Here is a 114,568-nt window from a genome sequence, read left to right on the forward strand (position 1 = left end):
TATGCAGCAAAGACTTTGTGCACAATTAGCTACAGACATTCTAGAGGGCTTTTTTTGGTTGGAATCGTTCTAACTGTTAACAGCAGCCAAGTGCTGTCTGTCTTCACTGAAAGAAAACTAAACTCTGAGGGGAGTAGATCAGTCCAGAGAAATTGACTGATTCTACTCAGCCTAAATGCTGATTTTAAGCAGTCACACACAGACACTTTATACTAATGGGGTTTATTGAAGGGCCAGGTGAAGGCTTAATAAACCAGGATAATATTTCTCTTAGAGAGAGGAGAGTTCTAGTATATATCAGTTTGTCTGGGGTATAAGGATTTGCTTTAAGTCAGAAGTGTAGCTGGGCAGGAGTGCGCCCAGGGACACACTCCATGATTTCTGTCCCCCTGTGGCCCTGCCCCCCGTGGGGGGCCCTCCTTACCTTTTTCAGCTGGCAGAAAACAGCTTTCTGCCGGCTGAAAATGAGCCAGGCTGGTGGGGCAGGGCCAGGCCTGGCGAGGAGGGAAGGGGGCAAGGGTGATTTCCACGCCTCCAGGCGCACGCCCAGTGCAACGTGCACACACACACCCCACCCCCTTGTAGCTCTGCCACTGCTTTAAGTTTATCTCAGCATTTATGTTTTGTTTTATGGGTTTTACCTAACTTGTATATTTATTTTAGTATGCCTAGTGTGAGCAGTGTCTGAGATGGAAAGCAAAATAAAAGTCAACGGGCATCCCTTCACCTTCTGGTGTGTGATAACAGAGCTGAAGAAAAATGGCTATCTACTATGCACTGCCATATTTTTGAGATATCTCAGTCCTTGATGTGAAAAGGTGGGAAAAATAAGAGTGGTTACCCTGCCTCGGTGTTATAATCAGGCTCAGTGGGTATCTGTTGCAACTGTTATTGTTGTTATGTATGTTTTGCTTTTTAATCCTTTTCTTTTTTTGTATCTTTTTTGTTAGTAAAATAATACAAATAATTTTTTTTAAAGAAAACCAGAATCAGGCAAAATTGACGATGTTACTTCTATGTATTGTCAAAGGCTTTCATGGCCAGAATCACTGGGGTGCTGTGTGGTTTCTGGGCTGTATGGCCATGTTCTATACTCCACTTGCTTTCCTTTCCTACTATCAGATCCTCTGAAGATGCCAGCCACAGATGCAGGTGAAACGTCAGGAGAGAATGCTGCTAGAACACGGTCATACAGCCCGGAAACCACACAGCACCCCGATGTTACTTCTAGTTTCAGATCCAGAAATGATAATCATGGTGTCAGCAATGTTCCAAGGTTTGGGAACTCATTACAGTTTTACAGGACACTAACTCTCCTCTCCCCCATTTTCCTCTGATTGCTCTATCAAGTTGCAGCAGGAGCATGGACCCCGTGAGCAGGAGGCTTCCTGCCATAGCTGGCAATCTGGCAACCCTAAGTGGCGTTCATTTATCTTTGTAGGCAGACCATTTTAATTGTACCTTCACTCCTAAATAGTATCAGTGTCACATTTATTCAAATGCTGAGCAAGCAGTGGTCATAACCTTGGCACAGGCTGAACCTCCTGTCTCCAAATCAGACATTCCCCAAAGAATCATTTCAAAAAATTAAGGCCCCTTCCACACATGCAAAATAATGCGTTTTCAAACCACTTTCACAACTGTTTGCAAGTGGGTTTTGCTATTCCGCACAGCTTCAAAGAGCACTGAAAGCAGTTTGAAAGTGCATTATTCTGCATGTGGGGAATGAGCCTAAGTGTAAGCTATATCTTTTCTTATACTTTGGTGCATCGCATCCTGTGAAAGTCCTGGAGTGGCTACAAAATCCTGAACTGGCCAGAACAATGTGCCATCAACATGGATGTTGAATCACCCAGAACAGTCAGTCTGGGAATTTCTAGCACCAAGCCTGAGAGTACTTCTGTCAGGTCAGCTAAGGGGGCACCTTTTGATGCAAAGCGTACCTTCAAAACATTGTGCAATTTTAAGAACTTAGAAAGCACTGAACTTAAGTGGTACATTCAATTGCAACTGGTTCTCTTTACTGGTAGTTCCCCCACCACCACGTATTATGGGTAGACATTTTGAGTTGTTTTTGTGTTTCTGTTGCCAAACAGCAGTCAGTTTCTTTTCCTGTCTTGCTTTTGCTAACATAGCATAAGAAATGGTAAAGTGTCTTCTGTCTGACCTACTGCCTCATGTGATGCAGCCAGAATGTGTTGTGGGCAAACGTACAGAAAAGAAAAAGCAGAACCAGTCTCCTTCATGCCTGTTTCATTGTTTTTAAAGTCACAAGGATTCTATTTCCATCTGCTCCCCTAATTTTTTTTCCAGACAAGAATACTTTAGTTTCCTTCTGGATGTTTATGCATATTGTATTAAATAAGGAACAGCAAGCCAATAACTAAATTCACCTTACTTTGTGGTCATGAGATTTGTGGAACAGGTAAAACACTTCTAGCCTATTAAACAGTAATTGTATAACTTAATTACAAAAATATAGTTGAAAGATGTTCCAATCTCACATGTAACAGAAAACATTTGCTGGCACTTCAACAATCATTCTTGCCATGGCATTATAGGGAACAATCATAAGGAGATTCACTCAGAAGGGGCTTACTCTCCAGAAAACAATTTTAAGATTGCAGCCAAAATTACTAATTAGAAAAAATAGCTTTATACCTTGCAGTAGGTCCGTAGCAATATTATGTATTTATGTAATAGATTTCTATGCCACTTCATCAGAGTCCAGGTCTTCACTAGACACACGTTACAGTGGGGAGGGAGAAACTGTGATGAAAAAGGTACTGTTTCTTTTGGAACTGGGATGTATCTGGCTTAATATCTCAGTGGGGATTTGACCAATGAGAGCAGGGGGCTAATCAACATCCTTAAGGAGAAAGTTCAAGCATTTTGGTGCCACAGCCAAGAAGACCCTCTCTTGGGTTGGTACCCACCTAATCTTAGAAGATGACACCCAAAGCAGGGCCTCCAAAGATGACCTTAGCAGTTCCATATGTTTGTAGGTGGTCCTTCAGGGATGCTGCGGAAGGGCTGTTGCTCAGTGACAGAGCACATGGTTTGCATGTACAAAGTGACACATCAGTCTATGGTATCTCAAGTTAAATTATTTCAGGTAGCAGATATGGGGAAAGACCCTTTGTCTGGAGTTTGATCAGTTAATAGTGCATTATTAGGGGTCTCCATCCAACTTTTTTTTTTAGCCTGTGGGCAGCACTGGAATTGGAACACAAGGTGGTGGTGGGTTCAGCCTACGAAATGGCCACCATGAGAGGTGGAGCTACACATACAGGAAACCAACAGTGGCATTCCTACCTAGGGACAGGGGGTACCCTATGTCCCGAAGCCCCATTTGTGGTCACGATGAAGCCAACATTCAGAGATGCGGTTTGTGTGTTTTTAAATGTTTTAAGTGTTTTTTCACGTTCTGGCCTGCAGGGGGCGCATTTTTAAGGCTAGCAGCACCAAACTTTCAGGGTACCATCCAGAGACTGCCCTGATGATACCAACCAAATCTGGTGACGTTTGGTTTAGGGGCAGCAAAGTTATTGACCCCCAAAGGGGGTGCCCCATCCCCATTGTTTTCAATGGGAGCTAACCTGAGATGGGGGCTACCCATTTGAGGGACCATAACTTTGGTCCCCCTGAACATAACTTCATTAAACTTGGGTGGTATCATAAGAATAGTTAACAGATGATACCCTGAAAATTTGGTGTCACTAGCTTTACAAATCACCCCTTCCAGGCACCCCAAGAAATTTGCCCAAGATTCTTTGTTTTGCAGTGACTTTGCTCCATTGTAGCCAATGGGGGGAATTTCTGAGTGTGTAATGAGCAGGCTGCACATTTTTGAAGATAGAGGCGCCAGACTTTTCAGGGATGGCTCAGGAGGAACCCACTCCTGGTAGTAATAGCATCCAGGTTTGGAGACCTTTGCTTCTGGGGGTTCAATTTTATTGGGCCCCAAAAAGCTTATTTTGTTTCCCTGCTCCTGCACATGAAAGCCTGTGGGCTGAGTTCTCTCAGAACTCTCTCAACTCCCCCCCCCCCCACTCCAGAAGCAAAGCTCACCAAGCTTGGATGCTATTACTCAAGGCTTCTTGGAGCCACCTTGAAAGTCTGGCACCTCTATCTTCAAAAATGTGAAGCCTGCCTCAGAAATTCCTCATTAGCTGCAATGGAGCAAAGTCACTGCAAAACAAAGAATCTTGGGCAAATTTCTTGGGGTGCCTGGAAAGGGTGTATTTTTAAAGCTAGTGACACCAAAAATTCAGGGTATCATCTGTTAACTATTCTTGCTTATGATGCCACTCAAGTTTGGTGAATTTGTGTTCTGGGGGACCAAAGTTATGGTCCCTCAAATGGGTAGCCCCCATCTCAGGTTAGCTCCCATTGAAAACAATGGGGATGGGGGCATTCCATTTGGGAGTCCATAACTTTTCTGCCCCTGAACCAAACATCGCCAAACTTGGGTGGTATCATCAGGGCAGTCTCTGGATGATGCCCTGAAATCTTGGTGCCACTAGCTTTAAAAAATACGCTCCCTGCAGGCCGAAAAAACACCAAAAATACCCCCACCCCACCCCAAATACCTTGCATTCCGCATTTGTTCATATTTGGGCGGGACATGAAATCAGACACGATTTTTGTCGAATGTGCCCAAATTTGCCCAGATTCCAGCCGAGATCTGCTGGCTTTGTTTCATCTGAATCTCCAACCCTCCAAAAGGCTGTTGATGCTGTTTCAGGGATGGGGGAGAATCCCGCAAACAGCATCACTTTCCCAATTTGTTTTACCGGGGACCCCAGATTCTCCCTTTAAGGTAGATTTAAAGAGAAGAATCTGAGCTCCTAGTTTAAACACACCATTGAAAGTGATGCTTTGTTTTGAGGAAAGGTGGTTTCCATCTGGAGTGTGTTTTGTGAGAGATGATGCTGACATTTGTTTGGTAAATGTTTTGCTGGGGGTGATTTGTGAGAGAGATTTACATGCTGTAATACCCACTTGCACTGACTTGGAGTTTGTTTCTCAAACTAACAACCCTGCACCTCATAGGGTTGTTGTGATTGGGAAATTAGGAAAAGAGTTGGTGGGGAGAGAGCCATGTATGTTTTGCTGGGAGTGGGAGGCAGGGGCGAACCTAGGCAAACTGGAGCCCGGGGACAAAACCTGAGTTTGGTGCCCCCCTCGCCGGGCGAATGGGCAGCCACCCTCTCCCACCATGAACAAACAATTGATTATTTTGCGCCAGCTCACAAAGCACCTCCCTCCCAACCGCTTATGCATGAGCTCTCCCCACCAACTCTTTTCCCTGTTCCTAATCACAGCAACCCAGCATTGCCAAATGGAGATGTTAGCCTGAGAAACAACTCCAAGAAGCCAGTGCACAGTGGGTATTAAACATGTCAAGCTCTCTACAAACCACCCCCCCAGCAAAACATTTACCAAACAAATGTCAGCATCATCTCTCACCACCACCAAAGCTACACCTCAGTAGAATCCACCCCCAAACAAACCTACTTTCAATGAGATTGCTTAAACTAGGGAGCTCAGATTTCTTCTTTTTTAAATCCACCTTAAAGGGAGAATCACTGGGGTCTCCGATTAAAACTAAAAGTGAAAGTGATGCTGTTTAGTGGATACTCTACCCTGAAACAACATCGCACTTTTGAGGGTTGGAGAATTTAGATGAAACAAACATACCAAAAGATTCAGCCAGAAGATCTGGGCACAATTGGGCTATTTGTTGAACAAAAGTATTCAATTATGTCCTGCCCAAGTATGAACAAATGTGGGCTCTGGAAAGCTATTTGAACTTTGACAGGGAGGTGATTTTGGTGTTTTATTTCAGGGGAGAGGCATTTTTTAAAACTAACAGCACCATGATTTCAGGGTAACATCATCCAAACTACCCTGATGATTCCACGCAAGTTTAGTGATGTTCAGTTCAAGGGAAACACAAAGTTATGGGCAGCCAAATGGAATACCCTATCCCATTGATGACAATGAGGGCTAACAGTAGATGGGGGCTACCCATTTTGAGGACATAACCGCGCTTACACGGGTATGACATCATAAGAATAGTTAACAGATGATACCCTGAAATTTTTGGTGTCACTAGCTTTAAAAATACGCCTTACAGGCACCCCAAGAAAGTTGCCCAAGATTCTTTGTTTGCAGTGAGCTTTGCTCCATTGTGGCCAATGGCTAAGAATTTCTACCAGGAGGCAGAACGCACATTTCTGAAGATAGAGAGGCACCCAGACTTTCAAGGTGGCTCAGGAAACCCTCCTGGTAAAAGCATCCAGGACATAGAGACCTTTGCTTCTGAGGGTTCAATTTTATGGGCCCCAAAGGAAACTTATTTGGTTCCAATGCTCCATGCCCATGAGAGCCCTCACAGAGGCTGAGGTTCTCTCAGAACTCTCTAACCTTCGCCCACTCCAGAAGCAAAAGCTCACCAGCTTGGATGCTGTGCAAAGGCCTCTTAAGACACCTTGAAGAATCTGGCATATCTATCTTAAAAATAATGTCAGTGGTCAGTGCTTACACACTCAGAAATTCCCCAGAATCTGCCGGAAACTGTACAGCCCAAGTTCTATGAGGTGGGAAACATTATTTTTTCCCACCATAAGGCTTCAATAAGAGCTTTCTGTTATGCCCAACTGGGCGGCTGTGGTAGAGGTTTCAACAGAATTGTGGCAATGTGGTAGTGAGTCTTGCTCTGAGTAGAGGCACTAAAAAGTTTGCCTGGGACTGACTGAATATGCCATGGGCATCAGGTTCACCTTCAACTTAGTGCCCACAGCATTTTGTAAAATTTGCTTGGTTCACTTTCAGGAAACTCACACCAGCAAGCCTGAAATCCCCCACCCAGAGCAAGACCCTACCACAGGTGCCTCCCATTGAAGAGCCACCTACCACAGAGACTCATCTGGAGCATGGAAACAAAATAAGCCTTTTGAGGGGACCCATAAGAATTGAACCCTCAGAAACCAAAGGTCTCTATGCCTGGATATGCTGTACCAGGAGGGCCTCCTGAGCCACCTTGAGAGTCTGGTGCACTCTGTCTTCAAAAATGTGCGGCAGCCTGCCTACACACGCCAGGAAATTCCCCATTGGCTACAATGGAGCAAAGTCTTTCTGAAAACAAAGAATCTTGGGCAACTTTCTTGGGGATTGCCTGTAAGGTGTATTTTTAAAGCTAGTGACACCAAAATTTCAAGGGTATCATCTGGTTAACTATTCTCATGATGCCAGCCAGAGTTTGGTGAAGTTAGGGACTTGGGGGGAGCAAATGTGGTCCCTCAAATGGGTAGCCCCATCTACTGTTGGCTCTCATTGAAAACAATGGGGATGAGGGGGGCACCCTCTTTGCAAGGGGTCCATGGCTTGCTTTCCCTGAACCAAACATCGGCCACAAGATTAATATCATGGACAAGTTATCTCTGGATGATACCCTGAAAATTCTGGTATTGCTAGCCAACAAAATCTCTCCCCTGCAAGAGCAAAATTTGAAAAACACTAAAAAATTTAAAAATCACACAAACGACCCTGAAATGGTGGCGCCCCCCCACGTGACCAAATGGGGGGGCGCCCGGGGACATAGGGTACCCCCTGTCCCTAGGCAGAAACGCCACTGGTGGGAGGTGTTTTGTGAGCTGGTACAAAAAATCATTGTTTGGTCATGGTGGGGGAGGGTGGCCACCCATACGCCGGGGGGCGGGGTGCCAAACTCAGGTTTTGTCCCCGGGCACCAGTTTGCCTAGGTACGCCCCTGGAAACCAAAGTGCAGGTGACAAGAGGAATAATTTTAAAAATACATTGGGAAGAAGAAGTGAGAGAAAAGAATAAAGTAAACACTGCAACGGCAGCTGTCACTGAAACAGCATTATTTTAATTTACCCAGACCAATAAGATCTTTAATAACCAATCAGAAGCCTTGCCAAGATAATGCTACTATGCATATTTCCAAAGAATTTCAAGAATGTCAGAAAAACTGTCCAGATTATATTTTCTGAAGAAAGGAGGAGTTCGGAGCTCGCGAGGGGTAGCCCGTGTTTGCTTTCCTCCCTGTGGCCGCCGAGCAGAGGAGCGCCGTGGCGCGCTGCCAGACGGCGCGGCTCCCGAGGAGGGCGAGGGTTCATTCACCTGGCGGCTCCCGCAACCGGGCAGGGTGGAGGGCTGGAGGGCGGGACGAAGGGAGCTGGACGCGGCGAGGAAGGGAAGGCGCGATCATGGCGAGACGAGCGGCCGAGAGGAAGGACTAGGCGTCGGCGTCCGGAGGGGCCTTCCTGCGGCAGGAGGGGAGGGGGCGTCGGGCGGGCCGGGCGATGGCCTGGCGCTGCTGGCGGGGCTTGATTTGCAGCTGCCTCCTCTGGTCAGGTAAGCCTGGGCTGGGCTGCTCGCGTTGTCGTCTCCCGCTGCAACGGAGCACGATCCCCAGACTTCCGCAGGTCTGAGCTACACTTGCAGGGCTCTGGCTGAGAGGCAGCGCGAGGCGCCATGGCTGGGGGGCTTCCTCCTGGCCCAGGACCAAGGGGCTTCCCGGAGCTTCCTCTTCTGACTCTTTAGCAGGGCGGAAGTTTGCATGCCAGGGCTCTTGCTCATGGGGTGACGCGATGGCATTCAGAAACTGTGTCGCTTTTGTGCCACACTGTGGCGTAATCATGCTCGGTTACAAGTCGTAGCGCTCTGCATCCTAAAGACTAAACAAAATTACATTCTACCGTAGCCTTAAGTGGACCGGTAACATGAGTGGCATCTGAAGAAATAACGTGTAGCTGAAACTTAAGCTGGAGTAAAGAGTGTCTGTCTCTACAAGTACTGCAAGGCTCTTCTTTCGCTATTGCAGCAAGGAACAAACATAGTTTATCCTCTGGAATTAAAGTATAAGATGTAAACTTAAAACACAGATTATTAGCGAACATTAAAAGTAGGCAGAACATCACCAAGACACATGCACGTAGGTGGGGGGGGGGGGGGGGGGTTGAATCAGCAGAACCCCATTTCATGTCCAGCGAGCTCCGCCCCTCCGTTTTAGTGGGTTTTAAAAACATTTTAGTGCTTTTTTGCTTTTTGGCCTGCAGGGGGCGCATTGTTTGGGCTAGCAGCACCAAACTTTCAGGGATTGTTTGGGGAACTCTCCTGATGATACTACCCGGGTTTGGTGAGGTTTGGTTCAGGGGGTCCAAAGTTATGGACTCCCCAAAGGGGAGTGCCCCATCCTCCATTGTTTCCAATGGGAGCTAATAGAAGATGGGGGGCTACACCTTTCGAGGGTCCATAACTTTGGAACCCCTGAAACACTCTCAGCAAACATGAGATGTCACTATCAGAAGAGTCTCTTATTGATACCACCGGGTTTTGTGAAGTTTTGGTCCAGGGGGTCCAAAGCTATGGACTCCCAAAGGAGTGCCCCATTCTCCATTGTTTTTCAATGGGGCTAACTAGAAAGATGAAGGCTACATCTTTGAGGGTTCATAACTTTGGACATCCCTGGAACCAAACTTCAGCAAACCTGGGATGTACTATCAGAAGAGTCTCTTATTGATACCACCCAGGTTTTGTGAAAGTTTGGTCCAGGGAGTCCAAAAGCTATGGACTCCCAAAGGGGGAGTCCCCCCATTGTTTCCAATGGGAGCTAATAGGAGATGGGGGCTACACCTTTGGGGTCCATAACTTTGGACCCCCTGAACCAAACTTCACCAAACCTGGGTGGTATCATCAGGAGAGTCTCCTAAAAATACCCTGAAAGTTTGGTGCTGCTAGATTGGCACAATTGCACCCTGACAGCAGGCACCCCCCAAATTTCCCCAGATTCTCCTTTTAAATCCACCCCCTTCGGCGTGGTTTAAAGGGAGAATCTGAGGTCCTCAGTTTAGAAGAAGAAGAGGAGTTTTGGATTTATATCCCCCTTTCTCTCCTGTCGGAGACTCAAGGAGGCTTACAATCCTCGCCTGGCCCCCTTGCTCCCTCACAACAAAAACCCTGTGAGGTAGGTGGGGCTGAGAGAGCTCGAAAAAACTGTGACCTAGCTCCAAAGGTCACCCAGCTGGCATGTGTTGGAGTGCACACGCTAATCTGAATTCCGCAGATAAGCCTCCACACCTCAAGGGGCAGCGCCAGGAATCAAACACAATTCCTCCAGATTAGAATGCACCCGCTCTTAACCACTTCAGCCACATGCGGTGAAAGTGATGCTGAAACTTTCAGAGTGGGGGGATAATCCACCCCCCAAAACAGCATCTCATTTTTCAATGATGTTGTTGTTTAACTAGGGACCCCAGATTCTCCCTTTAAGGTGGATTTAAAAGGAGAATTTGGGCTCTCTAGTTTAAACACCATTGAAAGTGATGCTGTTTGGGGGTGGATTCCAACATCACAGCGGCTGCCTGGGGGGGGGGCACAAAACTCAGATTTTGCACCAGGCTCCATTTTCCCTCTATGCCTCTGCCCAGAGGGGAGGGGCAGGGGAGTCTGCCATCCCCGACCTCGGAGAGCTGGTTTTATAAGTGCTAGGTCAGGGGCGGGGCTTGGGGAGGCGTGGCCATGCCCTAGGGGCGGGTGGGGGTGTGGCCCCACCCCGAACCCCCCCATAAAAATCTATACCTACGTCCCTGCCAAGACATCATTTAACAGTCAAGCAGTGCAATGGGAGGGGGGAGTTGCCCCGTGTCTGGGGATTGAAACAATAAGCTTAGACTGGAGTAAGATGTACAGAGGAAAGACACATTTGAATATGGTTGAATTTTATCATAGTGTTCCATAGACACAAATGGTCAATCATTTAATATGATTATCACACGCTTTTCTTCTTTCTTGGGGGCGGGGAGAGATTGTGTCTTAAACTTTTTGTTTATTTTGTTATTCTTTTCCTCTACACAGTCTAGGAACATGTACAAATATAGCTTCCCATAAAGTCATAGCAGTGATTTTTTTTGTTTACCTTGGAGATCTGCTTGAAGGAGTTCATTTGCAGTTGTTCTCCCCTCCTATCTTAGCCTGTTGTGATTTCATCCAATGAACTGTTCAGATTCAAGTGTACCCTTATCATGCACTATGAGACAGTTTGGTATAGTATGGTATAGTATTTCAGACTAGGATCTGGGAAACTTAGATTTGACTCCCCACTCTGTCATGGAAGCACCCTGGGTGACCTTGGGCCAATCATTTTCAGACAAATCTACTTCATTGGGAGGTTGTGAACTGTGAACCCAGGTTCCTCCAGTTATACATTCTAAGCAAAAAATTCTCAACAGCACTGATCTAGATAATATTTATTACTTATGCTTGAACATATAAATACATATAATTTTGAAGTGAGATCAGGACTTATTCTAAGATGATAATGCATTATTATGTAAATAGTTTATTTCTGCTATGGGTCTAACTATTCATGAGACACTAAATAGTGCCAATCTGTGTCAAAGTTATGAATCTGATTTCCTTTTTCTAATGCAGTCAAGGTTTTTCTAAACATTTGTCTCTATATTCACAAAGACATCTAACACGGCAGATTCCTGTCAAATACTTTTGACTCATGCCCAACTAGTCATATTCTCAAGAATACCTGCAATCAGTTTTATTAAATAAATAATTATAACTGGTTAATTTTAATTTCTTAGGTGTTCTTCATGATGGCTATTTTGTGACATTTTCTCTCTGACACTCACACTTTTTATTTGCAAATAACCAAAAATTCATATTAAGTAAAATGAAACTATCTTGCATGATTCAAAAAAAGGGATTGTCCCTGTTACTAAAATGAAAATGATCCACTGAAAGGCAGTCAGATGTATTGTGAAAGTGATGTAGTATTTTCTGATTTTGGTTTGCAGCAGCTACGATGTATAAAAATAGAACACTATACAAAAAAAATTGAAAGTGCAACTAGTGGCTAAATGCTTTTATTATTCACTCATGATTCATAACACCACTGAGGTCCATTGTTTTTACAAGACTGGATAAACCTGATTGTTTTCAAAGTCTAAAAACAGTCAGCAGTGATGAAAACACAAACACAAACCTTGCTGTTATTTCAGAATGTATCATATTCTTCCATGTTGAAAAACACTGTTGGTGCAATCCCAAGCAGAATTAAACCTATCTTGAAGTCAGTGGTCTTAGAGAGCTGTAACTCTGCTTAGGGTTGCGTGGTAAATCTTATGGTTGTAAAAACACTCAAGGGCTGGCAGTAAGAATGGCAAAGTGTACTGAAAAACTACAGAGTTGGACTAAATTTTGCAGCCTTTAGATGGGAGCCCAAAGTATCACCAGCAGTTCCCTGTTCAGCTCTTTCATGACAACTTAAAAGGGAATACTTTCCACTGTCAGCCTGCTTTTCTATTACCGGTAGTCTGTTCTTGTAGTGATTTCTTTCTATATTAAAATCTGTAAGTAGTTTACTTTACATTGTCTCCTTCTCCTCACAGCAACTCTGAGTTAGGTTAACCTAAGCGCATGTGATCAGCCTAAGGTCACCCTGCAAGATTCTATGGCAGAGTAGGGATTTCAACCTGGGTCTTCCATATCCTAGTCCAGTAGTCTAATTGCTACACGTGGTGCCTCTCATTTAAATAATTTGAACAAAAAAATGACCAATTGCATAAGTTTTAATTTGCTTCCTTTCTTGATGACCAAAACCTGCTGTACAAAAAGCCTTTTTCCTCTGGCTAACAGTTGTACTGATTAGTCCTCATTCTGTTTTCAAATAATTGTTATCATGCTGTTCCATGTTTTTGATATCCCATAAATGTCTGAAAATTGAATGTCCTGCTTCTCTCTCACTTCCCCTTATGCTCCCTAAGATCGTTTTCTTTGTGATGTTTTTTTGGCATGACTTCCTTTCTAGACCTCTTTGATCCATGTAAATATTCTGTTTGACAATATCCTTTCTGAGCTACAGCTCCCAAAACTGAATGTTTCAGTTTATTTAAGATGGATTGTTACAAATGAGACTATGTTTTAAGGAACAACTTTGATAGATATATTTAAGTCAACGTAATTAACTCTTTATTTAACTGCATGTTTTCCCTAATTTGTGAAAGAGCTTCAATGTTGTATATTACATAGTATATTATGTTTGTATTTACAGTACATGGCATTGTACCTGAGCCTCAAAATGTGAGAGTTCATTCAGTTACTTTTAACAGCAGTCTCCAGTGGGATGCTCTTACTTTTCATAAAGCAAATGTAACTTATACAGTCCAGTATAAAAAGTGAGTATATAATAAATGGCTTACGTAGAAGATACTTTAAAAAGTACAGCTTATATCTCTGTTTTCGTTTCTGCAATTGAAGCATCCTTTGTATTATGGAACTAATCAATTGTTTACAACTGAAAGCATAGGTTGTTTTATTTTGTAAACTGATATTTGAATTGATATTTCAGTGACACTGGCTGCAATCCTAAGAACACTAGCCCCATTGGAAAAATATTGTGTCTGACTTCCAAATAGAATGGCGTAGGATAGCTCGACCTGTGACTATATTTCTAATAGCTGTTTTTCTTTTAAAATACAGTGAAAATGTTTGTGTTTGGCATAAATTAATGCCTCCCCCGATACACACATGCCCCACTTTCCACATCACTGCTGTAAAAGACAGTTCTGAACCACTAATGGGGACATGGGATATCACATCGCCAAGTCCCACCTCCCACCCTGACCTCCCTGCAGACCAGCTTTTGCCCTCCCCAGCAGGGGACAGCAGGAGGTGGCCTGCGGGGAGGCCAGGGAGGCAGGGCTCAGCAGCATGTGGCCCAGGAGCCGGCCTGCTGCTGCAGCACCAGTCCAAGCCCCATCCCCGAGCCCCGCTCTCCCTCGCCCTCCCTACTGACTCCCCGGCTCCCATAAGTGGGGTGGGTGAGCCGGGGGGGGTGCGTGGAGGCGGCTATGCCCCCAGGCACAGTTTAGCCCTGGTATGGCATTGGTAAAAGACAAATTGACAGTTGTTGTGGATTGTAAAAAATACATACACAAGTTTTGTAGAGAATCCAAATGGCATGTGTTTAAGAAAAGCTGCCTTGCTATACAGAACACAGGAAAAGGGGGAACAAAACATCCTTCCATTATTCCAGGAGTTCATTTTTAAGCAAATCCTTTTGGGTGGCAGTGAAATAATGATAACACTGAACAAATATCCTGTTTATTGAGGGTGTCCTTCCTCTTTGAGGGTAAGTATGACTGGGTTGGAGGCAGGAGAAACTTTAATCCTCCACTCCCTTTTCTCCATTCAGTCTTACTACATTTTGGTTGCCTAGCAACAGCCACTGAAGGCCTCTGTTTCCGTAAAGTTGCCAGTGTTTCTGTTATCATTTGGGGAGGGCGGTTAGCCCCCCAATGTATTTTTTTAATTTCATGCGGCTTTTTTTTTTTGCAAATTGGGGGTATTTGCCAGGTTTGTCAGTTCACAGCTCCAATCTTTGGTTAAGTATTCTCAGATCTGGCCAGGTTAAGAATTAGATACATTGATAGGTAGAACTCCTATTCAGTGGGCAAATTTTGTAAGACCCACTGTTCTAAAAAACTGAGTGGGGCAAAGACTTTAGAGTTCCTAATTTTGGAAAGATTTGCTTATTTGTGTCGAGAGCAATATTCTGTGCAAGTCATCTCTCTCACCTTATGTTGCATCATTGGGCGATTCCCCACTGGCAGAGTCTACTCAGTTTAGTACCAGGTTCGACCCAGCAACTTCCCACTGCCACTGAGTTCATCCTTGTTCTGTCCCAGTTTTGTCCCCCTCAGAACTGGAATTTCTGATTCCAGTTATGAAGTACAGCTTCTTCCCTGAGACTAGGTTGAACTCAGTTAGCCACAGAAACTCAGTGGAGAATCGTCGAGGTGAGAAGCGACTCTCTCCCGTTTAACCAAGTCAAAAGAAACTGGTTTGGTGAGCATGTGCAGAAGCGGGGAGGTTCGCCGAGAAAGGGGAAAATATTAACGCCTTTTTTAAACCGCCATGTTTTCGAAACTCACGTTGCTATGACAAGCGAAACTCCGTCCAACCAATCAAAGGCCGTAACGGTTTGTCCATGCGCGGAAGCGGGGAGGAGAGTCTCAAGAGGAAGAAAAAGCGCGCCTTGTCCGGGCACTGTTTTCATGTTATTTTATTTTATTTTAATTTTTTTCTGTGTTGTCGGTAGTTGAAAAGCTTTGATCACTCGTTAAGTTTCTATTGCGTTAGCTTGAAAATTGAAGCTTTAATCGCTCGTTTCTGTGGAAATTCTACGTAGCTACCCGTAGCTGCGACGTATGAAAACGTTTAAAAAAAGGACACATGCTCACGTTTCCCGCCGTAAAATGGGAGCCAATGGGAAACGAGGAGCAAAACCGGTATCAAAGACGATCCCGCCCTCTTGAGTTCAGTTATAGAAGAACTGAGTTGAACACAGCGGCTGTGGGGAGTGACTGGAGTCGACCTAGTTTACAGGAACCGGGTCGAACCTAGGTGAAATCTGCCAGTGGGGAATCGCCCAATTGTATTGTTCTGTCACCCTTCCAGTGTTTATGCTGCAACAAATCGACTGCCTTAACTTGTTTGATGCTAAAGAACAAGTTAATTTAAAGATGTATATGCTAACACCTGAAAATCGAAGCTAGCTAGCATTAATTTTCAAAAATCACATAATCTGCAGAATGTGCAACCCTCCATTACAACCACCTCCTAACTTTAGTAGAATCAGAACACATTTTCAGAGATGCATTTCAAGTTATTTTGGAAAAAAAGGTATTATGTTCTCCTTTAAAACCTTTTAATGTGTTTTATGACAGTCCTCCCTGATTATTAAAATGATGGTTCCCAACACAAGGAAGGGTATGTTACCCTCTCTCAGGTATTGCAGTAGTGAAGACTCAGAACTGGGACTTTTTTGCATTTTTAAAGGGTAGTACTTATTAGCATTTCGTACTGTTTAAGAGTTACAGACATTTGCAATTGAAATCATATTACTTACATCTGTATATATACTGTGCATGTATGTTTTCCCATACATGATAAACAGGTCTGGCAAACAGCATGGGGAGAAAGGACTAAAGGTATCTTTCCCTAGCAGCATAGTTGGCCATCTCTTTTGGCTATTTTTAGCACAGAATAAAAAGTAGGCGTTTCTAATTATGAATCTGATTATATCTAGTTTGGTCCTAAAATATTCAATATTCCTTCAATTTCCACTCTGCTATTTGAAATATCTTCCCTTTCCTGCTATTGGCCTTATATTATTAGGAGAGCTGGTTTCAAACACTTGAATGGTAACTGCAGGATTAAATCGCTGTTCTTTTTCTGAATAGCCATGAAGCATGGAGGCATGAACAGGCCCCAATTGCATTTGACTGGCAGACCAAGGGCCCTTCCGCACATGCAGAATAATGACTTTCAATCCACTTTCAGTGCTCTTTGCAGCTGGATTTTACTGTGCGGAATAGCAAAATCCACTTGCAAACAATTGTGAAAGTGGACTGGAAGTGCATTATTCTGCATGTGCGGAAGGGGCCCAAGACATACTATGTGTTTGAGCCATGTTTGTATAACATATTGGCCTTCATCTTTAAAAAAGAATTTGAACTTAGAAAAGAATTTATAGAATTAAATGTAATCTTTGTAATATGTTTACCTTCTAATTTATTTCAAGTGACTTAATTTACAGAATGTGCAGTGATAACCATGAGGAGTGGATGAATACTGTGATCTAGTACCTACTGTGAAAAATGTTCTTTTAACATTCTTTTTTGTAGGCATTCTGGTGAATTCGCTGATCTGTGCACAAGAATTGCTTTCACAGAGTGCAGCATGTCAAGTATACCTCTACATGGTAATTATACAGTAAGAGTCCGAACTGAATCTGAGATGGGGCAGTCAAACTGGAAAAGCATCACCTTCACTCCAATAAATAGTACGTTCTTCTTTTATTCCACTGGTAGACATTGTTGGTTTTGTCCTTTCTGACTTAACAGTGCGGCACTCCAGCTCTAGGGATGAAAATTTTGTTTAATGAAACAACCATTTAAACGATGAAAACTATCATTTAAATTGTAAATTAATCTTATTTGTTTAACTGTTTAAATATTTAATTGTTTCCATCCCTATCCAGCATGGTGTAATGACCCAGGGTGGTGAAGTGATTAACAGTAGTGGACCCTAATCTGGAGAACTGGGTTTGATTCCCCACTCCTCCACATGCAGCCTGCTGGGTGACCTTGGGTCAGTCTCTCTCAGCCCATGTGAAGGCAAGCAATGGCAAATTTCCTCCAAACATCTCTTGCCTTGAAAACCCTATAGAGTTGCCATGTCATCTGTGACTTGACTGCATCCATTTCTGAGCACACAAACAAGGACGTAGGTAAGGGGGGGGGGTTTCTCGGGTTCAACCCCTCCATTACATGTCCGAAGCTCTGCCCCCGTTTGTAGTTTTTTTGTATTTTTAAAGTGTTTTTTTGTTTTTGGCCTGCAGGGAGCACAGTTTTTAGGCTAGCAGCACCAAACTTTCAGAGACTTGTTGGGAGACTCTCCTGATGATGCCACCCCTGGCCTCGGAGAGCTGCTTTTATGGCGGGGCTGAGAGAGCTCCATAGAGCTGTGACTAGTCCAAGGTCACCAGGTTGGCATGTGTTGGAGTGCATAGGCTAATGTATTTCCCCAGATAAGCCTCCACAGCTCAGGTGTCAAAGTGGGGAATCAAACCTGGTTCTCCAGATTAGAGTGCACCTGCTCTTAACCACTACACCACTGCTGTCACTGAGAACTGTACAATGTTGGAATGAAGGCATCTTAATGGTGTAGAAGAACAACATATTTATTTATCTATTCATCCATTTATTTATTTATAAACCGCTCTTCCCCGAAGGCGGTGGACAACATAATTAAAACATAGCTTTAAAACACAATATAACAAGATAATACCCAGGTATTAAAACAGGAACCAATAAAAGCACCAGATGGCGTCAGATTCCCCTTCCCTCTCCCATCCCTGCGCCCATGGGAGGCCAGATGTAATGTAATATATATAGCTCACCCTTGAATAACCACATTAATAATAGTTTAAATTATGGCTGCACATTTGCTTGTGGCTGGTTGGCAGTCAGCATCAGAAACCATGGTTTGAGTGATCCACATACTATAGATACGAGGTAAGTGAGAAGACCCAAAATGAAGCAGATGATTGGTTCTAAACTCAGTTTGCCTGTACATTTAAGCAGGACTCAATGACATTTAGCAGAACTCAATTACATTATCATATCATTCTGGGCTTATCTGCTTGCTCTTCCTCCATCAGCAGTGGCCTGCTGACATTAAATATCACAATTTTCAGAAACCAGTGGGAGAACATTTCAGTTTTTCAGAACAGTATGGCAGATATTAAAATCCTAATACCCTAACAAAAGAATATCAGGAGGTGACTTCAATGTGATACTGCTGAATTAGCACTCACGAAGAAGCTCCATACTACCCTTCCCAGGAATAAATAATGACTTAGAATTTCTGCCTCACTATAGCTTTTAAAAATCCTAGCCAAACCTGGGCCTTCCCACTGCATTTACATGCCATTGAGTTCTGCTAAATCTGTGTATAGCATCTTTGTTAGATTTTCATGTAACCAATCACTCTTTGCCATGTAATTTTTTCAATTATACTTGCCAGCTCATTAACAGTTAGGAGAGTCTTCATTCACCTACTCTGAATGTCTTTATTACTTTTTATTTGATTTTCTTTTCTGTTTTGTTCTTGCCAGCTCATGTAACAACTAGAGTCATTTCTGCCCATTTCTTATACCCTTAGGTCTTAGTGATTCTGGGGCTTTGGACAAATGTCCAGGATGGGACCCCAGAATCACTGACACGCTGCTGCATTTGCACTCCCAACCTTCATGCCAGGGCCCTTTAAGGGGGTTCTTTTCTCCCTGTTTAATGCAAGCAGGAGCCACTGCTGCTGCCCTGAGAGGCTGCTGGCTACTTGAGCCCAGACGAGGTGGGCTTGAGTGGCTGATGGCTGCCTAAGGCTTGAACAGGGCAGGCATGAGCAGAAGTCATGAGAATCTCTCTCTCTCTCCCCCCACCACCCATTTGAGGGGTAGGACTGTTAGTGGTTGATGCCCTCCAACATGGGGCTTTGGGGCGGCTGTCACAGTTGCCCACTGGTTAATACTGCCCCTGCTCACACCTAAATTGTATATAATATGATTCATTTTCAGTACAGAAAGGTGTGTTGTTTTGCTATTTGAGGAGAGGCAGACACTATGATGCCTGTTCAGGAAAAGAACTAAAGGAAAGGCTTGCCTTTCCTCAGGGGCTGAAACAAAGGCCTAGCATCCTGCCTTCAGGAATTATGGGAGAAGGAATACCCCAGCATCAGGATGTCCTTCTCTACCTCTAGGAACCTTCATGATAAGTCCAAAATTACCTTTTCATCATCCAGAATACAGTTGATTAATATGAAGTGCTACAAGTGTAAATGGCTCCAAAGGCAACATGCTGGTGCTAACCTAGAAAGCCCTAAATGGCTTCCATCCTGGGTACTTGAGACACCACATATACCCATATATTCCTGCCCAGATGCTGATATCTGAGGGGGAGAGCCACTTGACTGTCCTGACCCTTCAAAGGTGAAGGGAGTGAGGGGGCAGTCTGGAGGTCATTCTTAATAGTGGCCCTGCACTGTGGAATGCTCTCCCATCAGAGGTCTGCCAGGCGCCTACATTGCTGGAGTTTCAGCACCTGGTGAAGATCGGCCTCTTCTCCTAGACATTTGGCTTATTCCCCCCCCACACACACACACACACTGGGATTGGGGTAGCCCTTGAGGTGTGCTGTATACACCCACTTTATGGGTGGTCAGGGTGGGAGTTTTTATAATGTTTTATAGTTTTATGATTGGGTTTTATGGGGATTTTATTATTCTGTTGGTTTTATTGAAACCCTGAGGTGTTGTAATGGTAGGGAATAAATATGAACGAACGAACGAACAAACAAACAAACATGAAAAATACAAATATGAAAAATACAACTTCATCACATGCATCTTGACTCTTCCCTCTCATTTAGCAATCATTGGACCTCCTGAAGTACATGTTAAACCAGGACCTAGGGTTTTGTATATAGAAGTCGAAGGTCCTTTTTTTCAGAGCGATGCTCGTTGGTCCATACAGCATTTTTACAATAATGTGGTTTACAACATGGTAATCTGGAAGAAAGGCTATGATGAACAGGTAAAGCTTGCTGGCAGTCGTGATTGTGGCTTTCTGGTGAAGGTTTTGGAGGTGCTTTCATTTTGTGTTTGAAGGGCACAGGATTGATCCTGCCAGTGCAAATCCCTAGATTATTTTGTCAGAAATTTCCAGCAAATAACTGAACATAGTCCAGCCCAGCCCAGAACACTGTATTGTCTGTAAGAGGTTACCCCTGGTAGTGATTTGTGTTGAGAGTTTTTCAAGAGTGATATATAGTGTCAGTATCATGTGGTGCAGCAATCAGCAGTCTTCTACAATTAAAGAGCCAAATTATGTCACAAATGAGAGGATGAGATGAACAGCAAGCCAGTATAAGTATGCCTATTTGCATAAAATATACAATTTAACGTTATAGATAATTCATCATTCATAAAAAATTTACATCTTAAATATTGGTTGTTTTAAGTCCTTTATTAGGCAATGCGATACATGAGTAGCACAAATCTCCTAGAGAATATTGGAGTCCAGAATGATCCATGAGCTCTGTGGGAAGACTTAAGTTTCACAGTTACACCAGAGTAACATCATATAATTGTTTAACTTTTGTAGATCCACCAGATTAGAGTATCCTTTTGCTGGCAAATCAACTCCGTAGCAATCCTGTCTCATTGAGTATGTGCAAATCAAAGCTAGGACTGCACTGTTAAATTCTAAATTCTACAGTGTTAAATTGACTGTGTCAATTCACTGTCTTTGCATTCTTTTCTATTAGATGAATGTTGTGAATATACAGTATGATTCAGAAAAGCTGTCAAACCTGGATCCGTGGACAACATATTGCATTCAGGTTCGAGCATTTCTTCCTGAATCAAATACAACAGGACAGTGGAGCAAAATATCCTGTGTTGCAACAACTAACAATGGTAGTATTTAAATCATTAAAAATCTATTCGTGAAAGAAATTAATGTAATTATGTATACTTGATTTTTTTTCTTACTCTTTGGAACAAAGAAGTATTGTTTGAAAAATAAAGCTTCTGAAAATGTTTATAAATACACTTAACAATCTTATGCAAGTTGAATTAGAAATCATATTTGGTTCAACAGAATAATAGAATCATAGAGCTGGAAGAGACCACAAGAGCCACCCAGTCCAACCTCCTGCCATAGTTACACTCAATAGTCATACACAAGTAAGTGGTCATGATATTGCAGTTTTGGTCAAAAGCTTCACTGGTTGGCTTTGTTATTGGTAAACAGAACCAAACATGTCGTCAGTTATGAAAAGTTGAGGTCTTAAGAAAAAATTGTATTGACACTGATCTGGTGTTACAGTAGATGGTTGTGCATTAGACTTTGTTTTTATTTGTATAAAATAAACAGGCCTACAACAATTCAGACGTTTCCTTTTTTCTCATGGTAGCACAGATATTATCAGAAATATTACCATAGTTATAATGTTTTTATTTTAGTATTTGATTTGATAAGTATATACTCTTGATATAAAATATATACATATTCTGTAGTAAATAAATAGTCCAGATTTTTTTCATTCTTTTTTCTTTTGCAGGTGTAAATTCAGTGCTGCTGCCTGTTGGACTACTATTAGGGATAATAGTATTTTTTATCTGCTGCTGGATATTTTTATATGTGTACCAACCGGTCAAATACATATTCCATCCTTCATATTCTTTGCCACAGCATTTCAAAGAGGTTTGTTCTTTTGTACCTGGCAAAGTATACTTGGGCAAATTTAGATAGTTTATGTAGTGTTCACCAAGTGTCAGTTCTACTGTGTTATGCTGTGCCCTGGACCTGTAGTATGGCATATAAACAACAAACTGAAATTTTACTTTTAGTTAACAGAAAGCACCTCAAGTCTCTCAGCTTATCCTTATGCTCTGCCTAAGATATTTTCTTTTCTTTTTTAAAATTAAGGCTGATTCCGCATGGGCCAAAAACAGTGGTATGAAAATGGTGTGAAAACAGTATAAACCCTTTTACATCATTTTAAACCCTTTTACACCATTTTCACACCGTTTTCACACTGCTGTTTTTGGCCCATGCGGAATCAGCCTAAACCTCTCAGATTAAAAGATCTTGACTACAGTTTGGCATAATGTATACAAAGGTAAATTTGTTGCTTATACATCATGCATATTCTGTGATAGAAAAACTGCAGTTTCTGTTGAAGAAAAAGTTGGCTATATAAGTTGGCTTCACAAAATTATATGTCACGAGTGGTGTTTCTTCTGGTCTTGGATCAGGATATATCTATGAACCCTGGTGGCTATACAGTAAAGGTGATTAAAATGTTAGACTTGTATATGGAGATAGACAGACACAGAAGTGATGCATATTTATCAGTGATGTAAAAACTTTTTTCTTTGCAGTTTTTAAGCAAGCCTTTTTACAGTTCACAGTCTCTTCAATCAAAAGAAGATTATTCCTATGAGAAGATAACTATTGTTTCAGAGATCTCAAAAAATGGTACTGATGAATCTATGGAGGAACTAAACAATGCAAAGAAGCAGCTTCAAAACTCCAGAGAGATTTCTGAGGCCAAAAAAGTTTCAGACAGTCCACTTCTGTCCACTGTTCATATTGAATGGTGCAATGCACAGCATTCTAAAGAAATTTTACAAAGCTTCAGTTAATAGTTTGCATATTACCAATCCTAAAATTGTGATTTTCCAAAGTTTTATCAAAACTTACATTTATTCAGCTATAAGCTTTTGTATATAACAGCTCTGCAATTTAAAGGTTTATTTTTATAGCAGTGAAGCACTTGTTTTACAGCAAAATGTAGCCAAATATTTATTAAGCAGATTGCACCCTGCATGATTGACATGAAAATTTCAGAGTTTTTTTAAAGAACTAAGTTGTGCTTTCTACATAACAGTTCAGATTTATTTTTATGAGTATTATGTTGTCTAAAAAAAGATTTATGTGCTCTGATCCACATTTGTTTTAAAGTTCATGCTATGTGTTTCAATTAAATACATAGTGTAAAGTTTGGAGGAGCACATGGTTTGAAGCAGCTAAAGATGCCCAACTGTAAAAACAGGCTTGTGTTTGCTCACTGGAATAGGAATAGTGAGCATGTCTAACTGCATGGGTCTACAGTGCATTGCTTTTAGTAGAATGTGTATTTGAAGGGAAATCTCTGCCCACATTGTGGACCAACTAATTGTGTGTAAAAACCATTTTAAAGCGTGAATAAAACTGTGACATGATGTCTGTGACATGATGATCCAACTGGATCTGTACATGCTGCTTCTGCATGAAGGTAAAGATAGTTAAATTCATCTTAATCTGTATGAGGAACCATGTACACAAATGAGTGCACCAAAGTCCCGTCTAAGAGCTGGAAAGAAGGAAGGATACTTCAGCCTTCTGGTACTCTCTCTCACTCTTCTGAACAGATCATTTGGACAGCTCCTAGAGCTAAAGCTCCAATATTGTCTATTCAACCCAGTACAGTTGAGAAACAGCCTAATGCTTCTTACACCTGCAGAGTTTAGCGAAAGTTAGTTTTGACTAAATCCCATTCTGCTTTCAGGAGAATTTACTCAGGATTTCCTTCTGCGTTTATACTACTCAGAAAGAGTTTCAATTTATCTAATGGAATTTATTTGGGAAGAGGGGCTGTTCAACAGAAGCCCCATCTTGAGTTCTTGCAGGATTCTACCCATAGGCCTCAAACATTGTTCTGGAGTTAATTTAGGCCCATTATGCATTGACGTGATTCCCTCTTCAAGCAGCCTTTTTATTTGGATCAGATTTTTAATTATGCAGCTGCTTCAATATATGGTTCAGGTTAAATTTTCCCTCATGCAACTGCTCTGAAGTTACCACGCTTTTTTAAGGGGTGGAGAAAACCTGACCTTTTTTCCACTTTGCAGGGAAGGCAAAGTAAATGTATGTGCAATGCCTCCTTCAGATTTTTTCCTCCTCCCCTTTATTCCTTTCCACACCCATAAAAGTGTCCTCCTATACTTGTATCATCCAGCACTCCTCCCACTTTTCCAACACCACCAGTCCTGCTGGCAGAATGGTTCAAGTCTTTGCTAGGTTTCCCTATGCTTGTTTGTAACTAATACAGTTTCCCAGCAGAAAAAGTTCCATTATTGTGGCATCCAGGGAAGGTGTTTTTGCTGCCTTCTTCATCCATACCAAAGAATCAATTAAAGTGTTAACTTTGAAATAAATGGAAATCTAAAACCTGTCTCAAAATGCATTTACCTTTTTGCTTAAGACCTCCTAATTCAGAACAACTCTCATAGGCTGAATGATTTGTCTAATGAACTTGCCTTTTAGAAAAACAGATCATTGGTCCAAAAACATCTAACCTGATTGGCAAGATCTCTCCTGGGTGTGAAGCAAAGATCTTTCCTAACTCCGTCATACTTTTAAACTGGAGGCATCAGGGATTAATCTGAGCCTTTCTACAGGCAAAAACTGAACTTTGGTATCTTCTCAAATGTGTTTTCGCTATTGGAAAATATTATTCATGTACCTGCATCACTGTTACTTTGTAAAGAGTTCGCATAATATATATTTTGTACTCTATGGATGTTCTGCAGAGCAGAAAAAACAAACACCCCTCCAAAAAGCCCAAGTGGCATAGTGAGAGTATCATGTGCCTAGCAACCTGTAAGCCTGTTTGATCTGTAAACCGCTCTGAGCCCTTCGGGGGTAGAGCGGTCTATCAAATCGAATAAATGATAATAATAACCCTGACAATGCTCACCAATTAGGAGTTGGTACCCTGCTGGCAATCCTGTGAGTGGCAAACATGGGCACAGCCAATTACTGTCTGCCTGTGCAGCCATGGTCCTGGTGTCATGCCTCAGGTGGAGCTCTGCAAGAGAATAGCAGGCCTGCCACCTGACACAAGCCCTATTTTAAACTGGCATGTCTCTTCAGCATTTTAAAGAGTATGCTGACAATAATGTTTAATGCCATTATCTGAAAATCTGTGTTTCCTTCCCCTTTTTATTTTAATTAATTAATTTTGTAATATCCCACTGAAGAATTCTTGAGAACTTGAAAAAAATGCACTTTTTTGTGTCCTTTTGGCTAGTGCCATGAAAAAAAATTATTACATTGCTTTTTCTCGTTTTTACATTTTAGTTTAACAGTTTATAGACAATTTGGCTGAATTTGACAGCATAGATTAGATTTTAAGGGTTTTTTTAGACAATCAAATATCTTGCTATTTATATGACCATGAAACATCAAGTCTCTGTTTACTAAGTCAGCTAACTAAATTATAACCAGCCAGACTCTCTCCTGCCATCTTCTGACCTGAACTAATGGTCTGACCTTGCTATAACTTTCTCCAATGATCTGTCTACACAGAGAAAATCCTAAATGGACTGACTCTTTTCTAGTTCAGTGATCTTAGGAGGATGTCACTGTGCTTCAGGTGGCACTATTAAGCACTAACAGTATTGATTTCACTTCTGATTTAACTTTTTGATGTTTCACCAGAACAGAAATTCCATTTCACTTTGGTTCCACTTACGAATTTCGTCATGTTACAACAGCTTTGTGCTTGTACTGGGAAATAACTTATTTGCTGGTATTGGGAAATAACTAGCTACATACTATTTGATGTCAGTAATTTATTTTTAGATGCAAACAAGCAACTTCTGCAGAAAACGCATGTGACTAGACGGTGAGAGAACTATATTCTAAAAATACAGTACAAAGGAAAGCTTATTCTGCCCTTCAATTCCCTAATTCATTAAATCAAATCAATGAACTATCTAGTGCAGTATGGTATCCTCTGTCCCAGAGAAACTAATCAAATGACCTGGAAGGCCCACAGCGGGGTCACAGAGTCCAAAGATTGTCCTTTGCTTACTCCCAGCAACTGGGAATTTCCTTTCCGCATCCATGGCTAACAACTACCAATGGCTCTGTTTTCTATTAATTTGTACCAACGTCCATTTAAAGCCAGGCAACCTAGTGGCTACTCCATGTCCCATGACAGTTAGTTCTAGAAATTAACTATGTGTTGGATAAAGAAGTATTTTGTCTGCTGTGACTCTACTGCCAGCAACTTCATCTGAGATCACAAAGGCAGAAGCATAAAAAAAAACCCCAGCCTAATATTTTGTGAACATATGCAGGAAAACTGGAAGCACAGCCCCTAAGTTTGAATTATGACCCCTGGAAGTAGTAGAAGTGTTGTAGGATTAGAATGATAGCCCCCAGAGAAGAATAACAGTCCCTTGGATTAGAATGACAGCACTAGAGTGGAAAGATGGCCCCCTGAAGGTGGAGTGGGTGCCCTAGACTACAATGACCATGTAGTGGTCCCCCTGGGACTGAAATTAGTGCCCTAGAATGTGAATGACGGCACCCAGAGTGGAATGACAGTCCTTTGGAGTAGGATAATGTTCTGGGACTGGAATGAAGCCCCCAGAGTCAAGTGATGGTCCCTGGGTGCTTTGCAACTGCAGTCACAAACCTATAGAGCTCACTACACTGTCTCTCTATGAAAAGTCCCTTCCCATACTCTAACTGATATGTGTTTTCATATATGAATATTTTAATAATGTTCACTTTTTGACAGAATTCAAAGCCAAAAAAAGATTAATTAATCAGGCAGTGTAACAACATAGAAAATTTAATAATCCTGTCAAGTTAGGAAGCTTGCCTAATTAGAAGAAGAGTTTGTGTGGATACCCTGCTTTTCTCTCCTGTAAAGAGTCTCAAAGTGACTTCCCTTCCTCTCCCCACAGCAGATACCTGGTGAGAGAGGTGGGCCTGAGAGAGTTTGGAGAGAACTGTGACTAGCCCAAGGTCACCAGAAAGTTTCATGTGTAGGAACAGAGAAACAAATCTAGTTCACCAGACAAGAGTCCACTGCTCATGTGGAGGAGTGGGAAATCCAACCCAGTTCTCCAAATCAGAGTCCACTGCTCTTAACCACTACACCATCTGAGGCATAAAAGGGAATGGAGATTGATGATCAAATGGCAGGCAGGCTTGGGAAAGATTAAACTGAAACAAATAATGTGAAAGGTTTCTGGGAAATAGTGACATCAGGGACACAATGCTGGGAACCTCTGAGGGTTAGGATGATGCTCAAGGAACGGGAACAACATTTTAAAGAAGTATTAAAACATTGTACATAGAGTTGATGGCCCTACATTTTGAACTGAGTAATCATTGGCATCCCGTTACACCAGATAAACTTTTAAAAACTGATATCAGTACTGAAGGGGAGAAAAGTGAAAAGACCTGGCTATGTTCCTGTGGAACTTCATAAATCAGTATTGGAAATTAGCTTTGGTTCATTTGTTTATGAGAATAAATGAAACAGGACAGTTCCCAGCAACATGGGTCAAGTCCATAATTGTTCCAATTTTTAAGAAAGGTAAAAGAAGAGATCACTCCAATTAGCCTGATCTCAATTGTGGCAAATCATATGCACTGTACTTACATGGCAACCTGCTGACATCTTTGGCCCAAAACAGGCGGGTTTTTGTAAGGACCATTCAACAGCTGACTGGTGTCCAATACTCTTATCTATATAAATAAAAATCTAACAGTGTGTTAGTCCCTGATGGTCTCCCTCAGAAGCTGCTGGACGGATCGCCCCCAATTTTTCACAGGACATCCCTCCCTGTTGCAGGCAGGTAATTGGACCTTCAAATCGCCGAAAGTCCATACCTGAGCCAGGTAAGACGTCTTTTTCCTGGTGCACCAGGCCATGAAGCTGCCTCTGTTTAACTGTCACCCTTAGAATGTTCGTGCAGCCTGTCTGTCTGTGGCCTGAGGGCTTGGTATGAGGGCTTAGAATGTTTGCTCAGATGGGCAGAGATGAGCAGTGAAAACAGTAAATAGGTTAGGTAATACGAGTGGAAGTGAAACACATACACACTATGCTGTGTGAGACGTCAGGTGCCCCCCCCCACCCGCATATGCAGGTAACTTTCACTCTCTGTGCCTCACCCACTGCTACCACACAACACACATACTCTCATAAACATCCAGCTCATCCTCACACACCTCACTCTGCCCTCCCTCACATCCAACCACCACTTACCCACTTCCTCACCCATATTCGCCACAGTTCTCTTTTACTAAAAGCGAGTTGGAGTTTGCCTTTTTCTTCTAAGAAACTCCATGGGGTGGGGGCGAACCAACACTACCGGCTCCACTTCTTTTGCACATGGCCCTTTTAGAACCCAGGGAGCTGGCCTCGATCTGAGCGCCTCACCACCCTGCCTCTGCTGCCTGATTGGAATAGCCTGCTTGCCCCAGTTCTGCCTTACCCAAGCCAGGACTTTGCGTGTCAACCAGCCTCATGGACAGCGGAATTCACACTCTGGACAGTTCCGTTGTGGAATGGAAAGGGTTACCTTATACTAAAAAAACAAGACAGCACCATATAACGATGTGCATTGAAAAGGGAAAGAGGGATTTCATTTGACCATCCCAAAAGGCTATGCTGGGTATCATTGGACCTGCATGGACATCTGTGTGGGTTGTGAACTGTGATGAGAAGGACAATTGCCACAGCAACACGTGACCGGGCCCGCTAGTTTAATATATAAATATGCTTCAGGAAGTCATGGATCTATATTTGATTTATTGATCTGCATGTTCCTTTGATAAGATTTGATAAGGTATCCTGCCTGCATCTTTGGGGAAAATGATCTCAAGCATCTATTACCTGGCAGCTACCATGGCTGGTAATTAAGCTGTAAGAATGGCCTACAGCAGTGGTGGTGAACCTTTGGCACTCCAGATGTTATGGACTACAATTCCCATCAGCCCCTGCCAGCATGGCCAATTGCAGGGGCTGGTGGGAATTGTAGTCCACGCTTTATCCTGGAAGATTTCCGCTCAAGTCACTCTCCTACAACCTCTGTAGTGTTAGATGTGAGAATGGGGGAGGAGGATCTGCCTGGAGAGGTTCCATTAAAAAAAGAAGAAGAAGTAAGAGAGGGTTGTTCCCTTGCCCCTTTATTATTTATGTTATTTATATGAGGTTGCCAACTTGACTACAAATGATTAGTTCTCAACTTTATCCCACCCTGGCCAATAATAAGATCTTAGTTCTACTATATGCAGATGATATGGCACTTTTGCCATGGAATAGCAAGTGAGCTGCACAATTTAATCTCTAGTTTAGAGAAATATTATGAAAAGATCATAAATGCCCAGAAGACTAAGGTCACTGTGTTTAGTCAGAAGAAAGGATGCCAGAAGTTGTCTGAGAAGATGAAGGGCCAATAGATCGAAAAGTTGAACAATCTTTTCTATTTGGGCATCTTGTTTAATGCCAGATTGAATTGGAACTACCATCTAAAAATGACTAAAAGTAAAGTGGATGGAGTTATTAATGCAATGGTGAATTTTTATTTCAGATGAAGAGAGAAGTTTGTACCAGCAGCTATAAGAATACTGGAGGCTTACAGCCCAGTCCAGATGGGGCGGGTGTGTGTGTATGTGAATGGGCTCATTGTAGGCCATCCTCTGGAAAGCAATGAGACCTCAGGGGATGAGCAGAACCCAGTAAGCGCAGACCAGGCTGGGAACCAACAATGGCTGGGCTTGGAGCAGTCAGGGCCCTTGCAGGCTCTACAGAGTGAATAACAGGCATGTCAGGATTCAGAACCACAAGTGTCTGCAGAAGCAGGCAATGCACCCAGCCCTGCTCCAGCTGAAGAGACTCAAACACCTAACTCACCTGAGCTCACATGTCAACAGAGGCAGTGATGCAGGGAGCTTTTGCGAGTTAAACAGAGAAGCACACACCTGCTAATTCAAAGAAAACACCTTCTGCAGCAGGGGGAAGCAGAGTCTTCACAGGTGAAGACCCTATATTAAGCAGGTTCACAGAACATACAGGCCTGGATGTAATGAAGCATGTGACTGCTGCAACACTTCCTCTGACCTGTTGACTCTATGTATTCTGATCCTTGAGCCAGACCTCTGAAGCTGAAATTGGTTGCTGGGTGATTTCCCACTGGTGATTAATCCTGGGATAGTCACCCGAAATAGTATCAGGTTTCCTCACAATCTCCCCACTGCCGAACCATGGAACACAGATCAGTCCTGTTTTTGGCACTCCTCCCCCACCCACCCCATAATGGGATTTTCCTGGGCCTGCTTGTATATGCACCTTTTGGAAAAAAAAAACACTCCAATGGGAGCTAATAGGAGATGAGGGCTACACATTTGAGGGTCCATAACTTTGGCCTCCATGAACCAAACTTCACCAAACCTGGGTGGTATCATCAGGAGAGCACCAAAATTTCAGAGTATCTTTAGGAGACTCTGAAATTTTGGTGCTGCTAGCCTAACAATTGCACCCCTGACAGCAGGCGCGCGCGCACACACACACACCAGGAGCAGGCCTAGACATCTTCACTAGAAACATGCTGCAATGTGGATGTTGGAACCTGGATGAAAAGGTGTTGATTCTTTTGAAACTTGGTTGTATCTAGATTAAAATTTCAGTGGGAATTCAGCAGACTCAGCTTCTTGTTGTAGCTTGATACCTCTGCCTGGCAGTCTAAGGACAGGGCTATGAGATCAGTCGATCAGACGAGAGCAGCACCAATGTTTTCATCCCTCCTCTGGCACAAGGGGCACCCCCACCAGTAGAGAGGGCAAAGGCACAGGTGGCTGGGCACTCCTCAGTTCCACAGTAGTGAAACCTAGAGGTTGGGGCCGCCATGGAGCTACACGGGCATCTGAGTAAACACTGGCACAGGGGATGGGGTGGGCTGGGACATTCCTGGGGGTGGAGCCGACTGTAGTCAACTTCCACTGGCGTTCCAGCCTGGGATTGCTGCTGTCAGAGCCCTCAGACTTACACCACATTTTTGTGCAGTATAAGCCTGTTTGGGCTATGAGACAATTTGCATTGCACCACTTGAAGTCCCTGTAGAGGAGGCGTGTCCCCAGCCACCCACACCGCTTCCCCCCCAATCTGGATTACATCATTAGTCCCTTCACCCAAGAGGAAGTGAGGAAAATTCCTGCACTTGAACCAAGCTTCTCAGAAGGCGAATCCAAGGAACTAGCGAAGATAGTGGTAGACAAGGAAGAAGTTCTGGCAGCCAGTGATAAGCTCAATGCTACCAAATCCCCAGATAAGCTCAATGCTACCAAATCCCCAGATTGCATTCACCCAAGAGTTCTTAAAGAGCTCAAGCATGAAATTGCTGATCTTTTCTCTTGAATATGCAACTTATCCCTGAAATCAGCCTCCATCCCTGAAGACTGGAAGATGGCCAATGTCACACCAATCTTTAAGAAAGGGTCTAGGGGGGACCCGGGAAATTACAGGCCAGTCAGTTTGACATCTGTTCCTGGTAAATTAGTAGAATCTATCTGTAGTAATGCACTGCTGACCCAGCAGCACCGTAGTAGAACGTTGGGACGCCAACGGACCTATGGCCTTCTGGTCGCACCGCACCCCCACTCCTCATCCCCCTATGAGTCACGGGTCATGAACTATCTGGCTCAATCACCGGGCGCAGGGACAATGGTCTTGCCCCCAGGTGAGGATTAGGCTCAGACGCTTACGCTCCTCTCCGCACGTAGCCAGGTGAGATCATGCATCACATGATGATCTCCCGACCTCCCGTCTCCCGCTCTCCCGGAACTCCCCCCGGTCCTCCCTCCTACACGCCCCCGATAGAATAACAATAAAAGGTGCCAGGAACCAGCACGCGGGAGACTCGCTAGGAACACGGACCTCCGGTCTCCCGCTGCTGGCGATCTCCACCAGATGTTATCTCCGCGTCTCGTCTCGTTCTTACGCTGACCACGTGGGTCGACTACATCTATCATTAAAGATAAAATTATAAAACATGTAGAAAAGCAAGACCTGCTGAGGAAGAGTCAACATGGCTTTTGCAGAGGCAAGTCCTGCCTTACAAACTTACTAGAGTTCTTTGAGGGTGTAAGCAGGCAGGTGGATAAGAAGGAACCAGTGGACATTGTCTACTTGGATTTCCAAAAGGGTTTTGACAAAGTTCCTCACCAGAGACTATTGAGAAAACTCAGCAATCAAGGAATAAGAGGGGAAGTCCTCCTATGGATTCAAAACTGGTTGAGAAACAGGAAGCAAAGGGTGGGTGTAAATGGGAAGTTTCCACAATGGAGAGATGTAGGGAGTGGTGTCCCCCAAGGATCCATTTTGGGACCGGTGCTCTTTAACCTATTCATAAATTACCTGGAAGTAGGGGTAAATAGCGTGGTGGCCAAGTTTGTGGACCTTTACAAATTAGATGAGTGAGCTAAGAAATGGCAAATGCAGTTCAATGTAGCAAAATGTAAAGTGATGCACATAGGGGCAAAAAATCCAAACTTAACATACACAGGGATCAGTGCTATCAGTCACAGACCAGGAAAGGGATTTGGGTGTCTTAGTTGATCGTTTCATGGGAATGTCAACTCAATGCATGGAAGCTGTGAAAAAGGCAAACTCTATGCTGGGGATAATTAGGAAAGGAATTTGATAATAAAACTGCAAAGATTGCCGTGCCCTTCAGAAGCGGAGCGAGGGGAAACTCTGCCTGGGCGCACGTGAGCCCTGCACCCCTGCTGCTACCCCACCTGCACTTGCCATGCCTCAGAATGCTTCCGCCACACCCCCTCCACAGTTTGGCCATGCCTCCACCGCAGCTTCGCCCGGAGCGTCGTGCCCCGCCCCGTTGGCACTATGCCTCTGATGTCCTTATATAAAGCAGTGGTGCGACTACACTTGGAGTACTGTGTTCAGTTCTGGTTGCCACTTCATAAAAAGGATATCGAAGAGATAGAAAAAGTGCAGAGAAGGGCAACGAGGATGATTGAGGGACTGGAGCACCTTCCTTATGAGGAAAGGCTGCAGCGTTTGGGACTCTTTAGTTTGGAGAGGAGACGTCTGAGGGGAGATATGATTGAAGTTTTATATAAAATTATGCGTGGGGTAGAAAATGTCAACAGAGAGAAATTTTTCTCTCTTTCTCACAATACTAGAACCAGGGGGCATACATTGAAAATGCCGGGGGGAAGAATTAGAACTAATAAAAGGAAACATTTCTTCTTCACACAACGCGTGATTGATGTTTGGAATATGCTGCTACAGGAGGTGGTGATGACCGCTAACCTGGATAGCTTTAAAAAGGACTTGGACAGATTTATGTAGGAGAAGTCGATCTATGGCTACCAATCTTGATCCTCCTTGATCTGAGATTGCAAATGCCTTAGCAGACCAGGTGCTTGGGAGCAGCAGCAGCAGGCCAACTCAACTGGCATTCCTATATGCAGGATAGAGAGGTTAAGGTTAAGTGCTATCAAATTGCTTCTAATGGCGACCCTATTCTAATTGTGACCCTATGAATTAAAGATTTCCAAAACATCCTATTGATAACAGCTTTGCTCAAATCTTGCAAAGTGAGGGCTGCAGCTTGCTTTATTGAATCATTCCACTTCATGTTGTTGTCTTTTCCAGTGACTCTCGTCTTCTCATAATATGACCAAAGAACAATAACCTCAGTTTAGCCATTGAAGCTCCTAGGGAGAGTTCAAACATGATTAGATATTGAACCCACTGATTTAATTAATTAATTCAACATATACCCCTCTTTTCCTGGGTGGTCCAGTTATCCTCAAACACCACATTTCAAATGAATCAATTTTATTCCTGTCATCTTCATTCACTGCCCAACTTTCTTACCCACATACATAATGGGAAATAGCGTGGCATGAATTATCTTGATTTTGATTGCTGACACATCCTTACACTTAAGGATCTTTTCTTGCTCCTTCACAGATACCCTTCCCAGTCTCAAATCACTTTTTGGTTTTTGTTTGCAGTCTCCTCTTGGGTTGATGATGGAACAAAGTAATAGAAAACCTGTCACAATTTCAATTTCTTCATCATCAGTGGGTCTGGACGCATCTCTCACTGTTCACAATGGGCATTTCTGTCATTCGTTTTGGTCCTCTTCCTGGGAAATGGGGATAACAAGGCTCGGCTACAAGGCTGTTGTAAACCGTTGTTTCAGTTCCTCTAACTTACAGTATGGGAGACAACCGTTTTGGATAGTTCCTCAGGAACTAAAGTTCCATTCTTTTTTTTAAAAAAAAAAACCCTGCATAGAAGCTTTTTCACAGTAAGTAACAGCTGAGCCCCATCTTCACTTCTGAGGGGGAAAGGCGTTACTAACTAGACGAGGCTAGCAGATTCCACAGTCTCCTTGGTCATTTCCAGCCCGCAGGCAAATATAAATCGGAATAGGATTGTATAGCACTTTCTAAAACCTTTTTAGAACGTCTCAGGACAAAAAGGAAAGTGAATATCCATTTTTTTCACCGGAAGTTCTAATCTGTTTGAGCAGGGTGGAGGACAGGAGACGAGAGTGTTTGCGCATGCGCAGCCAAGGAAGCCCGGGTCAGTAGAACGAAAAGGCGATATTGGAAGTTCTATGGGTGCAGTCCGTTCTTGGGGTTTTTTTTGTTCTATGGGTGCAGTCCGTTCTTGGGTTTTTTTTGTCGCAGTCACGTGGTAAAAATGAAGCCGAAGCGTCGGTAGTCTTTGGTTTGATCAGAGCCTCCGTTGTCCCTTGAGGCTAGACATGAAAGCGGCGCGCGCTGTCCTTTTGGCCATAGCAACGCTTGGAATAGTTCCTTCCAGCACAGGTAAGCCGTGTCAGGATGGATCCGGGACGCAGTATTTGCTGCACGATCTGTGGGTAGCACGAACGCAGGCGAGTGAGAAGAGAGAGTTGTGCAATTGTAAGTTTGGGAAGATGGGGAGGCGTTGCAAAGGCCACAACATGCTACAGACTCTTTGTGACATCAGCTTTCATGAGCTTGAAGTGGATTCCGCACATCATAACGAGTTGCAATCTTTATAAATATGCAGTGCAGAATCCACTTGAGCTCACGTCTGCTGGACGACACAATTACGAAAAAGAAGGGAAAGAAGTAAACATAGGGTTCGAAATACCATGAAATACTATACTGCTTGTGTCATTTCTACGCAAAGATCAAATGCAGTCCGGAAGGATATAGTTGAAGAAGCAGGAGATTATGGCGACACCCAGTCTTCCCATATGGTCTTTCCGAGTGCCTTTATTTTGGTAATCATATCTAAAGTGGCACTTGTAAAAACAGGAAAAGGAGATTGCAGGAAGAAGAGTAACTTTTCTGTGCTGATTCAGTGTATGATAAGCCAGGGCTTCCTAGAATTAGCTCGGGTGGATTTTATTTACTTATTTGTTTGTTTATTTGATTTTATTGGCCGCCTTATCCCCAAAGAGCTCTAGGCGGCTCACAAAAACCCCAAACAACCACATTTCAATTCAATTAGTAGAATACATAACCATCTAAAAACAATAATAAATTAAATTAAAAATCAATGCAGCAGATAACTTCAGCACAACAATACAATTCATGATTGCTTTGAAGGCACCCGATCTAAAAGGCCGGGAGGGGCCTTTCCTTTATTTGTCATGTGATTTGTTTGGGTGACTTTTTGGTTACTGAATGGGGTATATATTCAGAAGCATGAATCACCCGCCCCATCTGGACTGGGCTGTGAATTTCAAAGGTGTTTTTATTCATAACGATGCACATAAATCCACATGTAAAGCAGAAGCTGAAAGCAGGGTCGAAACAAAGATACGAGTCCCTGCAAAGCCTATGTATGCTATAGATTGCCTCCATACTTGTTAATTAGTGATTATTTTCCTTGTATCAGATATGAAAAGATGTAGGTAGGCACAGATTTCAGTTGTGCTGTCTTTTAACAGCTTGCCCAACCCTCTCCTGTGCTGAATACTCCAGGAGCCCTTCATTATCTAAAAATAAAAGAAATTGACAGATTCCACAGCTATAATATGAATAAGCATGTAGAATATGTGTAGTGCTATTTTTCTCTGTTCAGATCCTGCCTCAAATCCAACTTTTTTCATGCAACCTTTGCCTTAATCCTAATTCCCAACTAAGGCCAAGTTTTAGGTATGTGCAATTTGCATATGCTTATGTTTGTTACCCTTGCATTGGCCAGTTTAGATTGTAAACTGCTTAGGAAACAGAATTCATCTTTTTCTTCCTATGAATTTCTGGTGCTATGCATACTGACAAATAACCTGGAAGTCCTTTGTTAAGAACTACAATTTTATCCAGATTTCCTTCATTTCTGGTATATCCTGGGTGAATGTATTTATTTAAAACATTTGTATGTTGCCTTTCTGCCCAGTTGGGGCCCTTAAGGGGGTAAATAGTTTTTTTTTAGAAATTAACATTGACTTTTGAAAGAACTACATATATTAAAAATCCACAATTAAAAACAAATGTGAGAGAGCATTGGTTTATGTAAAATCTCTTGCACCTGTGTTTCCACAATTGAGAGAAGTCAGTGCATCTTTTAAATAGTGCTGTTTTCTGTTATCAGTTTTCTGGGAGGGAGTTGTACAAAGGAATGCCTTTTGTAAAACAATCTTCTTATCCAGTCATTATATGGAGTGCTGTGTGGTTTCCGGGCTGTATGGCTGTGTTCTAGCAGCATTCTCTCCTGATGTTTCGCCTGCATCTGTGGCTGGCATCTTCAGAGGATCTGATAGTAGGAAAGGAAAGCAAGTGGAGTATATATACTGTATATATACTGTATATATTGCTCGCTTTCCTACATCCAGGTCTCTGAAGTCTCAACTCACAGACTCAAACGAAACAGCATCAGGAAAGAATGCTACTAGAACACTACTAATACTGTAACCACACAGCACTCCAGTGATTCCGGCCATGAAAGCCTTCGACAATACACAGTCATTATATGTTTGCAGCAGATTCATTTGTTGTCCTTTTTTCTAAGCATTTTTTCCTGCTTCCTGTTCAGGCTCTAACTGATAAACAGCTTGGTTATTTTTCCAGCTGCACAGTGTTGTCAGTGGTATTGAGGATGGGAAGCCTTCTCCAAATTACTTGTGAGCTCCTATTTCTCATGGAGGAGTCTCTTTCTATTTGGATGGTAGGGATCTTGGAGGGGACATTTGCCCTGGCTTTCCTTATTGCTCTTGGGCAGGGGTCATATGATGGGAAAATTTCAAAGTTATGTTCCGTGTGAAACTGGTACCCCGTTTCCCCAAAAATAAGACCTACCCCGAAAATAAGCCCTAGCTTGATTTGTCGGGATTTTTGGAGGATGCTTGAAATATAAGCCTTATTCCAAAAATAAGCCCTAGTTACAGATTTCCCGGTGCACCTGATCTGGTCACGGGAGTGGGGTGGGGGTGCAAAATCATGGGGAAAAAATAAGGCATCCCCTGAAAATAAACTCTAACACATCTTTTGGAGCAAAAATTAATATAAGACCTTGTCTTATTTTCGGGGAAATACAGTATCTTCCCTAGGAGTTAGAGTTTCAGCTGAATGTGCAGTATGACTTTGTTGCCTGCCTACAGAAGCCCTCAGTCTTCATAGTTTACAGAGCACCAGCTTGTTTAGTTACTTTTAAGCATTTTTACATCAATAAGAAATGTACCTGAGAGATAACGAATGTTCTCTTTCAGTTGGTAAGGCTTGCTGCCAATAAGCATGCATATAATCACAACATTTAAATTGAATGTCTTTAAATATGCATGTATCATAGTTTGGTATTGTTTAATAAATAAAATTGTACTTCTGAAAGGGACACAGTCCCCTCAACCATCCTGTTTCTAGTTGGAGCTGTGCACATAGAATACACATGGGTAACCTTTTCATGGGTCTAGTTAAAAATCTTGTGCTGAGTATTTGCAGAAATTAATTGATTTTCCTCATAAGACAAAAAGGGCAGAACATAATAGAAGCTAAGAACTGGATATGTAGTTGAAATTATACCCTTTTTTCCAAACAGCAACCCAATTTAAATGTGTTTCAAATCAAACTTTGACATGGCACATGTATTCAAAAAATGGAATGCAGAATGTTAAGAGAAGTTAACAGAAACCTGCATTCTCACTTCTGTTTTTGCAAGTTTCAGTGTTATGGTATGTTTTATGGCTATCTGTTTCCTGTTCCTCCTCATGTGTTGATAGGACAGGATTCAAGAGCTACGAAAGCCCAAACAGAGACATACATCATTTATTAACAGTTGGGGGGAGATGCAATTTGGGACAACATTTACCTGTTAGTCTCTAGATTCTCTGCAAGTTGCAACCCTTTATCTGCTCATGTCTTCCATTGTGTTTGCCCATGTTTTGAATCTAGAGAGGTGAGGAAGCCACTGAGGGAACAGTTTAGCGCAGAAGAGCTGTGGACAGCAAAAAGATCAAACACGTATCCTCACATGATATATTAATAAAGTAAATAGACGATAGTGAGATTTCTGTGCAAAATCCAGAGATATTCAGAATGGCTTATTCATTAAAACGGTTATCTAGCCATACTAGCTTTCCAGCTGTACTGGGAAAGAAACCTAGAATGCAGGTTAAGTCAGACAGGTAATCAAATAAATTCTAGTTCAGCAATTTCATATTTTCTGTTCTTGTTGAAGGTGGTAAATGATCATCCTGGGGAAGTAAAATCGTCTTCAGTTGGGTTCTGTGTGTACTATTCTAGAACAGTTGAATGTATTCCTGGTAGTCTGAGCTCTTGGTTTGGACTGAACTTTCATTGGTATTTTGCACAATGCCCTTGGGGAAACACAAGTATTTGCTTGGGTGACTTATTTTATTATATAGAGATTAGTCTGTTGCATGAAATGTGGCATAAGGTGTAGCTTTAACTTTTTGGGACTCATACAGTTACATGGAAATAGCCCCTTTCCATAATGCAACACATTTTGAAAATAATGTTCTCTGTTTCTCTTCCAAAAACCTATAGGGTCGACATGTCTGGAGCCTCCTCAGAATGTTACCGTATATATTATTAACACAAATATCAGTCTGAAATGGGACTGGGAAAACTCATGTGGCCTCAACATAACGTTTTCAGCACAATATGAAGAGTAAGTTACCAGGCTACTTTTAAATCACAATTGAGAAGTGTTTACAAAAGCTGTTGATGTTTGTGGAATGTCTCTCAGTAGCAAAGAGGTCACCGAGATAGTCAGTCATAGTAAAATAAAAGTACTGTGGTACCTTGAAGACTAACAACATTTATTTATACCAGGAGTTCTTTATAAGGGGAAGACTGAGGTGGGGGAGCCAAGACAGAGAGGCTTGGTGTAAATATGGTGTAAATAATTTATGTAAGGGGAACAATAATGTAGTATCTTATATAAATATTGATGGTAATAGATTTTAATGATGGAACTAATATAATTTACAGAATCTCATTAATTGCTGATGTTCATTTTGTAGTCAATATATCTAGAGTTCAGCAGGTACTTTTTAAAAAAGAAGGCTAAGCTTAAAAGGATAATTCTAGTTAAATAATGATTGATAAGAAAGGCTTCCTGATGTGATAAATACCAAGATTCACTTTTTTATATAGATGTAATCTTCTGGTTTTATCGGTAAAAGCTTATTTTTATATTTACTTTTATATGTTATATTTTGTTATTCTTTTTAATATAAAAATCAATTAAAAATAAAATTGTAAAAATGCAAGGGAAAAAGGGAGGAGTAAGGTAGAAAGGTTAGGTGGGAATGTTGTCATAAATGGACAGAATTAGCAGTTTCACATAATGGATTGTAAGAGAGGTCAGAGTGATGAAGTTGGGTACATAGTTTAAGTTAAAATTAACCAATATTGTTACATGGTTACTGTCTGATAAAGTGTGTTAATAACAGCCAATTAAATTTTTTAGAATGTGTATCCTGTAGAGTAGGGATTCCCAGTCATTGGTACTGCCCTCCCTGCCCCCGGGACAATGGAAGCATCAAGGGATGCAGTGAGGAATTTGGGAGCAGTAGGGGAGAGGCAGAAAATTTTGGGATAGTAGGGCACCCACTGCTCTGCTCTATAGAGATGGAAGGCATGGCAGCCTCTTGTGGGAGGATGTATTCTCTATCTTCCATTAAAATGGAATTTCATCAAAATATGTCCCCACCCCAGGAACTACCTCTTGTGATATTTGGGGAGTGGGGGAGGAGAACAGAGTCAACCAGAGCATATGTCCATCAGTCATTTCCTCCCTCCCTCCCTCCTTTCCATCTTTAATGTTTCTTTTCATCTGTTTCCCCTACCTCCTATTCCTCCCTCCCTTCCTTCTTTCACTGCAAATGGTGGGGGGTGGAAAAGAGAAGAGAGAAGGAGGGGGGGGGGCTAGAGTTAGGGTTAGGGTTAGGGTTAAGCCGGCCTCTGCTGGGCTTGTTGGCACCTGGGTGCACTGTGGGGAACACCCAGGGCAAAATGGTGCCCGCCCACCCCCACCCCTCTAAAAGCTAGAAAAGCAGCCTGCTCCGGTTCGAGGAGAGTGCTCCAGTCTGTGGAGGCTGCTCTGGGCCACGGGGCTGGTCTGAGGGGTGGAGTGAGGGTAGTGATTCTCCCCCCCCCCCATGCCTGTGCCTGAGGTGTTTGTCCTCCCACAGTTCCGTGGTAGCTCTGCCTATGGGAACACCCTGACTCCACTACAAGCCCCAGAAAGATGGCACTGGAACTCAAATCGTTCTGATGGTTCTGCCCCTCATCCTGAATGATGCTTGAATGTGGAACAAGCTTGACATCCTTGCACATGTGGGGAAGTGAGAGCCATAATGTTTTCCCATAATGTTATTAAAGAGGATGCAGTCTTTTTTGCTCTCCCCCCCCCCCCTCAATGTAACATCACTTGGCAAGGAGTGCTAATGCCTTTTGGCAACCTCCCTGGCCTTGCCTGGTGGGGGTGCCATTTTCAGGGGGACACAATTTCGGTGCTTGCCCTGGGCACCATTTTCTACAGATTCGCCCCTGGGTAGGGGTGCAACGCAGAGATTCCTGGGCCAGCTGGCAGGGAAAAGGTCTTGTCCTTCCATCCTGATGACTAGTGAGTTTTAAAGGAAAAGCAGCAGCACTCTCCTCCCTGTGCAGGGGAGGGGGAGCCAAGGCAAGGAGTTAGCAAATGCATCTTTATTACTAAACTGCATGGTTCTTGAGAAGACCTTCCTGACAGCTACCCTGCACTCGGGGGGGGGGGGGGCGCAAGATGTACTTTATTGCCTTCCCAGCATCATGTTTAGTAAAGCAGGACTTCAGTACAGTCACCTAGCTTCTTTCCAAGCAGAGAAACAGACTGAAAATTACTGAATGTGGGGATCTAAGACTTCTTAGTGCAGTGATTCTCAACCTTCCTAATGCTGCGACCCTTTAATACAGTTCCTCTTGTTGTGGTGACCCCCAACCCTAACATTTATCCATTTTACAGATGGAGAACACTGATGCAGAGAGTCTTAGGCAGCCCCTGTGAAAGGGTCGTTCGACCCCCAAAGGCGTCCCGACCCACAGGTTGAGAACCACTGTCTTAGTGCCTTGCAGCCTGATGCTGAGACGCTGATATCCCTGCACTAAGCATATCCATCCCATTAAAATTATGAAGGCATAGTGGGTGCGATGCAAACATACCCTTTTATATTGCTAAAACAGCTTAATAAATTGGTTTGCTTTTACTTGGTCATGTTTTATTTGTGAAATACATACATGTGTTTACAGTGGCCCTTTCTGCAGAACACAAATAAAACATTTTCAGGCAGGGAATAAAACGTTTCCTTCATGGATTTCCACATGGTTCTTAGCCCAAAATGTTTTATTTCTAGCCTGAAAATGTTTTATTTGCATGCTGTTTTCTAGCAATTCTTTTTGTGAAAACATGTCGGAAATATTTTCACTTGCTGTGTGATCTTTTAAAAATGTTTCCCACTCCTCTACAGTCCCCGGATTTCCCCGTTGACACCTTTTTCTGAGCTCACTCTATATTTCTGTCAGATTTTAAAATTTATTGTGGAGGGTAGTATATATGTAGCTACGTAGACACAAACCCTAGAGAGTCACAGCATGAGGCTTTCAAGCTTCATAGCTACAAATCTAAGAAGTTTAGAAAAAACAACAACCACAAAATGGAGGCCAGGAAGAGTTGAGGAGGAGGAGGAGGAGGAAAAGAAGAAGAGGTGGATTTATATCCCCCCTTTCTCTCCTGTAAGGAGACTCAAAGGGGCTTACAAACTCCTTTCCCTTCCCCCCTCACAGCAAATACCCTGTGAGGTAGGCGAGGCTGAGAGAGCTCAGAAGAACTGTGACAAGCCCAAGGTCACCCAGCTGGCATGTGTTGGAGTACACAGGCTAATCTGAATTCCACAGATAAGCCTCTGCAGCTCAAGCGTCACAGCAGGGAATCAAACCCGGTTCCTCCAGATTAGAGTACACCTTCTCTTAACCACTACGCCTCTGCTGATCCGGGGGGTAAGTACAAATGAACGGGTTTTTAAAAAAATGTTTGCAAAACATTTTCAGGGGCTTCTGCAGAAAGGGCCAATGTTAGAAGTTGTTTTGAATTTGTGATAAATGTAATGCCAAGAAGGAGGGACATCATATGTGTTTTTTTTTTGGGGGGGGGGGGTTAGGGATATGGCCTGGGAGCTAAGGAGGTGGCAGCCCAAAAAAGTTTGGGGGCCACTGCTGTAGAGCTATTAGACATTGCCTTAAGGAACAAAATCCCAGTGTCTGTTTAATCCAGGTTGACATGTAGTGTTGAATTTCTTGATGAGTTGTAATTCAGCACTGAGTTCTCTACCTTAGCTCCCCCTCCCTCGTCTTTCCTGTTATGATTTTCTCTTCACATACCTGAAGAAGTGATCCGTGACTCATAAAAGTTCTTATTGGAATAATTGTTGTTAGTCTTTAAGGTGCCACTGGACTTTTCTTATTTTCCTAAAGCAGCAGCCAGTTAATTTTTTTAACTAGACCTAGTTTTTTAACTAGAATATATGTGCTTCAGAAAGTCAGGATGGGATATGCAAGAATATTTTAGGGCCATGTTTTGTACAAAATAAAAACTTAACTTCCATCTTGCTCAATATCGCCACCATTGATAAGAAAAAAAAATTCTATAAGCAAAAAAATATATATATGGACCTGGCTGTCCAGATCTTGTAAGTTCTACCAGACTTTTTAATGGAAGCTGTGCACTCTTCCAAGCAAATTGTTTTGAAGAAGTTGCTGCTTCTATATAGAGATGGGCTAAGGTAGAAAGGTGTGTGACAACCAAGGTTTCAGAATCCATGTGTGTTACCAAATTGCTGGTCCCAACATGGCATATATACATTTTTGGCCACTAGGTAGTACCTAGTGATACCAAATTTACCTCCTGAATTGCCAACACTTTGTTTAAGATCTTCTGCATTACCTTTCAGAACGCCAGAATATGAGGAGAATCTTGAAAACTGGACAGTGATTCCTGGATGTCAGAATATCATCTCCACAGAATGTGATCTCTCATTATTGAAACTAAATTATTTAAATTACTGTAATGTGAGCGTAAGAGTGGAAGCAGGGAAAGAGAATTCTCCATGGGCCTCTTTAAAGTTTTGTCCTTATCTTACAGGTATGACTCTGTGCCTTGTGTGTTTGCTTCTGCATGTTGTATGATTATGGGCAGTACTGAGGTCTAGTTACAAAGATTTGGTGGCTTAATTATATGACTTCTAATTACCAAAGCATCAACTTGGGTTTTTCTTTGGAATGACTGGCAGGTTAGTCCTCTACTTTTGTATCACTATGGTAAGAGAACTGTGGTAGGAGAGACTGAGGATGGAATTAGGCACTGCCTGCATCCAAAGCAATTGCTGTGATGCTAAGCAATAGTCAATTTGTGGTGGGAAGAGGAACAAAAGTGGAGAATCAGAAGGAGAATACCATAAAAGATGTGAGAAAGGGCCTTCAGTGGCAAAATTCTAATTGCTAATAAACATCATAATTAGCTGTTGAGAAGTGGCACCCTTACAGGACCCTTGGTCAATCTGGCCTGGAGGAAAATTCCTAACCCCAAAGGGGTGATCAGCATTACCTTGGGCATGGCAGGGGGTCATTACAGCTGAGCACTGACTCATTTGTTGCTGTCCTAATGTCCCTAAGTTGACAGAATCATGCTGTGAGGCAGCCTGGTACAGGGGGGTAGCTTTCCTGCTGTTTTTTCTTTCCCCTTCATCCCCTTCAACCAGCCCAGCTAAGCACCGTGTAGTAGAGAGTCTGCCTTGTTCACTGCAATGAGGAAAGTGAGAAGACAGCCTGCTTAATCAAGGCAACATTGGGATGGTGCTTTGCCCTCTTGGTGGCAGTGCATCTAGTCTTAACAGATGTATCAGTACACATACATATAGCTGTAACTTTATGCATAAATGTAGTTTCTGGTAAGGCCCCTCAGTGATGCAGTTAGTCAGTTTTAGACTCTGTGCTTGATGATCATCCTCCTGCTCTTTAGAAGGCAGTGTAGACTCAGTGTAGTCCTGCTGCTGAGTCCCTGAGTTGGGGCCCAGAATTCCATCCCAAAGTGTAGTTATAATAGCCCATTTCCCACCAATTTCTTTTCTGACTAGCTTCCTCGTCTACTCAGGAGAGTCTTGCTGGTCGTAGTACATAGGAAAGTTGGAGGAGCTAGACAGGAATAGGGCAAGAGGTATGTTAGTAATACCCTGTCTCAGAACACTGTAGTGGTCCTACTTATAGTCCTACTAAGTCCTGCTTAGTAATCCTACTAATATCAGAATAAATGCTCACTGGGCTATCTTCATCAATGTTATTTTACTAATACCAGATTCATATATCTGTAAGTGACCAAATGGCAGTGATGTTAACTTTTTTGTTATTTTTTTGCTGTTCAAGTCTATGTCTGCAAGCTATTATTAATATGAAAATTTGTACTTAAGTTTGTTATTTTGGTCAACAGCTCAGATTGGCCCTCCTGGAGTGCTGTTGGAATCAGTAGATGGAAATGTAAATATCAAAATTATACATCCAGAAGCAGATCAGTCAAAACAAATGTGGAAGCATGATGCTCTAACCTATAAACTAGCAATCTGGAAGAACTCATCAAAGCCTGAGGTGCTAATTGATCTCCATATACTTTTTAATATGCTATATTGTTAATTTGACATAAATGTTATAATGTATTACTTTCTACTACATTACGCTCTTTGCAATGTTGGTATTTGCTTCTGCGTTTAAAGTACTAAATCTCTAAACATTGCAGTCCTGTGCCAACTTAGTTGGATTGACTTTTGTATGCATTCATAAAGCTGGGGTGCTTAAAATGTGTATTGTTTTTATTTAATGCTGAACAGTGTGTTTGAATAGATTTTTCACATTCATGCTATGGAGTGGGTATAGCTCCTTATTTCATTCATTCCTGAGACTTTTCACGTCATATTTGTTAATTGACAAATATAATAGGTTTTATTGTTGAAGGCTTTCATGGCCGGAATCAACTGGCTGTTATGGGTTTTCTGGGCTTAGTAAGTTTTGTTTTCTTTCTGGATTCCATTTTCTTTCTGGATTCCAGGAGCAAAGAGAACTCTGACACACTAAACGCCACAAGTGTTGCCATTCTACATAATGTGGCAAGTCATATTTAGACTTCAACTCAGAAAATGGCAAAAACTAATCACCATAACCTATCAATTGGTCCAATAAAAAAGTCTCCCTATTGGTCCAAGCCTTCCCTAACAAATATTTCCACCCAATTTTTAGATCTGGATTGGCCCATAATGTTAATTTGGCATGTGAAAATGAGTTGATATTGTCAAACCATACTGCACCATACTGTAGTGTTGTTGCAGAAACTGCCACAGGAATGGTTTCTGCTATAGCATAGGTAGAGCCTAATTCATTCCATTAGAGATGGGCATCAGACAAGAAGCCTCCAAAAGAGCCCAAGATGGGCAGTCCAGCTGCAAGGAATGATTCCAATATAAGCTGAAATCAGGATGATATAAACCAAAATCAGGAAAACCAAATCCTCCTTCATTAATGGAAGTTGCATCTTCTTTGAATTATTTAAATTGTATAAGCCGTTGTATCTATTAAATGTTGGGCTGATTACCCACCGACACTCAGGCGCATGGTGGGACAAGAAGTGTGTCAGGACAAAAAATCTTGTCCCAATGCACTTCCTCTTTGCAGTGCGCTGAGAGAGGAGTTGCGTCAGGGCAAGATTTCTTGTCGTGACTCACTTCCTCTCACATGTCTTTTCGCCCCAGAGCAGGGCGAGGGCAGGGAACAGCTGCAGTGGGTAATCAGCCTTGGTGTGATTCTTCAAATGTTAAAAGTCCTTTCTGTAATACAGCTTCTGTTCTGTAATACAGCAAATGTTAAAAGTCCTTTCTTTAATACAGCACTCAAAAATAGAGATTGCAAATGCCTTAACAGACCAGGTGCTTGGGAGCAACAGCCGCAGAAGGCCATTGCTCTCACATCCTGCATGTGAGCTCCCAAAGGCACCTGGTGGGCCACTGCGAGTAGCACAGTGCTGGACTAGATGAACTCTGGTCTGATCCAGCTGGCTTGTTCTTATGTTCTTTTGTTCTTATGTTACATAATAACCATAGCTGCACCTGTCCCTGGATATAGTGATCTTTGTCAGAAGTCTACCGCTGTATCTGTAGATATATACCTTGTGTTCTCTATTTGGCCACTTTCCCAGGGAGAGTCTGGGTGCATTGTACAGAGAAAAACTTAAATACCTCAGCTGGCCTAAGGTGTCATAAAACTGGATGATATCTCTCGGTGGATTGGGTGTACCTATTTGAATGAAAGCATGTAAATAATTAAAATCATGAAGTACACTGTTCTGGAAATATAGCATTCATTTTATTGACAAAATACCAGCTCTACTTCTGTTGATCCAATAAGAGGTCACATCTTTCTGAATCAGTATAGCAAGAAATGACTAATGTAGACATAATTTCAAAAAAAACCTTGTGTTTCCATTGCAGAAAAAATACCAGGATGTTTTTTCAGGGCAAAACCTTCATGATCTTCACCCAGATACTACTTATTGTTTGGCAGTCAAAGCATTCCTAGAATATCATGAGGCTTTATGGAGCTCAACGTACTGTACAAAAACACCCAAAGGTATGGATTTACTGTTTGGTTTATTTTTTCAGCTTAACCATTCAAATGGATAGTTAGTTTGACACTATTTTTTTCACCTAACTTTAGTGCCTATATATATATATATAAAAACACATAGTACAGTTTAAAGCAGCTATACCCTCTTAAATTAATGGGCATCAAATAGTGTAACTCTCTTTAGGATTGCCCTATTGAACACTCAAAAATAAGCATTTTGTTCGTGTAGCTCCAGAGGTCATTCCCATAGTCCTCCTCAAGTCCTGAAGCAGTGGGTAAGCATCGCTGAGGCACTGTATCAGGAACTACCTCAAAACCTGTATGACTTTGATTGCTACAGAATTGTAACTTTCTTTGTAGATTTTGTCATCGTTCCTGAGTCTAAATGAACGTATTGTTGAATTTTAAAATTCTCTTTATAGCTTTGGATGGTCTGGCTCCTCCCACAAACCTGCGTGTTCATGCTTTGAATATGAAGTGCATTTTGTACTGGGATAATCTGTACAGTGGAAGTGTAAGCTTCACAGTCCAGTGGATCTTGTAAGATTTTTTGTGCATTTGTTTTAATCTCTTAACTTATACACCCCAGCTATTTTGTTGAATCTTCACAGCTTAAGCCTTAAGGTTTCTAGCAAAGTTAAAGTCTCTCCTGGTTTGGTAGTTGCTTTGACTGGTCACATTAAATTATTGGCTAAAAATACAAATAGCCAAGTAAGCTAAATTCATATAATGATTCTTTCATATCAACATTCTTAGATACTGAGGTCATATCTTTAGAGGTAATCTTGCACCTCTTTGAGCAGTGGTTTGCACTGCTGCAGTGTAGCTACCCTTTCCCAAAGTTGCTTAATTGACCCAAAACTAAAGTATAGGTTGTCCTTGTGTATGATGACTCAAATAATTTTGAGGTTGTTCAGCATCACTGATGTGGGTGCCCCAGGTCAAAAGCAACTCACTGGTTCAGGATAAAGAATTAAGTGAGGGGTGCTTGACAGGAAAATAATTAAATGTGAAACCATGTATTCGTTCTAGTATCTAGTTGATTGGTTAGATGGATCATGGGGTTCAAACTTCACATCCAATTCTGTTTGCAAGCAAGGATTCCATTTACTTGCAATCTGAACCCATTTTCAGTCTCCTTAACTATTATACAGAGGAACCTATTCCACCTGTTTTCAGTGGCAGAAGATTCAGTGCTGATATTGCCTTTTACCATTTTGCCACAATCGTGATGCCATTAATGCCTAACACAACAGCAATCAAGCCTGAACATGATCAAGCTATGGCCAAGTGTTGTTTTTCTAAGAAGGGATACTATTGGCAAATTAACCAAAGTCGATCAAGGGCATTATGCTCCATAGATTCATTATAACAACAAATCTAACAATATCATCAAACTGCAAGCCTGGGAGTACAGCTCTATCCATAACCAACTGACTCCTCCTTACTTGGCATCATTGTTGACCAACATTACCTTGGTTATAACTTATACACAAATGTGATAAGCCCACAATCAGTTGAGCCAAGACATGAAATTTCTACCAGGAGGTCCACTATACCATCTCAAGCAGAAGCACTGGGTTTTGAAAAATACTATTAAATACAACAGCAATTGGTTGCATGATTAATTTGTAAGACAGTGAGAGAGAACTAGTGGCACTCGTTTGATTGCCCCGGAGCTGTATTTCTTCTACCACTTTCAGGATATCTTTTCAGATTTACATCCAGCTGTTTAGAAGTTTCTGTCTTGGCTTGATAAGGAAATAATAAATCCTTAGGTCTTATAGTATTATTTCCGATGATTTGTTTGTGAGATCAGTCATGGTAACAGAAGATGCCCTTCTGTGAGTGCAAGTGAGAGATAGGAAGATATTTTCAAAGATTTATACTAACAGTATGGAGAGTTTAAAGTCATAGTGGCAACAGTCCCATTTCCTACAGAAGGTATTGATATAATATTCTAGTAATTATGAAGTACCTGGTTTAAACATATTTTTAGTAAGATTGCTGACTAAATTAGGGGTTTCTGGGACTGGAGAAACTTCAGCAAGATTATGTTTACTATCGCTGACATAAACTATTCTTTTTTTTTGTCTCCAGCAAATATCTTCAAAGCAGAAAAAATCTGAGTCCACACCTAATTTTTTGAATGAAAATATTGTACAATATAAATGGAAACAGGCATGTTTCTAAATCTCCCACAATCACACAAAAGGACACGAGAGCCCTCCTAAAGTGTGAGAGCCACATGTGTGCTGTGTATCCAGGTGTGCACTTGAGTAATGGCAGTGCCTGGAAATACTTGGCTGGCTGGAATAGTGGCCCCAAAGCTGTAGAAGCAGCACGTGGGTGGAATTTGGCCTTTGCTTCTGAGAGACTCATCCTGTGGAACAGTCTGAATGCCAAGATCCTGCGGCTTCATACACATGGTCATTCTGACTTTTGTGGGGAGAGTGGCATGGTGAATTTGCCCTCTTCTCATAGCATTCTCTCCTGAAAGCTATGCTTCTGATTAAGACTGCAGTCCTGTGCACACTTGCTTGGTAGTGGGTCCCACTAGTATGGGTCAACTTGAGTAAGCACAAATAGAATTGGTCTGTAAATCTGTGGTAATAAACATACTGCTGTTGCTTGTCTGATTTGTTCTAATAGTGCATTCAAAAGAGAATATTTCCAAGATTACTCAAAAGACTGGATCACTGTGCCTGGATGTGAAAACATCACCACAACCCACTGTGACTTCTCATCTTCCATTTCCTTCAGTGGAATTTTCTACCTCCATGCGCGCGCCATGAATAGCCATTTCAAATCACCTTGGTCCAAAGAGCTAAGCTTTGAGCCTTCAATTGAAAGTAAGCATCTCCTTTCCTACTATCCCCTCTGAAATGTGTAAAGTCTCTCTGCTATCACATACAGTTGTTTGTACATTTTTCTTTTTTCAGTTTTTTTTCAGTTACAAATAATATTATCTCTAATAAACTTGAAAACTTTTAACAGCTTCAGTCCAACAGCTCAAACCAGATGTGGGGGATGGAATGGACCGTGGGAATGGCATGGGCTCGCACCAACGCATTTGCCCACCCCGCTAGCATATGTGGCCCTTACACCAGGGGGAGGGCAAATGGAGGCTGGAGACCTGGAATTGGCCTACCTACGGTCTCAGAGCTTGCTGGCCTGAGTATGGAGACCAGTGCAGTTGGGGACAGGCTAGGAGAGTTCCTGGGGCAGGAACGAACCCGCGAAAATTAGAGCTTCCACTGAGCTTTTCGGTTCGAGCAACGCTCCAGCACAGAGGCTGATGACTTGAACCATGATGGCAAGTGGCAGTCTAAAAATAGTGATTTCACAAGTTCTACTGCTGTGCAGCTTCTGTTTACTGCAATTGAACAAACCCCACTGAAATGAACAGAAGTTATTCAGTGGTAGTTCGTGGATTTCTCTGTGCAACTTCCAGATATATGCAGAATATGTATTTAGATTTAGAGCTTGTTCACGGATGTAGAGCACATTGCCAGATTAACCCCCCTCCCCCCCAAAAACCCAGTTTACTAACATTGTGAATTTAACAGTATGATTTTAAATGGAGTGCACCCTTCTAAGCCTGTTCACTTCAGTAGTCTTAGAAGGGTTTAATTCTGCTGAGACTTTCAGTATAAGTTTTATAACCTGCTGCAATACTACATTTTAAACTTTTTTGGGAAATCTTTTTTGTTTAGTATTAATTTTACTGCTATGGATGTTTATGATTATAAAGCTGCTGCTTTTATCATTTTATTGCTGGTTTATATGTGTGTGTGGATGATTTTGTTTCTGGTTGGGATAGGAAGGGGTTGTTGAGCATTGCAGGATGTGGATAAATAATTAGGGCTGCTATCTTCCAGTTAGGAAAATGGAGTCTGGGAAGGCGGGTTGTATGGAGGAGAGGAATTTCAGTGGAATATAATTCCATGGAGTCCAGCTTCTGAAGTGGTCATTTTTTCCAGGGGAACTGATTTCTGTTGCCTGGAGATCAGTTGTAATCCCAGGAGCTCTCCAGCCACTACCTGCAAATTGGGAATCTTAAACTGAAATCAATGTATCCTAATTTAAATAGAGGGTTGGCCATGTTTTTGATTCATTATTAAATGTTTAAGTTAAAATAATACTGCAGTTTAACCATATAATTTTTTTTAAAGATGAAATTGGCCCGCCAAGTATCAAGGTTAATGCCAGTGAGGATTCACTTCGTATTTTTATTGTGGCACCTGGAGAATTGGAAAATAACTCAATGAGCAAATATCCCCTTATCTATCACATTAACTATTGGAATAATTCTTCGTATGCCAAGGTAATGCTGATTTAAAAAATAATTTTACTTGAAACACGAAAGAGAAATCATGACTAGAAACCTAACAGTCTTGTCCCCTTGCCCTAGCCACCTCTGGTGCTTTAAACTCTTGATAAGTTATCTGTCTTTTACTGTCATTCTGGGAAGTTACAGACAGGTTTTTTTTCTTGTAAAAATTGTTTCAACATTGATTTAAAATATGGAAATATGTAAAATCTCCAATGTGGAGGAGGGAGGGGAACCCTAGCAGTACAAAGTACTAGGGTTTTACCCCCGTAGGAGATTTTACAGCACACTCCATTGGCATCCCTTGTGAGTAATACTGGCCATGAATTTTTCATTGCTTAATAGTATGCCAGTCACCATCTATTGTAATTTCCTATCGAAATGGAATGCGCAGATATTCACTAGAGGAGGCATGTTCATCAGCCAAGAAAAAAGGGGGAGGGTGTATGTAGGAGTTGCATAGCAGCCTCGAGCACTACCAGTTGGGGCGTTGCCTATAGGAAAGGAGGTTATCTCCTAGAATGCAAACACCTGAGGGTGATGATGGCTGATATAACAAGCACCAGCTGTGGGCTAGGAAGAACAGATAACTGAGGAGGACATCAAGGCTTGGGATCTTCTTTTCTAAAATATACTCAGAGGTTTGGCTTCTTGAAACTATCATCCAGTTGCTCTTGATTACCTGAGGAGACTTCCTTGGTTCCTGAATAAAAAGGCTATTGGACTTTCTCATCATTTTGTAGCCAGGAGCTTCCTTGTCTTGTTTTTATTTTGTCTGGAGGGGGAAACTCCTACAGAGGAGATTATTTCTTTGGAAGCCTGGGAGAAAGCTGGCTGGAGAAGTCAGCAAGCCGTTCGTCATCTGGCATGTAAAGCTAATGAGGGGCCAGAACGACATCACAGGCTCATACAGAGGGGGATGACAGAATTGCATGTTATGTCCTTATATGTGGGGCTGTGCTGTGCATGGCAGTATGCACAGAGGCTCTTATTTTGTTTTTGTATTAATAAACATTAAACTAAAACATTAATGTAATATTTACAATTCAGTGCCTTTTTGAAGGCCTAAGCTGGCCTGATCTCAGAAGCTAAAGAGGATTGGCCCTGGTCAGTACTTAGATGGAAAATCACTAAGGAAGGCCCTGCAGGGTCCCTATGCAGAGGCAGACTATGACAAACCACCTCTGAACGTCTCTTGCCTTGAAAATCGTAAAGGATCCCCATGAGTCGGCTGCGACTTGATGGCAGTTGACACACACACACACACATATACACACACATACTTTTGAAATACAAAGTTGACTATTTTTTAAAAAGAGTATTCTTTATTATTACTAAACCCCATGTCAAGCATGGTTTTGAAACTTACTAAACCATGTTCTCCAAACAGAAAAAAATAATTATGGGCTGGGTTCTATTAATCCTTTCAGCTAAATTGGATCTATGACTCTCTTCCGCAAAGTTGACTTTCAACAGAAAGATTTCTTCCAATGAAGAATGGCTTTTTGTGCTGGAGAAAGGCTTCCTCTGAAGAAAAGTGTTTTTCTTGAAGGAATTCTAGGGGCTGGGGAGTCATAAGATTGAGCTCCAGATGTGCACAGCAACAATGATAGTACTTCCCTCCTGCCATGTTGCAGGCAGCTGAAACCAGAGCAGACTTGAAGACTGTTCAATTAGCAGCTACTGCATCACCTGTGCTGCTGCACATGCTGCAGCAATTGCACACACTGCTGTATAGGGAATGGTGTGCCATGGATTTTCATCAGTTGCTTCCTGGCCTGTGTATTCTGTGGACAACTGGAATGTTCTAAGGCTGGAGAGTTGGTAGCATAATGTTAAACTGTTCTCTGTGACACTGCAAAGTTCTGGGTAGCACTCAAAAGATAGACATTTTATTTATTTAAAACTTTTATCGAGTGAAGTCAACGCAGACTGCAATTGAAATGACTTTTGCTTATCTTTAAATTTCTAAATTTTTGTTCCTTATGCAGGACAAAGTTGAAGAACAATCAAAATCAGCATCATTCATAATCTCAAACTTGTCCCCTTCAACTGTATATTGCTTAGAAGTGCAAGCTCTGTGTCTTTCAAAAAGCAGCAACTTTAGCAATGTGACATGTATTGAAACTGCCAGTGGTATGAGATGTTTAAATTCTACTGGAATGTATTGATCAGACATTGTAATGTAACATAAAGTATCTTCATAACTTCCTACAAAAATGTGATATGTACATTTCTATGTTCCTTGTCGTGGTTCCGGTCAATGAAATTTAGTACAAGGGGTACGGAACAGACTCATCAGATGTACATTTCTTAACATACAGTGTTCTGGGGAGGGGGCGGGAAATCTATTGTGTGAAGTTCAATACAAAATTTTTGTCCTGTGCATGGAACCATTTTTATTTTACGGTGACATTTATACCCAATCAGTTTTCAAAGGTTTCTTATGAGAAAGAGTGACGAGGGTCTGCATCTTCCCCTCTTCATATTGCAAGTCTTTTAGAGTTTAAGAATAAGTTTTAAAATAATATCTTCTTCAATATCTAAGTAGCTCCGTTCCATTCTTATTTTTTTTATAGGGAAATCATCTACTCTTGTCACCTGGATGGTTCCCATTGGAGTTGCTGCTGCTGTTGCTTTCTTGCTCTTCACTCTCTGGTATACGTGGAAGAAGATCAGATATGCATTCTTTCCCTCATGCAAACTTCCATCAGTCATAGAGGTATTTATAACCATTAATTAGCTGTTCTATCACAAATGGTGAGATGAATAACCCAGCAACCTCCCTTGTGGGGTTCTCCTGTGTCCATACAAAGCTCATGGGTAGCACAGTGATAATACGTGAACTGAGAGAGATTTTCAGTGTACAATTAAATGTACAAGCTATTGTATATCCAGCTCAGTATTCTGTGCAGCATTTTCGGCCCTCTTTGCTTCAGCAGGACATTCAGTTGAGAAAAGCGCAAACTTTTGTGCATTTATTTCCTGCCCATCATTGGAGTTCCTGGATGGGGTCCCTGGAAGACCAGGTTTAATGCCCCCCCCTCCCCATTCTCTAGGGAACTCCGTCTCACTCTGTCAGTAAGGTGGGATCTAGCAGAAGCCTACCCTGTAGAGCACAGGTGTCAAACTCACGACCCTCCACATGTTATGGACTACAGTTCCCACCATCCCCTGCAAGCATGATGCTGGCAGGGGATGATGGGAACTGTAGTCCATAACATCTGGAGGGCCGCGAGTTTGACACCTATGCTGTAGAGCTATTGTGAGTTGCTACTATGAACTCCAATTCTGAAGTTGTAAACCATCACCACACCTCCTGAGCAGATTTGTGAGTAGGGCCAAACCACTTATTCAGATTAACCTGTACACTCCCACACACGCCAGCTGGGTGACCTTGGGCTAGTCACAGCTTTTTGGAGATCTCTCAGCCCCACCCACCTCACAGGGTGTTTGTTGTGAGGGGGGAAGGGCAAGAAGATTGTAAGCCCCTTTGAGTCTCCTACAGGAGAGAAAGGGGGGACATAAATCCAAACTCTTCTTCTCCTTATGGCTGAACATTGTTGAGGTCATTTGCACTCAAAACACATGAGTTATATTTATACCTCTCCCTACCCCAGTCTTGGAAATGATAAGGAATGTTTGCTTTGGCAGCAGCACCCCAATACCAAGAGTTTCTATTCCTCCCTCTCTGTCTTTGTCTCTTTCCCCACACCCATGCCAGATCCTGCCTCTCCTGGCAGCCATTCTCTGGGTTTTGCAGAGCCAGGGAAGTAGTAGCTAGGCAACTTCCCCAGGCCACTACTGGAGCCTCAGGGAGGGAGATAAGGAAGGAAGTTGGCCTGGTTTCACCTGGATAGACTCATCTGATGTGTACAGGTGTGGGCCCTCCTGTATTCCTTGAGTGAACTCTACTAGATGTCTAGCTGCAGGCACTAGCTACAAATGATGTTGTGTCTAGATGCGGATGTCTAGATGCAGGCACTAAACCACAATCTTGGTTCAGGCAGGGCCAGACTGATCAAGGGCGAGTGCAGCTTCAAAGTATGGCTTAGAGCCGAGAGAGGAGCTTTGCATGTACTTTTTTCCACACTTCTCATAATCTGGCGCTGTGGGTAACCTACATGGCTGCACCAGCCCTGCACCATGGCTGCACCAGCCCTGCACCAGCAGCTGCACCAGCCCTGCACCATGGCTGCACCAGCCCTACACCATGGCTGCACCAGCAGCTGCACCAGCCCTGCACCAGCAGCTTTTAGTGGGGCATGCCTGACCTCACCTAGAAACAGCGCCCAGGGACAAAGAGGCACATTTTCCTACATGATTTGTTAAAGTGGGGAAACATAGAATGTCATGATTTTAGGACATGGACTACTCATCACTGTAGAGAGAGGTGCTAAATGGGCGTGGGCCACCAGGCATTTAGCTTAATATGTGCTTTGCACCTCATGGCAACTATTATTTGTCTCATGGAGCTCTGTTGATTGTGATTTGTCTAGTTAATGTATCAGAAAGGGAAATTGGTAACTGTTGAAGTGTTTTGTACACTGATTACTTTCTCAACGCTTAATATGCATTAACCTGATCTAGCCACTGTGATTCATGCAACGGTCACCTCCAGGTACTGTAACTCGCTCTACGCGGGCTTACCTTTAGCCATGATCCAGAAACTGAAACTCATACAGAATGCAGCAGCCAGGCTTCTTACGGGAACATCAAGCAGGGACCGATTACGCCGGTCCTATACCATCTGCACTGGCTGCCAATCGAGTTCTGGGTCATGTTTAAAGTGCTGATCTTGACCGTCAAAGCCATTCACGGCCTTGGACCTGCATACCTGAGGTACTGCCTCTCCCTGTATCGCCCCGTTAGGCCCCTCTGTTCTTTGGAGGATAACCTATTGGTGATCCCTGGCCCTAAAGCAATCAGGCTGTCCTCTACAAGGGCCAGGGCTTTTACAGCCCTGGCCCCTACCTGGTGGAACAGGCTTCTGAGGGAGATCAGTTCTGTGGGAACTGCAGAGTTTCCGCAAGTCCTGTAAGATGGACCTGTTCCACCAGGCATTTGGCCAGCCTAGCTAAATACATTGCTGCTGCTCTATCTGGCCTCCCATGGGCATAAGGGTGGGTGAGGGGCGAGGGAAATGATGTTATATGGTTCCTGGTTTTATTTAATGATATTTAGTTGTTTTATTTTGTGTTTTTAAACTATTTTATATTATTGTTGTTCACTGCTCAGAGCCCTTTGGGGATTGGGCAGTATAAGAAAACTGATAAACAAACTTAGATATTTAATACTTGTCTTGTAGGATAGGCCTTTGTAGAGCCCTTATATAGGAATCTATATAGTTATGTGTCCTGGCATAGTAGAGGACTGTGTTCAGCAGAATGGAATATGCTGTCTTGCAATGCTATCAAGTGACTCAAAAGCTTACTGCAGTTTTTTCTCACTGCTTTCCTTGTGTTTTTCCATCTACAGAAAACTGGCGAAAGAGATCCAAGCAGTTCCTGTTTGATACCTTCTGAAGTATCAACAGAAAAATGCATCCTTGTAATTAAAAACAGCATCCCACTTGAAATTGACCAAATAAATTGTAAAGACCAAAGACAATCAGAACGGAACTGTCGAGACTCAGGAAATTATTCCAATGATGATGAAATTTCTGGAAATAAGGAATCACATGAAATTAAAGAAACAGCAGCAGTATGGTTCAGACAATGGGTAGAAGCTCCAAGATAAGAGGAGCATTATAGCTAGCACCTTATTTAATTGCCTATAAAAATGCTTTATTATAACTGTTCTCTTTTCTTAAAGAGACTTTCTGCCAGAAAGCAGACTGACAATTCACTTTGATGCCAAAGGTTTTGCTAGGTACTACTATCAGGAAAATGGCTGGAACATAACAGAATGTTTGCAACATGAATTATCTCTGTACAGTTATCATAAAAATTTTGCAAAGTTGTTTACATCTGTAAGTGTTTTGAAATACAAAGAGTAGCTGGGGGAAAAATCACGGTAAACCTAGGCTGTATACATGCAGAGTTGAGTTGTACAGTATCACTTCTGTTTATAGTGAAATATAAGTCTAAAAACAACTGCATATGCCTCCCAAAAAAGTACTGGTAGTATACCCTCTCCAGCTTTTCACAGAGAATACTCCAACTCTGCACAGGCGTTGGTGATACTTGTTCACTGTGGTGTACAGAGCACAGTTTGACCACAGTGTCAGTGGTGCCTTCTAAGAGGTAGTGTTCATTCTTAATGTAACCCTATATGACATCAATCATTCCTTCTTTATAGACAACTGAGCCAAAAGTGGCATGTAACAAAGAACACTGGGAGAGGGCATCCAGAGGAAAACCCTTTGAAGAAGTTAAAAAAGTGAAAATTGTGATAAAATGCATGGCATGCCTCAAGGTAGTTAATAATTCTTTTAGCCAGTCTCTCTGTTTACAGTGGCCATAATGGCTACCTGCAGCTGCAACATAAAAATACAATGTTATTAATGTTACTGCAGATAATAGAGGGTTTTTTTTATTACTGCCTATTGATATTAATATACACGTTTTCAGTGCCTTTCAATTTTAACGTAGGAAAAACAGCCTCCTGTTGAACAGGAAATAACACCTGCCATTCAAGTGTGAAAATATTTGGAACCCACATTTCAGGGAAACACTTAGTAATGGTATAGTGTGCCTCTACTTAATTTTCTGTGCTGTCGGGAGAAAATCAATCCTCCTATCAATGAGATCACTTGTTTAAAGCTAACCAGGAAACACTGGATGTGAAATCTGAACAGTTTGTAGGAAAAGATGATAGTCTTATAAGAAAATAAGATGTGCCCTGCTGGATCAGACCAGTGGTTCATCTAGCCTAGCATCCTGGAAGATTGTTATAAATTTCCCTGGCCAAATTAAGCTCGCATGGGATAAGAATATAAACCTGATAGAACTTTTGGTTTTTGACTGTAGCATTTGTATTCTATTATAATAAACTCATTTTTTACATTTCTTAAATGTCAGTTTTATTTGGTGGAAACAATCCTGTTTACAAATAAATAGTACACGATCGAATCAGTTCTAATATAATCTACTTCAGGTATTCTGATTTTTAATTTCATATGTAAGTCATATCACTTTGTTTCTTTTATTCCATAACAAGATGAACTGCCTCTTTTGAAAAATATTAGTGTCTTCATGTCCCTTCATATTTGTCAGAGGCTGCTGTTTTCAAAGTATTGCCCCAAATTTAAAAGAAATGTGAGAGAATTAGGCTACCCTTGGAATCAGACAGTCAGGGTCAGGCTACACATTATGATTTATAAAAAGTTGGGTCTGGGTTTCCTGGGCCTGACTTGCCTTCCCTGCAGTCACATACAGCATCTGTGGGGAATTGCATTTTAAAGGTCTATAGGGATTTATTTCAGTTTGAGACTGCAGTATTGTGGGGGGACGGCAGGTGGGGTTGGTCTTGCCCTTGCCCTCGATAAGCCAAACAGCCCTGTGGAAGATGTAGCATGTAGTTTGGTCCCCAGTGTAGCCAAGAAGTATTCATGAATTGCATGAGTAATTCTTTCCTTTGCACTGGTAGAGCTTTCAAGAATGTCATCTCTGTAAGATGGTATTAACAAGCCCCAGAACACTGTAGTGCCATACAGAATCCTCAGATCTTATTCATGTGTTGTGTCAATACAATCACTTCAGAGAGACTGAGATCTTCAATTTATGTTCTCACAAGGAACTGAGGAATAACCTTAAGAGAAGACTACAGAAAAAGCAAAACTAACCACGATTCAGCTGAACGGGCAATGTAAATTATCTTTGCAAATGAGACTCAGAAATAGCTCTGTTCACAAACAGTCCCAGAACTGAGCTAGAAGTAATCTAGAGTTCTCTGGAAGCTGCGCCTTGAAGGGATCCAGAATTCAAACGAAAGCAGGGCCAAGGGTTCAAAACTGCTTGTTTTCAAAGATGAATCTTCTTCAGCCAATCTGTTTACTAGATAGCCAGGAAAACCTGTTAAGGATGTCTAGTGTGGAAAATGGGGCATCGTGAGTTGCATTTGTGTAACAAAGGTGCTATTTCTGAGCCTCATTTGTGTCCTATTTCTGTTAAGCTGCTTGTACATTGTACAAACTTTATTTGTAAGAGTTTACGCTCTGATTTAAAAAGTCTGTGCAAACCCATGCATTGTTCTGGTCAAGAGTTTTTTACTCTATTTTTAAGTGAGTTGTATAAGAAGGTTTTCCTTCAATATGCACATGGCTGCCTGCTTTGTGACCTTGTTCTTTTTGATAATCTGAAGCACATTTGAGTAAATTGCGATCAGAGTTTTTAAGGCTGAGATGTTGTGTGAGCTTTGGTGTCTTTGAGTTTAAAGAGACGATATTCTGAGCTGAGCTGATATTCTGATAATGCCTGAATGTTCTTGTGGCAGGTTACAAAGTTGCCAAATTGCTTACACTAACAATGTAATGAGCTAGCCTGTCTCCATATCAGCTCCATATCAGCAAGAAGGTGATTTAGGCAGGGCTGGTATCAGCTTCTATACTTGGTTGAAGCACAAGGGCACAGGTGGCAATACCAGCCAGTGGTACAAAGAGTGTGGTGGGAGAGAATTTATTTCATCTATAGTTCACCTTTCTGATTCAAAGCGGATTACACAGTGTAAGCTGATACCATGAATACAAAGATCTGTCTAATAAGCAGTGTACTAGGACTTCAGAAAATTTTAAAAGTAAAGCATGTTAGACATAATACAGAGTGAACGTATAAAGCAAGAAAAAAAAGTATTACAACAGTAGGGAATTACAACAGGGTAAAATACATGTGGCAAACAAATCATGTGTGCTGAACATAATATAATATACAGTTTGTTTCTGTTTATGACAGCAACCTACCCATAAGAGAATAGGGTAAAATAGGGTGTGGTGAGCACAAGAGGTGTAGCTGCAGTCCTTCAGACACAAAACAAAAAAAATCATATTTAGCACTCAGTGTTCATAGAATTCTGGATGCAATTTTAACACATGCAAGTGTTTGGCAACTAATTTGTGAAGGTGGTTTCCCGATACCAAATATGTTGCTGTGTATTCTGTATATAAATTATACCACACTTTTGGTCAGATGACCACTGTATAATAACCATAATTTCCAAATCTGCAGAATCAAATGCAAATATATTTTACTTTACATATTTTAAAATTCCTCCCCTTCACTTTCTTTATTGCACATACTACCGATACATCGTGAAATCTGGAAATCTGGAAAAGAGCCATTTTAAAAAGTTTCTGTGAGATATTACTTAGTGTAACGAAAGTATGTGAACTGGGAAGTCCCTGTTCATATTTCACTTCAACCATGAATTCATTAAGGCAGCAGGAAGACACTGTTTTCTCAGCTGCAATATAGGAAATAATAATATGGGTCTAGCTTCCTACATTATTAAAAGGATTGCAGAGATAAGGTAGATGAAGTGCTTTGAACATTTCACACGTGTTCTATACATCCTCACTTTTGGTCCCCTCCCTCTGGCACGGTCCAGCTGGCCGGCATGAGTCTTAAAATGAGGCTTAGACCTTGACAATCTCTGGCACAATTGACATCACTTCTGGAAGTGACATTACCACATCAGCTGCTTTGAGGGAGAGGCTCTGGTATTTCAGCAAAACTCTATAGTAAAAACAGCTTCTACCAGAGTTTTTGCCAAAACGCCAGAACATCTCCTTCAAAGTCACTGATGTGATGATGGCACTTCCAGAAGTGATGTCATCATGCCGGCAATCTCAATGTCTAGACCAGGGGTAGGGAACCTGCGGCTCTCCAGATGTTCAGGAACTACAATTGGCCATGCTGACAGAGGCTGATGGAATTGTAGTTCCTGAACATCTGGAGAGCCGCAGGTTCCCTACCCCTGGTCTAGACCTCATTTTAAGCCTGGTAAACCCTAACTTTGTTGATTGCCAGGGGTACCCGATACCCTAGAAGCCATGCAGTTTGCATGATTCAGCCAGGACTGGCTGCTTGCTCCTCTTTAACAGCAGTATAAACAAAGTACAAAGAATATGGCTGCAGGGCAAAAATTAATTACATCCAGTGGTGGGACTCAGCAGGTTCGCACCACTTTGGCAGAACCAGTTTTTAAAACGGTGCTTATAAACAATCAGTTGTTAAATTATTTGAATCCTACCACTGATTACATCATTATAATAATTTATTTGAACAAGTTAACACTAATTTGCAATTTGGTGAATAACCGATGATGTCTCTATTACAGGTCTCACAGAAGTCAAAAGTCCTCCATTCTGTAATCTCACTTTGAAATGAACTTCCTTTTCACAGAGAAACTCTTAGCAAGAAGTCAAACGTCCTTTTCCATTCTGTAGCCTTTCTCAAAGATAAATTCTTGGCAACGACGAATTGAATCCATAATCCTTCTTCAGAATAAACAGATACATGATGGGCTGCCAGCTCTCTCTTCATTTAGAAGTTGTCTTCCTCGGACTAATTTTTGCTTGTCCATAGTAGAATATGAGGTATTCTACTAATATGAGGTATTCTATCAGTCATACGCTCTCAGCCTCACAAAGCAACGGTGGACATAAAATTAAATAGTAATGATATACATTGCTTTGGGTCCATGTTGTGGTGAAAGGCAGGGTATAAATGTAGTAAATAAATAATAAACTGATCTGAAGATGGAGGGCAGATCAAAGGTTGGTCGGTTGGTGGAGAGGGAGGAAGGGACGGAGAGAATGAAGCAGGGAAAGGTTGGCAGGAGGAGCGAAATAGTAAATAGTGTGGGTGGTGTTTTGTTATGTAAATATTTTGTGTGTGTTTTATTTCTATTGTAAATGTAGGATTTTATATGTATGTTGCTGTGGTTTAAAATGCAGGCTATGGAAGAAAGTGAGAGAAAGCTGTGAAGGCAGTCTGTTGAAACAAGTGTGGTGTAGTGGTTAAGAGCAAGGGGATTCTAATCTGGAAAACTGGGTTTGATTCCCTGCTCCTCCACTTGAGTGGCAGAGGCTTATCTGGTGAAGCAGATTATTTCCACACTCCTACATTCCTGCTAGGTGACACAGAACTGCTAGTCACAGTTCTTCGAAACCCTCTCAGCCCCACCTACCTCGCAAGGTGTCTATTGTGGGGAGAGGAAGGGAAAGGAGTTTGTAAGCCCCTTTGCGTCTCCTTATAGGAGAGAAAGGTGCAGGGGAATACCGTCCACAGGAACATGTGGTGTCACATGTCCCCGGGCGCCACATGGGGGACACAAAATCACCCCTGCCCCCCCTCCTGTGCTGTTGGCCTCTCCAGGAAAGCGCCCTGGGCCATGGCTGTCTGGCTGTGTTCTCCTGGGCCATGGCAAGGCCGCAGCAAAGGTCGTTTCCCCACTTACCTTTTGTTGCACGCTACTCGCGGCAAGTGATGCGGGGTCCCGCTGCACTCCCAACTGTGCCAGTGGCGACAGCACAGCAACCCCGAATCTGCCGCTCTCCTTTCCCCTCAGCGTGTGGTATTTCTGTTTCTGGATGGAACAGCACCTTTTTGAACACATCTGCGTGGGGGAGGGGGGAAGCCCGGGGGTGTGACTGCTGGTTTCAAGACGGAGGCTGCCCCCAAACGCTCCCTTCCCTCCCTCTGCCCTTGCGCCCTGCTGCAAAAACAGGGACAGAAAAGGTTTTTTTTAAAAGAAGACAGGAGGCGCGTTCCTGCGGTGGGGAGTAAGACTTCATGCTCAAAAGCGGCGATTCAAAGGAGAACAGTTTGCCTCAGCGTTTTTTTTTTAAGTGGAGAATCGGCCAAAGTCCCAGGGGAGGCACCCTGGCCGTTGCCAGCCCCCACAGCTGCAACATGGCTGCTGGTCCCACCTGGCCCTGCTGGCCTCTCAACAATGCCAACCCAGCCCCGGAGGACCGATGACGCCCTGCGCTGATGCAGCCCGGGCCTCATTAAGGGGTCAGCAGGGTCAGGCAGGGCCAGCAGCTGCGGGGGAGGGTGTCAGAGTGCCTCCCTTGGGGCCTTGCCGCAGCCTGAGAGAACACACCCAGATGGCCATGGCCCGGTGTGCTTCCCCAGAGAGGTGGCAGCGCAGGCCATGCTGCCGGGCCCTCCAGAAGCTACGGACAGCCCTGGATGGTGCGAACAGCTCCCCCACCCCCTCCTTAAGAGCGAGGCCAGAGGCCAGCGTCAGCAGGATGGCCATAGACTGCTCTGGACTCCATGGGGGGAGGGTGGGCAAACTCTGGTCTTGCCCCGGCCCCATTTTCTGCCGGAACGCTTCTGGAAAGTTGGAATATAAATCCAAACTCTTCTTCTTTGTGGAAATCATTCGCTGAAATGGCAATTGTGAAAACAAGCCTGTGTGGCTAGGTCTATTTAAGGAAACTTTAGAGAAAGGAGAACTGTAATCTGAAACTATTACTCTTACATACCTATCTGAAACTGTTATGCTTGTGAGTCTCCTGAAAATTTTTGCATGTCCCTCACATGTAATTGATATTTGACACTTGGAGCATTTGAGTTTGATCACTGCAGAATTCTTTGGTCAAGTTCCAGCTCTAGACAAATTTCCAGGAATTCCCCAACCTGGAGCTGGCAATCTTAAGGGGAACCTATCTCTATAGTTGGCAGATACAACTGCAATTTAGGGAGAGCCGTTGCCGACACTGATGAGGTGGGGGAGCAGGGGTGGCTAGGAGCACTGCTGCCAACGCTACTGTGAGGGTGAGAGGAAGAAGACGTGGGGCAGAAAGAGATAGTGATGGGGGGTGGGGTGGGGTGAGAGAAAGTGGCAGACATTGAAGAGAGTAAAAAAAGGGGTGGCAGGAGGGAGAGATTGAGATAAGTAGAGGGAAAAGGGACAAAACAAAGCTAATTGGATGTGATAGGAATCAATGGGGAATATCTATTTTTATTTTCTATAGTTTTTGTTGTTTGGAGGATGGGATAGATATTTTGCATTGACCCCTATTTAAATTTTACTTTCTTTGTTGTTTCCTCATTCCAGCTTTTAGGCTTCCAGGGGGAAGGGTGTGTGTGTGTTAGAAACCTTTTAAGAACATATTGCATTTCTTTTCCTCCTCTACCACCGCCCTGACTTTTGGCTTTCATTGCAGGAACTATGCCTGCATGTGAAAAAGGGGTGTTTAGATTCCAATCAGATGAGCAAATCAAATCAGCCAAGTAACTGTGAAACACACCGCGCATATCAGCCATTCGGGTGATGATCATGTGCGACTCGGGGGTGGATGTGGTCGTTTCCTGCGTCATAACATCACGTTGAAACCAAGGCAAAGCCTGTGAGTTGCAGTCGCTCAGCAAAGCTCTCGGATGCTCCGATCCTCTTTTAGCAGCCGATCCTAATGCCCGGCGGCGAGCTCCTCCTTCCTGCTCCGCCCCGGCTACTCCCCTGCGAGCAAGTCCGGGAAGAGGCCGTGCTTCGAGGCGAGGCCAGGCCTTAGGGCGGGCTTGTGGGATTGAAGTGGATGGGATCGCACGGCATGTAGGAGGCCATGGCGGAGGAAAAGCTGCCTTTTTCGGCCACCCCTTCAGAAGGTGCTTGAGAGGACGACAGACAAAGTCTCTTCCTGGCTATGCTGTGCCTTCGTCTCCCGCTGCTGCTGCTGCTGGTGTTCCTGCTGAGATCCCTTCTTGAGACAGCCGGAGCAGGTACGGAGGGCACAGAAGTTGGGTTGGGCCTTCTGACAACAAGGAAGCAGCGGCTGCTGTCTGGAAAGGACGGGACGTGAGGCTGGCTGGCTGGGGTGGATTTGGGGTATTCAGTAGAGTCGTCCTTTTCGAAGCAGGAAGCTTTGCTGTAGGTAGAGCTGTAACATGTATGCCTTTCTCCTTCATGGATGTACAATGCTGGCAAAAGTTGTATCTGTTGAACTGGTGTGTAACTGTCGAAAGCATTGGAGCAAACACGTTGTAAAGCTGGAGGGAACTGCACTCTGGACATGACCAGGGGTATTTGTTTTAAAAAATTACCTATTCAAAGACTAATCCATACTTCTGAAAGCGCGTTTTGCGACTCAGCACCGATGAACGTTTGCATGGGTTAAGGCTTGTGAATTCCCCCAGTGTCCAGGAACATGCATTGAACTAGAGCAGTGGTTCTCAACCTTCCTAATGCTGCGACCCTTTAATACAATTCCTCATGTTGTGGTGACCCCCAACCCTAACATTTATCCATTTTACAGATGGAGAACACTGATGCAGAGTCTTAGGCAACCCCTGTGAAAGGGTCGTTCGACCCCCAAAGGGGTCCCGACCCACAGGTTGAGAACCACTGAACTAGAGCATTTGAATTAGAAAATACACACTAAGTGTGTGTATGTTTGGGAAGGGGGGCATAGCAAAGTTGGGAAAGGACCATGACTCCATGATGGTGCACTATCTTACATGCAGAAAGTCCCAGACTTAATCCCTCCAGTTAAAGGTTCTCAAGTAGCAAGTTGAGGGAGGGGGGTTTCTTATCCAAGACCCTGAAGAACACAGTAGACAAGTCACAGTAGATGGACCTGTGGTCTGGGGTGATATAAAGCCACATTTATTTTGACATTGGGGCAAGTGTAGAACATAGACACCTCATTCTCTTCAGTTTTTTGTCATCAAGTCACAGCTATTTATTTTGTTTTACTGTTGCCTGTCTCTTCATAGCAACTCTGGTTTTCCTTGGTCGTCTCCCATCATAATATAAACCAGGGCTCATGAAACTGGGCTAGCCTTACTAGAGTTAATACCTTGTGTAAACTGTGAAGTCTCTAGACTAGAACACTCCCCAGAATTTTCTGCAATGCATAGTAGAGGAATTGGAAAGGCTTTGAACCTCACTACCAACCTCTAGGTGAAGCCAGGAGATTATCTTGGAATTACATCTGATCCCTTGAGAAAATGGCTGATCTGGAGGGTGGACTGCATGGGATTATATCCCACAACTGAGGTTCCTCCACATGTCCCATTATCTCCCAAATTCCACCCCTATTCTCCAGTAATTTTACAACCTGGAGCTGGCAACCTTAGTGTATGGAGCTACCTTGGAAGAATTTTTGTGGGTGTTAATGCATTTTGTAGTGAACACATGCTGTATTGGTGATGATAACAGATGCACTCAGAGTGAGTGGTTGAACTATATTCAGCCTAGCTCCAGTGTGAAGTTGCACATAAAGTGATCCCAAATAGAGTAATAAAGAATTACCGGTAATGGGAAAAGAAATGTGAGCTGTGGGCACTGGAGCCAGACCATGTTTAGAGCAAAGGGTTGCAATTTGACTGTATGACTTCAGGGATGTAAGGACCATGATGTGGACAAAACAAGATCTTTCACAGCTTTGTCTCCTTATTGAGTAAACTCTGGTGTATTACTGCATTGTTTAGTACATGTTTTTGTTCTCCATTTTAGAGAGGATTTGAGAAATGTTGCAAAAGTGGGAAAGGCAAGTCCCTTTGGCTATGCTAATATGGGCTGATTTTTAGCATTAAATTCTAAAATTCTAAAACCTGTTATTAAAGACACCTCAGAGCAACAGAAGGATTCCCAAAGTGCACAGCTATCTGAAACAAATCTTGTTCTTAGTTAACACCCAAATGTGTCAGATTTTCTTCGGGAACTTAGCACACACTTACATCTGGCTTTTGATTATGTAGTCCATGTCAAGGGTCAAATTAGCTATTTCATTGTGTTTTTTTCAGAATGAATTTGATAAAGTAGTATATTCTAATTTTTAAACAATCCCTACACAACTGGACTCATTCTTTCAAAAAGTAGACACTGTAATTTAAAAGGTACTATCTTAACTTCTATGCCTTGGAAGCTGTACAGAACAAGAGACATTTTAAGGTTGCATATAATGACAGTCCCATTGCGCTTTTCATCCTCTTGGTTAGGAGTGAAATACTCCTAAGTTCTATTGAAATGTGCTACGAGAATGTGATTATGTGCTGAAATTAATGAGATGGGGTGTCTTTAGAAGGAATTGGTGTAACGGCCATTTTAATTTGCCAAGAAATGTATAAACATAGTTGCATGGACTCTCACATTCAATCTGTTTGTGGATTAGGGACTTCTTGTCTGGACGTTCCCAGAGGGTTAGACTGGGAAATCGGGTTTCCTCAGTTCTTACTCTAAATATGGGAACGCCACAGGGCTGGGTGTTGAGTCCTTTACTGTTCACCCTTTATACATATGACTGTACTCCTGTCTATCATAGTAACACCATTATCAAATTTGCTGATGACACAACGGTGGTGGGGCTCATCTGCCTATCGGAATGAAGTGGACCGACTGCTCTCATGGTGCAGGGAAAATAACCTGGTTCTTAACCAGGGGCGTACCTAGGCAAACTGGCGCCCGGGGACAAAACCTGAGTTTGGCGCCCCCCTCCCGCCAGTGAACGCACCCTCCCCACCATGACCAAACAATGAGGATTTTTTTGTACCAGCTCACCAAAACACCTCCCCTCCCGTCCAAAACCTTGTGGCTCTCCCACAACTCTTTCCTAATTTCCTAATCACAACAACCCTATGAGGTAGGTTGTTAACCTGAAAACAACTCAAGCCAGTGCAATTGTGTTTTAAGCATGTAAATCTCTCACAAATCACCCCCAACAAAACATTTACCAAACAAATGTCAGCATCATCTCTCTAAACACCTCCAGTTGGATCCATACAAACAGCATCACTTTCAATGGTGTTTAAACTAGGGGGCTCAGATTCTTCTTTTCAACCTACCTTAAAGGGAGAATCAGGGGTCCCCGGTTAAAGCTAAATTGAAAGTGATGCTGTTCATTAATTCTCAAACAGCATCACTTTTGAGGTTGGAGATTCAGATGAAACAAATGCTTGAATTCAGCTGGAATGGGCAAATTGGGCACTGGGACAAAATTGTCAGATTATGTCTCTTAAATATGAACAAATCAGTCACAAGGTATTTGGAGTTTTGGGGGGGTATTTTGGTGTTTTGGCCTGCAGGGAGCACATTTTAAAGCTAACAGCACCATGATTTCAGGGCATCATCCAGAGACTGCTCTGATGATACCACCTGAGTTTAGCGATGTTTGTTTCAGGGGGCAACAAAGTTATGGACACCAAATGGAATGCCCCCCATCCGCATTGTTTTTCCAGTAGGAGCTAACCTGAATGGGGGCTGCCATTTGAGGGACCATAACTTTGAAGTCTAATTTATGACTTCACCAAACTTGGGTATATCATAAATTAGTTAATAGATGATACCCACCAAGGGAATTTTAATTAATCACTAACTTAAAAATACACCCCTTCCAGGCACTGAAATTTCTTAAGATTCTTTGTTTTGCAGTGACTTTGCTCCATTGTAGCTAATGAGGAATTTCTGAGGCAGGCTGCATTTTGAGATAAGAAGCCAGACTTTCAAAGTGGCTCAGGAGGGTCTCCTGGTAATAGCATCAAGCGGTGAGCTGCTTCTGGAGTGGGGGGGGGGCAGTTGAGATAGTTCTGAGAGGAAACTCCAGGCCACAGGCTTTCCGTGCAGGAGGCGGAAACAAAATAAGCCTTTTGAGGGGCCCATAAATTGAACCCCCCCCAGAAGCAAAGGTCTCCAAACCTGGATGCTATTACCAGGGAGGCCCTCCTGGAGCCATCCTGAAAGTCTGGTGCCTCTATCTTCAAAAAAAATGTGCCTGCCTACACACTCAGAAATTCCCATTGGCTACAATGGAGCAAAGTCACTGCAAAACAAAGAATCTTGGGCACATTCTTACAGGGTGCCTGGAAGAAGTGTATTTTTAAAGCTAGTGACACCAAAATTTCAGGGTATCATCTGTTAACGCTATTCTTATGATGCCACCATTTAGTGAAGTTATGTTCAGGGGACCAATGTTATAGGCCCCAAATGGGTAGCTTATCTCAGGTTAGCTCCCATTAGAAAACAATGGGGTTGAGGTCACCCTTTGGGGTCCAGCAACTGCTAAAACCAAACATCACCAAATTCGGATGAAAAATATCATCAAGGACAGTCTCTGGATGGTACCCTGAAATTTCGAGTAATTATGAATCTAAATCGCCTACAGGCAGATGAAAAACACTTTAAAAACTTAAAAAACCCACAAACGACCCTGAAATGCTGGCGCCCCCCCATGTGACCAAATGAGGGGCGCCCGGGGACAGAGGGTACCCCCTGTCCCTAGGCAGGAACGCCACTGTTCTTAACACTAACAAGACAAAGGAGCTCATAGTGGACTATAGAAGGAATAGCTCAGAAATTCAGCCCTTGACTATAAATGGAGATCAAGTGGAGCGGGTGGCTAGTTTTAAATTTCTGGGTGTTATGATTAAAGAGGACTTGACCTGGGGCGTACAGACTGCCGCGGTGGTTAAGAAAGCCCAGCAAAGACTGTGCTTTCTGAGACTTTTAAGGAAGCAACAACTAGATGGAAAACTTCTGGTGTCCTTTTACCGCTGTGCTATAGAGAGTGTCCTAACCTACTGCATCTGTGTATGGTTCTCCAGTTGCACAGTGGCGAATAGGAAGGCGCTCCAAAGGGTGATCACTACTGCACAAAGGATTATCGGCTGCCCTCTTCCCTCCTTGGAAGAAATCTATAATTCCCGAAGCCTAAATAAAGCCCAAAATATTCTGAGGGACCCGTCTCATCCAGCACACTCTCTTTTTAAACTATTACCATCTGGCAGACGATACAGGGCCCTCAGAACTAGGACAAAGAGGCTTAGAGACAGCTTCTACTCTAGAGCTGTGGCTATGCTAAACTCCGCTGCTTCATATTGATGTATTTGGGGCTGTGTAGGGATGGGTGGAGGAAGGGGAAAGTGAGGATGATGTATGAGTCTGAAATTGTGTGCATCGAGGAATGCTGCTGTAAATTTCGTTGTGCGTGCACAATGACAATAAAATGCTTATGCTTATGCTTATGCATGGGGCACAGGTTGTGAGAGCACAACATTGGCAGTGTGAAACATCTGTACTGCTCACTTGATGTGAAAATAAGGTGTTCATGAAAGTTATATCAGACTTTACTAAGTACCACACTCCCCTTCCACTCTTTTCATATCAGACATTAGGCCTTGCTATGATAATCCTCAGCCTCTCTCAACCTTTAACAGTTATCAGAAGCCAACCTGCCATTGCTTCTGTCAGCTTGATCATCTATCCTGCATGTTGGGAGGCAGAAATATGTGTGTTTAATATTTTAAACTTAATTTTACTGTCATGTGTTTTTCTCTTCTCCTTAGAATCTTCTTTCCATTTACCAGCACCACAGAACGTCATAATTGTCTCAAATAATTTTCAGAGTACATTAAAATGGTCCCCGGTTAAGGGGATCAATAACAGTGAAGTGTCATACAGAGTTGAATATTGCTCGTAAGTAAACACTACTTGTATACCAAAACCTTTGCATTGTTCAAATGTTGTAAGTAATCATGCATAATTTTTTAAAAATACATTGGTTTCAGTGTCACACTATTTATATTAATTCTAATAGAAAATCAGAATTTTCAGATATATTCAGAAATGGAAAGGTTCAACATTCTAGGGGTATGGCTTAATAATGAAGGGGAAACTAATAGAATTCATTCCCCTTTCTCTGCTACAGCCTTTCAGATTTTTAATCGTTATGCTTCACAGGAAATGTTGCCTTAGGCTTTGATCAGGGTGACTTAGTAGGAAATACTTCTGAAAACTGTAGGGCAAGGGTTGCAATACTAAGGTTTCTTATAGCACAGTTCTGTGTCTATCTGCTCCAACATAAGTTTGGATATGTTATTCAGGGCTTATGCCTAGATTAGTGTGTATAGGGTTTTAATAGCTTTGCTAGATGTCTTGACCGTTTACTTGCATAACCATGTGTGAGAAGCCATCAGCAGGGTTACTGCCCAACACCCTCTTCACACACATCCCTCCAAATTGGGCCCCTGGCACACCAGGAAGCTGAGGGAAAAGAAGTTGGAACTTGGATGACTGGAGCAAGCTTAGCATTGTATTCATGACAAAGCTGCAAGACATAGGGCGGTTATGAGAGCTTACTATGTGGCCTTTGTTGCATCCACAATCTCTGAAGGCACAATTGTTTAGGATATTATGGCCACCAGTGCATGGATACCACTGTGCAGAGTCCAACCCATTTTTCTGCCCACTCCACAGAAAAATTCTGCTAATGGAACTGGAGAAGGATATTTTTCTCCTGTCCCTCAGGAGCAGCATTTAAGGGGTTGTTTTGGACTGCAGCAGGAGGGCAAAATGAAGAATTCTGACTCCAATGACAGAAATCGGATTTATCACTGGATGCAAACCAATATATAATTAACATAAGACCCATAATTTTTGATAACCTTTTTTTTCCCTATGGTATGACTGTGGAAATACATTATCAAATACTGTGTGCTGCCTGCTCCTGCATGCTATTCGCTATATACAATTATAAAAAGACAGGTCTCTTTTTACCATTGATGGAAAATGCATACTCCTGTATTTTGGGGTCTGACTAGATGGCCCATTACGCATGGAACTATTACCTCTTCTCTGTACAGCAGGCTTGCAGAGGGCCCTCCTCACATTTTTCTGTTTATACGTGAGGAGGCCTCCCTCTCTGGAGTTTTTCTTCAGAGACCTCTCCAGACCTGGTTCTCTTAATTCTGTCCATGAAGTGATTCTTAAAGGCACAGATCTCATTACACCTGGTAGTGTAGCTTTTTAAACTGTCCTTATGTTGATATTACCATTTCAAAAGTAATCTTCTCTATTCCCATCACAATGAAAAAGGCAAAACAACTCCCTGGGCCACAGGCTACTAAAGAAGGACATCATCCTAGAGCAGATATTCTCACCCCATCCCCTTCACATGACACTTATTGCTGCTGGAGCTGCTGCCGCTGGAGGACAGAGACTTGTTATTTCCAAGCTCTCTTTTTGTTACAATATCTCAAAATGTCAAGAGAATTAGAGAGGGATGTTGTGTAAATTAGATTTTCTGTTATTTGAAGCAGCTGGCAACATAAAAGGGAGGGGTGAGGGGGAAGGCATACACAGTGTCACGAGCGAGAGGAAGGGCTGATTGTGGGTGGAGGAAAGATCTCTGGGGCAAAGCTGTGCTCATTGGCAAATTTCCCCTGCGCTGGTGGCAAATCAAATTAAAAGTGTTAAAAGTGTTCTTGCTTGCCACAAAGAGAATGGAAAGTGGGACTTGAGAACACAGGTCCGTACAAGAAATCTTGCTATGACGGACACCCGCCCCCATCATGCAGAAAGCATGTTTGGCGTAACTGACCGATATTTCACAAATAGTTTTTAATCTGTCATGCTAAAATAGAAGAATGAATTAATCGCTTGTTTTTTCTTCATATTATATTTCAGAATATCTTTCTGCCCTTTGCAAGAAAATTCCATAAATACGACAAAGCCTGAATATTATTTCACAAATGATATAAGAGCACATGTAAAAGTAATTTTCCGTGTTAGGACTGAACAAGGGGAATTAAAGTCTGACTGGGTAGAAACTCCTCCATTTCGAGCAACAGATAAAAGTACGTTTCTTTGCTTCCATTTTTATATATCTAGGAAATGTTACAGTTTTATTTATGAAAGAAACCAAGAGTTATGTAACAGGAATTAGTTTCTTCCATGTAAAAATTTATAGGCCACCTTTCCCCAACATGGTGTCCATGGATATCACAGTGCCTGCTGACACTATCCCTGGCTCCTGCAAAGCATTTTTAGAAAGTAGTTGGGGCCCAGTGGTGTTTTTGCCCAGTAGGGTTTCCTTTTTGTGCTAGTCAGGTGCTGCCCCGCCACCCATCGCACCTTTCAGTAGCACTGATTGAGCTCATTTCAGTTTTGGTGGAGGTTTTGAGTGGCTAATAATGTTAACAAATAACTTTACTGGATTAAGTGCTGCTAATATAGAGGAAGACATGTGGAGGTAGAATAGGACTCTGAGGTGGTTTCTACTACTTTCAGCCAGCCCTTCCCCTGTAGTGGTTCACACCAATACCTTCCTTTCACAACACAAAAAGGTAAGTTTTTGTCTCTTCTTTATAAGAACTCTCAGCTTAGTGGTTTGGTTGTTAAGACAAAGAATGTAACAAGTTCTTGATTAGTACAGCAAGAGACCATAGAACTCCATTTTAATTAGTTTGTCTCTTGAGGTATTTACCTCAATCTCCTCACCTATTTCCCTAAGGTAAAATGGGATACTGATTCTGTTCCTCCCTCTGTAGGTGTCTTGGGGGCTTTTCCTTCAACAGGTGAACTATAGTTAAGTTTCTTAGCTTCCATTTAATATTTTATTATTTGACAAACCTGAGGTTTCATAGTCCTACTGGGTCTGTTGTGTGGATATTTTGAACGGGGTGGGTGGGTGGGGCGTGCCATGCATATCTGTTCGTTATAGGGATGTGCTTACCTGTTTCTCTTTTTCAATTTCAGCTATTTTGGGACCTCCAAGAGAAATAGATACAGCAGTGGAAGGCAATTCAATTCTTGTTAGCTATAAACCTCCCTTTGATAATAATTCAACATTCTTTGTTTTTCGATATGTTATTTATTACTGGAAGAAGTTAACAAATAAGGACCAGCCTTCAGAGGACAAAGTGGTAATGAAAGAATTTCTGAAAAAAGATGATTTATTGAAACATTCTTTATCTTCAGTTCTATAATTTTCCTTCCTAATGTGTATCTGCATCAAATAGTAACATTATTTTGTTTAGTTAATACAGGTAGTTGGACAGCATATATGCTACCTTCACTTTTCCTGCTGTTAAACTGGCTGTCTTTTACAAGTCTTCTGGTGCATTTTTTGAAAAAAGTTTTCACTTCAGGAAGGGTTTTTTAAAAGGATGATGGGCCAGCTTGGTGTAGTAGTTGAAAATTTTGGACTAGGACCTGGGAGATCCAGGTTCAAATCTCTATTGTGCCATGGACACTTGCTGGGTGACCTTGGACCAGTCACACACTCTTTGTTTAAACCACTTCAAAGAGATGTTGTGAGAATAAAATGGAAAAGAAGAAATGTTGTGAGCCACTTTTGGTCCCCACTGGGAAGAAATGTGAGGTATAATTGAAGTAAATAAAGAGAACTAATGTAACTAAGGAGTTACAAACAGCCTGCAGAATTGATTTTTGTATGAACAGACTGTCATACTAAGATACATGTCAGTAACAGGTACTGAACCCAGTCCCAGACAAGTTCTTCTGTCTTCATTTGGAAGTTTTACCTGAGAATATACCTGGGAGGATCCAATAGTTACTGGTGTTTTTAGCAATAGCTTGTATCTTTTCAATAAAAATTCTTCCAAGAAGTGTTTTTCTTTCTATTTACAAAGTATTCTTAAGTGAAAGGTATGGCAGATTCTTCTGCAGTTGGAGAATGGTCTGAGATGCCAGGGTAGGTGCAGGATAGATGGCATTGGTTTACATGCTTTAAGCACCATTTTTTTCTGAGGAATATCTCTAAAGTGTAAGCACTTGATGCATAAATTCAGTGACACAGCACCTGAAACTGACAGAGGTGTCATATTTGTAACAAGACAGACGTGGTTATTCAAACGTTTTGCTACAAATAAGAAATCAGGAGAAATCCTGTGAATTCAGCAGTGCAAGACTGTTCTAGCTAAATGATTTGTGGACTTCCAGTATAAACTTATACAATACTTCATGATCTATTTCAAGACTAACCTGTGAAGTTCATTTTGTATATTAGAGTTAAAGAACTGAAATGAATTTGACTAACATTTTTGCCACAGAGTAAATGGCACCTTATTTCCTTCTCCTCTGATTACACAGCAGGTAGTAGAGACCAGCAATACACGACACAAACTTGCAAATCTGATGGAAAAGACAGAGTATTGCATTCAAATAGAATCAGTGCTTCCTAAACAAGATCTGCATGGAAATTTAAGTTACATTTATTGTAAAAAAACGTCTCTCACTGGTACGTGGTTTTTAATTGCTGTGTCATGAAAACAATGTGGCGTGAATCATAACTAAAGCTATCTAGTTTAACCTGCTTCCTGAAGCTAAATTGACATATATTAATAGTCCAGATACCTTATTAAAGAATACTTTTCTGCAAAAGAGTCTAATGGTGGGGGGAACAGGCTCACCTCTGGAGCGGGCGCAGTCTTGCTCTGGCATGGGTGCCCAGTGGCGTATTTGCCCGGGTGCCACTCTTCTGGGCATGGGGGGCACAAAATTGGGCCCCCACGTGACCAGGAAGACAGCAGTGGGAGGCGGAGCCAGGCACCCTTGACCCTGCCCATGTCGATGACGACATGGGTGGGGTCAAGGGTGCTCAAAGACAAGGCAGCAGGACTTTTATAAGCACTGAGTCCGGGGGGTGGGGCTTGGGGAGGGGGGGAGAGCAGAGCATGGGGTGGAGTCCCCACCCATGGGAGGGCACCACTGGAGGTGATTTGTCTCCGGGCACCATTTATCCCCAGTACGCCTCTGCGGGTGCCCACCCCACCTGCGCAGGAGGCATATGTGCTGGCGGAGGGGGTAGATAGGCGGGTGCCCACAAGCCGCACAGCTGCATAGCACCCAACCCTGGAAACAGCCATCATGTTTCAACCCTGTTGGTGCAGGATGCTGTACTGGCATGGCTGGGCGTATTCTGGGGGTGTGCCTAGGGGTGAAGCCAACCTTAGCCAGCCAGCTGGGGCTGGGAACATCGCACCCAAGCCCTCGGACTTACACTACCTGTTCATTGAGCCTAATGGAGGGCTTTTTGACTTTTTTTTTAACTCTCCCTCCCTATGCTGCCAGAGAGCTTGGGGCTCTAGATCAGGCTGCTCGTAACTGCTCTAAAGACTGTTTCCAGCAATATAAAAATCCAAAAAGTAATGCATATATTTGTGAGTGTGGAATATTCTGTGTCTTTAACAAAAAATGTAGCTGAGGGGTAGTTTGGGAGAGGTTTTGTTATATTTCTGAACTTGAATACAAGATATTTTATCAGATATCTGTTTGAGGTAATGTGCTTAAGGAGAAAGGACAGCAGAATTGGGTTGTGAGGAAAACTAGAAACATGGTCAAAAACAGCAGACATTCCTAAACTTCCTGTGGTTTTTACAGGACATGTCATATTTTATAGATTTCTAAAAGCACTCAACGAGTATGAAATCCATCTTCAGTGATTTCACAAATGTATTGCTCCTTAGTGTTCATGAGTCAGATTTTGTAATCAGTTGTTACTTTTTCTGTTTCTGCAATGAAATAGATGTGTGTTCTTGATTCCTGTTACTACTGTATTTGCATTTTTTCCCCACTTTCTCCTACGCAAAATGCTTTCATGATGAAAATATGTTTTAGGGGTCCCTTAATCATTGGTAGGAATTTTCATCAGATTTAAATGTTTTTCTGTCTTTAAATATGGCTGCATACTTGTTCTTTTTTTTTTTAAAAAAAGAAATCTCTACCCTTTTTTCTATCAGTACCAGAATATGTAGTACTTTGTGTTTCAGGGAGTTAATGACTGCAGAATCTAGTTTCTATGACCGTGAGGAAACAGAACTTCTGCTTTACTTTCTCTTAGTCTGCAGCCTAGAATACTGCAGTCTTGCATTGTTGAATCGATACAGTTAAGCAGATTTTATTGAAATGTTTTTCCCTATAATATGTTGGCATCAAGATGAAAAGGGGTGACTTTTAGCAAGCTTATTTGGGCCCATTACACCAAATGTAGTTTCTGTTCTGAATCTTGTGCTTGATTATGATGGCTTATCAGTTGATGGAGACATTAATCGGGTTTGATCCAGCAGAAAATTTCCAGTTGTGTGGAGCTCTTGTTCCAAGAGAAAAACAAGGAAATAACCAAAGGAGATGCTTGCACCTAGTCAAACTTATCCTCACTTGCATTTTTTACTTGTGCAACCAATTAGCACTCACTATAAAATAGAGGCAAAATTCTAGGTGTTAGGAAAGATCTTGTGGAAGCAGAACTGCACTGAAGCTTTTGTTTTCATTGTCCATTGCTGGATCCAAACCATAGTGTTTTTTTATGCACGAGTATTATCCATTTGCACACAGGAAAACTTTTGACTTTCATTTCATCACTTGGTTACTTGCCTCCCTTTAAATATTTCTGGTTTTTCTATTTTCCAACTTCCAGTAGCATATAGCCCTTCATATTCTTATACACCTGTTGCCCCTTTTTTTCTCCTTCTGTTGCCTACTCTGTACCCTTCAGACCTTTGGGCTCTTTCTACTTAGTTGTGCATCCAAGAGCTGCCTTCCTCCTGCCAAAGCAGAGAAGCAGGAGTCCTCTGGGAGATTTCATCCTAATACACATAGGCCTAGTTAGTATAAGCCAAACTCACTTTGCCAAACTCACTTTGCTTTTGGAACCTGCATAGATGGTCTTTTTGACATTATTTTAAGCAAGTTGTTTGAACATTATTTGATAATCTGTCATCCAATCAAACAATTCCCCCATAATCTCATTTTCTTTTTCAGAGGCAACAAAGATTTTAACAATCACACTGGTGGCCTTATCTTTTGTTGTACTCTTTATATTTTTCTTCTTGATGATTACACTGAAGCATTCAAATATAATTAAATCGCTTTGTCATCCTCCTCTTAAAATACCTTTGCACTATCAAGAGGTATGTGTATTTATGACTTCTGTATATTTATAGGTACAGTCAACTATAATTGTAATAGGCATAGAAGTGTCTAACATAGTGCACTACGCAAACCTCAAGCATGTTTGTACTTGCAAGGCCATGTCACTTAACTGCCATGTAGCTGTTACTGTGACCCAAGTTTAAAGAAAGTAGGAAATATGACTGTGTTGAGGTAACTAGGCACCAAGCTAGCTATTAGATGTATGTTTAAAAAACTAACTATATTATGTAAATTAATGTGTACTGTCACTTATTAATAAATCATATTATTGTATAAATCCTGATAAATTAAACCTTTTCAATCAAGTGTGCTGACTGTCACTTTTTATATAAATGAACAATAATCCCATTGATCTACATGAGCAGGAATGATTAAAGAAACAATACAAGTACATAGAACAGTGAACATAAACTGTCAGCAATGCGTGAACAGTAACAACAAACACACACTAAACCTGGGATCTCCTCTGGGGAGGTATAAACAGACTCCAGGGAAGATGCGAGTTGCCTCTCAACTATAAGTTATTTTATCTGTATTTTATGTACACAAAAATTATTTCTATAAAACTGTTTCAATGTTTGTATTTATGTTCATTTCTGTGAGTTGCATTTTCACTTCACTCCAGAGACTGAATTATAGGCTCTGAATGAAAACATGCTTGCATTTTTAGGCTCTAAAAATGTGAACATGCCTACATTTTAGGCCAGATTCAAGGGAGGGGTGGGTCATAAGATCTTTCCAAAGGGTGGTGTGACAGCAAAGGTTTAAGAACCACTGCACTAAATAGTAATGAACTATAACAGCAAACGCTAGCAGTTTGCTATTATTGTTCATCATTTGTTTACTGTTACTGTTTATGCATTGCTGACAGTTTATGTACATTGATGGAAAAGGTTTGATTTGTTTAATGAAATTTGTTCAATATGATTTATTAATAAGTGGCAATATGTGAGTTCTTTATACACACATCTAACAGCTAGCAGTATCTAGTTACCTCAACAGTTGTTTCATAGGTTTGTTTTCTTTTGCCTTGATCTGTGTTCCCTTTTTGTTGCAGGCTAATTGTATTGTAAGCTTGTGTCATATTCTTCCTACTCTGGGAGCTGTTGTGACAGTTTCAGCCAGTGCAGCATGGCCAGCTTGTTGCTCAACACCAGGGCCATACTGTCCTGCTTCAGTATGCTTGAGGTTTGTCAGGGCTAAGTTCCCTGTGCTGATGGCAGGGAGAGGGATCCAGTGTCACTGGGAAATTAGCTTTAAACTGTGGGTAGATCATGGTGTTTGAAGGTAACAGAACAGCTGAATTGATTTAAATAACTCCATTTCAAACAGGTTTTAGTTATTTAATAAATTCAGCAATTTTCTCCTCAGTGAGAATCCAAAGTGGCTGACACCATTCTTCTTTTCTCCATTTTATCTGCACAACAGCCTTGAGTTCAGCTGAGTGTGTGTGACTTCCCCAAGGTTTCCCAGCAAGCTTCCATGGCAGAATGGGAATTTTCACCTGAGCCTTTTAGATCCTAGTGTGACAGTCCAGCCTCAACACTATGCTAGCCTTGACTAAATAAACAGGCTGCAATATGAAGTGTGGATCAGAGAATGTAGAGCCACAGATGTCCAACTCAAGCTACCTGGTTTATTTGAAATTAAAAGCCAGGTCCAACCATTTCCACTCGTTATTGCACACAAAGCAAAATCTGTGTCACACTAGGTTAAAAGTCCTCAGGACTATAGTGGCATTTGCCTTTCTGTTTGTAGGTGTTTTATAGTGTAATTAACAAGGCAGAGCCTATGGACTGGTTCCACTAATGGTGGCATTTGTCTGTGGTGTAAGCCACCTTTCCCTTGATGTAAAAAGCTTTTCTGTTGGTTGAAGAGGAGAGAATCACCACTAGTAAAACATTTATGTGTTCTAACCCCAAAATGTTTACAATATTAACCTATACACGGGTTTACAAGTATAGAAGTGTTCTACACATATCAGTGTAACAATCTTCTTTTTTAGGACTTACAAAATCCTCGTATGGGTGTGGATGAAGAATTTAAGAACTCTGGAGGAGAAGAGCATTGGGACTCTGTGTCAGTTATCTCCAATGTGGAGCAAAACCCAACTGTGACAAACAACACTGACTGCAATAATCAGGAAGTTGACCTGCTATGAACAGATTCGCTTAGATGACAAGATATAATCTTCATTTTACTCAGGTTCACTGATGCTGAATGCAACTGTACAGTTGTTGAACTACATAGGAAATTAGATGGCTGCTCAGCATACTGAGATACTTCCGTATATACTGAACTATGAGTTAGAGGCATAACCTGTGTGCAGCATCTGACCTAAATTCAAGGATATCTTCCACTGATGGAGAAGCGTATTTTGCCTAAATATTATATTGATGTCCGTCAACTGATATATAATTATAATTACTGAAACAATGTGACACTCTGGAAATGCAGTCAATGCAGAAATATGTAAATACAGGGAGCAGCATCTTATAATATGGACTGAAGCTATTGGAGAAAGCAAACAGCCTTATTGGCTTTCTTTGACCTTAAGTGCAATCCTGAAAAGATTTGAGTTGTGTTAATGGGGGGGAGGGACTTTGAGACTTGCAAATGAAAGTGGGCCCAGTTAGTGCACTAACCAAAAGTAGGGCAATAGAGGCATTTCTTACTGACAGATTTTGTTTCTGTTCATGCAATAATAATTTCTCACATAATGCCCTTCCTCAGATGCTTCAGCTAGTATAGTGTGCAGTATTTATACTTCTAACTAGAGCATGGAAGATCATATTGTTTTAGTGCACATGCACAGGCTGCCAGTGTGCATCTGACCTAAATTCAAGGTGCTACTGTCCATCTTTAAATATAGCAAGTCATAAATTTGTTCCTCTGTGAGGTGACCAATTGTGGTCAAGCTGTTTTACTTTTATCTAGTAATTTTTGCTGGCTGCTGAAATGTCTTTTTAAAAAATTGTTCTGGATTTATTTGCTGCTTATTCACATGTCCTGGTAATTGCTTTTAAAATCAGTTTAAACCTGAACTAGCAGATGGAAAATGGTAATCATTTCTTTGCTAGGAAGGCCCCTAAAGATGTATTTTAAAACACCTGTGCTAGGCTGAAGAACAGATTGAATATGCGAAGTTTTTTTTACATCTGTTAATGCCTGTTGGAGGGTCTGGATATTACAGAAGTTAGTTGAGCAAATTTTCTAGACAGATTTTTTTCCTTATCAGCAAAAAATTAAGATCATTAACTACTATCCTGCAATAATGATGCCATAACTTGAATTTTTCTGTTCTGCATCATTTCTGTGAGTTTCTGTAAAACTATTGTGATTCTCTTACTACATACATATAAACTACAACCAACTGAAAACGACCCAATATTCATTTTTAAAACAATATATTACAAGCCTTTATTAGATTTTAATTACTATACTGTGAAACAAGCCAGTTAGACCAAATTAAGTATTACATCAGATTGAAATGACAGTTTGATGGAGAAAACAGGTACAAAACAAGAGTGAGGTAACAGGACAACTCTCAGCTGAAGTATTTGCTTCATAGTTTATCCACTAAAGGCTTTGCAGCCAAAACTGGTTTTAAAAATCACTGCAGCCACAACTGTTTCTTCATTACGCATGATTGCAGAGATGATGCATGGGAGACAGGAGGCTCAGAAAAGATCCTTGGTTAGGCCCCTGGAGTCTTCATCATTCCCCTGTCATCTTTTCTTGCCAGAATATTTGAAATAGAGAACAATGTGCCATTAAGTTATACAAATCAAGCCAAGTTATTCAAGTTTGGGGTGGCCACAAATTACAGCTGTCCCGGCTTATGACAGTGTATTATACATATTTATATCACTGTAACTGACATGAATGACAATCTTGCAGCAAGAGATTATTTAAAAATAATTTCTTTTGTTTTAAATCTAGCGTATCCTAAAATTTATCCATATATACTACATCCTTGCAACATCCAGAGTAGAGATCCTGTGATTTGCACAAAAAGATCTCCTTTGCATATTTCATAAATACAGCCAATACTGAAGAGACCTTATTGTTTGGAATCTGCGCTCTTTCTTCCTTGGGATGTTGTCACTGAAGACTGTTCACAGTACTGTCACGTGTGGAGGAGGGGTGTAGGCTTCTAAGAGAGAGTGATGAGGTTTTTGTGATTAACCTTTCATGCCTACATTCTACTCAGATATGTTAGACAGAGGGATATCCCTTTACTACTTCACACTTAAACATTTGTGCCTGTATGTACACTAGCCTGTCATATAGACTCATTTTTAAAGAAACTGTTTGTTAAAAAAGCTTTCATACACATTTCATGCCGTGTTCAGTAGACTTTTTGGCAATAGTATAATATAACCCTGAACTTGAAAAATCAGCACTAGATGGAATTTTCAGATGTTATCAATTGCTTCAAAAAGCATATGAAACTGGATCATCTTGTATGTCATGCATTACAAACAATGGATCAACTTGTATGTCATGCATTACAAACAATGGTTACCTTAAGGTAACTGGCTGAATTTTATGTTCTAAATAACATTCTTAAACCCCACTTATTCCAAAGTCTTATCTCTCAGCTGATTAATATGTGAGAGAAGTTACTACAGCTTACTGGTGCAAGCAGGATAGATTGTTGAGCTAATTAACCCTAACACAGTCTCCATTTGTCATAGCAGAGAAGTTTGCCAACTGCAATGGAAGGTAAACATTCAATTTTATATATTTATACATATATATATGTATATACAGGTATGTACATATTCACAAATCATTTCTATTAAAAGGTAGCTAAATACAGCAATTTGTGAACAAAATATTTAAATCTTAATTGACTTTTCAAAAAAGAACATACAAAATGCATCTTGTGACATCTATGACTTTGGCAAAATTTAAAACGGCCAAAATGGAAGTTATATGTACATACAGGACTCATAAAGCAGCAGGGAGAATGTTTTAGCCCCACAATTCCTCTGTTCTTCCAAATTTGTAGATTAAAGTACTGTAAAGACAGAAGTTTAGATATGTAAGTATTCTTTTTCCTATACCTATTTTATTTCTACTAATTGTCTGTGCTGTCTCAAAATTTAGAACACAGAACCAGGTTCTAAACAGAAAGCTTGTTAGCTAATTTATTTCCTTTTCAGACACTCCCCCCGCCCCAAAACATACACTCTTGGTCTTAAAAGACCTGTAATATTTCCCTATAACATTTTCCAATTTTACTGTGAACTGCTTTAACTGAAATGTTCATACAAACTGGATTGCTTTAAAATGAGGTCCAACTTTCTACATTTTTGTTCAATGATTAAGGGCATAATAGCAACAGAGAGGGAGAAGTAGGGATCTCAGCCTCAAGGGCTATACATAATCCTTAAGTTCAGAACTTCACAGAAATAGCCTTTGTTCTGGATGACTGTGCCCTGTCCAGGAATTTGGGTAACAGGCAAGAAATAGTTACAGAAATAAACCTAGTTATCAGTTGCACAGATTTTTTGTTCAGACAGCCATGCCTGAAGAGCCAACAGATTACAAGACACCTTAAATCATGTTATAAACACAATCAAGGTATTATAAACATTACAATTGACTGTCTCTGGTAGAATGACTGTCTTGCTCCTCTGGATGATGGTGCCTACAGGTAACCCAGTGCTTTTGCAAGATTATACTGGAATAGCTGTGAGTATGGTTATCTTCCTTTTGTGTGTAAGGTACCAGGATTTTTCATGACTGCATGAAAATGTATTTGGCTTTACGTTCCTATCACTGTCATACTGATTGAAGACTCAGTTCAAATATCATTAGATAAAACCACTACTTTATCTTCCTTCGTGAAATCAGGATAACATGTCAGATTGTTAAGATGATCTGCAATTTATATACCTACTCCTAACAACAGTTTCACATCACGATGTCACTGTTCCTAAATAGACTGTGGAATGACTTATGTTCAGAGGATCACATCAACCACGGTTCAATCAAGCTACAGTTTCATGTGAACTCAGCCTAGAATTTTGTAAGTTTTAACCATCTGCACAACTAGCATAATTATTCAACTTTTAAATGTGTTACTTACCTAAAAAATATCAATGCATTTTGGAAAAACACTGCTAATCCTGGATAGACAGTAACACCTACAAAGTAAAGACAAATGTTCAAATATTCTCCATAACAAATGTCTAGTTCAGTCATAAAAAACAGTATTTTTTAAAAAACACAGTGGATGAAGATGATTACTCCCACACTATGACCAGGGAAGAGAAAGTATTCAAATATCCAAACCATGTTCATATCGCAAAGAGCATCTTGTCCCACTTTCTATTCTCTCCTCGCACAGAAGAGTCAAATGAACAGAGCTTTACCATGTAGAAAACTACAGGGTAACATCTCCAGATAGAAGTCGGAGAGCGGATCATAAGCTTGGGTAATCCTTTGTTCTGCCAATATGGGAAGGTACATAAGATTTACAGTACAGTAAACCTTTATTAGGCATAAGATTTTTTCCAGGAAAACAGTATCTGAATAGGGCCCTAAACTATCAATTAGGCTAAAGATATGGAGACCATAGTTCAAGGAAAACCTCCCTTGTACAAGTCATACTGAAGTGCAGACTGGTCATAGAATATTTCAGGTGAGTTATTCCCAGTAACTCCTTAATTGTAAAGAGCTGTACTAGTTGTTTGATAATATAATATCAATCTGTCCAGTTAAAAGAATCTGTAAACCCAGGAATGCTTACCTAGCAATTCAGTATAATCAATGGAAGTTTCAAATATGTACAATTAGAACCAGCGGGATAAAAGTATGTACTTAAAACACTTGTGTTGTCAGCATATGACTTTCACCCACTCAGTATCTCTTCAACTGCAAGATACTTGGAAGAAGAAAGCACGCTGTGTAATAGGTACAGAAACACTCACACTCTTCAATTTTGCCTTTTGCACTGGGCAACTGGCTTTAGAATCTGGCTTCTACTGCCAATCATCAGGTTACCCAGTTGGGACTCAGTACTTGGAAGACAGCACTAAATGCAATATCTCCTTAAAAATTCATAGTGGAGATATTCTCTTAGCAATTCAAAATGGTCAATGAGATCTCAATTAGCAAGGAATTCCAAGGTTTCTCAGATCTCTGTGATCTCCTTGACTTGGCCAATCATTCAACACTGGCATTCCCAAGGCTGGGGTTTTTGTAATGCATTGTACATGAGGCTGCCTTTGTAAATGGTTCAGCTGAAATACAGTTATGTAACTTGGCTACTGTGAAAAAAACCCCATATTCCTATTTTGGCATAGCTACACTGCTACTTTTAGCTTCCAAACTCAACTGAAGGGTTTTAATGCCGGATATACTTTGAGGCCCCACATATCTCAGAGATCACCTTCTCCAACACAAGTCTGACCATCCACTTGAAATCATACAGTTAGGTTTTGTTCTATGTTCCTCTAAAGTGCTATTTTATGAAACAGCCTTCCAAGAGAAGCTTGTCCAGCTACCTCATTCTCTGCTCCTGGTACTGGTAAAAAATTTTAGTCCACTAGTCCTTTAAGTTATTCTTTTTTCGTAACTACTACTTTTATTTAAGCTACATTATCACTGCTTTATATTGTATTTGATGTTTTTTTCCTTATCCTATATACTACACTACTTTAGGCAATTTGAAATGGAAAGGTGCTAATAAGTGTTAAAAACATTTTCCACTCTAAAGACTTCTAAGTACCATGCTTCGAAGTGAACAATTTAAGCAGATTTCATTTCCTTCTATGGAAAGCAAATTAAATATGCACTCCATATTCTTTGGAAACAAGTCATTTCTACTTATGGGATCTTTATCCTGCCCACCTTCAAAGGACCTTAGGGTCCATTCATGGTCCATTCTATTTTGTCCTTAGTTAGGCTAAACATGCACAACTGGAACAAGGCAGAGAAGAATTTAACCTTGGCTCTTCCACCACTAGTCTACCATTTGATTGTGACCAATGTTACTTTTTCTCCCTTTTTAAAAAAGGAACAAGAGATAAAACTTACCTCGGGTAACGTAGGCTCCAAAGAGGATCCACATGGAAGCAATAAGTGAGCCAAACATCAACATAAAGCCAATGAAGAGCCAAACACGAGCACCTACGAGGGGAGGAAAAAAATCAAGAACTGAGATACTCATTCACAGAATGTCGATTCCTTACCCTTCTACTTGAGTTTCCTAAGAGGGCCTGAATTGGGGGAATCTCCAAGAATAGAATGGGATGTGCTGGGAGGCCTGCAGCCAAGGAAATCAGATTCCAGCTACAGCTGCACATGTATCTCATGTCCTTCCCAAGTATCCTGTCCCTAAGGGGTAGCTCCAGTAAAAAGGGGGAAGCAGCAAAGACCATCCTGTGTTCCAAAGACAGTTCTTAGGGTCCGAGTCAGTTAAGAGGAGGCCATGACAAAGCAGCCTCATTGATCTTATTTTAGTATCTTGTGAAAATAACAGAAGACTCGCTTTTATCACAATAGGTCAGGTCAGGACACATCAACAAGGGATACGGTACTTCCCAAACACCAAATCATGAGAAATTCAAGGAAAATGAACTGTAGCATTACGGAAAACAACACTTCAGATTTTCCACGTGGCAAAGTCTTCCAGGCTGGTTAGGTCACACCTTTGTTCACGCAGGGCTGTACATGCTTTGTAGCAGCTCCTGGATCAAGGGGGCTGAGCCTCTCCACACATCCCAAAGCCCTACAATTTTTCTAGCTTAAGTTATTGTGCCCTTTCCACCTCATAATCGTACTCTGATTGGATTCTGTATGACTTCGCTCCATTAAAGAGAAAACACCTTCATGGTAAGTCCAAAGTTTTGTTATCCTTTGGTGGGGCTTCAGTCATCCAGGCTGGTTATGCATCAAAGCTTCAACCAGGAAGGAAATACTTGTCTGTTAGAAGCCGAAAGGAGGCACAGACTGACCCACAGCTGCAAGTTACTGCGCAGGAGGGTGAGGGGGCTGGGCCAGATCTTGGTGGCTGCTGGGGGGTGGGGTCAGCAGCAGGCCAGTATGGTTTAAAATACTGGCCCATGCTGTCCACAACATTCCACTTTATTCCTGCTTCTGGGTCACTTCAGTTCATCTGTGTTTGTCCAGGTGGTAGTGGCAAACAAATGGTGAGAGGGATGACCAGGTAGCTACTCTGCACACCTTGAAAATTGAGGGTCTGTTGGAAAGGGCCCCTTACTTTGCTATCAGCCTGGCTGAATGCACCACTACTGGACCTGGGATCCATCTACCTTTTGATGGAGAGAACCCCCAATTCAGCCACACGCCTGGCTGACAGAAAAACAAAGAATGCTAACTTCCAAGAGAGATGCTTAATTGATGCCTTCTCCAGGGCTCAAAGGGAGCACTTGTGAGTGCCGTAAGCACTTTAGCTCAACTCCAAAAAGGGAACCTGTGTACTTACTGTTTTTTACAATAGTAGACTATTGAACGCCATCTATTTTACTGTAATTTATTATATTTATTAGGAACGTTTTTTATGGTTGTCGCTGCTTTTAAATGTTTTAACTACTTATATTGTTTTCCCTCTGCTGTACACCGCCCAGAGCCCTCCGGGGATGGGGCGGTATAAAAGCTTAATAAATAAATAAATAAATAAATACTGCAGGTGAACTAATGTGGGTCACTCCCATCAGAACTTTCTTTTTAAAAAATCTTTCTCCCGGCACATCAAAGCAGCAACTTTGCCTTTTTCTTTTTTCTTACTAACTTCCAGCAACTAAACCAAGGTCAGCATCATTTTTTGGAGTTTAACTAATTTTTCTGAGGCCTGGTGTCAAGGCCCAACTCTCTTGAGTCTTGAGGTGAGAGTGTTGGGAGACAGTGGCAGTGCAATTAAACCTGATTTCTGCAACCCTGAGTCTGGTTATTGGGGGGATGTCAACAGACACAACACCTGGGATTTTAAAGCCATCCAGGTACAACCATAAATTTTCTTGGAGGACTGCCTGCAAGATTGCAGCCTGACAGGATAGGATAGGGTATTTAATTTATATACCGCCCTCCTCCAAAGGGCTCAGGGGGACAACATAATAGGAACAATAACATGATAATACAAAGCCATAAGGCTACATATAAAGACAATATCAATTTCAGGGGGATCCACAAATCAGAAATTCAAGATCAAAACAATACTATTAGATTAACAGCTCAGTGCAAGTTAAACAACTTATTATAACATCCCCAACATTAATATAGAATTTCACAACATTAATATAACAATGTCCACAATCTCCTGGGAAAATCCCAATTGAATTAGGTCCCAGTGTGGATCTATGCCAGGAGTCTTCAAACTATGGCCCTCCAGATGTTCATGGACTACAATTCCCATCAGCCCCTGCCAGCATGGCCAAGTGGTAGGGCTTATGGGAATTGTAGTCTATGAACATCTGGAGGGCCATAGTTTGAAGACCCCTGATCTATGCTGTCAGATTTGGCCAGGCTGATTCCAGATGCATTACCAGACCTGGAGGCAGTAACACCCGCTGAAGCAGTAGAAGCCAAAGAGCAGCTTGCACTCGGCTTACAAGATCTGAAAACAAGACCCTTCTGGGCCGAAGGGGGCAATCAATGACACATCTTCCCTGACCTTCCTCAGAAGCCTTCCAATCATAGAAGTGGAAAGGAAGGCATAAGGTGTGTAATCTTGCCCATGAGACCAAGTTTATTGTCAAAAAGAGAACCGGTACTGCAGCCAGCTCCATCAGATCCACCTGACATCTTCTGTACAGGTCTCTGACCACTCTTATCACCTGCTTCTCTGGGTATAAGAAAATGCTTCCCACTTCCGTGTTTACTCTCGTCCCAGGGTAGATGAGGTCCCAGCTTGGTACCAGGTGACTCTTGTTCCAATTTATCAGGAACCCTGAGTTTAGAGCAGATGGAGGTGTCTTTCCTCAGCTCCTTTCAGAAACATCTATTCTGAAAATACTCTGATCCATATACCATTTAAGTATGGGTAGACATGCACTTCCCTGACCTGAGGATTGCTATGAACGTGATCAGAACTGGAAAAACTCTGGGACCTGACAAGGGCCTAAAGGGCAAGACCCTGTACTGGTACTGTTTGTCCCCAATGAGCAGCATAGAAAACTTAAAAATGGCAGGAACTGAATGTTTCCTCCTCCTCCATCTGACAGTTCAATGTAACTATCCTGGGTGTCTGACCACTCACCCTCCTCCTTACCAGATCCCATAGGAATGGAAGACCTGGCAGAAATTGAATTCTCTGTATTAAAACCCTATCTTTTAGGTGGTTTTCTGGAAGAAAGCCACTGGGCTCTCTTGCCATTCCAATAAGAGGAAACAGAAGCAGCTATAATTGCATCTCTCTCACTGCCTCCTCAGGGGCAGATGGCAGTCTTTGCCACCTGCCATGCCTTTTTGTAGAGACTATTTTGCAGGCTCCCCCCGCAGGGCAGGGGGATCTTTGCCATGGGTGAATTTCCAACAAATGTGCTGGCTCCATTGCAGTGGGGGGATAAGGGGAACTGATCCCGGCCACCACTGACCTGCTGCGGGGTTAATTTCCCCCAGTAAGGACACTATGGCCTAAAGCAACCTCCATGGGGGCAAGTCCCAGTCCACATTCAGGTCTTAGAGAAAGAGTGAGAAGAGACCTGTATTGTTTGCTACCGCAGGCTGTTAAGAAGACACCCAATTTTGTGGGTCCTAGGGTGTTGGAACCTGCTCCTGCACCCCTTCTGGTCTCCAATCCTGGAGAGCTCACTGCTGGGAAATACTTTGCTCCTGAAGGCACAGAGGCACAGAGCTTGACACAGCTGGCATCTGCAATGGCTATATGCCATTAAGATTCACCCCTAATGGTTAATCTGCCTGGGCACTTGTCCCAAGATGCGGAAAGTCTGCCAACTCACCACAAGGCCCCTGAAAGGGATCTGAGGGAGTGGCGGACACCTATGTGACTCCCAGGTGTCCTCTCTCCCTGTTGAATCTGAGGAGCATATGCAGCACAGTGGAGAGATTATTAATTTTAGAAGCTCTTCACTTAAGAGTATCATAATCTTTGAGTCAAACTGGCTTCACTTGATTGTTATTAAGAACAAACTAGGAAAAGTCCTATGTATGCTACCTTGAACGGCATGGAGGAAGAGAAGACACAATTGTTATACACCCAATCACTTTCCTGAGGTCCACCAATGAAGTGAGATGTCAGAGTTAAGTTTGTTTTCACAAAGCAAATACTACTAAAAATAATTAACAATAAGGCTATCACTTCTTTGTAGGAGAAGATTCTAACACCATCCCATCAATAAATACCACCTAATTAATATTATGTGCTAGAACATTCGCTTTGCTAGGATCCATCCTAAACAGTTCACTGCTTGCAAAAGACACACTGTGATTAGGATGCAAATATAAACGTATAAGCACATCTGATTCAGCTAAATGAGCAGCTTTACCTGTTCTTCCTAAACATCCATCACTGTAACTATCGCCTCTCACCTGAGCATTTGATACAGCATTTATCCTGCAACAGCAAAAAGAAAACTTGCAACATGGTTCATAACAGTTTTGGGCTTTACATTTTAAGATAAACAAGGTTGCACTTATCTGTAATTGTTGTTCATCAGGTGTGTTCTGTGCAGGCCCATGTGGGACTATGAAGGTGCAGGCCACCATGGAAACAGGATTTCCAAGCTTCTAGAGAGTTCTGTGCTCCAGAATGCTCCCCCTCCCCTCTATCTTGAGCCAGAGCCAGGGCTTTTTTCACCTAAACAGACATGTAATAGAAGTAGACAGAGCACTCATCCCTCAATTCTCTCTTTGCTGTCATGGAATAGTTGACTATCATGACACGAACCTGACATCCCTAAGAGGGGAAAGGAAGGAGGGATGCCTTCTTCCTGCTTCTGTTACATGTCTGCTTAGGCAGGGAAAGCTCTGTTTCCAGGTTGAGATGGAGTGGAAGAGGAGAATTCTGGAGTACAGCATTATCTAGAAGCTTGGAAATTCTGTCTCCACAGCTGGCTTGTGTAGTCTCATGTGGGACTGCATAGAAGACATGGAGAAGTAACTATAATGCAACAGAAACTAAATAAAAATATTCATGAGAATGTGTAAGAATGTAAAATTTTGGTTCATTGAAGTAATATAGCAGAAATAACTAGAGAGATCATTATTGGGGAGATGTTGTGGCTCATGCAGGGGCATAGCTTCAGGGTAACGCATGCAGGGGCATAGCTGCAGAAAATGGCACCCAGGGCAAGCACTGAAATCCCCCCCAACTCCACCACCTTAATGCAGTCTCCACAGTTGGGAGGCAGGGAGGAAGGACAGTCAGACAAACACTGTGGTCATGCAGAAGGTCCCCAGGTTAAATCCCTGGTATCTCCAGCTAAAAGAATCCACTAGACCGTAGAGAGCTGCTGCCAGTCTAAGTACACAGTACTGACCTTGAAGGACCAATGGTCTGATTCAGCAGAAGGCAGATTCATGTGTTATGGGAAATACCAATTATAATCAACTATAAAGTGTTAATGGGGTTTACAAATGTTCAAGTCAAAGAATCCTGCCTTGATCATGCAGCACATGCAATCAGACCAAGGATATCCATCAAACTACAATCTACAAGCCACTTATTAAAAATTCGACACGCATAACAACAAATTGGGATGATGCATGTTCTGAAGATCAACGAACATTTTAGATTTTACTTCATAGAATTACAGCTTGTTTGGCATTCAGGAAGGAAAGTTTTCCTTTTAAAAATTAACAGGAATAATTAAGAATTCTCTCTTGGCCTAACTTACTTCCCAGATTTGTTGTGAGGATAAAATGGAAAAGAGGAGAATGTTGCAAATCAATTGGAGTACCCACTAAAAAGAAAAGTGGAGCATAAATGAAATAAATAAATCATAAGCCCTGCAATGATCTGACACAATGGCCAGACCAACTGTCCTAGAGAACCAACACAGGTTGCCCTGGAAGACCACAAAGGTCATGGTCTTCCCCCTACATCACCTCCTATTACTGAATTAGCTTCTCAAACAGAAGCTGGATTTAATGAGAAATCATGCCTCCCATACAATACATCATGGTTAACACCTCATTCATGGAAATAATTTTAAATTCCACTGTAAGTCAGTTAAGACAGTTAAGAATTATTCCATTTAACCCATTCTTTACTAATGTCACAAACAGCATAAAAATGAATGTATGCTTGATCAAATGACAAGATTCTTTCTTTTACTTTCAACCATGTAAAACAGCGAAAAGCTTTCAGAAAAGTGGTCACATGGCTGACAATGAAAATAATGACATTCATTATCAGATAAGAAAATAATGCCTTCATTATCAGATAAGTGAATTATATTTTTCATTAATCCACCTTAGTTTTCACATCACAGAGAAAGCCTCACAAAATATATGCAACTGCTTTAAGACCATTTTATTCCTGCATACAATTTCATGAACTAGACAAAATAAGCAACCCCCAGATGTCATATAGTGGCAACCTAGGCCATTTTGCCCAGGTCTTTCCCAAGGGCCGATGGGAAGCCCCTGAGGCTCTGGCTCAGTTTCTTCCCAGTGTCTGGCCAAACACAATCATTGTGCCCCCCCGCTCACTTTTTATTTGCCTCCACAGCAAATATTTTGGCATTTTGGCTTAGAAGTCTATACACCACTACAACAGTTCTTCAGTTGCATGAAAACCCAAAGAAAGCTCAGCCTCAAATAAATCTGTTAGTGTTGAAGTTGTTTCAAGACTCCTGTTTTTCCCCTTACAACAGTTTGCTATTTGAGACAGTTTATAAGCAACTGCTGTCCTGACATGGAATTTACTTGGATATACTTACATAAAAAAAGCTAATGTGGAAAACACCCCACAAGTATGGAATGCGTGGTTCATATCTTCTGGCTTGGGATAAACTACGGCTGCATCTATCATTATCCACCAACCTGTAAAAAACTACAAGACAAGTTACCATTAAGTCATGCTAGAAATCTACACATAGACGACTTATGTAATTCAACCCATTTCTCTACCCTATTAGTTTTGAGTTCCACTCTCTCACTCCTACAGCAGAAATCAAGCTTCTATGCTTATATAGGTAATGTGCTATGAGGTCTTAGGGGATTCTCTCAGCTTACCGGCATTACTAGAGGCAAAAAAAGAGAAAAAGACTACAGCTGCTCTGGACTGGCTTTGCTGGGAAAGGTGTAGGGTAGAAATCAAATCAAAATTTTTAAAATCAGATATTACCAGTAAATATACTATGCATTTTTTGCGAAACAGATACCTCCAAGACAGAATTACAAAACTGATCTGATATAGATGAGCACAAAGTGGAAGCAACAGCAGAACACAGCCCAGACAGATGCTACAGGCAGTTGAACAGCTTTTTCAAGGCTTCTCAACACAATTCTCCTCCTCTTCCGCAAACTGTGTTTAAGAGCCAAATTAGATGCAACTCAGGAGATCTATTGTTAAAAAGACTAGACACTGAAAGATGCAGGACAGATGAAATAGCTGCAAATATAACCAAGTACAAATCATTATCTATCCTTTCTGGATATCAGTTTTTCTAGTCAGAGTGTATCTATTTTGGTCTTAAAAATGGATGACTGCTCAATAAAGGAACAAGATTCTCATAATAGCTTTTCATAGTAATAAACAATATTCCTTGCGAGTTAATGAATTATACTGGCCTTTATACTCCATTCAACATAAAGAATGAAGTGCGGTCCTGCATCCTTAGGCAGAAATGCAGCAGCGTGTTTCTGCTGCTGCAAATATTTATTTATTTATTTATTTATTTATTCGATTTGGTAAACCGCCCTACCCCCAAAGGGCTCAGTACTGATTATCTGTTCACGTCAGAGCAGAGGCGTATCTAGGGGAAATGGAACACGGGGACAAAATCTGAATTGGACCCTATGATGAAAGCAAGCCTGGGAGAGCCAATGCTTGCTTCAGCAAAGACCTGGGTCCTTTTCTCCAATAACTCCAACCAGCTGAGTTCTCAACGATTTATTGTAAAAGTTCAAAACAAAGAAATAAAACTTAAATGCAATTACTCAGCTGAATTCAGTCTTATTTGGAAGTTCTTTGTCCCCATTCCGGGAACCCATGGTCCAGAGATCCTTCTCTGACCACATCTCAAGATGGAATCCAAAATCCTTTGTTTTCCCCCTCTCATGAAAACTCTGTCAGGCCACGAGGTAACTTAGGCCTTTGAAGATGCATCCTGGCACCTCTGCATAGTTTCATGACCTCTCTCCAGTAGATCAAAAGGCAAAGATGCTTTTCACAGTCATATGTGACTTCCCTTTGCTGTAGCGATAGCATCATTCCATGACACGCCCCTTTTTGAGATGAAGTCTGTAAACTCCATGTTCACATACTTCAGCTTCCGAATAACACTGTTGCATAATATCACATGTCTCTAGCTAATACATAGTTCAGCTAACTATTTTCCATCACAGACCCCCTGAACCAAACCTGGTTCAAGAGAGTCTCCTGAAAAATCCCTGAAATTTTGGTGCTGCTAGCCTAAAACTGCGCCCCCCGCAGGCCAAAAATGGAAAAAACACTAAAAAATACAAAAAAACCACAAATGAATCTGCATTTTTGTACCCCCCACAAGGGGGTGCCCGGGGACATTTGACTTCCCCATATGGCAGATACGCCACTGCGTCAGATAATCATATTTCAGTGCCAATTGTGTCAAAACCATTATTGCCTGCACTGGCAAACATCAATCTTTGTAAAAAAATAAATCATTTATATTGCCCTAGATGGCTATTAGCAAAACTTTCCTTTTTTGTAGTTTCATCTACTATTTTGTTTCCTGTTTCTATCATGGGAAACAAAATGACAGGAGTAACTTTACAAAAAAGGGAAGTCTTGCTAATAGCTGTCCAAGGCAATATAAATTATCTTTTTACAAAGATCGATGTTTACCAGTACAGGCAATAATTGTTTTGACACAAATGGCACTGAAAAACGATTATCTGATGCAAACACAGAATTAGAAGTGAGGGACGGCAGGCACTAGGACCCAGCGGAGCATTCAACATACATCTCCTTGGGTATAGGAAAGCACTTTTCTCTCTTGTATCAACTTTTCGCACCACTTTTCTCACTCATATCAAGTGTGCCTGGAACAGTGTTGAACTATCATGGCATTATGCTGATCTAGCAAGCCTGTAGTTTCAGAGCTCTAGATCACTTTCATTTTTCAACAGAAGGAACTTAACAGCTTCTTCTATTATTCATAGCACTAAAAGACAATTATTAGCACAACAAAATTTCTGGAAGCTGAGGAGGTCAATCTTAGGATGGCAAAGAACCTCCATCCACAAATATATATCAGTCATTTTGCCAATGAATCATGATTTGCACTTTCTCATATTTGTGTTGTCCGAGCCATTTTTCAGTTGAACCAGCCATCAGAGTCTGATTTTTTTGTTATTGTGAGAGCCAAATATTGTTAATGACAACACTTCCCAGATCAAATTACATGCATTTTTATATTGGCTTTCGGCCACTTGAACTTCTCACTAGTTATCTTATGAACTTGCCCTTCAGCATATGTCCATCCTGATATTTCTGGGCCAACACAGCCATCTCTCTTTTAGAGCAGCAACGGAACTTAGAAGGTGGCCCATGGCAACAATGTCTGTAACTAACTTTATTATCCAAAGAGATGCTATAAGCATTTGTAAAAGTGGATGATTACCAGATATTAATTATTTACAATGCATGTTAGGGATTAAATATTGCATCATAGCAAACTGATCGAGCATATTTTGTTGATCTTACCAGAATGCCAGCTACCACAGAAGCAACTGTATTTCTTCTTTCACTCCAATCAATACACTCACATTCAGGCCATCTGAAATTGTCCAGGAAGCCTGCCATTTTTACAGTTGTGTTTCACTTCTTTAATTGAATATTTACATCAGATTTTTCACAAGCCTCCAAGTCCTAAGAGGAAAGTGGGAAAAGTCAAAAGTATCAGCAGGGTTATTTTCATGTAACAAGTTCAGGGTCAGAGTGGAAAAGGTTATTTTAAAACTCTCTCTTAACTGTGTTACACATTAGACTGTAATTGTATGTTCTTTAAGAACCCCAAAGTCCAGCATAAAACCCCAAATCCTCAATATAAACAAAATGATACATTATATAATATGTAAATTATATATATATTTTAAAAATCCCACAAAAGAGCAGTAAATACACTTGATAGATATGATATTTATGATATTGAAGCAATACAGACATCATTCAAGACATGAAAAAACTGAAATAAAGTTTCAGCAACACCCATGGATGGCAACAACTAATCAGTGTCTGAAGACATGTGGAAAAAACTAGGTCATAACCCTACCAGAATGCAAAAACCATGAACTCAATGGAACGAACAAATCTTAGGATTGGGTTCTAAGGATACTGTTAGCCAGTTGGCTGGTTTTATTTCTGGAAACTTAAGGGAGAATTTGTTCTCTAAAACATATTTAGAAAGTGCCAGCTCTCCAGAAACATGTCATTAATGCAAGACTTTTTTTTCTCAGTTAGAATCTGGCACCAACTATAAGGCCTCTCTTTGGTTAAACCTAATTATACAGACCACAACTGTATTTGAACAGACCACAAATAGTAAATGGATGATCTAAAAATATAAAAGTTAGAAGCAGCAGCAATAGTGATAGATGTTTTTCCTTAATAGCTGATGCTCTCAGTATTTCACACAAGAACAGGGCAAACTAGAAAGACTGGAACACTATCTACAACAAGCTCTCTGTGTAAACCTTACCCAAAACAGGTATCTGTATAAATTAAGTTCTAAGGGAAACTGTCAAACAATTTTTTTTCTTGGTTGATGTGCATGGTCAACACATTCACCACATAATCAAGCCGTTCCCAAACAACAGACTGTGGGAACAAGAGTGCCAAGTTCATCATCAGGCTACTGGAAATATTATAATGTGTAAAGTTATGTTGATAAATTTTAGTTTTTGAGCTATAATCATAACCCTGAAAACCTTGCTGGTCTCTAAGTTGTTTCTATACTCAAACCTAACTGTTCTATTGCAGGTCAACAAGGCTAACCCTCTGAAAGCACTTTTTAAAAACTTGGCACAAAAACACTTTGTAATAAATGTATTGTCGAAGGCTCTTTGTAATAAAGCTGTCCAATTGTATACCAGTACCTACGCATTCGGGGGAAAATAAACTTCTGTTGTTTTTAATTTCAATCACTTTTTAATACATACAACAACTTTTTTTTAAGGGCCACACTGTGAGGTGCTGAAGGATTTTAAAAAATCTTGGTGGGTCTCCTCAATAAAAAATAGATGCTCCACATTGGTTACAAATGCTTAAGGAAGCAGTCACATGGCTATGACCTAGAGAGCCTTGTGAGGACAAGCATTTTTCCAAGCTTTCCTGATATTAATGAGGTAAAGAATAGTTGCTGAGCCGTTCAGAATCACTGGTCCTGGTTTTAGGAACAGAAACTAAAAGCAAAAAAAGTTAAAAGAAGATGCTATTCTTAAAAATAAACTAAGAAACAATAAAGCTTCTGAATGTGTACGTTGGGGGCCAGCTCCATCTCAGTACCACCAGCAAAACTCACAGCCTCCAAGTTTAAATAGTGCAGCACAGATTATAACGGAGCAGGTACTTCAGCAACAACTAAACTCCTTTACTAAAGTACCCCTTTGAACTTTGAATTCCTGTACTAAGGATTTAGTAAGTGTAGCTGCATGCTGCTGAGGCATCATTCAGGTAATAATCTGTGCCAGCACCCAGGGAAAACTTTAGTCACAATCTCCAAGCATAGTATGTAGTCGCACAAGCGGAACCGGTTTCGCTAGATTTAAGAAAAAGTGGAAGGGCGCAACCAATTGCTGTGTGTGGAACTAAGGGGGAGGCTGCAAAGATGCCCTCGCGAGCCAGATACTATGGCCCCGGTATTCCCACGGCGTTGTTAATCCCGTGACAAGGCTTCATCCCTCCCAAAAGTCACGGAAGGAACCGTGCACGCGCCCCTGCAAACAGAAAATCCCGTGATTGGGGAGTGAACTGTAATGGAAGAACTTCAGCCCCGATCTCTACAAAGATGAGCGGGACAAAACAGCGTAATCGTTCGGGTTGGTTGGCTCTCTCTAAGGGCAGGATAAGATCCCTGCTAGAAGCCCTCCTTGCCCTTTTACGGTCCCTTGATGACACGAAGGTCAGCCTACAAAGTCTCCCCCCCCCCCCCCCCGGTCAGCAGGAGGAGGAAGCAGCGTCCTTCTCTTCCTCCACAAGGGAAGCTCAGCGAAAACGAGGCTTCTCCCGCTGATGCTCAACCTCGCAGCCGTTGCAAAAGGGAGCGGGGGGGGGGGAGTGGGGGTGTCGTCGTAACGGACAGGGCGGTCCTCGAGGCCAATACCCCCCTTCCCCAAATTACCTCCCAGTTCCTCACAGAAACAAAACTAACCCAACAAGCCAAAACGAAAACCAAACCTGAACACCGTCCCACACGCCGGGCCCAATCCGAAAGGGAAACAGCGCCTGCCCCTCTCGAACCCCCTACCTGGAAAAGTCTCGCTCCTCCATCCACCGTCTCAAGCTGGCTGGTAGGCAGCCTCCGCCACTAGGCGGCCCGAGGAGGAGTGACAGCAATTCTGACCAGTCGGCATGCAGCGCTGAGCGTTGACGTGAAGGAATGGGCAGTAGCTTAGGGAGCCCAGCTGATTGGGTGGTTAGTGCAGCGCAGGCTTGGTTTGGAAGTCGAAGGGTGTCATGAACGTCTCGCGTGGCTCCGCCCCTCCACGACTTTTGTCAGTCATTTCTCCACAGGGAGGCTTTCGCGTTCGGCTACTCGGCCTTTGGGGTGCAGTGGAAAAGGAGAGGGGGGACATTCTGTGACGGGATTTGGTTGTGTCTAAATATTAAGAACCCCTCAGTTCTGAAGCGGCACCGATTTTGCACATCGAAATCCATTCTTTGCTTGAATTAGATTAACAAAACAACTTAATGCATTTTCAGTGCAAATGATCTCCACTAAATACATTGCGCGTGTTTGTCCCTCTCATCAGTTGCAAACACTTGAGTGGCCACGGAGTCTGTTTCGGGGCCGGGGCACTTGGCGTTATTACTACTCACTGCCCTGTTTGCAGCGGGGCAGGCATTGCCCACCAGCTGGCTTTTGCTTTCGAGTGTGTGTGTGTGTGTCATGTTTTGTGGGTTCTCTGTCGCACATGCTTGCTTTAATTTTCAATTTTTAAATTCTCTTAAGAGCCTCTCTAAGGCCAGGATAGCCTTGGACACTGCACCTGCTTAATTCTCATCTTAACACATATTGGTGAGCATAATGCTAGTTATGGACAAGTGTTCCTACCATTCTTCTTCACTTGTGCTTTCTCCACCCACTAGTGAAGTGTGACTTTGTGACTGCTACATTTATTGCTATTTGCACTTTCCCTTTCCTCCCAAATGCTATTCGATAAGGGATCCTTTCTTTTTTCACTTCCTGGCATGGCTGGCTTGGGCAGTTCCTCCAGAGCAAACTAACCTGAAGGGATAGGGGAAAGCCCTCCTCCTTTGCCACCTGTCTTCTTTCCTTCTGAGCAGCAGCACCTGAGAGCTCTTACTTTGGAGAGGGGACAAGAAAGTGCACATTTAATATTTTTCTTGTCAAAACCAGTGGGAGACCTACCAAACAACCTGGGCCCTACTTTTTCAGTTCTGACTAGGAAGAAAGATACTGGCAAAGCTGTGGGTCTGTTCTCTTCAGCTGTTGCAGTCCCCAAAAAGGACAGCATTGAAAGATACTTTGAAACACAACATAGCACCTTTTCAAAGAACTATGCACTTCGTGCCGAAATTTGTAAAAAGAAATCCTCTGAACTGAAATCAAAATTGTCCTTGCACCAATTGCTGTTCTTCAAGCCTGGAATTTAAAGCAAAAACACCATCATTACATCTTTTATAGCTGCAAACTTGCTTGCAAAAAGGATGAAACCTTTTGAAGATGGAGAGCTCTCCAAATAGGTATTTTTGACTGTTGGTGTGAGTGGCTTTTTGAAGATTTTCACAATAATGGTGAACCCATGCTTGCAGTCTAGAAGTTGCAGCTCTCTGGGAACACAGTGACTAGAAGAACTGAAGCTATTTCTAGTGACCCGGAACATTACTTGCTAACCAACTTGCAGAAATAGCTGTGGATTTCACTCCAACTGGATGAATCCACAGGCATGACAGACACTTCTCAGTTGGCAATTATTGTGAGGATGGTGCTCAGTGATTTTTCTTCTAAGAACTCAGAATATTACCTCTGAAAGGGCATACACAAAGGATATATTTCAGACTTTCAAAAACTATGCTACAGAAATAAATTTGCCTCTTCACACACTATCATCCATCACCAATGGTAGGCTCCATCAGCAATGGTAGGCTCCATCACTGGCTTCACTGCCTTTGGCAACGAGTGAGAGGGATGCCTTCCAATTGGGAACAACTCTCAACAGTGTCTTGCCCTGGCTCCTCAAGTAGTATGTTTAAACTGATCATTACAATTTCCGTAGAAACAAGAATAATCTACTGAGAAAAAAACACCTTTCTACATTAGAACACTTCCAGCAGATTTAAATCTATATAGAGCATTATTCATCCAGCTATTAAGAACTTAAGAAAATCCATGATGGATCAGGGGAGCTATTGTTGAAGGTAGCTAGCCCACAGCAGCCACAGATCCTACAGTGAGGGTTGGCATGCAAGAGAGGTGCAAGGGAGGGAGTGAGGGTTGGCATGCAAGGGAGGGAAGGGAGGGAATGAGGGGTGGCATACAAGTGAAGGGAAGGGAAAGATGGGAGGGAGGGAGAGGGTGGCATGCAAGGGAAGGGGAGTGGTGGGAAGGGAGGGGTGGCATGCAGGGGAGGGAGGGGGCCTGGTATCTGGACATGGCCTGCCCACCCTGCTATCAGCTTACAATAATACAAATATTAGCAATTTATAAGTTGCTAATATTGTATTATATTGTAAGCTGATAGCATTATTTGGTTCAGAGATTCAAGGAGTACTTTTGTACGTATGTTAACACATAAATTTTTGTTATAAAGATTTAAAATGCATTGCTGTCTTAGGACAAGTGTGCTAGCATTCAGGGTGTAAAAGTGGTTTGTCTGTATTTACTCAGTGCACCCACCCCACATTTTTTTGAAGATAGTGGCCCCTTGGTGGCACATAGGTGAGTGTAGCTGTAGAGCCCAGAGGAGCTCAACATAGGATTTTTGGCACCTCTTAAAAGCTGGTCCCCTAGCTGACCACCTAGATCACTTATACGGTTTGGCTAGCCCTGTCTTTTCACAACATGAGAATGGAACGATCAATGCAGAAAGTCAGTAGCATCATTGTTAAGCAGCATTATCATCACTGGAGAGAATATTGAGCTCTAAGAAATACTGCAAAAATTGTAGCCAAATTTCCACCCATTCTCACCCAAGTGCATTCCAGCATTGGATGAGGAACAACAGGGGATACTACAAAGCAGTTGCTTTAATTAATAGATTCTAGTACTACTAACATTTTTGCCTTTGATGTAAACACTGCTGAAGATGAATAAGGACTTTTCGACTCAGTAAAATGTTCCTGAAAATAAAAACGTTCCTGAAATTATTTCATATCTATAGTTTTATTTCCAGATGTTGTAAACACAGCTTGACTAACCATCTTTTAATACATGAAAATACATACATGAAAATGAAGGAATCTTGACAAAAGCAAGGCTTTACTAGTAGAAATGTATTGATGTAGTTGTATAGTTTTATGGCAAAATAGGAAATGCAGCTTGTTGTATCAATAAATGGAAAACTAAATATTTTATGGAAATGAGGTAAGTCTTAATGAAACCAAGTGTTTGTAATATCAATCTTACTTCAAAATAAGATTCATCCACTTAAAAAAACTAGTATTGAGATCAGTTTTCCTGCTATGTTCTTTTGTGTTTTCTGCAGCCTTTGTTTTTTTCATCTGGGTTTTGCAGAGTTCCTCTGCACGTGCAATTTCTTTACTAGCATTAAAATGCACCATCTGTCTGCTGAGAATAGGGACAATTAAGTTGAAATCATTAATTCTTTTGTTTAAAGTCCTGATATTTTCTGTAAAGCATTCACAGCCCTCGTTCCAAAGTTTCATATTCTGAGGTGTTAGCGGATCTCCCAGTTTATTCCTGGAAACAATCAAATCATTCCGCAGTTTTTCAATTGTTTCCCGTATTTCTTTCTGCATTAGAATCCATTCTGGTTGGTATCCATTGTCTATCAAAATCCGGTTCAAATTGTGAGTCATGGGATCAATATGTGGACAGTCTGAAAATTTCTGCAAAGGCTTTCCTTTGCCACTGAGGTTATCAAAGTCTCCTTTCGCCATAGATTCCTGAATGAGGTCTTCAACCAACCGTTCAATTGCCTGAGTGATTTTTACCTTCTTGCTTTGTCTTATATCTTTCGCTAACATTGCACTGCTTGTAGCAAACTGGCTCTCCATTTTCTGTTTGCGGTATTCCATGACTTGTTCAGAAGCCCGATCGACTCTAAACTGCATATACTGCTTTTCTCTTTGACTTGGAGTACCAAAACCAATACCTTCAAAACTTAAATATTGCCTGTGTTGTGGTGCTACAGACTTCAATTTGTCTTCTTCTTCCTCTTCCTTTTCATTTGATTCCATTTTCTCAGTCACATCATTAATTACTGCTCTGTATGCTTCATCAATTTGCACAAAAACTGCAGAGTCTGCTGTAATTGAACCACTGTCTGGATGGTATTTCTTGGCAAGATCTCGATATGAATTTCTAACATCATCCAAAGAGCAGCCTTCCTGAAGTTTTAGCAGCATGTAAAAGTCTTTAATTTTTTTAGGCTTGTGATCTGACCACTGTCTATGGCCATATATGCAGTAAAATGGAACTTGTTTTTCTTTCTTAAGAACCAGTGTTGAGTATGCCCAGACATGATGTGGTATTTTTCTCCTCAGTACGACACAAAACCACTTCATGCTTCTTCAGAGCAGCTATAAAGCAAACCATCACCTGTTTGCAAGTTCCAATAGGTTAATTATAACTTTTAAAAGGAATTAGAGATTATATATTTACATTACTTATTGACATTATTAGACTATTTTCTAAAATATTATTTAAAAAAATAGAAGGTGGACGTCTACCCATGTATACACAGAATTACTTCAGAAGTCAAGTCCTTGGCCTTTGTGTATTACATTTATGATCTGTTCTGATGTTCCAGAATATGAAAATAATTTTAAACATTTTGATACTGCGTCCTTCACATCACTTATGGAGACACCATGGATAGAATCTGTGACTTTCTGTTTGCAAAGCAGAGGCTCTTCCTGAGTCACAGCCCCTCCCCCTTAATTACTGCAGAAAATTAAGGAATGTTCTAAACTGGTAAGCAAATACTTTACCTCCCATTCCATTACAGGGTTGGATCATGGTCATTCTTCATCTCTACAAAGCAATTGACTCCCAACACTGTGGAGAAATTAAAAATTCCATTTAATAAATCACATATAAATTATTATCATCCAAAGTAGTGCATAGACTATAAGCCATGGTCAGTACATTCATGGTGCAATCCTAAAGAGAATTACTCCAGTTTAAGCCCACTGAAATGAATGGGGTTAGAATAGAATAACTCTATAGAATTGCAGAGTCAATTAAATATTAGCTTGACTCTTTACAATCTATATTGCCATCCTTTTTCTACATACCACTGCTAATGTGCAGTATTTAGCTATTGCTTAAAGATACCAGGTCTCAAGGTTTCTTGCTCTTCATTATCACTTTATATGTCCAAAGCTAACCTGGATCATCCCCAAATGTCAGAGAGGTTGAGGGTGAGACAGGAGGGTGAGATGATCCAAGCGCTCTCTGCCAATTGTACGGTGTGCAATGAACATATAATAAACTATTGATATGCATTATGAGGTGTTCTCTTTACCTATTCCTTTGTTAGATCAAGATTGTAAAGGCTTTTTAAATGCCTGTTATGCCTTCCACTTCCTGGTTATAAAAAGCCTCAAAATAAGTGTTTTATTTGTATGAAACAGACCTTTCCAACCTCATCAAGAAGTGCTGGAGGAAAAGTCTCTTCCTCCAAACCGGTTGGGAAAGCATCAGAGACTGTAGAAGAACCCTGTCCCTTCCCCACGTTAGGAGGGAGAAATAATAATGAACTGTCATGTGAAATTCATATTGTGTAGAAACCAGTGGCAACCTTTCCATGGATTACAACGGTTTTGAAACTCAGCCCGCGAATTTCCTGACAAAAGCTAATTAATTCATCTTGAAAGTGCCATTGACACTTCTCCCTGCTTTCTCCTGTTCCTCTCACTTAAGTCCACAAACCAAATCAAAATCATGCAACGCCCTTCTTGCCTCTCCTCGACCTTGCCCTGTGTCCTTCAGCGTTCCTCCACGTCTAATCCCTCCCAGCAAGCCCCTCCCTCTGCCCACACCTCTTCACTCGGGGGGGCTAACCCACAACCTTTCCGGAAATATCGGGGTCTCAGATATTTATCTCTACCCTAAACAGCTGACTCTCGAGCAAGCTCCACGCTCACCGACCTGCGCCAAGGCACAAATGTCGTTTGTTGTGCCGATAGGAATTCTGGGAAATGTAGTTGCTGCGGAGGGGCATGTGTCATTCATGCAGTTAGTCGTAGCAGAAAAGAGTGCTCATGTCCTTCTACTTATAAAGAGCTGTTAAAATTACAAGACAATCTACAACCCCACCCCCCCACCCCGGACTCATTAGCGTGCTTTGCTTTTTTCTCTTCATTATAGTACTAGGTAGTATATCCATGCGTTGCTTCCTGTGTGCACCTTTTGCCCTGGTGGTATCAGGATTTCCTGATAGAATCACAGCCCAAGTCCACAACACATTTTCTATGTAAGAGCTTATTTGGAGAAAGCATCTCCGTGTGTTGCCTTTAATTAGAATAGCGTATATGTGTATGATGAGTATACTAAGGGGAAAGGTTTCTAATATACAGAATATTGGTTGTGGTGGGTTTTCCAGGCTGCGTGGCCATGGTCTGGTGGATATTGTTGCTAACGTTTCGCCTGCATCTGTGGCTGGCATCCAGTGGTGGGATTCAGCAGGTTCGCGCCACTTCGGCAGAACCGGTTGTTAAAATGGTGCTTGTAGACAACCAGTTGTTAAATTATTTGAATCCCATCACTGGAACCCATTGTTAAATTATTTGAATCACACCACTGCTGGCATCTTCAGAGGTGTATCACAGAAGGAAGTCTGTTACACACTGTGTCTGGACACACAATGTGCCACACAGCCCGGAAAACCCACCACAACCAGTTGACTCTGGCAGTGAAAGCCTTTGAAAATATATACAGAATATTGTTTACCGCCAGACCAGATTACTGACATTATATCACCTAAAGTCAGGGGCGTAACGAGGCAAACTGTAGCCCTGGGCAAAACGTGAATTGGACCCCCCCCCCCCCCCCCGCCCCCGGTTGGCCATTCCACCACGACCAAACAATTTTTGCACCAGGACTTTGGTGCATGCAGGGGATGCATTTTTAGACATATCAGCACTAAAATTTCAGCGTATCATCAGGAGACTGTCCTTATGCTACCCCCCAGGTTTGGTGAGGTTTGGTTCAGGGAGTCCAAAGTTATGGACTCCCAAAGGGGGTGTCCCTATCCCCCATTGTTTCCAATGGGAGCTAATAGGAGATGGGGGCTACAGTTTTGAGGGTCCATAACTTTGGCCTCCCTGAACCAAACTGCACCAAACCTGGGGGGTATCATTAGGGCAGTCTCCTGATGAGATCATGAAAGTTTTGAGACTGTGCCTTCAGAAATGTGCCCCTCCCCCCCCAGCCTGCAACCCCCATTGACAGCAATACAGAAAACTCAATGCAGAACAAAGATTCTTGGGCAAATTTCGGGATGTTCTTGTAGGGAGGGCATTCTTGGACGTATCAGCACCAAAATTTCAGGGTATCATCTGGAGACTGGCAAGATGGCAACCCAAAGGTTTGGTGCAGTTTGGTTCAGGGGATCCAAAGTTATGGACCCTCAAAAGGGTAGTCCCCATCTCTTAGCAAAGAATGTGGGATGGGTACCCCCTTTGAGGGACCATAACTTTGGACCCCCTAAACCAAACTTCACCAAACTTGGGGGGGGTCCCATTAGGACATTTCTGAAGGCACAGTCTCAAAACTTTCATGATCTCATCAGGAGACAATGGGGGATAGGGGCACCCCCTTTGGGAGTCCATAACTTTGGACTCCCTGAACCAAACCTCACCAAACCTGGGGGGTAGCATAAGGACAGTCTCCTGATGATACGCTGAAAATTTGGTGCCTCTAGCTTAAAAACTGCGTCCTCTGCAGGCCAAAAATGGAAAACCACTAAAATACCCAAAAACGAACCCAGCATTTTGATGCCCCCCACAAGGTGATGCCCTGGGCAGCTGCCCACCTTGCCCAATGGGCATTATGCCAGTGAAGTCCTAAACACTCTCGTTGGTTTGGGGACCAAAAAAAAGTAAAGAACAGTGTTTGATGGACTGACTACTCCCTGGGTTCTGTTATCTGTACTGGAGGCAGTTTCATCTGTTTGTGTAACTTCATTCTCAACACCATTCTTTATTTCAGTTTGACAGAATAAAGTTCTGGGAAAAAAACACCCAGAAAACTTCACATGACATGTACCTGGTACTCAAATATTAGATAAATCCATAGAACAGTAATTAGAATTGCCAATGCTGGGCAGGATTCAAGATTTGGAGTTGGATCCCAGGGAGAGTGGGGTTTGGGGAGGGATTTCAACAGGCTACAAGTCTCTGTTGCCTGGAGATCAATTATAATAGCAGGATATCTCCAGGTCCTCCAGGTCATACCTTGAGGTTGGCAACCTTAGCAATAGTTCTCACTGTTTTGATATTTACTACACTTTTCAGAACTCACTTTAAAAGTAACTCCATGCTCCTTTTCCCTTCCCTGCATAAAACATTAGAATCAGCGAACATCAGCAAACACTGAACATCAGCAAACACCAGTGACGTAGCTATAGATTTTTAGGGCATGGCCATGTCTCCCCTAGCCCCACCCCCGGCCTCAGTGCTTATAAAAGCAGCTCTCCAAGGCCAGGGATGGCAGACTCCCCTGCCTCCCCTCCCAGCTGGGTTCCCAGCTGGCAGTCCCTTTTGCCCTCCCCTCCAGGCAGAGGGATAGCTAGGGAAAATGAAGCCTGGTGCAAAATTTGAATTTTGCAGCCCCCCCCCCCCCCCGCCCGGCGGCCACTGTGATGCTGGAATCTACCCAAAATAGCATCACTTTCAATGGTGTTTAAATTAGGGAGCCCAGATTCTCCTTTTAAGTCCACCTTAAAGGGAGAATCTGGGGTCCCCAGTTAAAACAACATTGAAAGTGATGCTGTTTTAGAGCGGATTCTCCCCCACCCTGGAATAGCATCACTTTCAATGTTTAAACTGGGGACCTCAGATTCTCCCTTTAAATCCATGTTGAAGGGGGTGGATTTAAAAGGAGAATCTGGGGAAATTTGGGGAAATTTGGGGGGGGTGCCTGCTGTCAGGGGTGCAATTGTTAAGCTAGCAGCACCACACTTTCATGGTATCTTTAGATTACTTTCCTGATGATACCACCTAGGTTTGGTGAAGTTTGGTTCAGGGGGTCCAAAGTTATGGACCCTCAAAGGTGTAGCCCCCATCTTCTATTAGCTCCCATTGGAAACAATGGGGGATGGGGCACCCCCTTTGGGAGTCCATAACTTGGACCCCCTAAACCAAACCTCACCAAACCTGGGTGGTATCATCAGGAGAGTCTCTCAACAAATCCCTGAAACATTGGTGATGCTAGTCTAAAAACTGCGCCCTCTGCAGGCCAAAAACCAAAAAACTGAAAAAATTACAAAAACCCCACAAACAGGGGGCGGAGTTTCGGACATGTGATGGGGGTTTTGAACCCGAGAACCCCCCCTTTCCTACATCCTTGGCAAACACTATTTTATTTTTTATCCTTTAGTATTTAAAATATATTGATAAAAAGGCTGTATAACATGACCATTCTTCACAATAGGCAGAATTAAACTCACATTTGACATCAAGCCTCCCAGGGGTCAATTCCCCACTCACCATTAGATGCGTGCTCGCCACTCCAAATATCCAGGTTTCCAGCAGAACTCCCCACTGCACCAGCGCCGAACACACATTAATCCCATTTCTGGCGCTCCCACCCCACCACACCCCCACACGTGTTATTTTAGAACCTGGAAGAAAGTAGACCTTTTCAAAAAATGTGTGGGCAATCTGGAGCAGTGGGAAGTTGGGGGGGGGGGTGAATCCAGATTCAAACTACCCGCCCTTGCGAGTGACGTAGAGCCTCCCATCCAATCAGGACGCAGACTAGAGATCCATGTGGATCTGAGGCTACGCGGGCCAGTTTTCTGACTAAAGAAATACATAGCAGCACAAGGCAGCAGTAAACCTTGTATTCACTTAAAGACGAATACACAAGGGCACGTTTCCCCAATTCTACTTGTGCAGGGAGACTTAAGTTGCATTTTTCCCAACCTTAAACCAGCAGTGTCTCTATGGCACTGTTGACTGAGTGCTGGGCAAAAGGTTGCTAGTTCAAACCCACCCAGGGACAAGTTGTTTTCATTTTATATTAGCCCCTTAAAATGCTGGAGCAAGTCCAGTCCCTTCTGCGCCACATTCATGATTTCAGGCATCAATCCCCATCTCTGGACACTTTAACCTTTTTGTAGTTGTGGGTAGGGGGGTGGGGAGTGTGTTTGTGTCTACCTTGCATTCATTTAAAAACTACTACTTGAAGGCATGTGGAAACGTGACTTTGTTTTAATCGCCCGTTTCTTCGTTTCCACATAGAATTGTTCTGCGCATGCTCGCAGAGACATGGATCCATCAGTTTGAACACTAAAAAAAAATCCTGTCCCAGCACAACGCAGCAGCCAATCAGGATAGCCCCTGAGCGGATTGCGCGTTTGATCCGCCAACAGTGGGGATTCCTGTGTGGCTGCTGCATTTCTGGGAACAAGGGGGCAGAAGCTGCAGTGGAGACCATGAAACCGTGCTCAAAAGGTCCCAAATCTTTCCAAACCAGTTTGTATCTACTTTCATTTTTGAAGTGGGGAATCGACAAGGGTCTTCTCTCTCAGCTCGCTTTGTTCTTTCTCTGTCCTAGTTTGTTACCTACACAACTCATTTGTGGATTCTAATCTGCTGTTTGAGAACTGCCATGGAAGAAAGATTTGTCAGTAAGTACTAGTTGTGATAGCTGAGTGGAAATCTATGCTTGGAAGCACTACACCCAGTGTTGGGGGGTTCAGCAGGTTCACACCACTTCGGCAGAACCAGTTGTTAAAATGGTGCTTGTAAACTACCAGTTGTTAAATTATTTGAATCCCACCACCTATGTGAAACAGTTACTTGGTAGATCTACGGAGGACGCCATTGCCATTAGCCTCCACACAGCTTTGACGCATCTGGAACAGCAGGGGAATTATGTGCGAATGCTCTTTGCGGACTTTAGTTCCGCATTTAATACAATCTCGCCACAAAGACTGGTGACAAAACTTGTGGATCTTGGACTCTCACATTCAATCTGTTTGTGGATTAGGGACTTCTTGTCTGGACGTTCCCAGAGGGTTAGACTGGGAAATCGGGTTTCCTCAGTTCTTACTCTAAATATGGGAACGCCACAGGGCTTTGTGTTGAGCCCTTTACTGTTCACCCTTTATACATATGATTGTACTCCTGTCTATCATAGTAACACCATTATCAAATTTGCTGATGACACAACGGTGGTGGGGCTCATCTCTGGAGGGGATGAGTCTGCCTATCGGAATGAAGTGGACCGACTGCTCTCATGGTGCAGGGAAAATAACCTGGTTCTTAACACTAACAAGACAAAGGAGCTCATAGTGGACTATAGAAGGAATAGCTCAGAAATTCAGCCCTTGACTATAAATGGAGATCAAGTGGAGCGGGTGGCTAGTTTTAAATTTCTGGGCGTTATGATTAAAGAGGATTTGACCTGGGGAGTACAGACTGGCGCGGTGGTTAAGAAAGCCCAGCAAAGACTGTACTTTCTGAGACTTTTAAGGAAGCAACAACTAGATGGAAAACTTCTGGTGTCCTTTTACCGCTGTGCTATAGAGAGTGTCCTAACCTACTGCATCTGTGTATGGTTCTCCAGTTGCACAGTGGCGAATAGGAAGGCGCTCCAAGGGTGATCAATACTGCACAAAGGATTATCGGCTGCCCTCTCCCCTCCTTGGAAGAAATCTATAATGCCCGAAGCCTAAATAAAGCCCAAAATATTCTAAGGGATCCGTCTCATCCAGCACACTCTCTTTTTAAACTGCTACCATCTGGCAGACGATACAGGGCCCTCAGAACTAGGACAAAGAGGCTTAGAGACAGCTTCTACTCTAGAGCTGTGGCTATGCTAAACTCCACTGCTTCATATTGATGTATTTGGGGCTGTGTAGGGATGGGTGGAGGATGATGATGTATGAGTCTGAAATTGTGTGCATCGAGGAATGCTGCTGTAAATTTCGTTGTGCGTGCACAATGACAATAAAAATGCTTATGCTTATGCTTATGCTTATGTGTTGCCGAGCTGCCCCCCTTTGCAACTGTGCCCCCACCTGAACTCCACATGCTGAGCTGGCCAGCACAGGCTCACCCTGCCCGAAAATCCATATGGAGTTCACAGCAGAGCGGGTCTGTACGATGCTGGGATCAACTTGACTGGGTCCAGCTTTAAACTAAAAACTTTGAGCCTGCAGTTTAAAGCTCAAACGAAGCCATGCTGAACTCAGGATCGAACTGAGCAGTTGGGCTGACCGGCTTCAGCTTTATACTATTGGCTCTGCCCCCCTAAGCTCCCCCTGACCAGAGGTGGCATTTGGAGCATGCAGTCAACTGTATAGAATTGAAGCTGGTCAGCCCGATTGCTTAGTTCATTCCTGGACTCACTGTAACTTGGGCTGAGTGAAGCCTGCAGTTTCAAACTGGACCTGGCCAAGCCAAGCAGAGCATTGAACAGGCCTGCCCTGCTCTGAACCCCAGGTAGAGTTTGGGGCAGGTTGAGCCCACACTGACCAGCTCAAAATTCAACTGCACCTGAACTCCGCTCTGAACTCCAGGTGGAGTGGGGGAGGGTAACACAACTCCCACATAACTTCATTATGCTATGGCCAAAAAACCTTCTTAGCTACCAAATCGCAAAGCACTCCAAATTCCACTCCTAAGAATGCTACCAAAGACCACTTTCATATATGTCAGTCTTCTATGCAGGTCTAAAACTTGTATTTTTACAGACTTGTGGCCTTGATCACTGATAAAGCAGCTATGCTTAGAAGCTGAAACTGCTCCTGAGGTTTGCTGTTATTCTACTAACTTCTTGTAGAATAACATCTTGTAGAATAACATCAATCATGCAGACATTTCCCCTTCAGTATCTTCTAACTTTCCTAGTGTATGGCTATGCTGATGAAATTTTGACTGTACCCCTAAGTCTGAATCTTATCTCATGTCTTCTGACTTGCTTTCATAGAATCACAGCTTTACAAAGGTATTTTTGTTCATTTCTTGTATCTTTCTTTGGTTGGGTAAGAAGTTCATTTGAGTCACGTCATACAACACAATTAATGCAAATATACTGAATTTTCCTCCTCTGTGATTGGTCACAGGAAGTCAGAGTTACAGTGTATTCCGTCAGCGTCATGGACTGAAGCATTCTCTTAGCTAACAACAGAACAATTTTTTCCTCACTAATCATTCATGTAACATAATCGGGTTTCAACAGGCAATTTCTTTGTAGCATTGCTGTCTACAGTTTAGAAGAAAGAGAAAGTTTGGCTTCTGCACATTTCAGAATAACTTGGAAATATTTGGTGAGTGATGTTTTGAATGAATTATCATATTTAGGCTCCCCCCCTCCCCCCCAGGAATAAGATTTAAAAACTGCTATTTTTTTCTAAGCAGGTCTGGGGGGGCAAACTTATGATGCAATAACCTCTCAATGCACATGAATTGCAGTGTGAAAAATTGCATTAAATCAAGCATGAAAATGAGATATACTGGAAATAAGGAGCACACTTGTATTTAAAACATTTATGTACTGCTTTTCTGATGAACACTCAAAGCATGAATAAGTCTACAGCAAAAGTTTGTTTTGAGCTGACGGAATACGTTAGGTTGGTTTCCTTTGAAATGGTGAGCTGTCTTGGAGATAATGTGAAGATATTCTATTGTGATATTTAAGGCAACTTTGCAAGAGTCTTATGGTGAAAACTAACACAGCTGATTTGTGCATTTTGAGGAAGCAGTATTGGAACTAGAGGGGGGCATAGTATAACTATTCTAAGTGCAATTATCTTAGAGATCCCCCAATAAACAATAAAGATGTAATAATAAAAATAATAAAAAACAATAAACAATAAATAATAAACAATAAAGATGTAATGTATTTACAGTTATTAAAATATTACATTATGCAATTTTTCCCCTCAGGATGGTGGCACCATTAAGAGTGTTTTTTAAAAGGAAGTTGTAATGCTAGGTATCTACTTGTTTACAGGCAAATGTCCAAACTGTACATTATGTTGGAGATCTGTAATCAGATCCCTCGATTTGTAATATAACTTCAAAAAGCAGCCACAGTTGGAACACTAGGGATAGGACCTGTGGTGCTGGGGAAGACTGATTCTCTTCCTCAGGTTGCTTTTAACTCCAGTAAGGGCAGAAAGTCAGATAGAAATACCTGTGTTTATGGTTGTTCATTTTACATCTTTCAAGGCTAAAAGCAGTCTAGGACTTAGTTCTGATTAAAGAAATAGTGTGTGTATGTGAGGAGAAATTTGTTTGTTTTAACCCTTCCTCAGTGCTGCATGCCTCAGCCAGAGAATTTAATACTGCGTGGTTAGATTGAAACCTACCACTGCACTAGTCTATGTATTAATATGTGGATTAATGTGTATGTGGATGACCCAATCTCATCAGATTTTGGAACCTAAGCAGGGTTGACCTTGCCCTGTACTTGCATGGTAGACCCCAAAGAAGCCCTAGGTTGCTACAGAGAGGCAGGCAATGGCAAACCACTGTTGAATGTCTCTTGTATTGAAAACCCTACAGGATCACCAAGGTTGGCTGTGATTTGATGGCACTTTCCACCACCGTGTGTGTGTGTGAGGGGGGGGGGGGGAAGCCTTGTAATTTAGATTGGCCCACACACAAATTTTGATTTCTAAGGTTCCTTAAACTGATAAGAAACACTCATCACTGTACCTTGTATGTGCGTGTGTGATGCGGAGGTATTTATTGTGCTCACAGATGTACACCTTGGAGCCAATTCCTCCCTGCCCGCAGGTTCAAGGGGAGCAACTGGTTGCTTGCTTTTGAGTCTCATGGCCAGTTGTGGCTTGTTGGGGACACACTTTTGCGTGACCCTGATGCTAATGCTCCTTCATAATAAAAAGATTGCGTGCATGTGCACACAGCCATTGGTTTCTGGCAGACTTTGCAGTTTGTGAAGAGTTAAGTGGCAATTTTGACTCCCAGTATTTTTCTGGGAAGACAGAGATTCATTCCTTCTCAATTCTGCTCAATTTTTCCCCATCCAGTATGTCCATATTATTCATTTCAATGTGAATATTATTTCCATTGCTATGATCTAGCTTTATATCATATTTGATAAAATTCTAATGTCACGCTCTTTTCACTCATTTTTGCTACATTTCCCCAGAATATTGTACACTAAGCCCCAACCCATATATATTATTCTGAAAATTCATGATAAATGCAGTGTTTTTGTAGACAGAGATATGTCACTTAGCTAGAAAAGCTGGCATCTCTCATGGCTGTTTAATTGTGTATTTTTTAGGGGAGGGCTATATAATATCACCAGCATGGTTGTTAAAGGTCTGAGAATGTTATTGTTGACATTTGTGATAGCTTCTTCTCAGCTCATGTCAAAACCAAGATTACTAATGGGAACTTTTTCATAAATGAGAGTTTAACCCTCAAAACCCCCCAAATCTTGCTGATTTCTAAGGTGATACTGGACTTGAATCTAACAAGTCTACTCAGAATCTCATTTATGTGGCTTCTAGGCAAGTACTTGTAGGATTATACCATCAATGATGATGTTCTGGTACCAAAAGAAGCCCAAATTACAACTGCAGGAATAACAGTGAGATAATTCATTACAGTGTTTTTCTAACATAACATACCTGTCAGTTTGTTTGATTTTTGATTTTTGTTTGATTTTTGAAGTTTTGAAAATTATATTTCAAGTTGTAATAGTGAATATTTATTGTTTGGGGAAAAAATAAACAGATATACTTTTTGG

The 114,568-nt window shown here is 42.0% G+C and overlaps 5 protein-coding genes across 13 annotated transcripts; 3 read left to right on the forward strand and 2 right to left on the reverse strand.

The window, feature by feature from the left end:
* The first annotated feature begins 8,031 nt into the window (after window positions 1–8,031).
* IL10RB (interleukin 10 receptor subunit beta) lies at window positions 8,032–42,329 on the forward strand. 4 transcript variants are annotated; one of them, XR_007244272.1, is made up of 9 exons: window positions 8,032–8,385; window positions 13,097–13,220; window positions 16,734–16,891; window positions 20,037–20,200; window positions 20,934–21,084; window positions 21,732–21,874; window positions 22,555–23,388; window positions 32,556–32,565; window positions 42,317–42,329. XR_007244272.1 is itself a non-coding variant. In XM_048493551.1 (7 exons), the coding sequence occupies exons 1-7, from the start codon at window positions 8,334–8,336 to the stop codon at window positions 22,816–22,818; spliced, it is 1,056 nt and encodes a 351-aa protein (XP_048349508.1). In that variant the 5' UTR covers window positions 8,032–8,333; the 3' UTR covers window positions 22,819–24,385. The 4 variants fall into 4 exon arrangements, 3 of the variants coding, with proteins under 3 accessions (XP_048349508.1, XP_048349509.1, XP_048349510.1); XM_048493551.1 differs by lacking the exons at window positions 32,556–32,565; window positions 42,317–42,329 and having other exon boundaries at window positions 22,555–24,385; XM_048493552.1 differs by lacking the exons at window positions 32,556–32,565; window positions 42,317–42,329 and having other exon boundaries at window positions 16,734–16,810; window positions 22,555–24,385.
* On the forward strand, window positions 34,549–58,495 carry IFNAR1 (interferon alpha and beta receptor subunit 1). The gene is made up of 11 exons (XM_048493550.1): window positions 34,549–34,828; window positions 38,996–39,119; window positions 43,441–43,631; window positions 44,973–45,127; window positions 47,017–47,155; window positions 47,575–47,692; window positions 49,805–50,004; window positions 51,328–51,479; window positions 53,477–53,621; window positions 54,065–54,207; window positions 56,964–58,495. The coding sequence occupies exons 1-11, from the start codon at window positions 34,765–34,767 to the stop codon at window positions 57,222–57,224; spliced, it is 1,692 nt and encodes a 563-aa protein (XP_048349507.1). The 5' UTR covers window positions 34,549–34,764; the 3' UTR covers window positions 57,225–58,495.
* Window positions 58,496–64,763: 6,268 nt separating this feature from the next.
* IFNGR2 (interferon gamma receptor 2) lies at window positions 64,764–81,481 on the forward strand. Its single transcript, XM_048492899.1, has 7 exons — window positions 64,764–65,155; window positions 70,715–70,844; window positions 72,834–73,003; window positions 73,905–74,071; window positions 75,261–75,408; window positions 77,931–78,079; window positions 80,107–81,481. The coding sequence occupies exons 1-7, from the start codon at window positions 65,080–65,082 to the stop codon at window positions 80,260–80,262; spliced, it is 996 nt and encodes a 331-aa protein (XP_048348856.1). The 5' UTR covers window positions 64,764–65,079; the 3' UTR covers window positions 80,263–81,481.
* Window positions 81,482–81,495: 14 nt separating this feature from the next.
* Window positions 81,496–98,828, reverse strand: TMEM50B (transmembrane protein 50B). Of its 3 annotated transcripts, XM_048492902.1 has the most exons (8): window positions 98,641–98,780; window positions 95,950–96,114; window positions 92,981–93,093; window positions 90,584–90,651; window positions 86,154–86,246; window positions 84,202–84,259; window positions 83,053–83,127; window positions 81,496–82,257 (listed from the first exon to the last, which is right to left on the reverse strand). In XM_048492902.1, the coding sequence occupies exons 2-7, from the start codon at window positions 96,046–96,048 to the stop codon at window positions 83,082–83,084; spliced, it is 477 nt and encodes a 158-aa protein (XP_048348859.1). In that variant the 5' UTR covers window positions 96,049–96,114; window positions 98,641–98,780; the 3' UTR covers window positions 81,496–82,257; window positions 83,053–83,081. The 3 variants fall into 3 exon arrangements, with proteins under 3 accessions (XP_048348859.1, XP_048348858.1, XP_048348857.1); XM_048492901.1 differs by having other exon boundaries at window positions 81,496–83,127; window positions 98,711–98,828; XM_048492900.1 differs by having other exon boundaries at window positions 81,496–83,127.
* Window positions 98,829–101,793: 2,965 nt separating this feature from the next.
* On the reverse strand, window positions 101,794–108,301 carry DNAJC28 (DnaJ heat shock protein family (Hsp40) member C28). Of its 4 annotated transcripts, none has more exons than XM_048492383.1 (3): window positions 108,282–108,301; window positions 103,600–103,666; window positions 101,794–103,207 (listed from the first exon to the last, which is right to left on the reverse strand). In XM_048492383.1, the coding sequence occupies exon 3, from the start codon at window positions 103,171–103,173 to the stop codon at window positions 102,049–102,051; it is 1,125 nt and encodes a 374-aa protein (XP_048348340.1). In that variant the 5' UTR covers window positions 103,174–103,207; window positions 103,600–103,666; window positions 108,282–108,301; the 3' UTR covers window positions 101,794–102,048. The 4 variants fall into 4 exon arrangements, with proteins under 4 accessions (XP_048348340.1, XP_048348338.1, XP_048348339.1 ...); XM_048492381.1 differs by lacking the exon at window positions 108,282–108,301 and adding an exon at window positions 104,762–104,790; XM_048492382.1 differs by lacking the exon at window positions 108,282–108,301 and adding an exon at window positions 104,721–104,778.
* Between the last annotated feature and the right edge of the window lie 6,267 nt (window positions 108,302–114,568).

The sequence above is a fragment of the Sphaerodactylus townsendi genome, linkage group LG04 (genome assembly GCF_021028975.2).
Source record: "Sphaerodactylus townsendi isolate TG3544 linkage group LG04, MPM_Stown_v2.3, whole genome shotgun sequence".
Taxonomy (NCBI): domain Eukaryota; kingdom Metazoa; phylum Chordata; class Lepidosauria; order Squamata; family Sphaerodactylidae; genus Sphaerodactylus; species Sphaerodactylus townsendi.

What these genes read in the sequence shown, in the direction of transcription:
- DNAJC28 (XM_048492383.1), bottom strand. Translation starts at nt 103,173, where the DNA reads ATGAAGTGGTTTTGTGTCGTACTGAGGAGAAAAATACCACATCATGTC.
- IL10RB (XM_048493551.1), top strand. Translation starts at nt 8,334, where the DNA reads ATGGCCTGGCGCTGCTGGCGGGGCTTGATTTGCAGCTGCCTCCTCTGG. An exon ending in CAGCTGCCTCCTCTGGTCAG is followed by an intron (nt 8,386 to 13,096) that starts GTAAGCCTGGGC and finishes TTGTATTTACAG; the next exon opens with TACATGGCATTGTACCTGAG. An exon ending in CACCTTCACTCCAATAAATA is followed by an intron (nt 16,892 to 20,036) that starts GTACGTTCTTCT and finishes CCTCTCATTTAG; the next exon opens with CAATCATTGGACCTCCTGAA.
- TMEM50B (XM_048492901.1), bottom strand. Translation starts at nt 96,048, where the DNA reads ATGGCAGGCTTCCTGGACAATTTCAGATGGCCTGAATGTGAGTGTATT. An exon ending in CTGTGGTAGCTGGCATTCTG is followed by an intron (nt 93,094 to 95,949) that starts GTAAGATCAACA and finishes CTTGTCTTGTAG; the next exon opens with TTTTTTACAGGTTGGTGGAT. An exon ending in AATGCATTGATATTTTTTAG is followed by an intron (nt 83,128 to 84,201) that starts GTAAGTAACACA and finishes CTGTCTTTACAG; the next exon opens with TACTTTAATCTACAAATTTG.
- IFNGR2 (XM_048492899.1), top strand. Translation starts at nt 65,080, where the DNA reads ATGCTGTGCCTTCGTCTCCCGCTGCTGCTGCTGCTGGTGTTCCTGCTG. An exon ending in TCTTGAGACAGCCGGAGCAG is followed by an intron (nt 65,156 to 70,714) that starts GTACGGAGGGCA and finishes TCTTCTCCTTAG; the next exon opens with AATCTTCTTTCCATTTACCA. An exon ending in ATTTCGAGCAACAGATAAAA is followed by an intron (nt 73,004 to 73,904) that starts GTACGTTTCTTT and finishes TTTCAATTTCAG; the next exon opens with CTATTTTGGGACCTCCAAGA.
- IFNAR1 (XM_048493550.1), top strand. Translation starts at nt 34,765, where the DNA reads ATGAAAGCGGCGCGCGCTGTCCTTTTGGCCATAGCAACGCTTGGAATA. An exon ending in GTTTTGTCCTTATCTTACAG is followed by an intron (nt 43,632 to 44,972) that starts GTATGACTCTGT and finishes TTTGGTCAACAG; the next exon opens with CTCAGATTGGCCCTCCTGGA. An exon ending in CTGTACAAAAACACCCAAAG is followed by an intron (nt 47,156 to 47,574) that starts GTATGGATTTAC and finishes TTCTCTTTATAG; the next exon opens with CTTTGGATGGTCTGGCTCCT.